Source organism: Erpetoichthys calabaricus, chromosome 3, assembly GCF_900747795.2.
Source record: "Erpetoichthys calabaricus chromosome 3, fErpCal1.3, whole genome shotgun sequence".
Lineage (NCBI taxonomy): Eukaryota > Metazoa > Chordata > Cladistia > Polypteriformes > Polypteridae > Erpetoichthys > Erpetoichthys calabaricus.
Genome location: NC_041396.2, coordinates 64139242 through 64283420, shown reverse-complemented (window position 1 = coordinate 64283420; position 144179 = coordinate 64139242).

Here is a 144179-nt window from a genome sequence, read left to right as displayed (position 1 = left end):
CAGGCGAGGCCTCACCAGTGTATTATAAAGTTTCAGTATAACCTCCTTGGACTTGTGCTCTACACATCAGAGCGCTATATAACCTAACATTCTGTTAACTTTCTTAATGGCTTCTGAACACTGTCTGGAAGTTGATAGTGACAAGTCCAATACGACTCCTAAATCCTTCTCATAAGGTGCAGTTTCAATTTTCTGACCTCCAATTGTGTATTCAAACCTAACATTTTTATTTCCTACTCTTTTATCTGCATCCCTAAAGATGAGCCCATTAGGTTAACTGAAAATTGCAAACTGGCTCTGTGAGAGTGTCGGTTTGTGTGTAAGGGGGTCCTATAATAAACTGGTGTTAAAGAAAAACCGGGGCTCTTTCTAGTCTTGCACTCTGTGCTGTCAGCATAGGCTTTGGTTTACTGCAACCCCATATTAAAATTCATGGGTATGAGGATAATAGGTTATGGTTATAAAGTAATTCATAAAATAAAAACATTTTAAGAGAGAGGATTGCCACACATCATCTTTGCAGCATATTTCGTAATACTTCACAGTCTACGTACAAACTTGCATGCATCTTTGTAGACATTTCTTGTGTCTATTTAAGATTATCCATTTGAAAACAGACACCAACTAATATTTGTGCTTGTGTTCCCTTACACCTGGAAGATCATTCAGCTTATGTCAGGAGAATGCCAGGTCTGGTTTGTAAGATTTTGTCATTAAAGCTGACACTATACCATTCTAATAACAAAAGTGAGTGAGGAGCAGGACATAATCAGGGCACTCAGACTGTCACCTGTGTTTCACTTTCCCTGGAGCTGACAACATGGATCGGTTGATGAACATGACAGGCAATGTACTGGGATATCTACTTAATAAAATGCAAGAGAAAAGCTAGATGCTACAGCTATCAAAATTGTGATGTGTAGTTTAGTATTTGTCATAACAGAAAAAGAAAATGGCAAACTGAAGGGCAGCAATAGCCAGTCAGCAGATTTTGGATGGAGAAGGAAAAACAGCTAACTAGCAGTGCAGCACATCTGCTAAAAACCAATGTAAATGAAATAAATGCCTAGATTTATCCAGAAGGTTTATCTACACAAGTTTTATGGTATCACACTTTGTACCTTTCTGTGGCATTAACAAACAAATAAACATGGATTATGTAATAAACTGCTGTCAGTCAATCAGAAAGTAGCCATCAATATGTCATGAATCTGCCTTTGGAAATCAATAAAGTGCTTGCTATCTTTCTATTACAGTATAATTAAAGTGTCTTTATTGTCATGTACACAAATTACAAAGAAATTCTTCCTTATATATTGCTTTTCATGTTGTTATATTTAATTTATAGTACTGTATCCTTTCAAGTATCTATCTATCTATCTATCTATCTATCTATCTATCTATCTATCTATCTATCTATCTATCTATCTATCTATCTATCTATCTATCTATCTATCTATCTATCTATCTATTGTGTGGGACTCCTCCTTAAAGGAAGGACAGAGGGGATGACTTTTGAAGGGCTCTATCTTCCCCAACCTGCTACTTGGCAGCCCCCCTGGATTGCAACAGCACTTCAGATTCCCACAGGGCTGTGTGAAAATTACTAGTTGTTGACACAGCCCTGTTGGGTTCTGTGTATGCCACCAGGGGGAGCTATGGGAGCTGCAGAGCCCTACTTTGGGCTTCAGCCACAATTCCAGACCTTCTTAACGAGCCACCTGGACTGGTCCCAGTTGCGGCTTAAAAAGGAGCCAGTTGTCTCACTGAGATGAGCCAGAGTCGGGAGGAAGAGGGATGAAGAAGAAGAAGAAGAAGAAGTAGAAGACAGACAGACAACTGCTGTGTATTGTATTTCTGGACTGTATTGCAATTGGTGCTAGTGGGAAACGACTGGAAAATGTTTCCCATGGACTGAAAGCCTTCTATTTTATGGCACTTGTGTCTGTGTCTGTCGTGTCAGGTGTTTGGGTGGCTGGAGAGCCCCCGGTAGTCCACATGTGCCATCCCAGATGGGACTTCCTGGCCGGTAATTGGCAGGAGACACACAGCACAATAGCACGCATAGAGCTCATCAATGGAACATTCTGTCCCACTGTGATGGGAAGAAAAAGTTTCAGGTGGTCCGTGAAGGCAGCGAGGAGCCAAGCGCACATCATCACTGTTGGCATGGATGCAAACACTGGGAGCTATCTGGCCACCCAGGAGAAGAGAGAACCGAAGAGCAGAGCCAAAGCCAAGGTAAGTGTGGAACCCAGAGACAAAATACTGTGGGACTCTTTATCTTGTTTTCCAGGGTCGTACCTTTTAGAGGCAGAATGTCCGGGTGTCCGTCCGTGGCCACTATACATCCCAGAGAGTGATCACGATGGTGCTGACATGGAGCTGAAGAACTGGGAGGATCTCGCCCCGCAGACCAGTAGATGGCCCTCATGCTGCCTGCTGCCCAATCTGACGAACAACACTCCCCTGAAGGTGAAGGTGAAGGGGAGGTGAGTAAAGGACTTATTATCAATACATGTAAGGAGGTACAGCGGGTGTCTGCGATCTCCATCACTAATCTAATAGAGGTGGAGCCCAGTTGGCGAGAAGCTAGCCCCTGGAATTCCATTTCCAATGAACTTCCGGGAAACCTGGAGCATGTACTGAGGAGCTGCATGCTTCCTGGCTCACAGCCAATGGGTGGGTGTAATCAATGCCCGAGTGTCTTGGTGATGTACGTGGGCTGGAAAGGGTACTCCAGCCCATACACAATGTTTTACAGTTCATTGGGACTCTAAGGGAGGTACTCGTGAGGTTGAAGGAGATGGCCAAGGCACAAGAGTGGCTGAGGTGGCACGTTGGGGAACTATCCAGCATATTAGAAGAGGCGGTTCAGGTGAGCATCACCATTACCATACATAATAAAGGAGACCTGATGGAATTGACTCTGCGAATGACTCGTGATGGATGTCAAGTAGCCAGGTCCCCGACAGTTGACCGGAGTGTGATGACTGATTGCGTGGAGGGAAAAAGGGGGCCAGCTCAATTCTACTGCCGATCAAAATGCCCAAACCGGCGAAGGTCACACACAAGACAAAAGGGGTGCAGACAGCGTGGATTCTCTCTCATTCCCCTAGAGAGATCCAGACCATCACTACACCTCAGAGCAAAAAGGGTCTGCAAGAGAAACTCCGGGTCTCCTGACAGTGTTGGATGTGAGCCCATGTGCTTGCATGTGTTAAAAAGCCATCTCCCCCTGTCCTTCCTTTAAGGGAGGGTCCTGGCCGGGTAAAGATGCTGGTTGTCCCTCACATGATCTATCCTCTTCCTTCCTGTTTTTCTGTCACTGTGCATGCTGGGTGGTTGTTTCTGGTGCTAGTGGTGGTGCCAATGGCAGACTCTGTGTGGTGAGTGAGGTGAACTTCTCTTGCTGTTTTTTTATACAAGTACTAGTCGTTTAGCCCGTTACAATAACGGGCGCTAGAACAGTAGTGCATAAACATTAGTAGGAACAGTCTATATTAAATGGCAAGGGACTTTGACCTCATTCTTTTTGTTGGTCGTATTCTTCTTTCTTTCAGCCTTTCTTTTGTTGATGTTTACTTGCTGAGCTGACCGTTCTTCGTGGGCTGCCACCGTGTATTGTGTGTCTTTAATTTTCTGTGACAGTAATACTGTCTTGTACGGCTCTATTCAATAAGGGCGCGCACAAAAAGGCGAGCTTCAAAAGGGCGACCTCAATTGAGTGCAGCGAATAAAGGCGTTCGTAGATAATTTAGTTCAAATGGCTCTGGAATATGTGAAGAGCAACAAAGGTGCAGATCTTTATTTACGCGCGCCTTTATTCGCTGCGGCCAATTAAGGTCGCCCTTTTGAGGCTTGCCTTTTTGTGCGCGCCCTTATTGAAGGATGCCTGTGCGCGCCCTTATTGAAAGATACCGTCTTGTATGTCCGCTGACTTGTACGTCCGTAATATACCTTTAATTTTCTCTGGCGGTAATACAGGCGTGCATGTCGGTAATATGCTTTTAATCTCCTCTGACAGTAATACTGGCTTGTATGTGGCTGTAATATGCATCACTGTATTGTGTACCTTTAATTTCCTCTCGCAGTAATACTGGTTTGTATTTCCGTAAAATGCCTCTAACTTTCTCTGACAGTAATATCGCACATCGCACCGTGCCCCACGCATGCGCACTTCACCAGAAGACACCCACACACGGACACCTGGACGCACATAGGGATTTTATATATATAGATTTTCTATCTGGATTGACTGTAAATTGTTTATTGTTTTGCAGTGACTTTGGGCCACGGCAGCTGATATGGCTGCAAACCTTGGGCATCTGAGTCACTGCCACAGGATTAAACTTATATCACAGGAGTGTTGATCTCTTTGGAGACGGGAGTGTTGGCAGTCAGTGAGGTGGACAGCCATGAGAAGATGAAGTTGGCTTCATGAATGAGCAGGTCGATTGTGATTTTCTTGAGCTCAGTAGATTTGATCCTGCTAGTGGTTGAGAAGGGGGTTGTCATTAATGGCTCCTTTGTACAGGGGTCTATGTTGGCCATCCCAGTCCATACAGTGACCATTAAGAATGTACTGTCTATTTTAAAAAATGAAACTATAGAAAGAGCTGCAGCATCATGGATGATTGGTTTTACAAATCTGTTTTATCCCATTAGGATATAAATCACTAGATTTAAAACATGTACAGTATTGTCTTTTAGAAGACAAGTTTATATGGTGTTAAATAAAATGGAAAAAAATTTAAATGTGGAAATGAAGTTTAGACTGGACAAGTTTGACTATGTGATTTTCGTCATTTCTGATGAAATTAAGTATTTTGGTTGCGGGAGTGACTCACATTTAGTCAAAAACTGTCCTGAAAGAATATGAGAAAACAGGAGAAATGGCTATATTGATGAGAAAATAAAGACGTACAGAATCATCCGGTAATGGTTGATCTTACAGAAACAATTGAAGATGTGAGAATAAACATGAACGGGAATAAAGCAGAGTACACTTTAATTTGTACACTTGATACCCAAGTGGATAGGAATAATGGACTGGAGCTGCCCCCTCGCTCAGCACAGGCTTTGAGCAACATATTAAGAGAGTCTGGGCTAGAAGATGTATGGAGGATAAAAAAAATAGGGCCTGTAGGATTTACACATGGGGAAGTATGAATGGAGAGATGATTTCAATGGCAAGTCTTGATCGATTTTATCATTTGTTTAAAGTTTGCTGTATTATATCCACAGACTTCTCTGATTACAGCCTGGTCTTTTGTATGTTCCTTTTTAAACACTTACAGATCGCCCAGTCCATACTGGCATTTTAATTTACTCCTCCTTAAAATCAGAAATGTAAAGATTTATTTATTTATGGGGATGTTGGAGGGCTAAGAAGAAGGAGTACACCAGCTCCCAACAGTGATGGAAGTTTGGGAAGAATCATATTTAGTCCTTAGGTCAGGAATATATCAGAAATGTCACCGAATCTTTACAGACAGAAATGGCAGCAGTAGAAAGCCAGATAACTGTATAATTGAAACATTCATGGTCCAAAAGAGCAATTCCTGGAGAGTCTAAAAACTAGAAAACAGTGGCTGGCCCACCTGCTACAGACAAGCACTCAAGAGGCTTTAATGAGTTTTTGTTTTCAGCAGTTAGGAAGATGGATGCACCAACACAGTACGTCTGTGGGCTTGAGAAAAAGAACTCACAATGCAAGTGCATTGTATGAGAAAATCAAATGGCATAGAGACACAAGAGCCCAGTGAGAAAAGACAGGTGGCCCATGAATTTTATGAAAAGCTGTTTGCTGCGGGTGGAGAGATGATGGTAGTAAAGACTTACAGTTCTTTCAGCAGGACTTACCACAGCTTCCCAAAGCAGGAGTTTTAGATCTGAACACTGAGGTGACTCTAGCCGAACTGTACTGCACTGACAGAGCTGAACAATGGGAAGGTCCCGGTAACTGATGGCATTCCAGCTGAGTTTTATAAGTAGTTCTGGGATATCCTATCAAATCTGGTGTGCTACTTCAAAGATGTAGAAGAACAATAATCACACTTCTGCCAAAGAAAGGAGATTTATGTCTTATTAAGAAGTAGCAGCCAGTGTCTCTCCTATGTACTGATTATAAAATCCTCTCCAAAGCTTTGGCTAACAGAATGATTGAAGTCCTAAGAAGGGTGGTGCATTAAGATCAAAGTAATATATTTTTGATTCAGGACATTTGCTGCAGCAGTTTTTTTCATTTACAGACCTGACCAGGAGAAGACTATTTAGCCATTCATTTTTATGGAGTACATTGAAGGATTTTGGGTCTGGGGGGGGGGGGGGGGGCAGTTTATTAGGTATATTCAGTTACTATATAGTGACATTTATGTCATTACTAAGGTCGATGGTGGCTTGTTCATGGCTTTTGAAGAGAACTCAGACAGGGCTGCTGTACGCTTTGGCCTTGGAGCCATTCCTGGTACATCTAAGAAAAGTTTTGACTGGTTTTCTCATTGCAAAATGGACCCTGGGAAAGTCACTGTATATGAAGATTATATTTCTGGTTATCACTAATCAAACTGATCTGGAGGAACTGACTGCCAGAGGAATTATGAAAAACTTTCATCTGCAAAATTTTAATTGAAGTAAAAGTAGTGCAGTGCTAGTTGGGAAATGAACTGGATGCAATCCTCCTTGTCTAGGAGGGGGTCTTCAGTGGAGCACTGTATTTAAGAGTGCACCTTGGAAATGAACAGTATGTCCAAAAGAACTGGGATGGCACGATAGTGAAAAATCACAGCTTGGTTTGCTAGATGAAAGTTGTCTTACTGGGGACAAATGCTAGTCATCAACAACCTGGTGATCTCCAGTTTGTAACACAAAAGTATTTGTTTGCATCCCCCATCTCAGCTTGTTCACCAGATACAGGAGGCACTTATTATTTTTTTTGGATGGTATTCATTAATTGACGTGGAGTGTATTATTCTTGCCACTAGATGAAGGCAGAAAAGGACTCATAAATATTAACAGTAAGATTGCTGCCTTCCGCCTTCAGACAATTCAGAAACTGTTGTACCCTTCAGAGCAAAGTCAATGGATGAGCTTAGCCATATTCTTTTTTTAAATGGGCTAAGCAACTGAGACTTGGCAAAAGTTTATTATGGTGTCACCTAGACAAAGTCGGAAATTTAAAATTGCCAGAGTTCTATGAAAGAACCTGCTGGTGTAACAGCTATTGAGGACCTTTCTCCAATTTTTGTTCCAGAAAAAACACTCTTGCACAATCCTGCTGCTGGTACTGCCTCAGGACTGTCAGAAAATGTTGTTCATAATTTCACTAAATTATTTCTAATTTATTATTTTTAGCATCTTGTAAAGCACTTTGAACTTGCTGTTATTATATGAAAATGTGCTATAGAAATACGTGTTGTTGTTACATTAAAATATTAATGTTTTACCTTGCTGTGAACTTTATATATAATCAAAGTAAAAAAAATGTAATAAGGACTTTATAACACAAAACGGCATTGCTTCTGAAATGCAAAAATTTGGAAATATCGACATATTGATAGAGAGATTTCATTTGAGATTTTTTGATAGCCACTCAACAGCACTGCTGTTGTCTGCCATTCTGCCATTGCATTCATCTGAAAATGACCAAGTGCTCAGATGACCTTGGCTGTATATCTAAAGGTGAGACTGTACAATGCATTATAAAATATCATTTTCCATGAAGCACACAAGTAAATTAAGACCTCAAAGATAAAGCAGAATAATGTTACCCAATTTAGAATATTTTCATTTACTAAAATCATATATGAATGATTATTTTGAATTGCCTTTTTGTGAATCTTGATTTGCCCTTAAGACATGGGATGCAAGTCTTTCGTGAAAATAAAAAATTCTAATACTTCTAGATCTTTTCGACAATCACTCATGTCAAAGGCTCAATATTCCTCAATATCAAGGAGTTTAAATTATTGAAGTCCATATTATTTTTTAAGTCTTTGTCAATAGTAATATCTGGCAATAACTTGAGAAAATAATTGAGAACTAGTGTGACCCATAGAACTCTTCAGAATGCTGTAATGCTGGTTGCGTGACATATATTGAAATGGTACGTGCTGAGAAAGCGGCAAGAGTCAGCAGTCCAGTCCTTATGCTCATTAAAATGATTGGCAACTCCAAATTGGCCCAGTATAAGTGAAACTGGGTCTGTGAACCCACTGCTATACCCATGGGCTGTTGCCAAATCCCTGGATGATGTCTTGTTTAAGTGTTTTTGTCAACCTTCCTCTGCACAATTTCCTTCTACTTTTTTGTTGGAACTGTGTTTGGCTGTGTATTTACACCATTCAGATTGTCACCTTCTTTATGTCTATTGCATTGCAACTTTCCATCACTTAATTAGTGATTTTCTTTTCAGCACATTAGGCTGCACCATATTTTGATTATTTGATTAACCATTTAATGATGTTTTATTCATCCAATCAGAAAATTTTACTTGCTACATTCTTTAAATTTTCTATAGTATTGAACAACCATTTTGCACTGCGTTTTTCAGCAAATTACGTTTCCTCTTTGGTGTTCACAGCTAATCAGAATCCATTAACTCTTTGAGGGCTGAATAGTCAGTCAGTCATTGTCCAACCCACTATATCCTAGCACAGGGTCACGGGGGTCTGCTGGAGCCAATCCCAGCCAACACAGGGCACAAGGCACGAAAAAACCCCGGCAGCACACACACACACACACACACACACACACAATGTGATCATTTAGGATTGCCAATGCACCTAACCTGCATGTCTTTGGACTGTGGGAGAAAACGCACACAGACATGGGGAGAACATGCAAACTCCACTCAGGGAGGACCCGTAAAGCGAACCCAGGTTTTCTTACTGCGAGGCAGCAGTGCTACCACTGCGCCACCATGCAGCCCCAGAGCAATAGTTTCACATGTAAATCAACATCAAATATCTGTTGCTGTGTGCTGTTGCGACCACTTTGCCGTCTCTTGTGCCTCGAGCCACTCACGGGCAGCATGATGGCTGGCAGGGATGAGCAGCAAGCTGGTTGCCATGTTGTCTTAGCGTGGCAGGAGGCTTTGGCGGCCGTGGCGGTCACAGTCGCAGTGCAGTGCAGTGCAATCTGGTTTGTACCTCTTGTCATTGTAAGTGACGGTCCACCCGGGCGAACATTGCCGTAGGTGCATCAGCTACACGAACGTGTTCAACACCACGATCAGCTGGGGACCGATCAGCTGAGGTGACTACCTCACTTTTGTTTTTGATCTCGATCTCCAGATCATTTGCATCAAAATGGGAGTCCAACAAGTCAGAGTCCAGTTCAGTGACAATTTGCAAAATGTCATCCACTGAGTATTTTCGCTTTGATCTCTTGCCAGATGACCGTACCATTTTTGCTGTTGTTTGCTCTTCACTACTCACGCGAGCACAGGGAATCTCGGTGAGACCCACCAAGCTCACTTTACTTCTAGCAAAGAGAATCAAACTAAAACGTAATGGCGGGTTTTGTCATTGCTGACAGTTGATTACCACCCTCAACCCCTCCTGTTGACAAAAGTCAACATCCGCCCTAAAAGAGTTAATTCTGCTCTCAGTGAAATGCAGCAGTTGCATGATTGAGGTGCACCAAAAATAGAAAATATTTAGTTCACTCTAATCTTCCCATGCATTAAATATCAAACGTCCACACATCTTAATAATGAAATTTCTGCTTAGTATCAGATAACATTGGCAGCTAACTTCTACTAATAGCATGTAACCCAGAATAATATTGTGACGTCCCGTCGAATAACACACTCAGGAGCCGCTTGTCCGGGGAAGTCTTCCAAAAATGCCGACTGGCTTTTTATTCAATCAGCCGCGATATAAACGGTGCCCTACAGCCGCCCGTTGTCTGGGTCACGGGGACACCTCCAAAATAACAAAGACTAATCACCTTCGTCCTATCTACCTCTCTTACTCTCCAAACAGTTACTCCCCTTCCTTACATCTTATACTGTTCTCCCGCCTCCAACTCCAACTTCTGGCCACACACACCTTTTTATCACGCCCCATTAATTAACCCATATCCCTGTCACTCATCTCTCTCTAGGGAGGTGCCCCAAGCCCTTACAAACAGGGTTCCCTCAAGACTCCACCCCAACACTGCTTCCCTTCCCTATAGTCCATGCAATGGCAAGACACGTCACAATATATTACATAGTTGGGTAGTTGGAAACTAAGTTGCCTTCCTCATCAAATCCTGTGGTGGGGAGGGTTGCTAAACATGCCGCCATAAAACAGCCATAAAAGGGTGGTGTTTATGATGTGCAGAACTGGCCATTTAGATAGAAATGGTGACTCATCAAAAACACTTTGAGGAAGACAACAGGAAACCACCTCGGTATTTTTTGTAGTGAAGTCATGGAAATGGATACTTAAATGTTCAGGAATAATGTAAACAGGACCAGTAAGCTGTATGATGCTGCATCCATCAAAGGAGGTAATATGGACTCTCAAGTTGTTAACATGCAAAATCCCTAAAACAGAGCACCTAGGTTTAGTACATGAGAAGCTCATTATAAATTGAAAAGCTGGAAAAAATCAAAAAGAGACTAGAGAAAAATAGATTGAGCATCCTAGAATGGAATTGAATGGAACAATTTTACAAGGCGATTACAAAATTATATCTGTTCAGAAGGACAAGAAACTTATTAATACTAGACAAGGCTGCTGGTCCCTGTGACATGAAGGTGGAATATTTCTGTGACAGATTGAACATGGTTCAACCTTAAGGCCTAGGGACAAAAAAACAAAAAAAAGGAAATTTGGTACAGTGTATTAATCCCCAAGAGGAAATTGTCTTTTCACATGACCGTTGAAGGTTATAATGGAAAAAGTATAAGAATCCTTATATTATTTTGCTTGTGAACATCCATGCTCGATGTAAACAACGGTTGCCACAACTGCTATATTCCTCCACAACAATAGTGAGGAATCCATGTTCCTGGAAGAGTTTTTGGTCTTAGGCTTATCTTCAAGTTTTCAATTCTTCAATGTGACCAATTATCGACTGTGGTATTTGACTGTTTATTCAGTGCATACTTTGTTACTCACCGAAACTGCATTATGACACTACCATTTTACACCTCCTTTTACCTTCACTTCAACATAAGCCTCCTGATAAAATGAAAAGGCACATACAGCCTTGGAACAACAAAGACAACGTATGACAAACCACAGAACGACACTATCCGAAGATCAACGGCAGCAAGTCTTGCACATTGACTCTTCAATTCCACCCGGGGAGAGGTAAACGTTAACATTTAACATTATACAAAGTTATTGTCTGTTTTTCACCTGCATTATTGTCAATCTTTAATTTAATATTATTTATTGTATCAGTATGCTGCTGCTGGAGAATGTGAATTTCCCATTGGGATTAATAAAGTATCTATCTATCTATCTATCTATCTATCTATCTATCTATCTATCTATCTATCTATCTATCTATCTATCTATCTATCTATCTATCTATCTATCTATCTATCTACCTAGACAGTGAACAAAAAACAAATTACACACACAACCTTTCTGAAGAGTAGCGGCAAACTGCCAGACAACAAGAAGCACTACAGGGATTCTATAACACTGACAACTCAAAACAAGATATTCCCTTTATATTACGGCATAGGCAATTCCCCGTTCATTTAGAATATTGTATGACTATCACCAAGTCACACTGACAAATGTTTAATAACGTCAGAGTTTATTTGTCAGACCGTTTTTACCTATGGTCTGTTGTTCACTGCATTTTCCAGAATTACATCAAAACCCGGGTTAAACATACATGTACTTGCGGGTTACACAAAGGGGATTTTCGCTGACAATAATGTTTATGCAACAAAATGCATCATTCCGACAATTATTATAGACATCGGTATACTACATTACCTGACGGCCACACTTCACACATACTGACTTACATGTGCCCTGCATTTCCCATTTTATCCAAGATTTTCTGTTAACTTGTTCATGTTGCACTTTGTATTGTAAATATTCATGCTTTCATGCTGTTGTAAGTGACTATAATAACATCCCATACTAATTACAGTATGTGACTATTATAATATTGAGTCCTCTCACAAGTCACTATTTATTAAAATAATCTCCTTTCTTACTGTAAAGTGTGATGTTCTTCTCTCCCTCATCATCATTTCATTAACGCTTTTATTCTTGCGAAATGTTCGCAAACACGATTTTCTAGTATTTGATTGTAATGGCTGACTTCAGCTCAGTGGTTGGAAAAGGAAGAGGCTCTAGTGAAGACAGAGAAGAAAAGTTGATAGAGTTCTGCAAAAGAAATCAACTCTGTCTAACAAATATGTGCTTTCAAAAAGAAGAGGAGATGGTTTATATGGAACTCTCCCGCAGATCTCAGAAGATTTCAAATTGATTAGATCTTGGTGCAAAAAAAAAGTCATCATACTATGTGAAGAACGCCTGCTCCTTTCTTAGTCCAAATGTTAACCATAACCTTAGTTTGATGAGAGTAAAATTTAAATTAATGAAAATACAAAGTAGAAGCTGAGGTACAGAGGATAGAAATTTTACTGAACGAATAAGAGAAAGGCTATTATAGGAATATAGAGATGTGTATATGTGTATGAAACATTATTGAATCTGAAGCAAGAATACATTGAAAGGGAGAGGAACAGTGAAGAAACCTTACAGAGTTATGGAGTCAATGTTAACAAAAAGAGATGATCATAAAAACTACAGAACAAGGTAAAGAATAAGACAAAGATAGGTGGTGGGAAGACATGTTTAAAGAAATGGAAGACCTAAACAGATCTTCAAGAACAGATGCTTTGTTCCGGAAATTCAGAGAAGTTATATCAAAAGATAAGGGAAACAAAAACTAGACATAGAAAAATCACAAAGAGTATTACCGATGGAGAGTGTAGATATTAAAATGTGATAGAGAGAATATATTAAAGAATTGTATGGAAAGCATGAAAAACATCAAGAAATCCATTTGGAAAGTAAAGAAATGTTTGACAGAGACCAGTCAGGACCAGAGTTGAGGCGACAAGAGGTTACTGAAGATCTGAAGCATTTGAACAAAGGGCAGTCACAAGGAGTAGATGGAGTTCCAGCTGAAATGTTGAAAAGGAAAGGAACAGAAGGACAGAATGAATTTGTGAACTTTTAAGAACATATACAGGTATATGAAGAAAGAGAATGGTCAGCTTGTGATGAGTGGCGTCAGACAGATTTTAAGTAATTGTGCCCCAAAAAAGTGAGAGAGAAAACGAATGAAGACAGACAGACATAATATGTAACAGTGATAAATGCTTGGTATATTCTAATACAGGGGTGTAGGTTTCAGGCTGCAGGTTTTCATTCTAACCATCTTCTTAATTAGTGATCATTTTTGGCTACTAATTAACTTCTTTTGCCTTAGATTTAATTAAGTTGACTCAGGCCCCTTAGTGGTTTCTTTTTCCTTAAGAAGCAGCCAAACAATAATGAGATACAAAACAAGGTGCCACAGGACCAGCTAACCTGTGCACATCACACAATATGTGAAAATAAATAAAAGTGGAGGTCTCAGTAAGGTTGATCTCCAAGGTCACCAAAACATTCTGATGGTGTTCTTAGAAAAAACAGAAAATCAACTGTTTTGGAAATGTCTGCTGTCACTGAATTAGAGCAGCAACAAGCTGTGGAATTAAACAACGTGTTTAATTAACAGCAAGAGTCAGCGTCTCATTAAGAAACTGGTTGGAGTCAAAGTGGTTGGAGTTTGAAGCTCCAATTTAGCTGGTCATCTGTCAGCTCATTTTATGTCTCATTTCTGTTTGGCTACCATTTAAAGATGAAAAGAATTAATTCAGAGGCCTGAATCCTTAAAAACAGGGCTATTAAACTAAAGGGAATAGAAATTAATTAGCAGTGAAACCTGGTCACTGATTAGGAACCGGGTTAGAATGCAAACCTGTGGCCCTCCCGGCCTGGAGTCGGACATCCATGTTCTCATAAAAATTAACCAAACTCAGTTTTATAATTTTACATCACATCCAAAACTTAGAAATTGGGGAATAACAGCTTGCTTAATTAGGTTAGGATTCCAATTAGAAATAGCAGTTGGTTGTGACAAAAACTGTAGCCACACGGGGTCCTCAGGACTGAGTCAGAGAACCACTGGTATAATGCAATGCTTTATAATACAGCAATATTTTTTGATGTATGTACTATATTAATAGTGAGAGTTAAATAAAGATGACAAAGAAAGCTTAAGAGTATAAGCTGAAGGCAAGGAGAAGTACAAGTAGCTAAAGTATACATATTCTAAAGCAGTTGCTCATTTGTGAGTATTCTTCTGAATAAAAAAACACCCATTTTAAAATATTTTTTGATAGGGAAACCACCTGCAAGGACAAATCACACTTTATCCCTTGTTGCTATTCTTCTCATTCTCCTTATAATTCATTTAGTAGGTCCCTTAATTCAAGACAACTTACAAAAATAAGCTAAAATAAGTGATAGACAACAAAAATTCAAACAAATCTGCCTCTTCTTTTCTTAGAATGGCTTATTGTCCATCAGCACATGACTTACTGCCCCCTAGTGGTTGTCCTTTCATTTTAACAATGTATGTAGTTCCAATCAGACTTTTTTTATTTCCAGGCTCTTGTAGGGTCCTGCTCTCTCTCTCTAAAGCACTGCCTGCTGCTTGCCATTATGGCCCTGACCTCACACCCCACTACAGTCATCTTCTAACCAACTGCAGCTCTGGCATCTAAGCCACAAGCCTGACTGATGGGCAAGTTAGGAGAGGAATAAAGAGGCTCTGAATGGGAGGATTCTGTTTGACTCACAAAGCATAAATAATGGCTTCCTAAATCAATTAATGTGTCATGTAGCAGACAGACTTAACAGTTACATGCACATAAAAAAGTAGAAATTCTTTAAAGTTTTTTGCTAACTTAATCAAAATTTGTGTTAACATTTACGGAGTCATTCATTTTACAGTCTCATTAGCTAAAGCAGTTTCAGTGTGAAAGACATTAGAGACTGATGGATGGCTCATCGTTGAGTCGTTTAGTTTTTCTTTTCTGCTTTGAAGAAAGTAATTAAGAAAAGCTGGGTCAGCATTAATTAAATGATTTATAATATTAAAGGATGAAGTTTCTTGTTCTTCCAAACAAATTAAATAAAAACACTTTTTTGCTAAATGTGTTTGAGCTAGTAGTTATGGAAAGAAGTTTACAAAATATTTATGTTTAAATATACTGAGCAAATAGAAATACTTAGGCAAGGTGAAGGCACTACATTGTAGTCACTAAGGCTTTTGGACTTCAGATCTTGAGGTTGCTGGTTCAATTCCCTGAGTTGGAGGTCTGATATACGCCATACTTATTTCTTATGTCTGCTCCGAACTGCTGTCAAAAACGTTTCTTCAGATTTCTGTAAAGCAAAAGTCTTAACATCTGAGGTAAAGCTACATACAGCTACAAGCATCATAACTTAGGAGAAGACTCCATTGGTTTTAAAAATGATCAGTTTTGAAACATACAGTAATTAAACATGCCTCCCTAAATAGTCTGTCACCTGTGTTGGGGTAATACTTCACTAACCCCATCCACACATGAAGGACAGGGGGAAAAAAAAAAAGCAGTACATCAACTGGTAATCTGGCTATCGTGTATCTTCCTTACAAACAGCTATGCATTTGCACCCCAATGACTGGAATGATTTATCTGTTATATGAGCAAAAGGTGGTGATTTTGATAATTCAAAAATGTCTCATTTGCCATTGTTAATTTGTTCCATGCTAGTGTAATATTGTCCAATAACTATTTCAGAGGGAGTAGTAACACAATTCTTTGTCACCTGTGTTTTAGGACAGAAAGAGGATTTTTAAGTAATCAACACAAGTTGGGACACCTGTGTTTGCTTTAATTTGCAAGGCTTAATTTACAGTACTTTAATTCCTGCAGAACATCTGTAGGTTGTAACCTATTAGTTACTTCTTGAAGAAGGCACATTTATAATGTTCTGATATTTCCCTTATTTCAGTTTTTGCTAACCTAAACTTTAAAGCTTACTGCTTACCTTTCCACCATTTTAGGTCATCCACTGCATTTCAACTGATTACATGAGAAGAACACTGGTGGTGTATATATATATTTATTGTCACACACATGTACATGAGAGATGGTTCATGGGCTCAAATAGTCGGATTTGTCAGTAAGGCCAGGGGTTGGCACTGTCATCTAATCCTCTTTTCTTTTGTCCCTCTGCAGACCAAGTGAAGACCATGCCTCCCAATGATGTCACCTCCGGGCCATCACTTCAGACACCCTCTGATTACGTCACCTCCAGTATCCAGAACCCACCTACTGAAGACATCACTTCCTCTTTTGGCCTCCTTGTTCTCACCTCTTCCTTTTTTTTCCATTTATATAGACCAGACTCACCCTGTTAGGACTGTTCTACTGTATTTAGAACTCCATTTCTTTTGCTCTGTATTGTTTCAGTATACGGGTTGGCCTTCCAGCCCCCATTCAGTATACTGGTTATAGATAAATTGTGAACACTAGGGGGAACCTCATGGCCCTAAACATTTGACACAACTTCACAGACACAGCTTCAGGTGCAAATAAATGGATTTATTTTCAGAAACAGCTTATTCAGGCATCTTCCTTCACATAATCCATAACTCCAGCACAATTCTTCCCTTCTAACACTGCAGACAGGTGAGCTTTGTCCGACTCCTCTCTGAACTATGACTTACCCAGGTGAAGCGGAGACGCTTCCTTTATACCAGACCTGTGAGTGCTTCCAGTGCTATTACCATGCATCTAGGAAGCACTTTTGGGTCAGGTAGAACCTCCCAGAGACAAGAGAGCCTGTCTCAACACGGCTGCCCTCTAACACTACAACTCTCATGCAGCCCAGCAAGTATCGCACTGGGAGCCATACAGGGGGATACTAACACCCAGTGTACTGGGGGTACACATGGCTCTGTGAGGTAGTCTTCCTCAATCCCTCCTTTATAGTGGTCTCCCGACTGGGAAAGGTATGACTAACCAGCCCAGATGAGATGCCTGTCCATCCTTCTACTTACATCATAAAGGCCTGCCAGCCAGGTAAGGAATCAAACGCCTCAGAAGGGATGTTAGCCAAGTTTACGGGTTAATACATGCGATTAATTTTCAAAGGTTTAATGCATTATATTTCCTTAATTGCATTTAACACATGCCTTATTCGACACCTCGATATCTAAGCCAAAGGTTTTCAAAGTGGGGGCTGAGGAAAGTTGTCATAATTAAAAAAAAAAAAAAAAAAAACATATTTCAGTTTTAAAGGGTCTCTTTAAATGGACTAGTTTTTAAATAAACCACTGTTTGAAGTGTGTTGGTATATACAATGTTAACGTATGCATACTGATGACCACCATCATTTCTGGCAACTGATGTTCCACTTTCAATGAGCTTGTTTGCTTCAGGGCATGTGGATCTCCAAGGAGACCCCAGTTCCACCCAAACCCCACCCTCAGATCTCTGAAATTGTTTCTGTATATCAGAAGCTCGGATCTCCAAGGTGGACCCACACACCAAGACGTATTTTTGCAACAGAGAGCAACAGAGAGTCTCCAGTGCATGCTGTCATTCTTACCCCCTCCACCACATGAGCAGGCTGTGCTGCATGTTTGTCTCTCTCTGAGGTCTATTCCACCAATTTTTAGTTTTGGTGAACTTGTTTTCTGTACCATCAACTTAGAGCAGTTTTAAGAATTGGCAGACTAAGGCGGAGTAATTATTAATAATAAAAGACACGTTTCTAACATTTTATTTTAGTATTATTCTACTCATCAACATAAAGTTAATGTTTCAGACAGTTGCCAGTGTTTGGTAAACCTTCATTCTTGCTTTACAAATCAATACAAGTCTAGGCTGAAGGTTGAAGCAGAACTCTGATAAAACTACTGAAAACTGGAACCTGGCACTGACAATAATGGCCATATAAAACATAAAGATGCACAACCTTCACAACTTGTTTAGAGTTACTTTAATGCTTGTTTTGATTTATATGTAACTGCAAAATTTGTATAAATTAGAAATATGAACTTTTTAGGGTTTCTAATTTTTATTCCTTATCAAACCTTGCTACTGTTCTTACATTAAAAATAATTCATTAAAAAAGCATTTCATATGCATAAGAAAAACTAAAAGACATAAACACCCACACAAAAAAACTCTCAGTAATCACTTGTTAAAATCGCTAAAAGCAGTATTAGAAGGAGTAACAATTTATGATCCAAAACATAAAAATGATGGCACTGCAAAATATTTCAGTTCTTGTAAGTGGTATGCCAAGAAAAAAGGTAGAAGACCCCTGACCCAGAGATATCACTTGAATTTATTCACATATGTGCCAATAGTTTTCTGTAAGTATTTATTTTGATTAACAGACCCTACTGTTATAGAAAATCCTGCCGTGTGACTGCTGTTATCAGAGTTTCAAGATCATTCTCTTCTTTGTGGCATTGGCTTTATATTAGGTAGGGGCCCTGACTAGATGGTACAACATTTAAGGGGTCCTTGACATAAAGTTTGGAGAATCCCTGATCTAAGCTATTCCATTAACAAAGGCAGAGAAGTACAAAATGTATGATGGTTGCTTTTGATTTAAAACACTCCCAGATGGTTCAAAGGATAAAAATGTCGATACTTGTAAAGTTAATGCAGAATTACATCGTTGGCTTTTCACTTAGGTTTTAACATTATGCATGTTTTACTCCTAACAGTAGGTAGCAAAATCTGTGGCAGACTTTAATTAATGAATGTACAACTCTTGTCAATGAATGAAACAAAGTCTAAAGCATTAGCTACCATTATTTATTGCAAAATTGATCGCATCACACTGAAGGCCTCTAAATATAGTTGAAGAGCCACAATACCTTCACCTGAGGCAAAGCCAAAAATTGCAAAGGTGGTATTTGGTATGAAAACAATGGGTTGGTTAAGCCATAAGCTGTTTATAAAATCAAAATGTAACATATCTGAGCTATTAATTATTTTTTAATATTGTGCCACTCATATATAACTGAACAAGTATAAGAATGTTATGTTACTTAATATATTTGAACTCATGTTTTAAAGCAAAATATGTTATTTTACATGGCACTAGCTGTGGGAGAAATACAAAAGAATGGTGCAGTGTAAATCACCTGAGAACAGGGGAAAGGATCCTCTTAATAAGAATGCATACAAATAATGAACAGCGAGGATCCTGACTTTAATTAAGTGTCTTGCAGATTGTCTGTCTGCCAGCCAAAAATGTGCAGGTGCAAGATGGTCTCTTTATGTAGCTTTTGTCAGCATGCTAGCAACGTGCTGTTGGAGTGTTCCCTAAACCTGTGTATTATTTATCTTATTTGTGAACACTGTGTAGATGAGAATGCTTGAAATATTAAACCATACAGCTTGGAAAAGAATCATTGGAAATGTGATTTAAGTAATATTCTTTAAATGGGGCAGTCTGTGGGTCTGATATTACAAAACTGGAACCTAATTTTAGCGTACTAGTCAAGTCAATAAAACAGCTTGTTTTGTGCATTCAGCAGCAACTGAATGTGGCAGACGGTTCTCAGCAAGATAGATAGATAGAGATAGATAGATAGAAAAAGGAAAAAAGTGCAAGCAACAACTTAATACCTTTGAGAGAGTAACAGATCAACACCGCAGCAGAGTTAAGGGGACTCATCATAACGTGTAATGACTGCTGTCAGAAATGACCTCATAAAAATATATAATATAAAAAATGTATGGTGTGTTGCAGAATTAAAAATCATCTCTTACCGGCTGAATTGTGTCTTTAAAGCTGCCTTGTACAATATTCTCTGTGCTTTTTTTTCTGCACATAAAACAGATGTCATAGCTGTATGGCCTGTAATAACCCTCATATCATTTAGTAAAGCACATTTTATATAAATGTATTTTAACAGAATATTGGTTTGAACAGCTGTCAATGACCCTCTAATGGAAAAATCCTGATGGATGGATTGGATTGAAAGTTTATTATTATAACACATAAGCATTGGCCTTTGGTTAAATGATCTCCTTCAATAAAAGAACGATGAAGCTCATGACAAGTTGTCTTCTGCATAATTGAAGAGAGACATCCATTTTTTTTGTTTCTTTCCTAAGACAGTTATTTTGTCAGAACTCTTTATGTAATTTGTAGAAATGAATTATCTGAGTATAACAGGGAATATTTTGCACACAAGAGGAGCAAAAGGAATGAGATACAGTAGCATGGCCCTGAAATAAAGCAAGGTTCTTCATTAATGCACTGCGTAAGAGAAAAGGTTTCAGCTACCATGCATATTATACACAATAATCCTTGCATTAATATCTTTCTTATATTTGCACAGCATTTAGTTCAACATATTGTTCTGCTAATGGAATTTTTCAAGGTTTTTAATTTTTATTTCTTTTTCAAACACAATTCATTATGCTGTTTATATAATATACAATATTATGCTAAGTCCCAGAATTTTAGACCAAATCATTCTCCTTCTTTTTTACCCTGCTAAATAATATATTTGGAATCAAAAAACAGCAACAAAAATCTGTGATTGTGGATAACTCTGGAAGTTGAAAAAGAAGATCTGTATTCAAGACAGGATGAAGTATTCTGTGGAATAATGGAGTTATTCCTCGTTGATTTAATTTTGAATTTGATCTTCTTAACTGATTTTAACATTGGTGGACTTCTCCAGTCCTTTGGTGGCATGTAGCTGTTGGCAGAATCAGGCATTGCTTGCTACCTGAGCCGACGGCTATGTGACACGCAACATTACAGTATAGTGCTACTGCTATAAAGATAGTGGTGACCATGGTCCGTGTTTAAACTTTTACATCATAGATAGATAGATAGATACTTTATTAATCCCAAGGGGAAATTCACATACTCCAGCAGCAGCATACTGATAAAAAACAATATTAAATTAAAGAGTGATAAAAATGCAGGTATAACAGACAATAACTTTGTATAATGTTAACATTTACCCCCCTGGGTGGAATTGAAGAGTCGCATAGTGTGGGGCTAAAAAGTAACAGTAAAAAACAATGAGTATAACACTAAAGCAACTAAAGTAAACCAAAAACAAAACAATAGACATACAGACCAGCAGACCAACAGATACTGTAGATAGATAGATAGATAGAACTTGGTAGATCTAACGAATAAAGTGACTATGGAGTGTATTTTTCAGCTGATCAGGGAGAGCCTGGGACATCCCCACGATAAATCCATGTCTGTTGCTTTGAATAGGGGAATCTGACCTGGCTTGCTTATTTAAAACATTCATTATAAATACAGAATATGAGATAACAAAAATTGATTCAATATTGTAACAAACTATGAAACTTTATGGATCGGTTCATAGTCAAGGCTCACAAGTGCTATGGAAAGGTTGAACTGAAGTAGTAGATAGATGCCTGGAAAGAAAATTATAATTCAACCCCCAAACCCCCAATATCTGATCTCCCATGGGAATTGACATCTGTCAGCAGGATATTCTGAATGTTTGTTTCCTTTACTTTTGTAATAAGTGTATATGTTTAATATGTCATTGTGCTCTGTACAAATATTTTATAAATCTACTTTTCTTTCTACTCACATGCACAGCTAATACAAAGCCAGATTTAGCACAGGGGCTCATCATTTAGAACTGCTAGGCAAGCATTAGAAGACAAGACAGAGACAACTGCTGAAAACACATTACTTTAACATGGCCTTCTCATAACTTCACTGTAATTTAATCCTGATACTCTGTATATCCAATTCATTATAATAACCATTCATGGTGGCTCTAAAATCTGTACTAACCCCTATTCTCTCTTCTGTTTCCTTTTCCGGTGTCCTTTTGGTGGTGGTCTACTCTAAGTACCATGATGTTCCAAAAATGATGGATGGATTAAAAGCCAGAAGTCTGTATGACCATCAGCATCAAGTGACTCCATGAGAACCCTAACTACAAAGAGGACTATTTCATTTATGTTAGGTAGAATGCCCAGAGGGGACTGGGTGGTCTGGTGGCCTGGAACCCCTACAGATTTTATTTTTTTCTTCAGCTTTCTGGAGTTTTTTTTTTGTTTTTTCTGTCCACCCTGGCCATCGGACCTTACTCCTTTTCTATGTTAACTAATGTTGCCTTATTTTGTCTTTTATTTTTCTTTTCTTCATTATGTAAAGCACTTTGAGCTACTTTTTGTATGAAAATGTGCTATATAAATAAATGTTGTTGTTGTTATACTATTTTTGTGTGTCAAAGTCAGCATGAAACTGTATCCTCTTTGCCTTGTTTGGAATGGCATGATTCACCTAAGTGGGGGCCTGCACATGAAGAAAGAGTATAAAGCCTTGGAACATTGCCCGGCATACCTTAGAAGCTAATGAACAGATGGGAGAAATCGTCATCCGATGTGGAAAATCCTTCCAATGCAGCAACAAAAATGGCAGACTCTATACATCGGGCCCCCACTCCCAAACTGGGTTCTTGTCATGGCTTCCTTCGTCTGTTATGCAGTGTAAACCGTCATTAAAGTTATTTCTCCTATGTGATTTCTTACCGCCATATCACTAAAGGAGGGGTATCGCCTTTTTATATTATATCCTGTATAGTTTCGGGTTATGTAACACACCACAATTAAAAAAGAACTCATTCCAACAAGGGAGCTAGTGTCCCCTGCTGGATACAACTTTATATGGGATATGCATTAGAAATTCACTTGTTCTATATAGTACAATGCTGCTTCCAGTTTCACTACACTTCCAAATCTGAGTTACACATAGGGAATAAACTGATCCTCTTAAGACCTATTGTGCAAATGAATCAAAAACATACTATTATAGTTCCACTTTTTTATGTTCTTATACAAATTATTTTTTTTAAATGAATTTTATGCAAAACCCTATCAGCTCAGTTGAGGAATTATGCTTTCAAAACAAAAATTATGATACAATATTTTGTAACAGCCATCAGGAAACAATCTGCTTTGTTCTGTGGCCTTTGATTTGGAAACTTCTTGCTCTAAGGTTAAAGAAAAGCAACTTAAACATTATTAACACAAGTCAGTGAAATAGGGTTTTACTGGCAATCAGCTGGATCAAAGAAAAAACTAGTCTTTACAGACAGGCAATGCCCAGGGAGACTCTTCTGCACTCAAAAAGTATTACTTACTTTAAAAACACAGGCTGTCAATTGTGGCTATGTTAACAGAATGGAGGCTTGTCGTTCTATAATAAGCTATTGTGTTGTCATGTTTGTATTGTTTTGAAACGATATCACAATTTTCAAAGCATAGTACTGGAATGTTGACATACATACTTTTACTGCATGGAAATCTACCACAGTGTTTCAACGGAACATTAAAGAGATCTTCAATGTTGATTGTTGTCCTGAATTTACTGCATCTTGTTTCTATAGTGTAGCCCCCAAAACAGAACCAATGTCTATTACAGTTACAATATTCATTTAATTCATCTTCAAGCACAGAATGTATACAGTGAATTCAGAAGGTACTCAGATCCCATCACTTTTTGTTTTACATTTTGCTATGTTGCAGACTGGTGTTAAAATCATTTAAATTCATCCTTTCCCTTCTTCAAGCCACAGTCAATACTGTAAACAAGAATTGCAAAGTGAAAACAGGATTTTAGAAATAATTGCAAATTTATTAAAAGAAATAACTAAAATATCACATTGATACAAGCATTCATATCTTTTACTCAGTACTTTACTAAAGCACCTTTGGCAGGCTGTAATCTTCTTGGGTCTGACACGACAGCCTTCACACATCTGGATTAGAAGGTTTTCTGCCATTCTTCTCTGCAGATTCTCTTATGCTTTGACAAGTTCCTCGGAGATGATCAGCGGACAGCAGTTTTCAGGTCTCTCTGGAGATGTTCGATTACGTTCAAGTCCGGGCTCTAGCTGGGCAGCTCAAGAACATTCCCAGAGTTGTCCCTAAGACACTCCTGTGTTGTCTTTGCTTTAATGCTTGGTGTTGTTGTCCTGTTGGAAGGTGAACCTTCAGCCCAGTCTGAGGTCTAAAGCATTCTAGAGTAGTTTTCATTAAGGATTACCTCTGTAAATTGCTCTGTTCAGCTTTCTTGGCTCCGCTGAAAAACAACCACACAGCATGATGCTAGCACCACTATGTTTCACCATTGAAATGATATTACATAGGTCATAAGCAATGGCAGGATTTCTCCAGATCAAGCTAATCTTGGCTTCATCAGACCAGAAAATATTGTTATTCACAGTCCAAGTGTCCTTTAGATGCCTTTTTTGCAAACCCATGTGTCTTTTACCAAGGAGAAACTTCTGTCTGGCTACTGTGTCATAAAGTCCAGATTGGTGGAGAGTTGCAGTGATGGTTGAGTATCTAGAAGTTTCTTCCATCTCCACACAGCAATGGTGGGCCTGTAACTGTTGCCATTGCTGTAGCTCTCCTCCATTGTTGTTTTGCCTCAGTGCTGGTGCTGGCTGATGACTATAGCACTCAGTCCATTAGCACAGACAAAAAAAACACATGAATTCCAATCTGACAATTCTCATTCATGTCAGACCCCAACAATAAATATTCGATCTAAGACCACATTTGAAAGTGACTCAAATCTGATTTGAAAAAAGATTGGGTTTCTGTGTCCATACAGCCCTGGAAACATCAGATTTCTGTCACATTTAGGTAAAAAAAAAATCAGATTTGAGCCACTTCAGCTTAGTATTTTGAAAGCAGACTTTGGGTTTGTGGTTGACATACATCTGATAATTAAAGAAGTATCTGTTTAACGACATTGTAACAAGAATGCATTCATTTTGAGCTACAGTAGCAACTGTATAAAAGACACATGGATTATGCCACATGAGTAACGTGAGATTTTTTTTCTTTTTTACATGCATGTTTTTTGACAGTGCTTGGCAATGCCCAGCAGTGATCATGTTTATGACAATCCCTCTTACGCACTTTCTCCAAGAAAACATGAGCCCAAAAATTTTTCTTGCCCACCTCTACAAATGAGGTAAGTAACATATTAAAAAATACTTTTGGGTAGAGCATTTGTTTAAGTCTGTCTCCTGGAAGTATCTATACTGTTTGTGGCCCATTTTGTCCTTAAGGTGTGTCCAGAGATTTCTGTGTCCTTCTGGGTCATTGCTTTCTGCTGATAGCTTTTGGACAAGCTCTCTGGTATGACGAATTTCTCATTCCTTTCCTCAGGCTTTTACTGTGCTTCCAGTCTTGATTTCATAAGAAGGAAGAGGAAGAGGAGGAATCTGTGACTTACTTCATTGTCCAACTACCAATTTTAGAACCCATCCTATTCAAGTGAAGATGGTGAGAGGACAGAGAAGCGTAGATTTCAACTCAGTATCCAACCTTGGAAGAGCTGCCAGTCCATATAAGGGCTAGCTCACTGACACTGGGCCATTAAGAGGCAGTGCACCAGCTTTAAGATCTGGGAGTTGACTGGTCTCCTGAAGCTGTGCGACAGCAGCCCTAATCATCATGCCAACTGCACATTTTTCGATTTTGGGTTATACTCATTTTTGTCAGCTGCATTAACCTCATAAACCCAGGCTGTTATCAAAAATAAAATCCTGACCATCTGGGATTAACCGTGCACTTCATTCAGTGTGTGTCCAGTTAGTACATAAACTAGAATTTATTTAATTTGACAGAGCACCTGCATCTGCAGAGTTTTTACATGTTTGTGACTGAGACAAATCATCTTTTCTAAACAAAGCTGGCTTGTTATCAGATTTTTTGAAATAAAGCTTTACTGATCTAGAAAAGTTCACTTAAATTGCATGCGTCCATCAGAGCGTGCCAGGCATTTTGAGCAGTTATCGATTTTCTTCAGTGCACATCTTCTACAGACATATGTCTCAAAAAACTCTGAATCAATATCTTCCAATATTAAACCCCTATCAACCTCAACTAACCGAATACTCACTGAAACTTTTATGATAGAATGTATGCCAGGGTATCTGCTCATATGTGTCAAAGTCTTTTATCAGATATTATGAGAGGGATCAGTTGCCATGGTATTCTCCAAATTCATCACTTAATCCCAGGTCATCTTCGCTTCACACAATCTATCTGTAAATTGCAGATTTAATTAACTTGACTGAAATAAGAAATTATTTGCATTTAAAGTAGCACATTAATTCCTTGTGCTGATGTATTACTGTGAACAGGGATTCCAGTGTTGACACGATATGCTGCACTGCAGAAACCCTGAAAGCCTTGAGTAGTCACGACCAGGTAGGACAGCAGGCTATGTAGTCACTTCTTTCTTCCCTGATGTCGCCTCTTTTCAGCTTCCCCTTTTAATGGGTGGCTGTGCTGTTTCCCACTCGGTGAGCATCCGTGCTGCAGCTGTGATACCATTTGTGCTGTAGGGTGAATTATTCAGTTTAAATGCATGCTCAGGTTAGTAGTGCTGAGATAAAAAGACAGAATTGAAAATTACAAGAACAGGGGATGAGGATGAAGTTGAACATGAAACATGGTATTACTTATTGTATGATCAGTGTATCATATTTATTGTGTATTACATGTGTTCTTACTTTAGATTACATGTTTAGACAGTGGCCAGCAAGTCAGTATTATGGATAGAGCTACAGTCTGCTAAATACAGGGACATTCATTTGACTGTTTGTATGGAGCCTGCATATTTTCTGCATGACCAAATCATTTTATTCTGGGTATTCAGGTTTCCTTTAATATCCCAAATGGATGTGAGCTTGAGTGAAGATTCCAATTCTACCCAGTGTTAATGATTGAAGTGATGTGCATTGTTATTTGTTGTGATGGAGACCACCACATCCAACGTTGATTCTTGCCTTGGGCCTAATGGTGCTAGGATAGGCTCCTACTCTGTACCACACTATGGTTAAAAAGGTGGGTTTAAAAAATGGATGGACTACTGGACCAAGGAGTGACCCTTTTTTAGCATTATACTTATCAAAGGGAGACCAGTGTTTTATAAAGTACCCAGCAGCTATGCTTATATAAAAGTAGAGGTAGCATTCTCACATAATGCAGTCTTAACAAGCACATTATATAGTTTGAGCATAACGCCCCTTGACTTATATTCAACTGTTTCTCAGAGGTTGTTTTCTGTATGACAGTATCTTCCATCTTGAATTTATAATTGATTCATTATTCCTAATTTATAATGCTCCTTTTGCTCATGTGCAGCACTTTTAGAATTGTTTTTGCTGCCTCAGTGTTCTCAGTGTCTGCCATCCTTCCAAAGTCTGTCATCTGTAGATTTCACAAGTTTACTAACTATACCAGTATTAATGTCAGCAATATAAATCAGAAAAAGTAATGGTTCAAGGAGCTTTGTCCTCTTATCTGTACTTGGTCTCCTTCTGCTTAGCCAACTAGAGATCCAGTTTTGTAGGTTACCTCTGATGCCTACAGCTTCTAGTTTCAGAATATTTTTGGTGTGGTACTGTATTAAAGTCTTTTTGAAAGTCTAGGTAAATTATGTCATATGCTTTGTTTTTATCAACTAATCTGGTTGCTTCTTGAAAAAATAAATCGTTTGGCATGACCTTCCTCTCATAAACCCATGCTGGCTTTTATTTAGTGTATTGTTTTTGTTTAGGTAATTTTCCAATTTATTTCGTATTATAGGTTTTCATACTTTTCCATGGCAAAGAATTTTGACATATTGGTCTGTAATTACCAGGATGTATTTTGTAAATGTGACAGGAGTCACATTTGCACCTTTTTACTCTTCAGGTAGTTCTCCTTTCTGAAGTGACTGCCCAAATAAAAAGTGAAAGTAGACAGAACATTTTATACTTTATAATTTTTATATATAATGTGCAAATATTCTCAAAACATACCTTGTTATTATAAAAAAATGGAGAGAGAGTGACATAAGTTATGAATAGCTCACAAACATTCTCAGATCCACTTATTCCCATTTGTGGTGGTGGGGTGTGAGCTTATCCCAGCAGCCTCAGGCATAAGGCAGTCAACCATCCTGGACAGCTCACCAGTACATAGTAGAACATAATCTCCCACAAGTGGGGACAATTAACATAATATGAATGTGGTCAAGATATAGCGCAGCAGCCAGGCGCAGGGTTTAAAATTCAAGGCTATATCTATGAATCAGCAGCGCTAATAAATATGCCACAGTCCACCCTAAAGTAATGATTAATTTGTTTTGTTTTTTTATATGTATACTTTTTATGTTTTACAAAGCCCTTCAGCAGTTTAATCTGGAATTAGAATACGAGTATTGTATTATCCTGATAATAGTAAATAATTAACATCATGTATACATTTAGTAGTTTAAAATGATTTCAGTTGCTTTGTTAATTAAACATATTGTAAAATACTTAATAAAATTCTCTAAGCGAATGATTTGGAGAAATAAAGATTGACTGAAAGCCTACTACGTCTCACATGCTGAGAGAGGCTAACTGAATAATGTCCCTCCGTCTGATCACAATAAATGAATAAGTCGACATCCTGCTAAGAAATTGAAAGTGCATTTTCCAGAATTCTGTGATGAACAGCATACTCACACTACCCTTTGAACTCTTTTTTTGAGAGCATGTCTGTGATATTTACGTGCAACACTGCTGCTTATCTGTAGCAACAATAAAGAATTCTTATTTTTTCTGCTCTGTACAGTTTAAATCAAAAAGGACATTGTGTGTTTTTTTCCTTAAATGAACCCCTGTCTCCTTTTGAAAGAATAAAGGGATCTGACTCTGCCCACAATCTCTGAAAATTGAGATCTGTGTATATTTCTGCCATAATAACAGGATAGGGGACAGAGTTACATTTTACAACCCCCTAGTTCAGTTCAACTGCACTTCCACACTGTTCACACCTCGTATTTAATGATTTTATGCTTTTAAATTTTCTGTCTGTTATACTCTGTCTTTGCCTCTTTCTCCCTCCCTTTCAATCTTCCTTCCTCCATCATCTCCTTCTCTGATCCTCTAAACCTGACCAACTGCATGTTGGCTGATCATAATGGTGATCCTAGACCTCATTCTGCCACGCAAAACCAGCCCCCATGAAAGCAATAGTGATGGAAGCACTCCTGGACACTCTGTGAACGTTACATTATTAGACTCATTTAGGCAAACTGGGCAAAAGCTGACACAGCTGCCAAAGTGGGAAGAAAAGTCATGAGCCAAGAAATAAAATTAAGTAAAATATAATTTATAAAAAACTAAAGGTCAGGAAAAGGCAGTGTCTTAAAATATAGAAAGGTGTTAGAAATTCATTAGGACTGATGTTGCTTTCAATTTTATGTTACTAATCATTATTTATGTTTTTAACATTTTTACCATTATTTCAGTAATATAATTTAGTTATTATTTTGTATGTTTGTCTTTAATGGGCACCGTCATTTTCTGTGTGTGTATTGCTATGATGCAGCATGATTAATATGCACATGATGCATGTACCATGCAACCCATGGCATTAAGATAACTACTGAGACTTTTTAACTGAGAACTCTGTAATATTAATGTTGTTTCACTTTATTTAATTTTTAAATGGTATTTATTGTTATATGTGCTGTTAATAAATGTATTATTTCTATAATGTTATCACATTTCCAAAGTGTTTCTGAGGGAATTTAATTTTTTTGCATTGGACCTCTATGTTATTTACAGCTGAAACCTCAGTGGCTAGTTCTCATGCAATCTTAACTTTATGTAACTGACAGAAGTTTTGGACCCAATCAGGAATGTTAGGAATAATCATTATAATATCACAATCAATAACACTTCTTAATTATGGCTTAACATTGAGTGGTGGAACAATTAATATGTTTACAAATGTATTTTGGGTAATTTTATGTATATCCACAATGTATAATTTATTTATGAGACAGTTTGATTATTTTGAAGTGAATTTAAAAAGTTTCTACTTTATTCCTGTTTTTTTATTTGTGCAACAAGGTCTTATGTCATTGTGATTATTGCATCAATTATGGATGAGGCTGCAAATATCACATCATATTGCATGTCTTGATGGGTAAATGTCCCTGTTCCTGAATTCTAGGATAGTTAGTGTCAAATTCAAGTAGGCCCTTTATGTTTGGTATCATTTATTTTTCTTTTTAATTCAACCTCTGATTCTCATTTTTCCCTTGTGTTTTGGTTGATTTCTCATTTGTCTTTTTCTGGCTTTGACTTGGTTCACTATATCCTGATTATTTTTCTCATAATAATCCTTAGACAGTCACTGTTATGACACACTGGTGTTGAATAATTTACACGCCTCCTAGTTTCTTTGTGGGAATTGTAGTGTTTACAGTATATATATATATATATATATATATATATATATATTTATATACAGTGGTGTGAAAAACTATTTGCCCCCTTCCTGATTTCTTATTCTTTTGCATGTTTGTCACACAAAATGTTTCTGATCATCAAACACATTTAACCATTAGTCAAATATAACACAAGTAAACACAAAATGCAGTTTTTAAATGATGGTGTTTATTATTTAGGGAGAAAAAAAATCCAAACCTACATGGCCCTGTGTGAAAAAGTAATTGCCCCCTTGTTAAAAAATAACCTAACTGTGGTGTATCACACCTGAGTTCAATTTCCGTAGCCACCCCCAGGCCTGATTACTGCCACACCTGTTTCAATCAAGAAATCACTTAAATAGGAGCTGCCTGACACAGAGAAGTAGACCAAAAGCACCTCAAAAGCTAGACATCATGCCAAGATCCAAAGAAATTCAGGAACAAATGAGAACAGAAGTAATTGAGATCTATCAGTCTGGTAAAGGTTATAAAGCCATTTCTAAAGCTTTGGGACTCCAGCGAACCACAATGAGAGCCATTATCCATAAATGGCAAAAACATGGAACAGTGGTGAACCTTCCCAGGATTGGCCGGCCGACCAAAATTACCCCAAGAGCGCAGAGACGACTCATCCGAGAGGTCACAAAAGACCCCAGGACAATGTCTAAAGAACTGCAGGCCTCACTTGCCTCAATTAAGGTCAGTGTTCACGACTCCACCATAAGAAAGAGACTGGGCAAAAACGGCCTGCATGGCAGATTTCCAAGACGCAAACCACTGTTAAGCAAAAAGAACATTAGGGCTCGTCTCAATTTTGCTAAGAAACATCTCAATGATTGCCAAGACTTTTGGGAAAATACCTTGTGGACTGATGAGTCAAAAGTTGAACTTTTTGGAAGGCAAATGTCCCATTACATCTGGCGTAAAAGGAACACAGCATTTCAGAAAAAGAACATCATACCAACAGTAAAATATGGTGGTGGTAGTGTGATGGTCTGGGGTTGTTTTGCTGCTTCAGGACCTGGAAGGCTTGCTGTGATAGATGGAACCATGAATTCTACTGTCTACCAAAAAATCCTGAAGGAGAATGTCCGGCCATCTGTTCGTCAACTCAAGCTGAAGCGATCTTGGGTGCTGCAACAGGACAATGACCCAAAACACACCAGCAAATCCACCTCTGAATGGCTGAAGAAAAACAAAATGAAGACTTTGGAGTGGCCTAGTCAAAGTCCTGACCTGAATCCAATTGAGATGCTATGGCATGACCATAAAAAGGCGGTTCATGCTAGAAAACCCTCAAATAAAGCTGAATTACAACAATTTTGCAAAGATGAGTGGGCCAAAATTCCTCCAGAGCGCTGTAAAAGACTCATTGCAAGTTATCACAAACGCTTGATTGCAGTTATTGCTGCTAAGGGTGGCTCAACCAGTTATTAGGTTCAGGGGGCAATTACTTTTTCACACAGGGCCATGTAGGTTTGGATTTTTTTTTCTCCCTAAATAATAAAAACCACCATTTACAAACTGCATTTTGTGTTTACTTGTGTTATATTTGACTAATGGTTAAATGTGTTTGATGATCAGAAACATTTTGTGTGACAAACATGCAAAAGAATAAGAAATCAGGAAGGGGGGAAATAGTTTTTCACACCACTGTACCCTCTTTAAAATCTACTTTTTTATTACTACTAGGGGGCTTCGTTCCCTGGTTGCTTCTCTCGCAAGCCCCCCCATGCCTTGCACTACACGCCAACCACTTTGCTGCTTGTGTTGTGAAGAGGGGGGCTGAACACACCCCAAGGAAACGCGGTCGTTCCTACGAAACCCCCTCTTAAATGGTGATACAATGGACAACAAGTAGTTTTTTTTGTTTACCTCTGCTTTGCTCGATCTGAAGCAGCAGCAGCGCTTCGGACATTTAAAAGCCTGTACAACAGCTGTCTTTGTCTTTTATTTCCAGCCCCAGGTGTGCTTATATCTCTTGGCACAAAGTCTCATCTTGCGGGACGTGAATTCTTGATATTCTTTAGTTTATAATTTAACAATGGAATAAGAATTTCAAAATCTAACAACATCACATTAAAGTTCGATAAATTCTGAAAAGAATGATACCAAACATATATATGTATGATACCAAACATATAAATGAAATAATTGTTTCATTCATGGACATAATTTGAGTTGTACATTCATGGACTATAGTCTATCACAGACATTGCTTCCTAATGTTACAGTTTTTAACAGTGGGCACTGTGATGTTTTGCTCTTAAGTGATAAGCCAACGGAGATTGTATTTCTGTGATATTCAAATTTGCTCACACTAAATATCTGAAATATTTTGAAGAATCCCAATTTTCTTTCAGTCTTAAATCGTTAAACTCTTAAACTATGCACAGCTCCCCTAACATGGCATTTGAGGATTTTAACACGTGATTACAAATAGTTTTTTGTGTGGTTGTGTATGTGTTTTAGTTTTTCCAATGCACATCAAATACTTTTTGTAATTAATTATTATTAATATAAAAACAGTAACATGGTTTGATAAGGAAAACAAATTAGAAAGCCTACAATTTCCATATTTTTCATTTATAAAAAAATACAGTTTCATATGAATCCATATCAAAAGAATTAGAAAAACAACTGAAGAGGAAAATAAATCAAAGTTAATTGTGAAGCTTGATTGTCTTTATGTCTTCCAAGGATTATTATTGTCATATGAGATTCCAGTTTTGAGAAATTTAGGTTGAAGTCACAACCAGAACTATGTTTATTCCAGTATTTCTTTTTAAAGGAAGGGTGAAGGTAATCATACACTGGCAGCTTTGATTAAAGCAAAAGCTCTCCACTGTATATTAATATTACTAATACTAAAATGAAATGTTAGATATGTCTATTTTATTATTAATACAACATTCTGTAAAAACTAAAAATCTTGTAATGTTGGCTAAACAGACATGTGAGAGAGACACTTGAGGTGCAGCCTCCTTGTGCAGGTAGGGGTGGGGCTTGGGGGGGGGTGAGAAAGAAAGCACTCATCTGAGACGCTCACTTTCACAGAAATCCATTGGTCTTTGTGAATGGTGTGGAGGCGAAGTCAACGTGAGCGTTGAAAGTGGGGTGTCATAGCTGGAGCACTGTGGGATGCAGTGGTGGAATTACATGCAAGTCCCACTTTTTACTGTTTTTCTCTTTTGCTCCTTTCCAAAATCACCTGACAGCTATTTGTGTACCACACTGCTCTTGTCTATGCAACTACCTTTATGTAACAGATAAAGAACATTTTCAGTTACCTGTATGTTTATTTAAAAGCTGGACAATTTAAAGACAATGTTTAATTCTAATTGATGTTATTAATATTGTCAATCTTGCCAGGGTCACATCTCTCAGTTTGAAAACCATTGGCTTAGAATAGCAGGGGGTGTTGAATAGTGAGATTAATGAAAAATAACACGTTATACTTTTCAAAATTCATTACATGCAGTAACGCATTAGCTTTGATAGCCCTAGATTCTTCATTAAAAATTTTTGTTATATTCTTGGTTTTGAATTATTAGTGATTCTAGACTCCTGTGCTTCAACCTCTGAATGTTTGATAATGTTTTGATTTTTTTCCTTAAAACAGTGTTAATGCTGTATGGCTCAATCTTACTTTGAGTTAATTTAGACAAATATTAGTCCACTACGGTGGCGTAGTGGTAGCGCTGCTACCTCGCAGTTAGGAGACCCGGGTTGCATGTTCTCCCCGTGTCTGCGTGGGTTTCCTCCCACAGTCCAAAGACATGCAGGTTAGGGGCATTGTGTGCTTGGTGTGTGTGTGCGTGTGTGTGCACCCTGCGGTGGGCTGGCGCCCTGTCCGGGGTTTATTTCCTGCCTTGCGCCCTGTGTTGGCTGGGATTGGCTCCAGCAGACCCCCATGACCCTGTAGTTAGGATATAGCAGGTTGGATAATGGATGGATGGATGGATGGATGGATGGATGGATGGATGGATGGAAAAGGCAAAGATATTGTCATAGGATTTACAGAAGATCAAGGAAAGTGGGAAAGACCATAAATAGCAATTGTCAAGGTTAAGTATGTAGAATTGAAGCCAACCTTAAAAATAACAAAGCAAAGTTCCTAACAATAATTTAATGAAATTTCATGAAATTTTTTATTTAAGAAAGTATGTCAAAATTAGGACACTAGGTAACCTGTGCTGCCATCTTTTATGGAGGCAGAACAATGACACCCAACAATTCATGCATAAAATTACAGTACTTAAACAAGAAAAGTACCAACAACACTGTGGCATGATGTGATTAATATTAAAATAAAATAAACAATAAAAGAAAGAATGCAACATGTGCAAAAATAGGAAAAATAGATCCCCACACATAAACAAAGACACCTTGAGAAACCTTAGTGAAGACTGGCAAAAAACAACCCTCAAGCAAATGAGGAAAATAAAGTCTATTTAGAATAAAGATCATTTAGGGTTTGAAGGTCTTAGATGGTTTTGACTGGATGTCTGTTTAGAATTTTGATTTTTGATAACAGTCCCAAAGAAACTTGGATAACTGACCTAAGTACAAGCTTTTAACTTCTTTTGATTTCTCCCTTAAGAAAGACATTAGCTGATGTTGGTTGCCGACACAAAAATCATGTTTGATTGGATTCTGCCCTATTCAACCACAATACACAGCAGCAAAACAGGCAATACTATCTAAAGCAGCACACAAAACAAAATGCAGTAAAGTAAGCAGACACTCACAATTCCAAAACTATTACATTAGAATATATGTACCACTACAAAGCTAAAGACATTTGCAGGCTGAAAGACAATACTTGAGCTACACATTTATTTTCCTACACACTATCCACATAGTTCTTGTATACGAAGATGAGTCAGAGCTAAGGCAGGCAGCACAAGAAAGGAATGGCAAGGGGCAGGAACCTGCACAAGACCTGGCACTTAAATCTGTTCTTGCCTTGGGTGGCACTCCAGAAATAATATTATTTTTATATGTATTTTATTTATATGTAGCCATTTAATTTTACTTCTTGTGCTGCCATTTTGTGGTTCATTTTATCTTATTGTATCTTTCATTCCTAGGACATGAACTGGAAATGGAAGTAGACAATGGCCAACGGTGAGATGCAGCACATTATTGAAGAACTCCGGGCCCTCGAGAACCAGATTCAGCAATTCTTGACCAGACGGATGCAACCGAGGGAACTGAAGGATCACTTGCTGAAGGAGACCTCGTCAGCAGCTGAAATCGTCACAGCTTATTGCAATTGAGCAACGTAGACTCTATGACGTGCTGCTCACTTTTAGAGCCAAGTGAGTTTTACCCCCATGACCCTTCAGAATGAAGTTGACTACAACAAGGGAACTGGCCTGTTTCAGCTATGCAAGCGGGGATTTAAGGCTAGATCACCTTCATTGGTTCAGGCAAGCATCTCTATCCAGAACCGTTTCAACCTTCTCTGCTCCCCCACTATGCCAGCAGCCCCGGGTGATGTATTTATAATTGGAGATTCTGTTGTACAAAACCTCTAAATTTATTGGCCTAGACAGAAATCTATTGTTTCTTGTTTTCCCAATGCTCGTGTATGAGAAATTATGAGAAGAGCGGCAACATACTGGAGTAAACGACGTTTGATACTGACTGTCTGAGGTTCTCAAAGCAGATTTTGCAGCACGAAGTAGAGGACCTCAGCTGTGAGAATCTTCCCTTACCTCTGGCTACAGTCGTCTGTTGGCATTAAACAACTGGTTGAAATGCTTCTGCAAGATACCAACTTCGGGATTGTGGGCAACTGGGATCTCTTCTGTGAGAGGCCATGTTTCTTTAGGCGAGATGGTCTGCATCCTAATAGATTTGGTGCCCGGGTTCTCGCCAAAAACATCTGTAAGGTAATTTGACTTTCCTGGATATGTGATTCTAATCAAAATTCTTTCCATAATGCCTTGCTAGGATATGATAACTCTGTAGCGAGCTCTTCCTCAAATGTGCACTGTATTAACATTATAATAACCAACCTCAGTGTAAATAAAAAAAACCCCGGCATAAATGCAAATAATTTAATTACTATTTTGAGCATCAATAACACTCCACCAGTTCAGCACTGTTCAGAGACCTTAAATATAGCCTTATTAAATGTTAGAGCATTAACCAACAAAACTTTTTACATCAATAATCTTATTAAAGATAAGAAAATCGACCTTCTTACACAGTGCGGTAGTTTTAATTGAATCTACACCCCCTAATTACAGCTTTACTTATTCGGTTCACCAAGGTTAAAAATATGTAGGCTTAGCGAGTATTTACTCAAGCCACTTAAGTGTAAAGATGTCAGCTTTGGTACATTCAACTCTTTTGACACATGGTGGGGACACACGCTGGATTTAGTGATTACTAAAGAATTAAAAGTTGATGTGAGGCAGATCATGAATATCGGTTTATCAGACCATTTTTTCATATTGTTTAATGTAGAAATAGTGATAGCTAATTACAAAAAAATGCCATTTTGATACATCTGAAGCTTCTAAGTTTGCTAACTTTCAAAACAACCAGTCCTTTTGTAGTGCTTACTACAATAGTGATAATAATGTAAATAGTAAGGTGGAAAATTTTAATGCTAAAGTGGGAGCTGCTGCTGACATAGTCGCTCTTGAAAAGATAGTTAAAAAAATCCTCCAGCACTGTTATACCATGGAAGACCCATAGAGTGTCTGATTTAAAGAAAACATGCTGGAGAGCTCAGCGAAAATAGAGAAAAACTAAACTGATATTTTAGCCTTCAATATTTCATAGTAAACTAACAGAATATAACAACATAGTCTGTCATGGCAGTGCTACTTCTCAAGGTTTTGGATAAAGAGTATATATGAAGCAAATTGCTTTTTGTGAATTAAAGTTTAGGTTAGGGAAATCACATTTCTAGAAATGGTTAGTGTAAGGATCTCGGAGAAGGAGATTTCAAAATAATGTAACTTGGGGAAAAAAACAACTAGTAGATGAAAAATACTTAAAAGGGATTAAGCAATACATTGTCAAAAGGCAGATCAGACCAGAAGGTCAAAGAGAAACTGTCAAAACCAAAAATGCTAATGAAAGGTCCAAGTCAAAATAACCAGCCAAAAAATAAACTTGTTCCAAAAAATCGTTACTCAAAAGTGTTTTTAAGAGAAACATTGTTCTTAAACTTGGACACAATTTCCAAAATGCCACCATCTTAAATAGGGAAATGACATTGTAGAAGAAGAATGTTCTCCTCAGCACCATGTATTTTGTGTGTTTAGTAAATTAGAATCTTTATAATAACTATTTTGTAACTTGCCAGTGAGAGACGCTTTGGCTTATGAACTAACAAAAATATGTTATTCCAGGGTTCAGGAGAAATAGTGTCCACATGAATAAAATGTAAGCTGTTTCTTGTTTTTCCCTTTCTCAGAGTGAATGTTTCAGGGACAAGGTCACAAGGCTGCAGAACTGCACATGTAGTTTATGCAAAGGCGTCTCTCCTGTGCTTAGCTTCCAAAACACAGATAATGCTTAGCTCAACAGACATATTGTTTAACTTTACTGTTTTGATAAGGATGTTCTTTCTGTCTTATTAATCATGAGATGCTGAAGTATAAAAAACCCCTCCTGGCTTTTGATCAGGGTTCAATTGAGCTTTGCGGCAATAAGTTATACTCTTTTGAATCTCTACTTACTGCGACTCCGAATGAATAAATAAAGTGAATTTAGAAAATATTATCTGTCTGCTTTCCAGTGTGCCTTTTTCGTCCACAGTTTTTGGCGCCCAACGTGGGGCAGGAGACGGGCAGACGACTCCCTGGGCGGGTTCGTCCAAGTGGACCGATTTCCGCGGATCGAGGACCAGCTCCGGTAAAAGTTAGGACTGGCCAACCTCGGGCGTTTTCCTGCGTGGGGAGTCGCTGACCTCCTCCTGACCGAAACGAAAAGCAACTGGATGGGATTTTTCCAGGCAGGCAGAAGGAGTCGTGGTGAGTAGATTCGGGGGATTCCCGTTGGTTTGACTGGTGTGCTGGAAGAAATAGAAGTATACGGGGAAAAGAAAAAAGAAAATAATAATAAAAGAGAATAAAAAATAAAAGCATGCTGAAAGAATAGAGAATCATACCGTATCGACCTAGAAGGGTTTTAGGGATTCATAGAGAGTGACGGCACAGTGTGAATGCTAGTAAGTCATCCCTTAAGAATTCGAGTAGAAAGGACCGAGTGGCACGTTCCTATATTAAGAGGAATAGGGGTGAAAGGGGCAGTTAGAGTACGTGTGAAATTTGGAAGAGGGGAGGTTGATTTCCACTTGTCGACTGGTTGATTTCCGGGGACGACAAGTGGGACGAGAAATAATCGGGGATTGAGTTGCTCTCTGTTGAAGGCCTGCCGCTTACTATGGGAAATTATAATGGCACGCCAGTCAAACAGGTCCCCCAGGGTCCTCAAAACCTAATGTTAGAAGGATTATTTTCAGAGAATCACCAGGCTCCTAGTACACCGTCGGGATTGAAAGCGGGTCCCCTAAACAGTTAATAGAGAAGCAGACTGGGTTGGATTTTAAAAGGCATGTAAGAAGTGGAATAAGCAGAGGCGTAACAACCTGCTGGCTGCTGAAGTCAAAACACAAAAAAGACAAGGAAGAATTATTGCTAGCGTTGCAGAAAGTGAAGATAGAGACAGCGCCCAAGCCTGAAAGTAAAAGAAAGCAGACCGAAAAGAAAGACCCCCTATACCCCGTAATCTGTCCACCCCCTCCTTACCAAAACTCCCCTGCTTCCACCTCCTGCACCCTCTCCTCCAACTGCACCCCTGTTAACAGACGAACCGTCTGGAGCAGGTTTTTACGATGAACAATATCATTATGACCCGTCCTCACATATTGACCCTGAGGAAGATAATTCAGATCATTCACAAGGTGCTACTGGATTGTAATGGCAGAAATTAAAAGAGTCATCTGTCTCCCAGCGCATGAGCAGTCCGTGGACTGCAATTTGTGGAGCTGTTACAGCAGCTGGATAACATGTATGAAACAAATGCTGCACAGTGGACACAGGTGCTCCGTCGACAGCTGAGCACCACATGGGCAACTGTAAATCACGGTGATCATAACGGTGTCCCTTGGTGTTGGAATGAAGGTCCTTTCCTCGCCCAGTGAGAGCCTTTGAAAGGAGCCCTGGCAGAAAAATATAAAAAGGGCACAAACTGGTCACTAATTTCAGCCGGCTCACCGATTGCAAGATCTGATGGCTAATCACTCTGGGCTAGACAATACAAACGATAGAACTCGTGCTGCAGTGCCTCCTTTCATCTCGAGACTGAGAAGTGCCATTCAAAGCAAAGTCTGCACGTCCTGCAAAAAGGCTGGAAGACCGCAACGTTCGAGGAAGACAAGCGTCATGCAGAGCATGCTGACAGTCAGACTAAATTAAAAGAGTCAGACACACAGACCAAACTTTTGGCTGCACAAATAAATTATTATACTGGAAGAACTGACCTGGCTAGGGGGAGAGGACGTGGAAAATTCTTTGGAGGTCGAGGGCGAGGGCACAGAAGAGGACACGGGTTCCATTTATCAAACCCTAAAAATCCTTTTGCTCAGATGCCTAACCCTTCGGAGCAGAGGAGCAGACGCCAGCGTCATATGCCTGCCGCTGCTAAGGTGAACTTGGACATTTTAGACGCAACTGCACACACAAGCGCCTCCGTCACCCCCTCTCCCTGAGCCTAATGACATTCCTTGGTCCTAAGAATTATCAGGGACCCCAGCCACTTTTTCCAGTTTCCTTTGCTTACTCGTCATGCTGAAACTGATCTTTTATTGACTTTAATGGCAAAGAAACTGCCTTTGAAATGGACACAGGAGCCACGCACTGAAGGAGGTTCCTGTGCAATTACAGCTCAGCATTAACAGTTTCATTATTGACTCGTTCCTTTCTGTTAAATCATTTGTGCCCTGTGAAACTGCTGGGATGGGATCTTATGACTTAATTGTCAGTCTCAATTTTCTTTAACTGAACAAGGATTTTTGCTGCTCCATTCCTAAGCTCCTGTGCCACACTTCACATCCCAAGCCCTCTTTTACAGCCTGGACCCTGAACATCTCCCCGCACACCTTCCTCTTGAAAGCCCTTCATTCTTTCCCCTCATGCCTATTTTCCTCACTTTCAAGTCCCGGACACCCTGCCTTGTACTGCCCAGTATTTCCCTACTGAAGTGGACACACCTTGGTTAGCATCTTTTCTTTCCTCCAGCACATGCCCTGAAACTTTGCACATTCCATGTATTTTTGTTGTCTACTAAAAGCTGTTGCTTCAGTGCACCTCACATATTCACAAAGCGTTTTCTATTTAGGAGAATTGGTTCCCCATGTTTCCTTAGCACTGTGGTCCCAAGGGAAAAATGATTATGGAAGGATAGCACACTGAGCCACTGGTGATTTTCTCAAAATCTTCCTTCTGCCCGTACCATGTCCAGGATCCTCTGTCTCCAGAGGCAGAGGCTGGCATCGCCGCCGTACATTCTGATCTCGTGAGGCGAGGAGCGATTATTCCAATTACATACTTTCCAGTCAACTCCCCCATTTTTACCTGTAAAAAGGCTGACGGGTCCTATGACAAGTTAACTCTGCGGTTTTTTCCTAGAACACCTATTGTTCCTAATCCTTCCACTATTCTTTCCACGATGCCCCCGTCCGCCCGGTACTTCTCTGTTATTGACCTTGCTAACGCTTTCTTTTCCATTCCCGTGCACCCTGATTCTCAATCCTGGTTTGCTTTTACCTTTCAAAACCGCCGATGGACCTGGACCGTCATGCCTCAGGGATATACTGAAGCCCCTTGTGTTTATGGTTTTGGCCAGAAAAAGATAATAAATTGATACAGTATATAGATAAGAAAAAAGAAAAGAAAAATAAATAAACAACAAGTGCACATGATACTCAGAAAATTGCTATTCTTTTTAGGTGAAAAGGGCCATAATAAAGTGTCGAAGAAAGAAAAAAAAAAAAAAAACTGCAGTTACTTCAAGCTATCGTTAAATATTTAGGTCATGACATTTCTTGCGATACAAGAGCTCTCTCTAGCGGCCGTTTAACCATCATTCAAAACCTTCCAAGACCGGTCACAAAACAACAGGTTAAGTCAGCATATTTCTCTGTGGCTGCATAGCTTTTGGTGGGAATGTTTTCTTGTTGTGGAGTTGTGCTGTGTGTTTCCCGAGATGGATTATTTTTGTTTACAGTTGGCATTTGGGTCGCCACGGAAATTAGTGTTTCCTTGTTGTCGCTGACCCGGTTCCGCCTCAGACTTTTCCATGATCTGGAGGCTAGCATGTATGGCACCATGGTAGGATGAATTCCTTATTTAAAAGTAGTACTAGCTTGCGGCCTGAGAGGTTGTTTGATTGTAAGTTTTTCAGGAGGAGCACAGCCTTTACAAAATCTAGCTAACACTGCGATCTGGCTGCATGCAGTGATATAGCAGGCTGACAAGGCTCTATGTGATTAAAAAAAATAAATAAATCAATAAATAAATAATAATAAAAATGCATTACTCTCACTGACCATATTCTCGTCCATTCACTGTGTTCGTGGACGAAAAAGGGGGGATTAATGAATGCAGTTTTAACGCAACCACATACAGACAAACAAAGTGCTCATGAGCCCCCTAACAGTAAAGGTACCTCACACCGTTCGTTCTATTTTAGTAGAGGATTTAAGACCAGCGCTGGCAAACCGATCCAACATCAAAAACTGATTGAATCCCTCTTAATAGCTATAACTAAACCATCAAAGTTAGCGATCGTTAAATGTCAAGCTCACATAGGAAAACAAGATCCTGTCAGCAAAGGAAACGAATTAGCTGATCACTTTGCTAAACAGGCTGCATATAATAACACACGAATCTCTTTATTCCAACAGAGAAATAACCAGGACCCTGATAATCAACTTGTTTCTTTACAGAGTGCAGCCACGGACAGAGAAAAAAGAAAATAGTCCAAAGAAGGGTCCCTCTCTGATGGAGTCTGGACCCATAGGCAAACTAACAAACCTTTCCTCCCAAAGGCTTCTTTCCCAGGTATGGCAAAAATCGCTCATGGTCTAGACCATGCTGGAAGGGACGCCATGATTCAGGATGTTGAAAAACACTGGGAAGCTGCAGGCTTTTCTACATATGCAGAGCAGTTCTGCAGATGCTGTGCATTATGTCAAAAGTCTAATGTAGGAAAGGGCACCCAGGTAAGTCCAGGTAAGTCCCGCCGTTACACCTAATCCAATGGGTCCGTTTGAACACCTCCAAATGGATTTCATTGAACTAACTCCGTCTAAAGGTTATCGTTATTGTCTAGTAATTGTTGATGTGTTCTCCCGATGGGTAGAACTTTTTCCTGCTAAACACGCTGATGCTAAAACTGTAGCCAAAGCTTTAATCAAAGAAATTATTCCTAGGTGGGGCATACCACAGAAATTGCAAATTGATAATGGCACCCTAAAATCTAAATTAGCAAAAATCTGTGAGCACACAAATTTATCCTGGCCGGACGCTTTGCTCTGGCCTTAATGGGATTGAGGGGAAGAACACACCAGCAATTAGGACTGTCGCCGTTTGAAATTCTGACCGGACGACAAATGTTAACCTGCATACTGTGGACAATGATCTTCTCTCTTGTCTTACAGGTCTCCGAGCTTCTCTGAAAGAAGTCCACGAGCAGGTTAACCAGGCCTGGAGGACTAATCTTCCATCTAAAGACACGCCGATTCCCTTAGGCACTTGGATCCTCGTCCATGACACTCGGAGGAAACATTGGCATCAGCCGATTTGGAGAGGACCGTTCCAAGTTCTTCTATCCACACCACATGCAGTGAAAATGGAAGGATTGCCCGCCTGGATTCACGCCTCACATTGCAAGAGATGGCACCCTTGATTGCTGTGCTACTATGCTTTCTTTTCCCTTGTCTACTGCCCTGGTCACCTTGACTTTCCTGTTAGGAATCACCACATCAGTGCAGGTTGATTTCTGCTCTATTATCAGCTGTGGGACTGGTCGACAAGCCCAGTGGACCTGGTCTGACAAATACGTGTGTATGACTGTTACGAAGTATTATTGGGGAAGTAACTGTGACACCTGGCAATGGGTTTTTGCTAACACTGGAACTGAGGACTGGGGTTCTCAACCTTTTGAGGCCCAAAAATACGGTTTGAAAAATCATAAAAGGACATGCTTCTCATAAATGTGTTGACAACCATTGTAACCCCTTGATCATCATTTTGAAGAACTCCTCTTTACATGACTCAGGAACCTATATATTAGGGGCATATGTATCTGGAACAGACCCTTTAGGGAGATTTCTAATTAAGATTGACAATCCTGTTACTAACACCTCTCATTCTCCTGCACACACACCCGTCTCCCCCACTTCTGGTTCAGACTTTTCTCCTGTTAAGATTATGAATATTTCCACCCTTTCATCCACTTTTTCAATTGAAACTGGCTATGGCGATCAGAACCGTTGGTTACAGTGGGTATTATATTCGGCTAAGCAAGTAAATCAATCTGATTGCTACGCCTGTGCTACGGCCAGGCCACATTTGGCTACCGTCCCTTTCCCTCTTTCTAATATTTACCCTGTTGGTCTTCCTTGTCTCCTTGCCCTTTTTACCTCTCCGTCCACACCAAAAGACTCTAACTGCATTACACTTTCTCTCCTCTTTTCCCCCCCACTCCTCATATGACTCCCCCGATGTTCCAGTCTCATGAAGGCAATTATACCTGCTTCTCTAGTAATTATAGTTCCCCCTTCCGAGGTACTGATGTTGGTCATATCCCTTCTTCCTTCTGTTCCCAGACTTTCCAGGTTAACTCCACCTCATTTAATTCTACATTATCACTTTTCCTGTTGACACAGTCCACTCCGCGTGCTGATATTTGGTGGATGTGCAGTACATTAAAATTACTTGATATTCTTCCCCCTGTTTGGACTGGCACATGCGCATTAACCCAACTTGATATGCCTTTCCGCCTCCTCCCTTTGAATTCTCCTCGCATGTCGTCCAGCTCTGGCCGACGTCGTCGACCCCGCTCTGCTGACCCCTCCACATTCTCTCTTCACGGCCCTGGCGTTTACTTTGATTCCATTGGTGTCCCTTGTGGAGTCCTTGATAAATTTCAAGCGCGAGATCAAGTTGCTGCCGGATTTGAGTCTATTTTCCCCCAAGTTACAATAAATAAAAATGTAGATTAGATTAATTACTTATATTACAACCAACAGCGTTTCCTGAATTTTACTAAAGAGGCTGTTGAAGGGATACATGAACAGCTTGATAGAACATCTCTTATGACTTGGCAAAATCGATTAGCATTAGATATGCTCCTTGCTAAAAAGGGGGGTGTATGTGCTATGTTTGGTGATGTGTGCTGCACTTACATCCCTAATAATACGGCTCCCGATGGATCAATCACCGTGCTTTGCCAGGTTTAACTGCCCTTTCAAATAAATTAGCTACCACTTCTGGCATTTCTAGCCCCTGGGGCTGATGGCTCAGGTCAGTTTTTATTTCACTGGCCGTTGCTTTTATCATTCTGTTGCTTGTGGCCTGCTGTATAGTCCCCCTAATTAGATCTATTGTGTCCCAGTATTTCACTGCCTCCGTGGCCAAGGCTTATATGTTACACGAAGAATGCATGCTTCCCATTTCTTCCTCCTTTCCTTCCACTCCTTCCCCTTCTCCTACTCTCTCCCTTGTTACTCCTATGTCACCCATATTTTTGTTGGTTCAAAAAGGGGGGAATGTAGAAGAAGAATGTTCTCCTCAGCACCATGTATTTTGTGTGTTTAGTAAATTAGAATCTTTATAATAACTATTTTGTAACTTGCCAGTGAGAGACGCTTTGGCTTATGAACTAACAAAAATATGTTATTCCAGGGTTCAGGAGAAATAGTGTCCACATGAATAAAATGTAAGCTGTTTCTTGTTTTTCCCTTTCTCAGAGTGAATGTTTCAGGGACAAGGTCACAAGGCTGCAGAACTGCACATGTAGTTTATGCAAAGGCGTCTCTCCTGTGCTTAGCTTCCAAAACACAGATAATGCTTAGCTCAACAGACATATTGTTTAACTTTACTGTTTTGATAAGGATGTTCTTTCTGTCTTATTAATCATGAGATGCTGAAGTATAAAAAACCCCTCCTGGCTTTTGATCAGGGTTCAATTGAGCTTTGCGGCAATAAGTTATACTCTTTTGAATCTCTACTTACTGCGACTCCGAATGAATAAATAAAGTGAATTTAGAAAATATTATCTGTCTGCTTTCCAGTGTGCCTTTTTCGTCCACAACATCATGGTGATTGAACATCCTGTCATAGGATTGGTAATGAGCCTGATAATAATAAATAAGATGGTTGCCCTCATCCTCCAAGCAATCTAAATTTGGGACAAGTTTGAAAATGTTTATTCCTGGAAAAATGCAAAAAAAAAAAAAAATTGAATCAGAATTACAGGACCTTCAGCTTGTGCTTTTTTGACTGTGAATTGGGCCTAACAATTTTGATTTTAGTATCTGGCACATGTTACTCCGTATTAATATTCAGTAGCCTGATTGCAATGACTCTCTGCATAAACCCTTTCTGCACTTCCTCAGCTCCTGATCCTTTTTCAAAAAATAAAAAGCAAGTATTACTTTGTTATTTCAAATAAGCCTTTACCATCAGGGCCATACACCTACAGTTTTTTTCACTAATGCAAAAGTCCAGCGCACCATTATAAGTTAAGTATTACAGATAGCAGACATTGAACCAATTTTAACAAAAAAGCCTGCAGCTCAAGATCAATGAAATGTGAGGAGGTGTGCGTAAAAGCTACCTCAAAGACTGTTTTTTTCTAGTAAGATGCAAAATATAATATTTAAATGTATCATTTTCTGCATCCCCAAATCAGAAAAAGCTGGTTGATTCCTAAATTTATTGTGACTTTTATTTCATTGCAGACAGTATGCAAGATATTTCATGTTTTATCTGGTCAGCTTCATTTCATTTGTTAACATACATCCATTACTGCATTTCAGGCCTGCAACACCTTCCAGAAAATTTGGGATGGTGCAAATTGGGTCCAGTGATGAGGTAAAATAGTTAAATAATGATGTGATTTCAAACAGGTGATGTCAACATACGATTGTAATCATGATTTGGTACAAAAACAGTTTCCACGAAAGGCTGAGTCTTGAGGAGCAAAGATGGGCAGAGGATCTCCAGTCTGTCAACAAATGCATGAGAAAATTACTGAAATATTTAAAAAACTCAAAGAAAGAGTGGAAGGGATTTGCATATTTCTCCCTTTACAATGCACAATATGAAATGATTCAAGGAATCTGGAGAAATTTCAGTGAGTAAAAGGCAAGGGCAGAAGCCTAAGCTGAACAATCCCTTAGATGTCACTGCATCCTGATCCATCACTAATCAATAGCTGGTATTACCACATGGGCAAAGGATTACATTGGCAAACCTTTGTCAAGCAGTACAATACGGGGTTACAGTCACAACTGCCACATAAAACTTTACTGTGTAAAAACAAGCCTTATGATAACCTTGTTCAGAAGTAGCATCAACTTCTCTCAAAAGGCATCTGGGATGGACCATCAAACAGTGAAATGTGTATTATGGTCAGATCTCTTTTGGAAGAAATGGACACAGTGTGTTCTGGACCAAAGATGAAAAGGACCATACAGACCATTATCAGCAACAAGTCCAAATGTCAAGTTATGGTATGGGGTTGTGTCCGTGCCTTTAGCAAAGGTAATTTACAGTATACTTCTAGTGCAGAAAAGTATATTGATATTTTAGAGCAACATATGCCACACTTAAGATGACATCTTTTCCAGGGATGTACAAGCATTTTTCACCAAGACAATGCCAAAACCCCATTTTGCACACATTATAAAGCAATAGCTGTGGAAGAAGAGGGTATGGGTACTGGACTAACCCTCCTACAGTTCTGACCTGTCCCCAGTAGAGAATATGTGGAGAATGTTTAAACAAAACATGCAATGATGTCCCCGTACTTTTGCTTTTGCACACCTTAAGAAGTGTCTGGAGAAAGAATAGGACAAAATAACAACTGAGGCGCTTCATCACTTAAAAGACATTTTGGCACTGAGGATATCAAGTGTTGTGAGAAGGAATGACAACATTACAAAGTAGTGAATGTTTTACCGTCCCACCTTTTTTTGGAACATGTGGCATACTTCAAATGCAGGAATGGAAGGATATTAACAAATGAAATGAAGTTGAACAGACAAAACATGAAATATTTTGGGTTCATATTGTTTGCAATGAAATAAAAATCAAAGTAAATTTAAGAATCACTGCACTTTTTTTGTATTTTCCATACCATCCCAACTTTTTCTGAGTAGATATTACAGTGTTTGCTGGTGTCCTGGTGATAAAATCAGCAAGGAAACAATCAGTGACCTTGTCATGCTCTCTGATGTCAAAGGGTTCACATTTTTGAACAGAGTATTGGGACAAGGAAATGGCAATTCAAGCACCCACAATGGGTGCAGTTAATTCAAACTGGCATTCGCTAAAGCCTGGTTAAGACGCACTCCATGATATTTTTACAACCTAATGTCATTTTCGGCTTGTCTGGTGCCTTTGTCCAAGGTAACTTACATGGTCATGTTCCTCTACAAATGTTTACCTATGTACTTTTGCTCATTATGATTAAGGCAAAGGCAGATTAATTGACTTGTTAAGAATCACTGTGACAGGTCATGTTACGGAGTGTTGTAATAGCTAAAATAATGTATTGATCTTAGCAGTTTTAATGCACTTACTGGTGGCTTAACCTTTATTGAAAAGCAGCTTGCATGTGAGAGCATGCTATCACTTGAATAAGTCAATTATGAAGTGTTGTGTAATTAACTACTGTCTTTTGGGATTGTGACAGTAAAAATGGGGTAGGGTAAGTGATGAGGAAGGGAGGAAAACAAAGTGAGAGAACAAGAAATTAATGAAAAAGAAGAACAATAATTCAGGAATGTATGCCTTTTGAGAGTGTCAGGATGGACAGCAGGGCTCTGCTAAGCTATATGAGGGAGCAGGACCAGTGGCTGTCATGAGATCTGTGGTGTAACTGAATTGCTCAGAGAAAGCACAGGAGAATGGAGTAGGGTTGCCTTAGGAAGGGGGGAAACTATCCACAGGAAATATCCAGAAGGTTGCTGCATTGATAGGGAGAGGGCAAAGCTGGAGAAAATTATTGAGGGCTTCGTCAGGAGAGTCGATGTGGTAGTCTAGCTCTGCTGAGTGTAGAGTCTGTGGGTACCGATGGACGTGGCAGAATGTGATGCTATGGTCTACACAGGATGGATTCTGCTTTAATTTAATTTATGTATTGCACTTCTGGAGAAATTATTTTTTGGGAAGCATTTTACTGGGGATTTATTTACTAATTCTTTCTTAATGCACTGTGTCACTTTAACTCTGTAATTTTAATAAACACTGATAACTGTTTTTCACTTGAAAGTCGTGCCTGCCTCCTCACTTGCTACTTGTCCTCAGTTCAGGGAGTTCTCCACAATCTTCACAGGAGTCTCCAGACTAGCTAGGGAGTAAGCCAGGATCCTTACTAAAGCACCCAGCAGAGGCAAGCTTAACTTCAGCCAGGTCCCAAATCTTAACTGCTGGCTTCTGAGAGAAAATGGGAATGAAATGGGAGAATGAAATGAAATGGCCTTGAAATGGGAGACTGATTACAAAACTATAAAGTCTCAAAACTACTAGTAAATGCCCCCAACATTAGAAATCATTACAGTAAAACTTTGGCTGTATAAGAAGGGCAGGCAAAGAATCTTTATAAATAAAACAAGAAACTGCTCTGTAACAAATGAGTCCTCGAAAGAGTACAAAAAGGCAAAATGGATATGCCGACTACAACAAGACCCATCACATAATTCAAAAACAGAGGTCAGAAATTCAAATAATCAATAATATTAGAAAAAAAAGAAAACACAAGAAGAACTCACCAACACCAATAAAATATGAATGAACTGCATTTGACCAGTGTGTCTCTCCAACTGGGGATGGTTCCACATGGAGACAGACAGGTGGTGCTATCCCTTGGGGGACCACCAATAAATCACAAAAATATGTGATCACACACAGAAAAAAGGGATCCATGATACGGCTAGTCTTTCTCAGTCATGAACTACAAGATGTCCCAAAAGGGGTAGGTACCCATGGATGCTGACTCTTGGGCATCCCAATCACACAGTTAGTCAGACATAAAACTGAAGACACAACTTTGTAAGTCTAAGGCCTTAACCAGTACACAACACTACCTTTAAAATGACTCAAAATGGGAATTACTGAATTTTTCTGAAGGCCATGGCTCTTAAACGCACAGGATGGCTTGTTCAGTTCTTGACCTGCTTGTGATCCATTTGTGAAAATTTGATGTAAGCAATTGCAATGTTTCCAGATATGATAAGTCACTGATGGCAAAACTAGCAAAAATAACTTAAAAAATAAAATAGATTACATTTCTCTGAATCTGAATAATGAGGGTTTTTGTTGCACTTCAACATTCTCCATGACAATATCCATCCTTCTGTTTCCTTTCTCCACCTTTTGACATGTTGACATTACACTGTCTTGTCTAAGAAGCCATCATTTCTCAGTTTCAGTTTCTCAACTTGCCTATGAGGTTGAATGTTGAGGTTCCCCTGTGTTATCAAGGCTGACGTGATATCAGACTGACTTAATTTAATGAGTATCAGTCAACTGTAATGTTCAAAATGCATTCTTATTAGCAAAACGTGTTTCATTTGCTCATTTCCATTTAATTTTTTAAAGATGTTCAACCATTTGTCAGTTTTCCACATCTGTTTATTCCGCTTCAAGAGATGTGCCTATCCTGGCAACAGGAACTAGTTTAAGGTACACAAGGTAGATATGCTATTTGGTCTGACAGACAGTTGCTATGTGCTGTTGAGAAAGTCACAGGTCAGGACAAAAACCAGAAAGGTTGGGTTACCAGTCAGTACTCCAGTTTAATGTGATGGTTGAATAAATGGAAAAGAAAAAGGCACTCATGGGTGTAAAACTTGGCATGCTGACATTTTAAGCAAAAGTTGCTCCTGAGATAAAGCTTCATTCTCTTCAGCTGAAGGTTCTTAATGAAGAGTGACTTCCTGTGACCTCTAGATCTTTATAGCCAACCTGGAAGGGGTGAAGATCCATGGGTGGAAGCAGAAACTCCAGATGGCAGGGGGTGAAAAAGAGGTGTTGTTAAAGACACAGCACTCTCTCTCTACTCAAAGTTATATTGCCTATCTTTTCAGGGCCTTGACGATGTCTCATAAAGAAACACAGATGGAACATTCAAAATTTGCTTGGAAAGTGACTGAGACTCAAATGTTATAGTTGAATAATTAATCAATAGACACATATTGCTGGCATGTATTTAACCAGCTTCAAAGTACTTTGTTGTCCTGTCTGTTAAAACAAATTGGTTTCTTTATGTGTTATTATGTAATCAGTAATTTGTAAATTAATAGTTTGCATTTTGAGAATTTATCTCAGTGCTCTGTGTCTGCACTTAGTAAAGAGTGCTATATAAAAATAAAATGAATTGAATTAAACCTTCACATCTAGAACTATGGGAGGACTGCAATAAACACTGAAACGTCCACCTAAAAGATGTAGCACTGCAGGATTTAGTGAGGTTGTATTGGATGAGTGGCACCTATAGTCTAAATTTCATACATTACATTTTATTTAAATTTTTTCAGGAAACAACCATGTCTTATAGCTGCATGATACTACAACAACAACAAAATCTTATTTTAGATCTGCAAGGCAACAGCGACAGGTCCTAGATTGGCATTTGTTCATGAAATACTGCCAAGCTTTTCATCACTGCAGGCAAAAATCTGTCAAATGTAGAGTGAAACAGATGATTTTCAGTTGAAACCATGCAATTCACCAAATATGTCTTGTCACAGTTTGAACAGTTCTCTGGGAATGACACACTGAATTATTGGATAAGAATAATTTGCTTAAAAATATAGATATTATTGTTGCAGAGTAGCTGACGGGTGTCAACAGAGTAGGATAGGTTGAGGTTGTCGTCAGGGGCAGAGTATAGCTTTTGGACCCCAAGACCTGCAAAAATCTAGGTGCCTTTAATTATTTTTAAATACGCAAAGTTAAAAGAAAACTCAAAGAAGAATTTCTGTTACACTCTCCACGGCACTTTAAGCACAGCCTATCACAGTAACAAGATATGCGTTATAGTTTAACACTCTCCTTTTTTAGGCAAATTAGCAATGCTTGCAGAAATCAAAAACCATTCAAGCGTTTGTCAGGTGTCAGGTTTCTGTGGCCATGCAGACTCCAGGGAAGCACTGCATTTGCCAAACCACTTCTCACCTCTTCAAATGTACTGCATTGTCTTCTTGTTCTATAATCATCTTTCAAACTTTGTGAGGATGCAAATACTTTTGGCTGGATCCACAAGCTAAACGAGAATGGAACTATATTTTAATTAACAATTTACCACTTTTGTGATATCTGCTGTCTAGTAGACAGCTTGTCTATGGTACGTTCATAGCTGTTAGGAATCTTTTAATGGGCCTGCTATCCCATTTACAGAACAGTTTGCCTCCAATTACTTCCAGTTTCCTACTGCTTCTCAACTTTTAGAAGTTTTTTTTTTTTTGCAGTTACTGTTTTGCAATTCCTACCATGTTCACCTTGAATCTTAATTTTTATATGTTTTCTACTCAGTCTAGGTTGTGCAATTTAGGTATTTTGACAAATTTCACAGCACTCTTATGAAAATGAGAAACTGTGAAACTGCGTAAATGTTGCTTTTTCCTCAAACTGCACAACCATATAAAGTATGTGTGGAAAGGTATGAACACAATGTTTTTAATATATACAAGGGGAGGAACCCAAAAATTCCCAAAATTTAAAAAAAAACAAAACAACCTTATTATACATTTCCATTTTAGTCATCGTCAAAATACACCCCTTGATACCCCTGGTGCTTCTTCTATTCCTGAAAATATTTCCTATATTCATCTTTTGTTACCATGTCTAGAGCCTCCTGCAATTTGATTCTGGATTTCTTCCATGGTAGCAAATTGTCTTCCCACATTGTCAATCCCACTTTCAATTTCACAAACAAAAAGAAGTCACAGGGAAGTTTTTTGGATTTTGGATTGTACAAAGCAATAACCACATTGTTTCTGGTCAAAAACTCTTTGATTGGCAATGCTCTGTGTGGAGGTGTGCTGTCATGGCCCTACAGCAGATTCCACGGGGATTGCATATTTGTTCTGCCTCAGAATCAGGCAGTGCTCACTTTTAATGAAAAGAGTCAGGAGGTCAAACTGGGGTTGAAACCAATCAAACCGATCTGTTGTCAAGATTAGAACTTGAAACAAAAAGAGTGAAAGGCATTAAGGCCAAAAATAAGTTTGTTACCCAGAAGGATTTAAATTCACAAAAATCTCACACTGAATGCTATTGTTTTAATCCTAAACTTGGATGAGTTGGGAATGCACATGCCGGCCTTTATACAGTCACGGCAATTTCATCATGTGTGGCTATAGGAAAGATTGCTGTAGCAGTGGATGATGTGACTGCAGCAAATGGCATCACTTTTGTTTATTTTGTCGGCCATTAAGTGACTTTTGCGTTCATCATTATATTAAACGAGGTCGACCAAGCTGGCATCCCAACTTTTATTTTGCTTGCCTTCTCTGCTCGCACAATCACACACCACTACAGCACATGTCCTGGCTTTAGACCTTTATTCCTGGCAATACCTGCGTCTCAGTGTTTATTTTAGGTACTTCTGTTTTTTCCCATATTCCAGAAGATGTAGGGTCAATTGATACGTTCTGTTAGAATTGGTGCAATTGTTATGAAAAAAATAATAAAAATCCTGTGTGATTTGTCTCTCATTTCTGACAATTTGCTATGGTGCACTGATGGCAATACAATGCTCCTGCATTCTTATAGGCTGGGATTGGAGTGTCTGATGTCTGGCCATTGGATGTGAATGCACATGAATTTGCTCCTCTAGCAATGACTGGCAATGGGTGTCCACACAAAATCATTTAACTTCTGATGGATGGAGGGAGAGATATCTTGGAGACATTTATTGACAATTTCTTCTTTTAACTGAAGAAACCAGCAACCTTGCTTGCCACAAGCAAAGTCACTCAGTTATAGAATGTATTTTAACAGCAATTATTTTTTAAGTTCCCTCCAGAAAATTCTGCAGTGCCTTGGGGATGCCATTCGCCTCCTATAAATCACCTATGAATTCCATTACTTCAGAATATGTGTCAGTAGCTTGCAGAAGTGGGACTGTATTTATGGTGTCCATAATGACATATTTGGACTGGCATTGGACATGATCAGCCTGAATTACCACATCATTGTCAGAGAGAAATTTTGATTCTCTCTTGAAGTTGATGGTCATCATAATCTTGCATAAGAATTACACGCACAAGATTTAATAATTGGCTACGTTTAGAGTGACACACCAGCTGAATATAAAGGTCATATTGTATCGTATTATTGCCTATCATTGCTACTGCATTACAATGTATTGTGATATAAGGAATACACTTAACCTTACTGACATCAAGCAGAAAAGGCCAAGCTGTGATGAGCTCAGATTGGGTTTAACAGTTTTAATTTAAGGAATAGTGAACTGATTATGTATTTCAATACAATTGTTTACCATGGTAAGGAATTTCACTGTACTCTGGACATGTAACAATACTATCTACTACTAAACATGTGTAAAGAAAATTAGGTGTCTGATCCATTTGCCTGTTTAACACAGAGGGAATGTCTAGACTTCTAGTTTGGAAAGAAGTGACACTTCGGTCTGCAGAATTTGTTATAGCTATAACTGGAGCATGTGAAAAGAAAGACAGCAAACGAGCCAGTCTTTACTAAAGTGTAACATGTCATATGAAATGAACAGCCAATATATTTAAACATACTAAGACAAAACTATCCAAGTGGAATCGCAAAAATATCATAGAATTTCAAAATAATGAAGACAAAATCTGATTTTTTTATGTCATTGCAACTGTGAAGGCAGTATTAAGATTACAAAAAGCCTCATTCTTTCTTTGATGTGAAAATACTGCCAAATGCACACTATACTGTTTGCACAAGTGGGTAAAAATATTCCTACAATATAGTGAAAGACGTCTTTGTGATCTATTAAAGCCACGTGCAAATAACTAAAAATTCAATAGTAAGACAGAGAAACAATAAAATGTGATAGCAATACTGCCTACAACCTTGGAGATCTGGGCTTAAAAAGTGAAGTTACAGTGGGTCACTGTCTGTGTGGTGTTTGCATATTGTAGAAGCTCTCTCTTCTTCTTCTATATTCTAAGTTGACAGACATTTTTAAACTGGCTGGGCATAAATGAGTGCAGATCAGAGTGCCCTGCAATGGAGGTACAATTTCAGATTGGTTTTTGCATAGTATTGAGTTCTGCCAGTATAGGCTTTGGGTCCTGCAATCGGCATTTGGAAAAAATAAGTTTAGAAATTGAGAGAATGAATAAATAACAAGTGGTTCTGAAATTATAGACCAGCAATTAAAGCAGAAGTAATTTATGGGGAAAAAAATGTGTAATTGAATATTAACAAAAACAAAATTAAGGTTTCAGTGTTCACTTTTACAGTGGAAGTGTTCACTCGTTAATGGACATTAAAAGTATGTTATAAGCTGTATGTACAAGCTATCCCAAATAAGGTGACTTTGTGTTCATTTTTATGTATCTATAGTACAAGTTGGCTTGTTTAATATACCATGATACCTTGATACATGGTAGCCATCCCTGAGCTATGGGATGTGTTATTATATATCAGGGTACATAAGAACTGAATGAATGCTCATCCAAGTACAAGTACAATTTATATAATGCAGCAATGAAGAGTAAGGAATGCAAGTGTTTTGGATCTATATTCTCATCTGCCTGATGTCTCGTGTTTAATGTTCTATGACAAAATTATATATATATATATATATATATATATATATATATATATATATAAAGGGTGCTGGGATTTCAGTTGAATTCACTGGACCCGTTAACCCTTCGTACAGCTCCGGCTCTGTCTGGTAGCTTGATATTGGTTGTCAGAAAACGAGATAAGCATGTCTGTACTGAAAAGGGCTGAGATTGTGGTTGAAGTCACTGTACAGCACTGGCTCTGTCAGACAGCCCCTATAACTAAACACAAAATAAAACCTGTGTGATTCATCCATTCACTGTCTCAACAAGAAAAACCATCAAGTGTTCTGCCCCAAGGGTGCTGACTCTCGCTGTTTGTGCCCCTTGCTTCTAGGCTTTGATTTAATTGAATCAGTAAACATGCACTAAATTCCTTGATTTTATTAAGAATTCTCTTCACTCCTTCCCTGCCTTGTTAACACCTGTTCAGCTCCTTTTCCTTTCAAACTTTGTGCACAAGCCTGTCTGGTAGTCTGAGAACTCATATATATATATATACTAAGATTGCATTTCATCCTATCGGGCATAGCATAATGAAGACCTAGGTGGACAAGGGTTAACGAAGGACATACTTAACAAAGGACAAGACAACTAAAAGTAACAAGTCCAAAAAAGGTAGCTTGTTTGCTTTTTTGCTCAATTGATTTAAGGTAACTTGAGTTCTGTGACTAAAACTGAAAAGAGAAAACATTCTGTAGCCTTAATAAAGTTCTACAAGTCTCTTTTAAAGCTTGGCATATATTTATTTCTTTATTATATCAATACCAGTAATGGCGCACTGCACAATAACATACAGTGAATATCCTTGACTTATAGTTTTCCTACTCTTTCTCTGTACGTTTAGCATTCATTTCATCAGAGCTTGATGCGCTTGTTGCTTCCTGAGCAGCTCTTCTTTTCTCCACCCTAGCGGCACCGCTTCTTCTCTTCTTGTGTTGCAATTACTTAGTATGGTTTCCTTAATTTTTCACTTAAGCTGGCACTTAAGCCTTCAATCAGCCTCAAGAATGATTTAAAATGTGAAGAGGTAGGGTAAGTGACGGCGAAGGTTGTAGGGAATGAGAACGGCACCCGTACGCATGCGCTGCATGGCCACCCTGCTGGCCGCTGCTGAGAATTGATTCTACAATAAAATAAAAGTAAAAAGAGGAACAACCTTGGAGGTCAATCATCACCCCAAAAGCAGATAGTAGATGTCACATATCATATGTGTACCAAATTTCAGGTCAATAGGTGAAACGGTTTGTGAGCTACAGGCGATTTAAAATCCAGGACAGACAAACGAACAGCCACGGTAGCCTATTATATATAAAGATGTACCACATGGGAACAATAACAGGCTATCGAACACAGCTCACGCTGTCTCTTTAACATGCTCTGTACCAGGCCTGCTGCCTTGTGAAAAGAAGACATTTCATTACTATATAGTGCTAAAGTATTCCTTATATGTGGTTAGTCATTTCAATGGTTTTTGTTATCATGTTGCCAAACCTGTCATATTAAAGTCATGTAGAATCTATAAAACTGAAAAAAATGTGTTGCAGCATTGCTTGGGGATAGAGAAAATGTACACATGGGCCTAAACTGGCCTACTGGCTGTTAAATGATGATCCAGGATCTACACCCTTGCTTTATCACAGGTGTCAAGTGCAATTTCTGATGTTTTAGGCCACTGTACCCATCCCTTGATTAATCTTTCAATCTCCAATCCAATCATTTCTGGTAGACAATCATGCCCTTGGACTTTTTATGTGCCCATTCACATACCAGTGCTTCAAAAAATACAATAGTAGTGAGATGTTGTCAGGACTACAATTTCATCTGCATACACCAGAAATGTGCTCTCTATGTTCAAAATCTTGACAGTCTCATCGAGTTGGTTAACACACCTTAAACTGATTAGACTTAAAGCCAAGAAGGAGAAGATAATTATCACTTGAAAATTACAGGTAATCACATCAAATGCAACCATCACAAAAGAACGTCTTATTCCTACACTACCACCATATGATAGCCTGGGCCAGCACTTCTTAACAATTGAGTCATGGACATGTTTGTGACGAGTCGCCACATAATTGATTAATAAAATTAGCTGAGTTTATTTTGTGACACACTGCCACATATCTTGCATGCTATTTATTGCAACAGTACATGAAACAATGCAATTAATGTACCTTGTAAGTGTCTATGGCTAAAAACATCAAAAATATTCTCCACAGCACTACCTGTTCCTCTCACAAAAAAACGAAACAATCAAACTGTGAGATGACTTACAAGGAAAGACACGTATAAGAAAGGTGGCAAGATGAGAGAATGACAGATGAAGGGACCACGGCAGTAGTTTGAAATGTCAAAATTTAAATAACGGTTTCGGCAAAAGAATGTAACAATTTTTGGGCAGTTGTTGAGTGGGAGTGAATGGGAATAGGGTTGTATATGTTGGACAATAAAAGCAGTTTCACTGGCTACCTGGTCGGAGCCTCATCTCGTGTTTGCTTTAATGGCATACATTGAATTTAAATCTGTAGCACGGTTGCAGAGAAAATGTTTGCATTAAGTTTAACAAGCCTTTCCCAACAATACTAGTAACACTGTTTAAAAATGGTTTGGTCAATTCCAGTCGACCAGGGTTATGAATTACATGTTTGGACCATTGAGAACTGGAAGAACAGAAGAAAATATCCAAAGTTTAAAACAAGCTTTAGACATACTGTATGATGTCAGTCAGTAGCATTAAATATTTCAAACTGGACTGTTCACTCATTCATCAAGATTTATTCTGTCTTCATTAAAATACAAACAGTGCATACAATTTTTAGCAATAGTTTAGCTACTTTTATACTTGTTTATTGACTTGGCAAATGAAAAATGTTTTGCTGACTCACTTAGAAAAATGTATTGTAAATGGTGGTGTTCAAATAGTGTTAAGACAATAAGGGTGAGTTCCAAAACCTGCTAAGTACATTTTTTGGCGAACTGTAGGTGAAGCATGGTTGTGACTCATCAAAGGGTCGGCTATGTGCTTGGTATTGAAGTGGGCTTCAAAACCTTTTAATTACCAAAATATAGTGCTATAAATTTTGATGTGAGTTTCAAAACCTGTTAAATACATAACCAGCTTAGTTCCAAAAGCTGCTAAGTACACCAGCCAATCATCTCAGCGCATTCGCCGCATGACAAAAAATGGCGGACGTAAATATGGAGTTTGATGAGCCTATTTCTAAATCAAAAAATCCCAGGAAACGAAGCAGAAATCCTGAGAATTGGAAAAGAAATGTAGAAAAGAAGAAACGATACAGCGGCACTGAAAAGACGCCAAAGATTTCTTGCAATCATGCAGGTGTTGGTAGGCATCGTGGAACGAGATGCGACGTTGGCCAGCTCACTCCAGCCGATACTGAAAAGTTTCACAACGACTTTTACAAAAACCAAGAGAAACGGAGCCAAGATGCTTTTATTCTGGTCCAGATATGCATTAAAAAACCAAAGGCTCCATGAAAGAAAAAGCCAGCAAAGCGAGCAACCACTGTTGAATACTATATAAGATATTTTCAAAACATATTCTTAATAATTTTGAATATTGATAAACAGTAAATATGCGGATGCTTGGAGAAGCGAGAGCTACATTTTATGGGTATAATGAGTCGGCTAAGCTGAGGTGATTTTATATAACTACCACTAGCTAGCCGTTGTCCGAACCTCTAGATATCGGGTTTAGGGTTAGAGATTAGGATTAGGATTGGCTAGTGGTAGTTATGCATTATTTGATTTGCGCAACTTCGCTGGGGAGCTGATCACCTGAGCTGATCATCTAGGCTGAGTCATTGTAGTCACAATTTATTGGAGTTTGGATAAGGGTTCTGATTCTCCGCACCTCTCCACAGTTGCATGTTAGCCAAACCCTAAAATGTTTGGACGATGATTCATATACCTCATTTTAACGTTTTTGTTTGACTGATTGCAGATTCGAAAATCAACAGGGGAGCAGGTCCGCGTTTGCCTGGTGACATTTTCTTCTATTTTAGGAATTGGACGTTCAAGAATAACCACTTTGTCTAACCACTGGATAAAAACAGGTCTACAAAAAACCGATTGCCGTGGCGGAGCACGACCAAATGCTTCTGTGACGGCAGCAAAGCAAGAAGTTATGAAGCACATTGAGAGTTTCCGTTGCCGCAGCAGCCACTACAGCAGACAGAATCAAACTTACCGAAAATATCTGGCACCTGAACTTTCTATTAGACGAATGTGGAAAATGTTTAGTACAGAAAATCCTGGGATTAAAGTAAAATATAATCTGTATTTAAAGATTTTTAACACAAAATATAATCTTTCATTCAGCAACCCACGGAGCGACATATGTTCCTTTTGCGAAAGTAAGAAAGAGGAAATAAGAATAGCATCAGATCCTGCAAAAACAACCGAGCTCATTATGCTTCATCGGATCCATAAGATGCAGGCCAAGCGTTTCTACACTTTACTCAATCACAACGACATGCCGGAGGTGAAAACAATGACTGTTGCTTTTGATATTCAGCAAAATCTGCCATTGCCAAAAACATCAATTTCAGAAGCGTTCTATGCCCGACAAGTATGGGCATATAATATGGCTTTTGTTATTCATTCTATGGATGGAAGGCGGCTTGCACAAGACAAGGAACACGTTTTTATTTACACCTGGTGTGAAAACCAGGCAGGGAAAAGCTCAAATGAATGCACCAGTACCATCTTGGACTTTTTATCAAAAGAAGTCCCAGAGGATGTGCAGCTGTTAAGATTATTTTCAGATAACTGTGCTGCACAGAATAAAAATATCAACTTGCTGGCAGCACTGCAGCATTTTGTTTGTAGTCAAACAAACATTATCATTCAGCAGTACTATCCTGTACGAGGACATTCGTACCTGCCTCCGGACAGAGTTTTTGGGCGTATTGAACAAAGGCTTCGCCAATACGAAACTATTCTTCTTCCTGACGAATACCACAATGTGGTATCGGAATATGCCACACTCAGAGTTTTAGGAAGAGACTGGCAGGTGCTTAACTACAAGTCTGCAACTGCAAAAGTCTGCAAAAAAAAGCTCCCATTTCACTTGACGAAAGTTCGAGTGGCGGAAATAACAAGAAGCAACATAAACATAAAGACCACGTATTCGGGCGACTTTTGCAGTCACACTATTGTGAAACGTGGCAGCAAAATAAACAACTTGTCAGTTGACCCACTTCCACTGAATTGCTGTGTTAATCCAGCAAAAGCAAAGGATGTCGAAATGTTACTTAGCAAAATGGGAGTCAATATGGGCAATCCACAATCAGAAAAAGTTAAAGAGTTCTACCTTCCAATCATTGGAACAGCCAACAAAACACTACACCAATGGCAGACAGTGATACTGAAATATATGATGAAGACAATGTAGAATATTGACATTCTAGAGATTGCTTATCACTTTTCTAATTTACTACTTTAACAATGCTTAACAAGAATTCATGACTTTTAGCATTACTTTTTAGCTAAATAGTTTAGAGACTAAAAGCTCTGTATTTCATTTGTTATATAATAAAAATATTTCAAGATCCAGAGCACTTTCATCAAAAGTTTCTACTTATAGGTTTATGGAATAGCATTGATTTAGCGTCAAAACCTGCTAAGTATGTTTTTTTCCTATTATTTTTTACAAAAATGTAAAATATTCAGATTTCTGAGATGTCCAGCAATTGACCTTCAGTAATGTAACAACCAACATTCTGCAAAAAGAATTTTAAAAATATCATTTCAAATACTTAAAAATTATTTTTCTCCTTTTCACAAAACGTTGTCTCCTATACTTAGCTGATTTTGCAACTCAGCTCTTAAGTCAAAAAACAATTAACTGATGTAGTTCATTACTTAATCCAGCACCATTAAGTGGCTAATTTAAATGACCATTCTTGCTGCCCTATCAAAAATGATCTCATCCTCACATTGCACCCATTATAAAGAATATATTTCTCTCAGCTTTACTAAAGCATACATCAAGCACTTACACTGGTGGTGACATACCACAGGAATATTTTTATTTAGCAATACCTATACTATCCTTTTCTCTTTTACTAATATTCATGTGAGAAATATGCTTGTAAGGGAACAAAAACATTTATTGTCTTTTTATTATATGGTCATTGTTATTTATCTATGTATGTCTCTGCTGTCATTATGGTGATAATCCTCTTCTTGGGCCCCGGTATGGTGCTGATTTTATTTCTGTCCTCAGATTACAAAGTTTAAGAACCTCTGTCCTAGACTACGTAGTCAAAAACCTTCATTAAAAAATGGAAGCTAACCAGTCAAACTTACATAATTCATTTTATTTTTAAGTAAACCATCATGGGATCAGTTGTGCAGTGTTCTTTGTCTGGCTCCACTCCAGGGCTTTAAGCTCCAGACAAAACTGCAATATGCAATCCCCTCCATCACAACAACGTTATACTCCAATTAGAAATGCAAAATTCAAGAAATAACAAATATTAATTTCTGCAATGTTAGAATTTTTAGAGAAATACAGAATTGTCTGCCTAAAATAATAATCAAAGCCATTTATCCATGAAAATGTGCACTTTGTCATTGTCTGAGCAGATTTAATAACAATACATGCTTCTGGGAACTAGTATCCATGATTCACTGCACTCTCGCTCCACTGTGATTTCATAATCATTGCTTCCTTCCCAAGCTGCCAAATTAATGAGTGTGCGTATGGTAACCTGGGTTAGGTCACGCAAGATGGACAGCCGCAAAACCTGCTGACAGCTGTCTCATTTATCATCTTGGAATATCTATTGCCACTGATGACAGGATGGCCGCTGTTTCAGTGTTGTGTGGGTCTCCTGATTTTGCAGACAGCAACATTTTACACCAAATACAATTATGAAGGTAATTCTCTGGATGCCTACACAGGTGTTGATGTAAAGATCCTCTGAGCTGTAAAGTCAATTATTTTCAATCTCTGTGGCCGAAATACATTTCCTGTAACAAGTGAATGCTAAATGGATCTGATGCGGAATGACAAAACACTGCTGGTTAAAATTCTGAAGCCTCCGGCAAAAGAATGAAATTTAATAAGATTAAAAAAGAAAAAAAGATTTACTGCAGAAAGGGATTTCACAACAAATTCTTATTTAATATTGTTGCAGAACAGCTGTCACTGGGCACATTTACATTTCAGAAATGTCAATGAAAATCATTTTAGACGCAGTGATTATAAATGTGCATTTGGCAATGAAAGGATATGAAGCTCAAAAACGGATCACTACGTATTTGGTCTATATAGAATGACTAGAATAGCAATGAAAAATATATGTAATTGTATAGTGCCAATGAATTACTAAAAAATTGTTACATATCATTAGTTTGTTGCTGCATTAGCTAATGCTTAGTCATGCTCCAGAAAAGATGAGCTAGGGAAGCAAATAATTCTCTGAAGGCTTATGCTGAGCCGATATTTGCCAAAATTGACTTTAGAATAGCTTGTTCTATTTGCCTCACATGCCCAGTTAGACTGGAATGAGGGAACCACTGCATTAAGATGAAATCATGGTCATATTCCTGAAAACATTCCAGACCTTTCCAAGTTTTGTGACAAGGAGTATTATCCACCTAAAAAACATTATATTTGCAGATGGGTATAATGGTCCCAAATTTCAGACCTTGCTCTGCTAATATTGCACTGTGTACCATGAAAACACATCAAACACCATCAGACAATCGAAACTTCCACCATCAGCCTGCATTGTTGACACCAGACTCAAAGGAACCAAATGTGGAGTAATATTTTCACTTTTCATGCTACTGCAAGAAAACATTTGAGTCAAATGCAGTTGATGCTGTTTGGTTGGCCTAGTGTATGCTTAATGTATTGTGTAACTGAATTAAAATATTTGGTAAACAATGTTTTTTTTTTTTTTTTTTTAAATACAGAAAAAGCAAAAATTATTTGTGGGAATAATTAAAATGGGAATGCGGAGGCTCAAGAAGGCATAGCCATCTTCCCTCATTCCATTTTAGTACCATCAAAAGCATTCTGACCAGCTATATCACTGTCCGGTTTGGTAAATGCAGCATCTCAGACCATAAGCAGAAAACATCACTGGGACCCCTCTGCCCTCCTTTAAAGACATCTTTATAAATCATTGCATCTGTAAAGCTTATAGCATTGTGAAGGACCACTCCCATCCCTTGCATGGTCTCTGTGTCCCACTCCCATCTGGCAGAAGGTACTGTAGCATCCAAATCAGTGCTGTCAGGTTCTTCAACAGCTGCTACCCTTTAGCTGTCCAGACATTAGAATGACATGTTAGAACAATCTAGATGAGAACAGGACATTCAGCCCAACAAAGCCTACCAGTCCTATCCATTTATTTCTTCCAGAAAAAAATCAAGTCGAGTTTTGAAAGTCCCTAAAGTCTTACTATCTACCACACTACTTGGTAGCTTATTCCAAGTGTCTATTGTTTTTTATGTAAAGAAAAACTTCCTAATGTTTGTGCAAAAATTACCCTTAACAAGTTTCCAACTGTGTCCCCATGTTCTTGATGAACTCATTTTAAAATAACAGTCTCAATCCACTCTACTAATTCCCTTCATAATTTTAAACATTTCAATCATCTCACCTTTTAATCTTCTTTTGCTTAAACTGAAAAGGCTCAGCTCTTTTAATCTTTCCCCATAATTCATCCCCTGTAGCCCTGGAATCAGCTTAGTTGCTCTTCTCTTGACCTTTTCCAGTGCTGCTATGTCCTTTTTGTAGCCTGGAGACCAAAATTGCACACAATACTCCAGATGAGGCCTCACCAGTGCATTATAAAGGTTGAGCATAACCTCCCTGGATTTGTACTCCACACATCGTGCTCTATAACCTAACATTCTGTTTGCCTTCTTAATGGCTTCTGAACACTGTCTGGAAGTCAATAGCTTAGAGTCCACTATGTTACGCTTGTTACCACTGTTTATCTATTATTGTTATTTATTTATTATTATCTATTTCAAATTATTACTATCTATTCATTTATCTATTATATATTTTTTTATTAAAGTATAGTATAGTTCTTTACCTGTCTTTCACCTGTCCTGTGTTCATGTACATGTTGCACTGTGATCCTGTAGAATGTTATTTCATGCCACTGTATGAAATATTAGAAATATGAAATATAATGAAATATAATGAAATATATTAGAAAACTGTTGTGACTTTCTAATATGGAAGGCTGCGATATTAGTTTTACTAAATTAACATTCAACACTGGCATCTTCCTTAAATAACCTTTTATTATGTACATTACCACAACATACAAAACCTGATTTTTCTAAGTACAAATTTTTGGAAAAAAAACAGCATTTTATTTGTATTCCGATTGTAAAAACATTAACTCATGCATTTATTTCTACCAGAACTGACTACAGCGTTGTGTTATTTATAAGCTGTTCCAATTGTTCATTCTGGTTAGAAGAACCATAAATTAAGTGTATTACAGTAATCCCTCGCTATATCGCGCTTCGCCTTTCACGGCTTCACTCTATCGCGGATTTTATATGTAAGCATATTTAAATATATATCGCGGATTTTTTGCTGGTTCGCGGATTTCTGCGAACAATGGGTCTTTTAATTTCTGGTACATGCTTCCTCAGTTGGTTTGCCCAGTTGATTTCATACAAGGGACACTATTGGCAGATGGCTGAGAAGCTACCCAACTTACTTTTCTCTCTCTCTCTCTTGCGCGGACTTTCTCTGATCCTGACGTAGGGGGTGTGAGCAGGGGGGCTGTTCGCACACCTAGACGATACGGACGCTCGTCTAAAAATGCTGAAAGATTATCTTCACGTTGGCTACCTTCTGTGCAGCTGCTTTGTGAAGCGACATGCTGCACGGTGCTTCGCATACTTAAAAGCTCGAAGGGCACGTATTGATTTTTTTTATCTGTCTCTCTCTCTCTCTCTCTCTCTGCTCCTGATGGAGGGGGTGTGAGCTGCCGGCTTCAACAGCTTTGTGCCGCGGTGCTTCGCATACTTAAAAGCCAAACAGCCCTATTGATTTGTTTGCTCCTTTGAAGAGGAAGATATGTTTGCATTCTTTTAATTGTGAGACTGAACTGTCATCTCTGTCTTGTCATGGAGCACAGTTTAAACTTTTGAAAAAGAGACAAATGTTTGTTTGCAGTGTTTGAATAACGTTCCTGTCTCTCTACAACCTCCTGTGTTTCTGCGCAAATCTGTGACCCAAGCATGACAATATAAAAATAACCATATAAACATATGGTTTCTACTTCGCGGATTTTCTTATTTCGCGGGTGGCTCTGGAACGCAACCCCCGCGATGGAGGAGGGATTACTGTATAATAATTTTCATTTTAATGCAACACCATTTTGTTTGGTTTATGGGTGTCAATATTTGATGGCTTCATTGTCAAGATGCACTCTGGGTTGCTAGGGGGTGTGATCCCAGAAGTCACATTGCATGACATCATCAACATGAACTTTTTAATCAAGTGTGACAGATTCTTCTTCATCCATGATTGCACATTTCCGAAAAGGAAGTTAAGTTGATTTCTTTGTTTATTTTAGCACTTTAGCAGTTCTTTATGATGTCTGGTTAGCATTTCGGCTTTGGTGTATACATTTTGACTTCTAAGTGACAACTGTTTTTTTCTGACTGTTTTACTTACAATTCATCTCCAGATCCCTTCTTGTCAGCTTCCTTTTTAAACAGTGAAGTGTGGGTTAAAAAAAGAAAAACTGGTGGGCTTGCCTATGCTGGTGCCCAGCTGAACTGTTAGCTCTTCAGCCTGGCATTTACTAGCAATGTTTTTCTTTATTTTCTATTTTCCTCTGTCCTCCCACAATGGTAGAACAAATTTAGCTTAACACTAAGGTGTACATATTTGTCTGTTATCCATTTTCTAAAAACTAAAAAGCTTGCCAATCACTATGAACTGTTACTGACCCTCCTCTGTTCTGTTACTCTTCTCTTTATTCTACCGAGTTATTTGGTGCCAGTGCTGCAATGCCAAGCTTCTCCTTCCTACAGAATGTGACATCAGAGGTACTGAAAGCCTTTGGATTCAGACTACTTCTTATTATACTTCTATTAATGCAGCTATGAATTTTGGCATGCACTTATGATATTGGGGAAGCCCAGGAAGTGAAGGGTGATTAACACTCAGAGGTCTTCAAACTATGTCTTTGCCTTTTATGACCAATCATAAATTACAGGGAGGCTAATTATCTCCAGCAAAGCTGTTAACTGGAGATTAATTTTTCTTTTTTTTAATTGATTTTAATTAGAAGCAAATAACAAACCAAAATTCAACCCCCACCCAAGAGAAAGAGGGGAGAGCCAACAACCAAAGCAAATCTTTAAAGGTTTATCTTTAAAAGGAATATCCTTTTCCCGGATACATAAGCTTATTCTAAAATGTTATTGATTACATACAGCCATATTTTAAAAAGATTTGAACAGATCCTTTAAGTGATCCAATTTTTTTCAATTTTTAAATAGTATAGGGCATTAATTACCCATGGACTTGAAAGAAGTCGGGTGGAATTCTTCCAGGTGAGCAAGATAAGTCTACATGCTAATAGTGATGTAAAGGCAATTATTTTTTGTTTGTTCTTCTCCACTTTAAGCTTGTCTGGGAGTACACCAAATACAGCTGTTAATGAGTTAGGAGTGACTGTGACACCAAGGCTGTCTAAAAGACATTCACAGTTTTTGGTCCAGAATGATGTTAATTTGGTGGATGTCCAAAAAATGTGGCCCAGTGAAACATTTTTGGACAATTTTTAAATGAGACAAATTTGCTTAATACAAGATTTTAAGTTGAATGATTGAGTGCTTTGCGCATATGGAGCTAGAGTGAATTCCGTGCATGGCTGCCAACCGCTCCTTTTTTCTGAAAAATTAAGTGGAAAATCCTTTCCCCATTGTGCCCTGGGATCTTTGAAAGGAAGGGACTTTAAAAAAGCTTTTATAAATTGTAGAGATGTTATCTGAGTCTTCAAGACTGATCAATATTTCTTCTGGAATAGAAATAGGTGGGAGGTGAGGAAAATTGGGCACTTTCCATTTAGCAGAGTTTCTAACTTGAAAGTAGTGGAAAACGTTAGATTTGAAGCTTAATTGCTTGTAGGATACAAGTGTAAGTGTATTAATCCTGGACATTTTCCAAACATTAAATACGGTGTATGTTTGAGAAGGTGGAAAGAGGTGGTTGTCATATAGAGGTACAACAGATGAGAGCTTCTCTGTCAAAGTATTCCTACATTGGTTCCAAATTCTGAGTGAATGAAGGGCAATTGGATTATTAGAGCATTGATAATAATAATAATTCTTGATGATAATTTGTATTTAATGGGGAACAAAGCTGGGAATATAAAGAAGCACTGCAAGATTTTATTTCAAGTGCAGACCAGGGGCCTCATGTATAAATGGTGTGTACGCACAAAAATGTTGTGTAAGCCCGTTTCGACGCTCAAATCACTATGTTTAAAACCTAAACTTGGCGTAATGCCACGTACATTTTCACGGTAGCTCAAACGCAAGTTTTCCGCTCGGATTTGCAAACTGGTGGCACCCAGCGTCAAAGCAATGCTACTGTTCCAGTGTGGTTTCCCTTTCTTTTTCAGATCCACATCCCTGACGCGGTTTTATAAATACACTGAAATTAACCGCATATTGTTTATTAGTTTAAGGCATCCGATTGTAATTAACCTGTAACAATATAATGGTCCACGGAATGGCCAAACTATTCCAAATACCATAGCTGCTTTAGCGTTGTTACTCTCACTTCATCACTCGGAGCAGCTGATCAGAAAGATCGGTATACAGAATCAAGCACACACTGCCTCAGCCATTCGCTATTTGAACTGCTCTCATCCGACAAACGCTTCACAGCCTTTCCTGTATGGACCTCGCAGTTCAGAAACAGTTTCATCCCAAAAACTATAAACGCATTCAATCAATATATCAAGTGCTCCTTACAGAAATGTTTGTACTTATAAGTACAATTACCTCACTGTAAAGCTTGCAATAGTTATAATATTGCACAATCTTTGGAACTTTATAAAGCGCATATTTACATATGATGACAATATCATTTTTAAGATGAAATGCAGAAAAATATGTTTATTACATTATACAGATAAAATGTTAACGTCATTTAAATCATCTAAATTGTTAATAATTAACATGGTGTCACAGCGCTAGTGACAAGCTGGCACCCCGATTATTCCTGCAGCACGCTGTATTCTTGCTGGGCTAGCACGACACTGTGGAAAGACAGATGGATAGAATAATTAAACATGTATTATGAGGATATTTCAATGTTCCTTAAAAGTTTAAGAATCGGCGTTCTAAGCTTACAGATGGCTTAACATCTATTACAGAGCTGATTGTGTGGCGATTCGTTACTTGGAGAAAGAAAAGGAATGAAAAGAAATGGGGGTTAGTACGTTTGAAAGAGACGGTTACTGCTGTAAGAAATTATTTCATTGAAGGTCATGCACGGCACAGCAAGCATCTTGCGGGAGACAGGAACAATCTGTGGACGAGGCGCCTGCTCATCACTATCACTGCACCATCGCGTTCCCATGTTTAATAACATACTTTACCTCCTATCATCATGAAAATGATATCACGTACACATCTCAGTATGTTAATTATTCAGAGAGTTGTAATATTACGAATGTAATGGATTCTGTGTCCTGTCGGAGGAAGAGAAAGCCCGTTTAAGAAGCAGGTAGTGCAAATATAGCACATAGAAGATCACATACAAAACAAAGGATTTAACATGCTACTTTAGTTACGATGGGATTTGAGAAACTAGTAAATTAAACGATTTTAAGATCAAGTTTATGATGTTCTACTTTAATGACAAAATAAATTTGAGATTAAAGTTGACATTTTGTGCTTTTTTACCCACTGTGTGCCTATTTTTTTTTCTGTGTGCCCTAATAAGCTTTCATACGACGCTCAGACGGTGGGCTGCGACTCGCCTTTTCATGGCAACTTTGATATCTGACCGCTTCTTTTTTATTTTGGGCACTGTGCGACATTGTGAACTTAAACTTTCGAGTTTCTCCGACACTCTATGTCACTCGATCAACTTCCTTTTGTTGATTATATCACTGTTTAAACCAACAAATAGTAAGTTTTTCCTTGCCTCCAAATTCTTTTATTTTCCCCCGTGCTTTTGCCATTGTCTTTTCACAGAAGACTGAGCTTAAGGGCTATTTATATTGATTTGCATATTCAAAGAGGCGTAATTCTGGGAGGAGTTGGGGTGGGACAACAGGCACGTGCGTTACTTTTCACACTGACCGGGATTTATGTAGCGGAAGAATGTGGAAGTTGGCATTCGCACAGATTTATCCATCTGGATTTTTTTTGTGCGTACGCACATTTCCACTTTTGTCCGTACGCCATGTTATAGTGTGAGTTCTACGCACGGCGTTATACATGAGGCCCCAGGCCTCTATATCCGCAGCTAATGTAATAAAATTGTAAGTTAGGTAGTGCCATGCCCCCTTCTGCATTAGGTCATTGTAGAGTTGCTCTTTGGATGTGTGGATGTTCCGAATTCCAAATAAATGACATTATAATTGAATCTAATTTCTTAAAAAAAAGATTTGTTAATGAATATGGGAATGCTTTGAAATAGAAAAAGAGGTTTGGGAAGGACGTTCATCTGAACAGTGTTGATTTTCTCTGCTAATGTGAGATATAGGGTAGACCATCTTAATTTTTTCCATGCAGACATCAAAATTTTGTTGAAAAACAGCTTTATATTTACTTGTGATATTTACCCCTAGATATCTAAACTGATCTGCTAAGATATATGGGAAGGGGCCCAGTCTAATATTGTGTGTTAGAGAGTTCACTGGAAAAAGCACATTTTTATTCAAATTGACTGAGTCTAGATATCTTTTGAAAATCTGCTAATGCTTTTAGGACTGCTGGCATGGAATTTTATGGATTCGATATATACAGTACCATATCATCTGCATATAGTGATATTTCCTATTCAAGTCCTTCTCTGAAAATCCCCTTTATCCCTGATGCATTTCAAAAGTAAAAAGCTATTGGCTAAATGGCAGTTGCAAAGAGCAATGGTGACAGGGGGCATCCTTGTTGAGTACCACATTCTAGTTTGAAGTAGTCCAAAATAATGTTGTTAATACAGGCTGTGGCTTCTGGAGTAGTATAAAGTAGTTTGATCCATGCACATATGTGTTTGGACCAAACCCAAAATATGTGCAGTGTGGTGAATAGGTAGTCCCATTCAACCATTCAAATGTTTTCTGCATCCAAAGATAATAAGATATCTAGGGGTGTTAGATTTGATGGATGAAAATATTATATTAAACAAACTTTGAAGATTAGAAGTTAAGTGTCTGCCTTTAATAAATCTGGTGTGGTTTGCAATATTACAGAAGGAAACACTTTCTCATTCCTTCTGGCTAGAACTTTGGAGAGAATCTTAACATCATTAGATTGTTCTATATGATGCACATTGTAGTAAGTCCTTATTTTTCTTAAGAAAGACAGTAATTAATGTTTGATGAAAAGTTTGAGATGGTATTTTGTTGTCTTTAGCTTTTATAAACATTGCTAGTAATGGAGCTAACTTATTTGAAAGTTTTTTTTATAAAATTCTACTGCGTTGCCATCAGGGCCAGTTGCTTTCCCACTCTAGCAATTCTGAGAGAGTGTCAGAGGTTTATCCAGTTCCACAGCACAAATAGTATCTACCTATTTTATCTTTAAGGAATTAAAAAAAAACTCATTAGATTGTGTCTTATCTTCTTTAAAGTGAGCAGAATATAAGGACTTACAGAACTCTCTAAATATTTTTTTTTTTTTTTTATGGTCGATGATTTTATCTCCATCTGTGTTGGTAATTGCTGTTATTGCATTGAGGACTTCATGCTTGTTGATTTGTCAGGTTAAGATCTTATTGGCCTTCTCTCCATGTTCAAAATAATAATGTTATGATTTAAAGATGAGCTGTTCGTTTCTTTAGTAGTCAAGAGGTTAAATTCTGATTGCAAAACCTGCCTTGTCCGATACAGTGTCTCATTTTGATGCCTGGTGTATTAGGAAGCTGAGAATGCTCTGAGACAATGTTTTGGAACTACAGACTGGGATATCCTACAGGGATCACATAGTGAGAACATTGAGGAGGTTGTTGACTGCACTACTGACTACATCAACTTCTGTATGGACACTGTAGTTCCAGTAAGAACTGTACGCTGCTATGCTAACAACAAGCCATGGATTACAAGTGACATCAAGGGCCTTTTGAACCAGAAAAAAAGGGCTTTTAAAGACGGTGATCAGCATGAGCTTAAGCGCGTGCAGAAGGAACTCCGAGTCCAGCTCAGGGCGGCGAAGGAGCAGTACAGGAGAAAGCTGGAGCAGAAGTTGCAGAACAACAGCATGAAGGAAGTGTGGGATGGGATGAAGATCATCACTGGCTGCAGCTCGAAGCGGGGTACCACCATCGAGAGAGACGTGAAGAGAGCAAACCAAATGAACATCTTCTTTAACAGGTTTGACCACCCTAACCCACTCTCACTCTCACCTCGGAGTACTGCACTCTCTACACATCCTTCTGCTGATAGCAGCAGAGGAGAGACATCCCCACCCACAATTACAGCAGCGCAAGTGAGCAAAGAGCTGAGGAAACTTCGTGCCAGCAAAGCAGCAGGTCCAGATGGAGTATCGCCACGACTGCTGAAGGTCTGTGCATCAGAGCTGGGGGGTCCTCTACAGCGCATCTTCAACCTGAGCCTGGAACAGGGGAGAGTCCCGAGGCTTTGGAAAACATCTTGCATCACCCCAGTCCCAAAGGTATCACGTCCTGGTGAGCTGAATGACTTCCGGCCTGTCGCTCTAACATCACATGTGATGAAGACCATGGAGCGGCTGCTGCTTCACCACCTGAGGCCACAGGTCCAACACGCCCTCGACCCTCTGCAGTTCGCATACCAGGAGAAGGTGGGAGCGGAGGATGCCATCAACTATATGCTACATCGATCCCTCTCCCACTTGGACAGAGGCAGTGGCGCTGTAAGAATTATGTTTCTAGACTTCTCTAGCGCCTTCAGCACCATCCAACCTCTGCTCCTTAGTGACAAGCTGACAGAGATGGGAGTAGATTCATACCTGGTGGCATGGATCAGACTATCTTACAAACAGACCTCAGTATGTGCGTCTCGGAAATTGCAGATCTGACATTGTGGTCAGCAACACAGGAGCGCCGCAGGGGACTGTACTTTCTCCGGTCCTGTTCAGCCTATATACATCGGACTTCCAATATAACTCAGAGTCCTGTCACGAGCAAAAGTTTGCTGACGACACTGCTATCGTGGGCTGCATCAGGAGTGGGCAGGAGGAGGAGTATAGAAACCTCATCAAGGACTTTGTTAAATGGTGCGACTTAAACCACCTACAACTGAACACCAGCAAAACCAAGGAACTGGTGGTGGATTTTAGGAGACCCAGGCCCCTCATGGACCCCGTGATCATCAGAGGTGACTGTGTGCAGAGGGTACAGACCTATAAATACCTGGGAGTGCAGCTGGACGATAAATTGGACTGGACTGCCAATACTGATTCTCTGTGCAAGAAAGGACAGAGCCGCCTGTACTTCCTTAGAAGACTGGCATCCTTCAACATCTGCAGTAAGATGCTGCAGATGTTCTATCAGATGGTTGTGGCGAGTGCCCTCTTCTACGCAGTGGTGTGCTGGGGAGGCAGCATTAAGAAGAAGGATGCCTCACGCCTGGACAAACTGGTGAGGAAGGCAGGCTCTATTGTTGGCATAGAGCTGGACAGTTTGACATCTGTGGCAGAGCGAAGGGCGCTCAGCAGGCTCCTATCAATTATGGAGAATCCACTACATCCATTAAACAGTGTCATCTCCAGACAGAGGAGCAGCTTCAGCGACAGACTGCTGTCACTGTCCTGCTCCACTGACAGACTGAGAAGATCATTCCTCCCCCAAACTATGCGACTCTTCAATTCCACCGGGGGGGGGGGGGTAAACGTAGAACATTATTCAAGTTATTGTCTGTTTTTTACCTGCATTTTTATTACTCTTTACTTTAATATTTTTTTGCTGCTGGAGTATGTGAATTTCCCCTTGGGATTAATAAAGTATCTGTCTATCTATCTATCTATTCTGGTGATTTCGCCGATTAACTCAGATGCATTCATGATTTACGAATTATTTTTGTGAGAAAGCCATGAAATAATCAGTCCTCTTAAAAATGCCTTTAGAGTTTCCCAGACTATTCCTGCAGAGATCTCTGAGGATGCATTTGTCTCAAAAAATAATCAGTTTGCTTGGATTAATTCTGTACAGTTCTCATCAGGTTATGACAGGGGGTTAAAATGCCAGCTACATGAAGAGAGTGTAGAGCATAACAATTTATGCTACAGCCATTATAATTTTATGAGTGTTCACATTAGGAATAGATGCAAACATGTTTTGGTTGAAATCTTTATCATCCACATTATGTGCATTGATATTTATCAGAATCACTTTTGTATTAAATAAAAAAAACAAAGAAACAAAAGAAATAGCTCTGTGTGTATTAAGATTCCAATACCCCTAGTTTTCTTTGTATGGCTGAAGTGAAAAATTTTGCAGATCCACTCTCTTTGCAGCCAAAATTGGCGCTTACTTAAGTGAGTCTCCTGTAAAAATACTATTTTGGCATTTAGACCCTTTAAGGGAGGGAATACTTTCTTTCTCTTTAATACATGATTGAGGCCTTTGACATTCCAACTCCCAGAGTTCACTGTTTGGTCATAAAGGCATTGCTTCTGAACTTTTGTTGAGATTTTGTAGTCTTGAGTTATGGTACTAAACTGTTACATATGATAGCTTTGACCTAGATTTCACATTATTGCAAGGTGTTATGGCTATGAAGCTTATTATTATGTTGGTACTTACCGTAGATACTCGCGTATAAGTCGAAAAATTTATGCCTTAAAATTCATTTAAAAACACACAGTCGACTTATCCACGGGGCAACACTAATTTCATTAAATAATTCTTTAAACTGTGAAATACCGTACTTGAATTTGAGCATTAGCTTTTGCAGGTTTTGGATAACAAAAATACCATTAGCTGCCAGTAGATGGCGGTAACCGGCGACATACACTCAACATTCATTTGGCGCAACGTTTTGCACCTCTTTATTAAATTTGCATTGAATTGTTTCTGAAAGAAGCTCGGAGACCCCACATGCTCTGCATTATTAGCCTACATATATTTAATTGCAGTTTATTAATAAAATATATCAATATATTAAGTTAAACTTCTTACCGGTACGAAAATTAATTCTGAAAAGAAGACAAGAGCATTGTATCCCGCATCGTTCAAACTGAAAGTTATTCAGCGTGCTGAGGAAACCAATAATTGTGTGGCTGGCAGAGAGTTTTGCATTAGCGAAAAACTTGTAAGAGATTGGATAAAAAATAAGCCTTCTCTACAAGCAATGCCAAAGTCTAAAAAAGCATTGCGTTTTGGACTTTCGCCTTTCAGTGGACTGGAAAAGGACTTGAATGACTGGATTGTAGAATGCAGGCAAAATGGATATATTGTGACTCGTTCGAGCATTCGGTTACGGGCACTTCAATTGGCAAAAGAAGAAAAGTATTTAACGATCAATGGTAAGCCTTTGTTGAAATTTCAAGCATCGGCTGGCTGGTGTACGCGGTTTATGAACAGATATGGGCTGTGCCTTCGTCAGCGAACAAAAATCGCGCAGAAGCTGCCAAAAGATCTAGAAGAAAAGGTCAGTTCCTTTCATAAATTTATTATCAAGCAAAGACAAAGGCATGACTTTGATCTCAGTAACATTGGTAACATGGATGAAACGCCAATGACATTTGATATGCCGGGGAATCGAACTGTAGCAGGTATTGGTGAGAAGACCGTACTTATTAAGTCAACGGGCCATGAAAAAACCCATTTCACCGTTGTCCTCTCGTGCTTGGCAGATGGTACAAAGCTACGCCCAACGGTAATATTCAAGAGGAAGTCGTTCCCAAAGAACATAAAATTTCCTGCAGGCATTACTGTTCGTGTACACCCCAAAGGCTGGATGAATGAGGCTGGAACGAAATTGTGGCTTCAAGATGTGTGGGCTAGGCCATCAGGAGCAGGGCAAAGTAAACGCCCGTCACTTTTGGTGTGGGACATGTTCCGCGCTCATACATCAGAGGATATAAAGGATGAAGCCAGGAAAATGGCTACTATGTTAGCTGTTATTCCCGGCGGACTGACATCGATGCTCCAGCCATTAGATGTTTGTTTAAACAAGCCATTCAAGGACAGAGTACGCAGCATGTGGCAGCAGTGGATGTGTTCTGGAGAAGTAAAATTAACAAAAGGAGGGAATTTGAAGAAACCAGACATTGATTTAGTAGCTAAATGGGTAAAGGAAGCTTGGGACTCAATTCCAGCAGAAATGATCAAAAAGTCGTTCTTGAAATGCGGCATCAGTAATGCTATGGATGGATCAGAAGATGATGCCATCTATGAAGACAAAGAATCAACAGTAGATGATTCAACAGATGACGACAGCGAAGAGGAGGATGTTTATGCTGACGACGTCAAGGAAGAAGACTTTCACATTTTATTCGGACATTCTGATGACAAAGAATCGGACTTTGAAGGATTTGAAGAAGACACTTAGGGCCACTTTATTATATGCGAGGGACTTGAATACAAATTTATTTGAAATATTCTAACTGTAAGTAAATAAATAAAAATGTTTTTGGAGTTTTAATTTTGGCTTTCTAAAATTCTTCAAAGATTAAAATGTTGAAAGTCTGGGCCCAGGTACATTGGGTATAATTATGAAAGTTTTACCCTCGACTTATACGCGGACCATAATAAATTTCATAATTTTCGGCTTAAACAATACACTCGACTTATCTGCGAGGTCGACTAATAGGCGAGTATCTACGGTATGGTTATTGGGGTAGAAAGGATAAATAAGAAATAACATTGCTCTCTTTCTCTCCCACACACCTTTTATCTTCTCCATGTGTGGCAGACCACACTTCACGAAGTCCCGGGCCTCTGACATACCAAGAAACAGAGCAAGTCCAGAACAAAATGAAACCCCAGCAGTTGTGTAGAAAAGGTTAAAATTGAGATATCTTATGAAAGTACAGTCCAAATATAATAAAGAAACGACATGAATACAGCATGAGACAGGAACAATCCCAGAACGGGGCACCAGCTCGTCACTACTGCTGTCTACCGTGTCCTCACATGTTTAATTATTAACAATATAGATTATTTAAATGATGTTAAAATTTTATCTGTATAATGTAAAAAACATTTTTCTTAAAAATGATATCGTCATCATATGTAAATATGCGCATTATAATGTGGCTGGGGTTGTGCAATATTATAACTGTATTGCAAGTGTACAGCAAGATAATTGTACTCATAAGTACAAACAGTTCTATAAGGATGGCATGATGGACTGATTGAGTGCGTTTAGAGCTCTTGGGATGAAACTGTTTCTAAACCGTGAGGTCCCTACAGGAAAGGCTTTGAAGCGTTTGTCATAGGAGAGCAGTTCAAATAGCGCATGGCTGAGGCAGTATGTGCTTGATGCTGTATCCCGATAATTCTCTTTCTGATCAGCTGCTTGAGAGCTGTGATTCCACACTCAGATACAGTGAGATAATAACGCTAGAGCAGCTGTGGTATTTCTCCACATAGCCATTTGTGTTCAGCCCTAAAGACACTCAGTTTCCTTTACATGTCACTATTATGATTCAAAGGAAAAAAGCAGAATTTTAAATTTTTGTAATTTTAACAATGTAATCTTTAACCTAGCCAAAGTTTACTACCAAAATATCAAATTTATCTTTTATCTAATTCAAAACAATGAGTAGAAATAGTAGTTGAAAAGTAATTACCAAAGTCAAAATAAAGAAACACATTCTCTAACTCTCAGGGTTTAATCCAATCTCAGATGACCAGGAAGTGTATCGTGCTGACCTTTAAACTATTGCACTGATGACATCACCTAATGTGTACTCCCAGTGATTCTTGGGTAACTAAACCATGGCAACAGTAAACAAAATGGTGGCATCCATAAGAAATGATTGTACTGCAGTAGTACATTAAATATTTTTACAGTTCTTAAGTACACTTCCAATATTTTTTAAGTAAGAAAATTATATGTATCCAAATGTATTCCTCAAATGTGGAAAGACTTAGGCAGAAAAAGACACAGGAGAAGGACAGAAAAAATTTTAAATAAATTCAGATTAAAACAGCTACATATTTGCTGTTCTCTACACAGCTTCCAATGCTGCTGTGTCTTTCTGTAGCACAATGTATAGAATTATCCACGATACTTTAATGCTTAGGAGTCTACTTCAAAAAGGATCATTCTTTTTGAATGTGTTTATGAGTTTGAAATGGCTGACACAAATGTCTTATTCATGAATATTAAAATAGTGTGAGTTAATTTAAAGATGGCTAGTCATTCCTCCAGCTCTAGATTTCCTGGTTCAAATATCTGCCTGGAGAAAGATGCATATGTTAGACTCATTTGTGGCTATAAACTGGCATGGTATGAGTGTGTATGTGCCCTATAATACACTGGCACCCCATTCAGAATTAATGCTTGCCATGCGTTGAGTTTTACCAAAATATCTACAAACCATTTGTGACGCTAAAATGACCAAGTGGATGAATAGATGAAAGCTTCCTGTTTGCAGATCAGATTTTAATGTTTGATTTTGTATTGGATAAGAAAGAACGTGTGTCTTAAACTGCCTTTGCAGAAGTTATCTTCCTATGTTACAGATTTGAATGAAATTATCATTTGGCAAGCAGACTTAGTTAACTCTATAGCTGCTTGGCCAGGTTTATCTAACCTTCCATGTTTCATGCTTAATTCTGTTGTTTCTTGAGCTCTGTTGGCTCATTTTGCTGCAGCTCCTTCTTTGGATATCTAAGGATTTCCAGGATATCAAATGTACAACATAAGCAACTTCATTTTTAAAATGTTTGGCACTTTTCAAATGAATGTGAATGATTAGTAAGGATCAAATACCTTACTGGTTTATTTACACTGAAACGGTTAAGAGTAGTATTGCATGTCAAACTGCATTCACCTTGCCTTGTAGGAGCTCAAAATATCAGCGCAGAAATCTGTAATAGCCTTGACAATAAGCTGCTTTTCACCACTGCTAATGTTCATATTGTTACATTGTATTAAGAATTTGAATTTACAATGAATTCCACTCTCACATCAAATTCAGACGTGATAATCGGAGATCATAATGAGCTCATCTTTGAGAAATCTGACAGTAGAGTTGGGCCAGTGACTACAGATAATGCACAGAATTGACAAAAAATAGTTTCCATTTTTTTATATTTTCTTTTGATTTAAATGATTGCTAGTCTGTTGCATTTTTATTCCTGCCTTAAAATGTGGAAAACTGGTAACAAAATTCAAACTTAAACAATTCAAAAATAGGACAGAGACACAATATAGCATAGTCAGTGTCAACATGTTAGGTATAAATGTAAATAAATACAGGTCAACAACTTGTGATGGGTTTGTATGAGGTGGTATAATTTATTGTATTAATAGGCACTGACAAGTGAAGACAGAGGCCTAAGGGAGTGTAAAATTTGATAGGAGAGAGTGAAATCTAATTTAGCATAGCAAGCTATTATTGCGGAGAGCTAGACCATGTTTTATTTTTAATCTAAAAAAATAAGGACAGAGGAATGGATCAGGGTCTAATAGACAGATTTGTGTTTACATATTGTTAATACTTGTTTTTCAGTTTTTCACCACTTCTTGTACTCTGCAACTTTGTATGCATTTACACTACACTTCGTATGTACATATATATATATATATATATATATATATACACTCACACACACACATTCTTTGTCTTGTTTTTTATCTCATGTGTGTAATTAACAGTTGTGTGTATGTCGAATTTTAACTTGCACTTGGAGAGTCACCAGAACTAGAATCACATTCTTTGTATGCATGCATAATTGGCCAGTAAATGTGATTTTGAATCTGATTCTCTATAATAAATAAAAGTAGGATTCTCGGGCATGAGGTTTTAATGAAAGTAGTGAATTCTTTAATTTAGTACTTATTAAAAAAGGACAAGTCCATTTTTTGAAAAAAATTAAGTCAGTGCAACGACAGGTTTGATGAGTTTTTTGCTTGGTACAAGTTGCCATCCAAGGCACGAGGTAACTTCTACTCTGTCATAGCAAACCTGATGAGTTTGGAAAGGATAACTGACTTGCACTGCAACACAAAGGAGTGGATCTCTTTACATGAAAATTTGAAAGACAGCGATTACTCTAACAGTAAGGCTGGTGATGCACTCAGGGCCGATGTGTTAAATAATGCCATGTGTGGCAAGGCACCCCCAAACTTCCCCTCATATTTCCTTGCTAGACATGAGACAATGCACTTAATCCACATTTTATATGTGATGCGATATAGGCTTCAACAGTGGTGTAGCAAGGTCTGGTGGCACCCGGTGTGGAGTTTAAACTTGTCTCCCCCATGTCCACCAAAATATAAAATGAAATTTATTGAGAAAGCAATTTTTTATTCAATTGGTTAAGTAAAGAGGACATAATGTTAATTATTTTGTAAAAAAAATTTTATGAATAAAATAAAAAGTAAAATGCCTTTTTATTAATAAGCCAGTTTAATGTTCAATGTAAGAAATCTTTTTTCATAGTGATAGTACCTAGCGCATAACTTTATTATTATTATAATACAATTTAATGAAAACTCAGTTGTTTACAAGTTTCGTTCTCTAGGCTCTAATCCAACAAGCTGTACTTTAACATGATACTTAGAATCTCTTCTTTCTAACTTTTTGTTCTGCAAATTTTGAAATTGCGTCATCAAAATCGATACCTTCAGCTACACTATTTTCAATTGACAAAATAGCTAAGCTAGAGAGTCGTGTTTGGTTCATAATGGATCTGAGATAATTCTTAATTAGTTTGAGTTTCAAAAAACTCCTCTCACATGAACAGAAACACATAAAGTTAAGAAAAATCTAAATGCTAAAGTGAGATTGGGAACAGAGTCTAAAAGTTCATATTCAACCACAAACTCTAAGAGTCTTAAGGAAGTCCAACCAAGAGACTCTTCTTTTGGAACTTTGGCGGCTTTTAGAAATCTTCTTAGGCGTGGAATTTCTGTAAAAAAAAAAATTACACCAAATCGCCAATTAACCAGAATTGTGACATATGATTTCGTCGTGTGTCCCGGCTCGTATATATAGGGGCCTTAAAGTAGTGGGATGGGGAGGGAGATATTGTCCGTTCGCTCATAGAACGATCCTAAAGTAAACTTGTAAACTTACTTTATGGTTGGTTTTAGATTGGACAATACCTACCCACCCCACTGTCTAAAACGTTTCGTGCCGACTATATTATTATGATGTTCGGGTTAAAAATATCATCTTGTTGCACAGAATGACTTGGGGTGATAATATATTTGTGGCAGGGATGAGACAATGAGTCACAGGACCAGTTGTTTGTTTACTTGAGCACCAGCACAGTTCAAAAGAAACGACACAGAAACCCCATCCCCCCACGCACCACACAATAATACTAAATCATTACAGCATCACATCGTTCACCCGCAATCTGCTGCAATTAGGGATTGTTAAAGCCCATGTAAATTATTTGACATGTTATTTTATGTAACAAAAAGGAGCATTAATACAAAACCGTCAATTTTTTGTCACCCCCTCAGAGCTGATACTCAGTGTGGGCCGCACCCACCGCACCCGCCTTCCTACGCTACTGGGCTTCAAAACATAATACTCCACCAACACAATCATCCCTGTGTAATAACAAACAAAATAATAAGTATATTTCATGCATTAGTTTTTAATATGCAAAAGAAGACTGGATGAGCTGTGGTGCTCATTCTGCATGTTTGTCTGTCTTTAAATATCTTACTACTTATTACTCATTCCTGCAAACTAAAAGGCGCCTGACCTTTTTAATTAAGCATGCATGTTGCAAACTTAAGAGGCACTTAACAGACATTGTAAATGTGAATGACACGTTCATAAATTTCCAGAAATTAACATTTTACAAAATCATGTAGTCAATGAGATTGGAAAAAAAATACTTCTGGTAAAAGCAACTAGCTGTGAAATTTCTGACTTTGACTTTTGGTTTGCGATTTGCCTTTGTAGTTTCTTTATCTGATTTCCAGTATTGACCCTTCCTTGTCAGTTGACCATGTCCTTTTATACTGGTCACTGCTCATAAAATTTTTAGTTGACTACATTATTCAGTTAGTACACTGTACACAATGCAATATTTGAAAATTAGAAGGATGAACGCAAATCTTATGCACTAATGTGTAGCTTCAAAATGTACCTGTGCCATTTTGATTCTCAGAAGCTTCTGGTGTGGTGAGGCCATGAAAACTGGATTAAATTTGAAACTTTTAAAAGTAAAATATTTCAGTGTATATGAATAAGGAACCAAGAGAAATTCTTAAGGTTCACATTTACTATTACTTTTGTATTATTTCATCATGTAAAAAAAGCCCTGTTGCATGAAAATGCTGCCCATGCCAAAGTGCATCCTGAGGTGATCATCTTGTTGCCTCACCCCACCTGCTAGCCCTGAGGGAACCTTTATTCAAAAATTCAACCCCTGAGTCACAAGCATGAACGGTGGCAAGATTTCATGAAAAGGTGGGCCCAAATTTGTCACGAGTGTCTCTAATGTTATTTTTATGACCATTAAATATACATTCATTAACAAAAAAAATTTAGAGGTCCAGGCAAGATAACATAAGGCATGTATTTTTTTTTTTGCACATTCAGTTTGAATTTTTTTGTTAATACTAATTGAAATCTACTTACAAATGGTAAAGATAAATTAACTGCCTACCATATGTTGAGATGTAAGACATACCAGCACATAGCAAGGCTCAAATGGATAAATAATATCTGTTATAATTTTGAGCAGTATAGCATTATATTGCACTTCCTTAAATGACTTGAGAATCTGTCATTCTTAAACAGTACGCAACTTGGAGGTGTCTGTACTTAACCCTGAGAGTTAATTTCACTTCTAAGACATATGACTAAAGAATGATAAAACTCAAACCTTCTGAGTTTCGAAGATAAAATGTTCTTACATAAGCACTGTAGGGCTTCTCTTTCATAATCATTAGGAGTATCAATGTCAAGAAAAGGATGAATATATCATCAATTTAGCCAAGAATGTATTGACCCAAAATATACTCAAAGATATAATTTAATGAAAGATATAAAATCTTTGGGGCAGAGGATGAACCATTAGGAATTAATAGATATTTGTAATGTTCAATTGCCATATGAAATGTTATTCCTGATTCTGAATAAAGTATACAAACCTTACAATTCCATTTTAGTGAACAGTTTGAATGATCAACCCGGTAGAGTAAAAATGAAATTAATGCTTTTTTCCTGTAATCATGAATATTATCTACATTCTTTTGTATATAGTTTGTCTTTTGCTTTGCTTTTTGGTGTGGAAAGGAAGTAAATGTGTCCTTTTTCTTTGCTGAAAATGTCTTTATAACCAAGACATAGTCTGGGTAATGTGGATGACTGACAAATGTAACAGGAAGAAATTTGCCTGATTGTCAGAAAAATTCCAGGCAGGATTTAAAATGCTTTTCTCCTTAAGACAGTTTTCCAAATTACTGTTACAAATTGGATTATGTTGCTAAAGCTAATAAAGATATTCCTTAGGCATCCATAACAAGACTGCAGCATCTTCTGTGCATACTTAGAAGATATTCTCATAAGAGTAAAAAATCTGATTGTAGATTTACCTTTACCAAAGATGGTGACCTCATCATTCTCATCTCAATATCCTTTTTATTTGCTCAGCTGTGGAGTGATCTGCCTAGTTATATTAAAGATGTAACTTTGACCTCAGCTTTTAAATCCAAGCTGACGACTCATTACTTTAGTATAGCATACCCTGATTAGAGCTGCTGATTAGCTTCAGATATTGTATCTCGGTATGTTAGTAATTTGTACCAAAATTTGTACCTAAACAATGACCAAACACTGAAAAATGTATTTCCTGAACCTCCCCTCCTGGCATACAGACAACCACCAAACCTTCAACAATTAATTGTCCGAGGCTCCCTAAGTGAACCAACAGAAAATGGCACATCTCCATGCCTACAGAAAAGATGCAAAACATGTGCCCACATTTATGATACAGACCGTATAGTTATACCACACTGCCGACTCGAACATCACATCAAGGGATCATTTTCCTGCAGATCATCTAATGTAGTCTACCTAATTTTCTGCATGAAATGTCCTGACACTGCACTCTATGTGGGAGAAACTGGACAAACACTCCGCCAGAGAATGAACTTACACAGGTTCCACATTAAACATGGCAACACAGATGTTCCTGTGGCGGCCCACTTCAACAGCCATGGACACTGTGAGAAGGACTTTAAGGTCACAGTGCTTATGGGCAACTTCAAAACACAGCAAGAGAGAAAAGAATGGGAAGTTAAACTCATGCTAAAATTTAATACTTTACAACATGGATTGAATAAAGACAAGAGTTTTATGGCCAGATATGAGGATTGTTTACATCTCTCAGAATGACAGACAACCTGTCTACAGACCCACATTGTTTTGAAAAAACTCGTTACAAACTTCAAAAGACTTTGTTGGACAGTTATCTTATCCAGAGATCTTGACAATACATTGTTCTTTTCTCTCTTGCTAAATTAACCCTAGCCTGAATGAATCTATTAATTTTTTACATACAAAATCTCTCATTTAAAGATTTACCAATGTTGTTTCTTGTCCTAGAGTGTGTATATAAACATAGGAAACTTCAGTTTCTGTATTACATCTTGCCTGAAGAAGGGGCCTGAGTTGCCTCGAAAGCTTGCATATTGTAATCTTTCTAGTTAGCCAATAAAAGGTGTCATTTTGCTTGGCTTTTCTCTACCAAAATATAAGTAATATAATTACAAACCATTTTCTCAGTATCCTGCTGTGGCACTTGGTTCCGACCCTCTATGTCCAAGCTGTTTACCTGCCCATTGAAACAAATCTGTGATGCTGAGAGCCTTAAAATCAATGGATGGAAACTTTCCATTATCATATTACACTTTCCCCAGGAGGGTGTGGATGACCAATTAGCGTAGGTGCCCAGGGGGGTATTCCATGATGTGCACTTATAAAATCAAGACTTAGCTCAGAAAACATCGCTTGAATAAACCTCATTTTTCCAATTGAGGCTCAGTCGGTTCCACAAATACTTAAGTGTTTCTCATTAACTCTATATGTGTTTGGGCAATCCACAATTATGCACACACTCATGACATTTAAGCAGCCTTCTCAACTGATCATCAACAACATCTACCATAGTTTGAAAAGCACAGAGAAAAGTGTGATATATGAATATTCAGTATCTGTGATTTTAATGTGAAACTGATGGGATGTATGATGTATTATGGAACAGCTTGGATAAGTTTAGTTTTTTTAATTGTCATAAAATGGAAGAAACTTTACAGACATAGTGGTGGCTGTTTTAAGAGTTAATCGAGAAATAACAGTTGATCTATAATAACATAACAAGGAAATGTGTCCGCTGTAAAGAAAGCAAGAGAGGCTGCTTGGCAATCTATAGCAGATCAATGTGGAAGAACATTATGTCATAAATTCAAATAAAAAAAAATCTATGAATCTCCCAGTTTGATTGTAAACATACTGGTCTTTGAATGTCATACTACAAACAAAAGTAAAACAAGTAAGTACTGAATAGAAATATGAAGGGCATTTAGCAGCAACTGAGAATTATATAGAAGAACATAAATTAATTACATTTACTATATGCTAACTGATATTAAACATTTAGCAACAATAAAGAAAGCTGTAGGTTCTGCTACTGGTGCGATGCTCCAATGTCACTCCTGCTGAAAGAGTTTACCCGCATGAGAATGCCTAATTGCAGAATATGAATAAATTATTATCATTTTAAAAGGCCTGACTTGTGCATTGATGCTATAAGTGATTTGTATTTTACATAGTCAGCCTCTGATTAGCTTTCCGCTGCTGTTATTTGTACACAAGTGCAGTCAATTGTGCTTATGACATTTGGGAAGCCAAAAGAACATTACCTAGTGTAACTGGATAAATGCATTTTTCTTAGACTCATTTACTACATTTCACATTTTAAGATTGATTGTAAGCACAAGAACATGTATAAAAATCATTATCACAACACAAGTGCAAGATCAAACTTAATAATTTTTCTAATAAGCATTTCTCTTTTACAGGCATACTCTCAATTACAAAACGTTTTGTATTTGTAATAACTTACTAGTGAAAGAAACAATATGGAATAGTATAAAAATAATAAAGAGATCAAGTCCACTTAACTATTGAGATCTGCAATTGAATCTATTTAATACATGTTACTCTTTGTTATTTTACAATGTCTTTCTTTCTTCTTCTTTCGCTGCTCCCGTTAGGGGTTGCCACAGTGGATCATCTTCTTCCATATCTTTCTGTCCTCTGCATCTGGTTCTGTTACACCCATCACCTGCATGTCCTCTCTCACCACATCCATAAACCTTTGCTTAGGCTTTCCTCTTTTCCTCTTCCCTGGCAGCTCTATCCTTAGCATCCTTCTCCCGATATACCCAGCATCTCTCCTCTGCACATGTCCAAACCAACACAATCTCACCTCTTTGACTTTTTCTCCCAACCGTCCAACTTGAGCTGACCCTCTAATGTACTCATTTCTAATCCTACCCATCCTCGTTACACCCAGTGCAACTCTTAGCATCTTTAACTCTGCTACCTCCAGCTCTGTCTCCTGCTTTCTAGTCAGTGCCACCGTCTCCAACCCATATAACATAGCTGGTCTCACTACCGTCCTGTAGACTTTCCCTTTCACTCTTGCTGATACCCGTCTGTCACAAATTACTCCTGACACTCTTCTCCACCCATTCCAACCTGCCTGCACTCTCTTTTTCACCCCTCTTCCACAATCCCCATTACTCTGTACTGTTGATCCCAAGTATTTAAACTCATCCACCTTTGACAACTCTACTCCCTGCATCCTCACCATTTCACTGACCTCCCTCTCATTCACACAGATGTATTCTGTCTTTTCCTACTGACCTTCATTCCTCTCCTCTCTAGAGCGTATCTCCACCTCTCCAGGGTCTCCTCAACCTGCTCCCTACTATCGTTACAGATCATAATGTCATCAGCAAACATCATAGTCCATGGGGACTCCTGTCTAATCTCATCTGTCATCCTGTCCATCACCATTGCAAATAAGAAAGGGCTCAGAGCTGATCCCTGATGTAATCCCACCTCCACGTTGAATGCATCCGTCGCTTCTACCGCAGACCTCACCTTTGTCACACTTGTCTCATATATATATATATATCCTGTACAACTCTTACATACTTATCTGCCACTCTCGACTTCCTCATACAATACCACAGCTCCTCTCGAGGCACCCTGTCATATGCTTTCTCCAGGTCCACAAAGACACAATGCAACTCCTTCTGGCCTTCTCTAAACTTCTCTATGAACATCCTCAGAGCAAACATTGCATCTGTGGTGCTCTTTCTTGGCATGAAACCATACTACTGCTCACAAATCATCACCTCACTTCTTAACCTAGATTCCACTACTCTTTCTCATAACTTCATGCTGTGGCTCATCAATTTTATTCCCCTGTAGTTACTGCAGTCCTGCACATCCCCCTTATTCTTAAATATCGTCACCAGTACACTTCTTCTCCACTCCTCAGGCATCCTGTCACTTTGCAAGATTCCATTAAACAATCTGGTTAAAAACTCCACTGCCATCTCTCCTAAACACCTCCATGTTTCCACAGGTATGTCATCTGGACCAACGGCCTTTCCATTTTTCATCCTCTTTATAGCTGTCCTTACTTCCTCCTTGCTAATCCGTTGCACTTCCTGATTCACTATCTCCACATCATCTAACCTCCTCTCTCTTGTTCTCTTAATTCATCAGCCTCTCAAAGTACTCTTCCATCTGCTCAACACACTCTCCTCGCTTGTGAGTATGTTTCTATCTTTATCCTTTATCACCCAAACCTGCTGCACATCTTTCCCTGCTCGGTCCCTCTGTCTAGCCAATCAGTACAGGTCCTTTTACTCCCTCCTTAGTGTCCAACCTCTCATACAACTCATCATATGCCTTTTCCTTAGCCTTCACCACCTCTCTCTTCACCTTGCACCTTATCTCCTTGTACTCTTGTCTACTTTCTGCATCTCTCTGACTATCCCACTTCTTCTTTGCCATCCTCTTCCTCTGTATACTCTCCTGTATTTCCTCATTCCACCACCAGGTTTCCTTTCCCTCCTTCCTCTTTCCAGATGTCACGCCAAGCACCCTTCTTGTTGTCACCCTTACTACATCTACTGTAGTTTCCCAGCTGTCTGGTAACTCTTCACTGCCCAGTGCCTGTCTCACCTCCTCCCTAAACTCAATATTGCAGTCTTCTGTTTTCAGCTTCCACCATTTGATCCTTGGCTCTGCTCTCACTCTCTTCCTCTTCTTGATCTCCAACGTCATCCTACAGACCACCATCCTATGTTGCTTAACTACACTTTCCCCTGCCACCACTTTGCAGTCTTCAATCTCCTTCAGATCAACTCTTCTGCATAGGATGTAATCTACCTGTGTGCATCTTCCTCCACTCTTGTATGTCACCTTATGTTCCTCCCTCTTCTTAAAATACGTATTCACCACAGCCATGTCCATCCTTTTGGCAAAATCCACTATCCTCTGACCTTTATTTCTCTCCTTCACACCATACCTACCCATCACCTCCTCGTCTCCTTTGTTCCCTTCACCAACATGCCCTTTGAAATCCACTCCAATCACCACTTTCTGTCCCTTGGGTACACTGTTCATCACTTCATCCAACTCACTCCAAAAAATCTTCTTTCTCACCCATTTCACACCCAACTTGCGGTGCATATGCACTAACAACATTCATCATCACACCTCCAATTTCCAGCTTCATAATCATTACTCTGCCTGACACTTTTTTCACTTCCAAAACACTCTTGACATACTGTTCCTTCAGAATAAACATTTCTCCTCCCATCCACACCACGATAGAACAATTTGAATCCACCTCCAATCCACCTGGCCTTACTCCCCTTCCATTTAGTCTCTTGCACACACAATATATCAACCTTCCTTCTCCCCATCATATCTGCTAACTCTCTCCCCTTACCAGTCATACTGCCAACATTCGAAGTTCCTACCCTCAGTTCCACTCTCTTTACTTTCCTCCTCTCCTCCTGCCTCCAGACATGTCTCCCCCCTCTTCTTCTCCTTCTTCTTCTTTGGCCAACAGTAGCCCAATTTCCATCAACACCCTGTTGGCTAACAGTACTGGTGGCAGTCGTTGTTAACCTGGGGATCCGGTATGGACATTTGTATTTTTCTCCGCATATTGATTTGGCAAAATTTTACACCAGATGCCCTTCCTGACGTAACCCTCCCCATTTATCTGGGCTTGTACCGGCACGAAGACACACATTGGTTTGTGCATCCCCTGTGGCTGGGTTTTTGTTATTTTACAATGTACAAACAAATAATGTCATGACATATCAAAAAATGACAATGGGCTTTCTTTCTACCCATTATTGTGGCTGGTGGTTTATAACTTCTTCATAGTACTGTACATAAGGACAGAAGCACACCATGGTTAATAGAAGGTCTTGATGTTTGGCTTTTTCTTGTACATTACATTACTATAAATATCTTGGTGTTGCTTTAATGTTAAAGGTTTACTGACTTAGAACTGGTACAATTATAACTGATGATTTTTAACATTATGGAATACCCCCTTTAAGATCTACTTTTTTTTATTACTACTAGGGGGCTTGCGTGCTTCTCTCGCCACCCCCAGCCCCCCCCCCCCACGGCTTGCATTACGTTTCTCATTAAGTGGGAATTTCATGAATTCACAATCCACAACACTCTACTAAGTTTCATCTTTAGCCTGGTACAGGGCAGGCTAAGACATGACACTTAGTTGCCTTGGTAAACCAAGCATGACTTGCCCTAATCCTCCATGTTGGGACTGAAACCAGCTCAGATAAGCCTGGTGTCTCAATTTAAAGGACTGCACAAGCAAGCATACCCATAGAGCCCAAGCTGTACTGTTTTTTTTTTTAACCTGCCTGCAGCAACAAACCTTAATGTGCATCACCACAAGATGAAGTTTCTTCCTTTGTAGCAGTTAGGAAATGTTCTGACCCACTTTGTTCCTGATTTCTCTTCCTAATATCCTTGGTCACATGAGACAAAGTGGCAGACTACAAATCCTTTGAGGTGACCTCACTGGACTGAGGATTTCAGACTTCCTTGGATATCCTGTTCCCATCTGGGATATGTCCTTCTGGTTCTCTTCTACAAAGATACAAACACAAGCTCTGAGATATTTTGAGTTCCTTCCTCTTTATCCCCAGTGTTTCTTGTGTGCTCCTTGCTCGTTCAATTTGGGTATGGGGAGAACTTTGGCAGCATTCAAGATTAAATTTATATATTCAAAATTCAACCAATGTCCATCAGATTACGTTATACATACAAAATGTCAATAAATATATATCAAGTTTAACATTATACATTCAAAATAAATGTTATATATTCATAATGCACTCTGCATCCATTGAATTTCACCCTCTACTGGGTATTGCCTCACTCAGCTCAAGCACATTTCTTACCATCTTCAAACAGGCTCTGATAACACCACTTCTCAAAAAACCAACACTCAGTCCATACCAAGTTAATAATTACAGGACTGTCTCTCTCCTTTCTTTTGTTTCCAAAACACTTGAAGTGCTGTTTCTAACCAGGTCTCTTCTTTCATTGTACAGAAAAGATTGCTCAGTACTAACCAGTCTGGTTTCAAGTAGAACCACTCGACTGAGATTGGTCTGCTGACTGTGGTCGACCAGCTACAATTGGCTAGAGCTACCAACATCTCATCTGTCCTGATCCTTCTCTGTCTTCAACATGGTCAACCATGACATCCTTCTTGCTGCCCTCTCTGACCTTAGCATCACTGGGACTGCTCTCAGATGCTTTGAATCTTACATCTTGGGCAGATCCTACAGTGTGTCCTGGCGAGGTGAGCTTTCAAGGACGCATCAGACATGCACAAGGATGCCCCAAGGATCGGTGCTGGGTCCTCTACTTTACTTTTCTCTCTGTACACCACCTCGCAGGGCTCCATCATCCAATCCCATGGGTTCTCTTATCAGTGCTATGCTGATGATACACAGCTGTACCTGTCATCCCCTCCTGAGGACAACACAATATCACCTAGAGTCTCTACATACCTTACTGATATCTCAGCCTAGATGAAGGACCACCATCTACAGCTCAACCTGGTAAAAACTGAGCTTCTTGTAATCCTGGCCAGCCAATCTGTTCAACTCCCCATCTCTGTATAGCTTAGCTCACGGTCGTGTACTGCCAAGTTGGTATGCAACCCTGGGGTGGTGATTGATAAGCAGCTATCTTTTTATGACTACATTTCTACTATTTCTCATTCATGCAGGTTCACTCTGTACAATATCCGCAAGATCAGACCGGTGAAATATGCAGCACAACTTCTGGTCCAGGCTTTGGTCTAGCCGCTTTTAGACTACTGCAACTCACTTCTGGCATAGTACCTGCATGTGCTATCAAGACGCAGCAGATGCTCCAAAATGCAGCGGCCCATTTTGTATTTAACATGCCAAGAAATGGCTCATATCACTTCTCTCTTCAGTTTGCCATGTAGACTCCCTATAGCAGCATGCATTAAGGTCATATCCCTGATGCTTCCCTATAGAGTAGTCAATGGGTCAGCACCTGTGTATATGGAATCACTGATGAGGTGCTGTGTTCCTTCTCACCCACTCAGGTCTGCCAGGGAAAAGTGTCTGGTGATGCTGACCCTGTGTGGTATCAAGTCTCAATCCAGTTGGTGGAATTAGCTGCCCACCTCCATCCAAACTTCTGACTCCCTCAATGTATTTAAGAAGCATTTGAAAACCCATCTGTTCTGTGAATATCTAATTGATTGAGAAGAAAATAAAACTTTGCTCTGTGATCTTATGTATTGTTGGTTGATTTGTTGTTACATTGAGTTTAAATGCTTTACCAATTGTTAATCTATGATTGTAAATTTATTAGTTATTACATCTTTTCACTTGTGGCAGTCAGCTCTTGTTACCTGTCCTACAACACTTGCTAACTCGATTATGTTTACCTCTTTTAAAAGTCACAGTGGATAAAGCATCTGCCAAGCAAATAAAATTCAGATTTGACTTAACATTTTTAGGCATTGGCTTGGCATACTTTGTATTGGTTTGGACTCAATATATTCCACAAGTCAATCCATTTACATATTTGACACTTGTTTTATACACCTACAAATATATTTGCACAGATTAATATCCCTTTTCTGTGTTTTTGCCACATGATTAAAGCAAATCAAAAACAAATAACTTCTAAGCAATTGTTGTTGTTTAAGAAAGTGTAGCGGCATTAGAATGGTTGCTGGTGATTTGGAAGAAGACAGACACACCGATATCCGAATTCTGCTGTTTATTCTACAAGACAAGCAGTAAGGGGCACAGTCAGCACATGCAGCGTCTGGCACTCTCTATCTCCTGCAAAAGCGTCATCCAGCTTTTTTCTTTTTTTTACATATATACACAAATACAATAAATACAAATTTAACAAATGCATATAAACAATAACAATGAAGGACAATAATTAACGTTGCAACATACCTACAAGACAAGCAGTAAGGGGCACAGTCAGCACATGCAGCGTCAGGCGTTCTCTGTCTCCTGTAGCAAGCCAAAAAATATACTAATGAGGCTGGATCTCCATTAAACCAAACACTTTTAAAATCCATTTCTGCTGACCAAAAGTCACAACAGAACCTCAAGACACATCAACAACCATATGACGTGATGTTTCCATTCAGTTCCAGACAGAAAACACTAATTTAAAACGTCAGCTTATACAGTATGAGAGATGGAGAGTATTGAGAAGCGCCTTACCTGCAAAAGCATCATCTAGCTTTTGCCAGGAGTCTGCTGTACGCCACATGTGCATCCTATGGGTGTTACATTAATTAAAGCCCCCCCCACCCCCCCGCTACAACAGGCAAACAGGAACTATATACAAGAGATAAAATGATTACATTCACATTAAACAAAATTCACAATATATAAAACAGAAGAATTTCAGTATTAAAATAAATAGTTTTAAGAATGTTCACAAAAATATAAAACATAATAAACTAACTCAGCCACAAAAGCAAAAGTGAAATGTGGAAAATAATACAGTAGTGAGGTAGAAGCCTGAGTAGGGGAGACGACATGGATAAGCTAGTTCACCAGGTCTCATGGAAGTCAAGAGCCCATTTAGATGTTCTCCTACTGGGAAGAGCTGTTTAACAATATACTTTGGAAGTAACTGTTTTTGGATGCAAATGTAGCTATACAGATTAGATGAGGTCATCCCACAGGGACACTAGATGCAACTTTGGGTGTTTTACCTATTATATGTGCCTGTATTCTGTTTATTAAATTTGAGAATCTGAGACTACCCCCAGTGTCTGTATCATGGCTGTGTCACAGGGGAAGGGGGCTCCCGGTCATGCTGTATGTGATTCTCATTATTCTTGTGTCTTCCACTTATGGAGATCACCGTGAAATCTGCTTTCTCAATTATCACGTTTTCATTTAACCAGAGAATTACTTTTGGTTGTAATGCTTTCACTACAGGTCATTCAGCTGCCCTGGAGTTTTATTAAGCTGCACAAGACTGCTTCTATCCAAGAGATTTTCAATTTGAACAAAACTCTCACTACCTAAAGCTTAGTGAAACACAGGAGGATAGTTGACTCCTAACGGCCTCAGACTGTACTTTACATTTTCATGGTCTGCAAAAAAGGTGAGGAATTTCTAAATGACTGTAAATGTTTTCAGAGCATGCAGCATAAACTAACAATACTAATCGGTCTTGGTTTAACACAAGGTCAATGACTGTTATTTTAATTGTTACTAATTTTAATATCAAATATTTAATGAGGCTAGAAGAATATAAACTGTGACTAAGAGGGAAGGCAGATAAAAGAAAGGGCAAAACAGCAAGAAGACTGCAGAGTGATATAAACATTTAAAGTCCATTTATTAAAGAGATTTTTAAAAAATTAATGGTTAAAATATAATTTATGAGAAAGGCTTGCAAGGCATGAAGGAGCCAGAGAAATGTCTGGCTGTAAACTTTATGATGCAGGGACGTACCCTGAAAGTGGCATGAGCTTGCTGCAGCTTGTGCCTTGTGGGAATTTTATGTTGGCATTGTAACCACTGGATGGCACCTGGCTGGACAACAACACAGCAGAACACAAAATCATCAAGGCTGGCCTCCTTTATTAATTGATTAACAATGAAGGCAAAGTGTGTTATTCTGTTTGCTCCTTTAAAGATCCTTCCTCGGGAGGTCTTTGAATTCTTGAGCATGAAGCATGAAGCAACAATACTAATAGGCTTAAGCTCTAATATAAGGTTACATTTTTACTCATTTTAATGTCTAATGTTTAATGAAGCTAGAAAAATACCAACTGTAACTAAGAGGGAAGGCAGTTAAAAGAGACACTAATAACAGCAGGAAGAGACTGCAGGGTGATTAAAACAGAGGACATTTCCAGACACAAAACTGGCTCTCATAATCCAAACCGCTTCAATAGCCATTTCAGATGACATGGCCAGAAGAACTGTTTGACTTTTATGAGCATGATCTCCTTATCAGATTTCAAAGAGTAGCTGTTAGAGGCAGTGTCCTTGATTCTTTACTTTGGTGATAGTGAACAAGCTTTTTAGAAATCTTGAAGGTACCCAATTCTCTTGTGGCATTCAATCATTGTGTCAGTACTGAGTAGTGATGAACGAATTGCGCTAAATTTGCTTTGCCTTGAGTTCTGTGGAATCACGGGAATGTTCACGAACTTTGCCAAATGCATTGAAGTCAATGGAGAAGGATGAACAGAACTAGTTTTGAGTGGGTTTTAATGATCTTGTAAGTAAGAGGGGAAGGGAAAAGTTTGGCAACTATGTTTGATTATTGTGATCAAATTTGTGATCTGAGCTATTACAATACAATACAATACAATACAATACAATACAATTTATTTTCGTATAGCTCAAAATCACACAAGAAGTGCCACAATAGGCTTTAACAGGCCCTGCCTCTTGACAGCCCCCCAGCCTTGACTGTCTAAGAAGACAAGGAAAAACTCCCAAAAAAACCATTGTAGGGAAAAAAATGGAAGAAACCTTGGGAAAGATAGTTCAAAAAGAGACCCCTTTCCAAGTAGGTTGGGCATGCAGTGGGTGTCAAAAAGAAGGGGGTCAGTACAATACAATACAAAGAACAGAACAAATCCTCAATACAGTATAAAAAATAAAAATACTATTAGACAGCAGAGCTAACTCAGCACCAAAACAACAAAAGATGCAGACAAAACAAATACCACAAAGAAAATGCAACAAACAGCTACAAACTTGCTATAGGTATGCAAAATGTAGATCATTGCACAGAGTTTCTATTTTGGGGTACACATTGGCTGTGAAACGTAGCGGTGGCATGGGATTAGCTTTTTCCATTGCTTCAAGTCGCAGCTCTGGGCATAGCTGAAATGTTTTTTTTTTGTTTTCCATGTATCTGGAACATATACTGTATCTTGACACTTTCTCCTTCCATCAAAAAAAAAAGAAACACCCTGTAAACAGTAAAAAATGTTTAGTTTTTATTATTTAACAGACTGTCCTGCATTTTCTGATTAGGGGTCAGGGAGGGAAAGAGTTCCTTTAAGGCTTGCTTTGAGATTGTTTTTGGGCAATAACTAATTTTGCATGTATAATTAGCTATGTGGTGCTGCACAGCCAGCGCACAAGGATCAGTATTATATATCTGGTGGCAGCACTCCTAATACTGCACATTTTTTATTTTTATTTTTTAATGCATGCAGGATGGCAGTGTTTCTCAACCTTTTTCACTTTGGGAACCATTTTTACCTTTTTAAGTTCACTACTGATCCACATACAGCATTCAAAGAGCCCTGTGGGTTAAAACAACTGGTTAAAGAATGAGGAAAAATATCCCTTAGCACTGTCAAATGCTTCAGTAGATGGTTTCAGTTCAGTAGCAGAAACTGTATTTCTTTTCCATGTTTCCTTGCTACCCAGCGATGGTTACATTGGCAGTATTCTTACAGTAGTCAAGCATTAAAGTTGTGCCCATGGCTGCCATATTCAGTGAACAATGTTTCCAGCGAATACAGCGTGTTTCCAGAAAAAAACACTTTGGTGAATTTTACCAATTAACACTAGTACTGAGGAAATAATATACTGGTTAGCCTTAGAGCACATTTCTGTAGAAACCTATACCACACTGGAGAGAATGTAAAAAATCATATGGAAAGATCTTTCAGAATAGCATTTTTCCAATGCATTACACCTATTGATTTTCCCAAAACACATTGCATTCAGTTGTTTTGTGTGGTTCAGAAAGCCATGTAAGGAGAAAGGTTTTCACAGAGTTAAGTGTACTGGGCTGCTGATCTAGAAACAATTGTGTTTATTGAGCAATTTTGTTTTGTACTGTGGACACATACACAGGGGCTTTAAATTAAATTGGACCTCCCTCAGTCATAAAGCATAGGGCAATAGTAAATCAATTATTTTCGATTGTACTTTTATTAAGAAAACCTAGTTATTAACCTTTGTGGCCATGCATTTGTCAATATTAGTATTGCTTCAATTAAGAAACCAGATACAGCTGGTTGTTTTAGGCCAAAGAACATGCTTGCATTTATACTAATTCTCAATTAACTAAAAACAGTCTCTTGCCAATTTTAAAGGGTAGAGGTTTTTGATTTTTGTAAAAATTATGTCAGGAAATTGATTTGCTGGGCAATTATAAATTTAATTCATTATTATAAATTAAAGTATGAAAACCAGTTATAATGGATATAAAGCATTGCCTTGGTAACCAATGTTTCCCTGGCCCATAGACAGGGAGAAAACCAACACTGGGACTGGAAATGAAAATTGTTATGCTAGGGAAAGAAGAAGGGTATTACCATGGGTAGTAAGTGTTCTAAATGTTCAAGAATCTATGCACCAGATTTAGCCAGAGTAGTAGTGAGGAAGGTGGAGATATGCTCTAGAGAGTAGAGGAATGAAGGTCAGTAGGAACAAGACAGAATACATGTGTGTAAATGAGCGGGAGGTCAGTGGAATAGTGAGGATGCTGAGAGTAGAGCTGGCGAAGGTGGATTAGTTTAAATACTTGGGATCAACAGTACAGAGTAATGGGGATTGTGGAAGAGAGGTGAAAAAGAGAGTGCAGGCAGGGTGGAATGGGTGGAGAAGAGTGTCAGGAGTAATTTGTGACAGACAGATATCAGCAAGAGTGAAAGAGAAGGTCTACAGGACAGTTAGGAGACAAAGCTCAAGTTGGACGGTTGGGAGACAAAGTCAGAGAGGAGAGATTGCGTTGGTTTGGACATGTGCAGAGGAGAGATGCTGGGTATATTGGAAGAAGGATGCTAAGGATAGAGCTACCAGGGAAGAGGAAAAGAGGAAGGCCTAAACTAAGGTTTATGGATGTGGTGAGAGAGGATATGCAGGTGATGGGTGTAACAGAGCTAGATGCAGAGGACAGAAAGATATGGAAGAAGATGATCCTCTGTGGCAACCCCTAATGGGAGCAGCCGAAAGAAGAAGAAGTAATGAGGAATATGGTGCTATTCTTGCAGAATGCTGGCAGTAGGCAATCCAGCATATTTTAAGTATGCCTAACAGTATCACTATATATATCCTCTTCTAGTTTTTTGGAATTTTTAAAACATTTTTTTAACAAAACCGTAGTTGTTACTTATCGTCCTGCCTTGGAAGGGCCGATTTCAACTAGACAGTGGCAGTCGAAAGTCAGCATCCGCATAAGCTTCCTGTTTGGACGCATACACATGTGGATATATGGGTGAGTGTCGTCAATTTCATGTAGGTGCTTCCTCAGGAGCGCTGTTGTCAGTGAGAAGAAGAACAGATTCCGCAGCTGCAGATGGCTGTGAGGTATTTACTCACGCATATCAGGTGGTGCAGACGATGGCGTGTGAACTGATACACCTGTACGTGGGTACTATGACATTCTCAAGGCATGCATGTGCGTGTGATACAGGAGGAAATGGCTTCACATCAGAGTCAGAGGCATGTATTAAGTATTAAAAGCTGACATCACACGCCTCAGGGGAGAGGTTTTTTGGGTTGAGTTTAGAGCAGGATGGGATCTAAGGGGCTCTGTTTTGGACAGGAAAGGAAATGCAGTTAGGCTGCTAGGACTTCATACTATAAGGTGAGCCATTTATCTCCCTTGATTAGAAATAATGGAGAGATGCTTGGAACTGATGCTACATTCAGTTTTTTGAGTCCAAAAGGCACCATGATTTTTATTGTCCCTTTTGATTTTTTTAAGGACAATGTGTAACAGTATGTAAAATAAGGAAGAGTGTAGATATTTTTTGGATGTGCTTTTATTGTATATATTTATTCAGTAAATTTTACTTCACTATTTATTATCCACTTTTAGCAGTGTGCACTTTGAACTGTTTTTAAAACTGATTTGAGATTTTTCTTTACACAATGAAAGCACTGTATTTATTAACTACACCATCTGTGTCTCCCTCCCTTACCGTTCCATTGGTCCTCAGTCCCTATCATAGCATTCCGAGATCAAACAAAGACTTATGAAGATTCTGGGGTGTGACACCGATATAAGCAATAAAAACAAACTAAATAAATTTTGAATAAATTCAAACATATAAAAAATAAGATTCAAGGCAGAGACAGATACTGTATGTTATGGAGACTTTGCAGGAGAACTAAAGGTTGGAGAAGCACAGTCCCAGTCTGAGAAAAAGTGGATGTGTTGTTCCTTTAACATAAAGGCAGAAGAAGAATCAGGCTGGTAATTTAGAACCTTTAAGGTTGCACAGGGTGTAGAAGTGCAGGGAGGCATGGGTCTAGTAGGAGGTCTGGGGTATTAACTTGAAATAACCCCAGGAATGTGGCTGAAACTAACTTATCTCAGAAGCACTGATTACCCTGAGGTTTGAAGTACTGGGGCAATAGCTCACTGGCAGGAGGCTAGTTCAGAGTCATAAACCAGTCAGAAGGGAATGGGGAAAGAGAGAGTGCTTTGGTGTGCTACCTGAGACTGGGGAAAGCAGACAAATCACACCGTTAAATAGTTGGAGGGTCTGGTTTTAGTATTTTTCAGTTCCTTCATGCCTTCGAAAAATAATTTACCAACCATTTTGGGGGTTTTTCAGACAAAGGACTGCTGTGGTCTTCTTTATTTTCACATTATATTGATTTTTTTATTTTGATTATATTACATTTACTATATTGCTTTAGTATTGACACCATAATTTTGTGTGTTTAATGTATTTGGCAGACAGGTGGTTGTTAGGTAGGATGACTGAGTGCATGCGACGTGTAACTTCAGCACCGAGACTGCACGAAACGTCAGTGCTGCGCATTTCCTACTCATCAGAATTTTATGGATGGCACTTCAAATGTTTGTGTTCAGACTGTTTACTTTTTTTAAGATTCCTATTTAAAATTTAGTTTGTTCCTGACTATGATTAAGTCTTTGGTTTGGACTTTGGTTGCCACTTTTCAACCCCTTTCATTCTGTACTTCGAAATTTTTGGTTCATGTCCTTTAGCGTGGTCTTCCAATTATTGATTTAAAATTACTGACTGGTTTCTTTAAGTGCAGTCATTTCAAAACCTATTCAGTATGACTCAGAGTGCCAGCATTTTTGCCAGCATGTTGTACTTTAAGTTCTCCCTTTGGGAATTCCTAGCTAATGTGTTTTAGCAGCTAAATAAACAGTGTACTGTACATATTCTGAAATCATTAGCACTATATCATGTATAGAAGGACAAAACAATGGCAGTCTCTTCTGTTACAGTACACTTTAATAAACCCAGAATTTAACACTGCTAAAAATACTACAGAAAAATCTATTGGGATAAGCAGAAGTTATCAGAAGTTGATTAGTATTACTCATACTATGGATCATATTATTAACATGTGCCTGTAGCACTGTGGAACCTGGAAGGCACAGAATTCCAACCAGAGAGCCCCATTTGCCAAAGGCATCAATTCACAAAAGTGATCAAAAATGCATAATTGCACTATGCACAATTTTCTCTCCATAGTAATTATGTCTTCATTTAAAAATTAGTTGTTCAGTTTCTTTAGTTGTTAAGAAGTTGAGCTCTGAATGAAGAGCCTGCCTTTTCCTATGAAGAGCCTCACTTGGACACCTCGCATGTTCTTGATCTATTCTAGTAATTTCACAGGTTAGCTCTGATACCTTCTTGGTTTCCAATTTATTTCTGTGGGAAAGATATGAGATAATCTGTCCTATTAAGAAGGCCTTCGGGGTTTCCCAGAGTATTCCTGCAGAGACCTCTGAGGATGTATTTGTCTCTAGAAAAAAAATGATTTGTTTTGACATAAATTCTGTACAGTTCTCGTCCATTAATAAAAGTGGGTTAAGACACCATCTGTGAGATGAGTATGTGGGGCATAATGATTTAGCTCCAAGATCAAAGGGGCATGGTCGGAAATAACAATAGAGTCATACTTGCAAGATTTAATCATAGGCAAGAAATTGTTATCTACAAAGAAATAATCAATTCTCGAGCAGCAATGAAACCTCCGACGCTATCAGAATTACTAGATGCTATAAAGTCACTTCAAAGCGGGAAATCAGCAGACCCTGATGGTTACCCCATAGAATTTTATAAGAAATTCTCCACTCAGCTAGCTCCCCTCTTACTGGCAACATTTACAGAAGCTAGAGACAACCAAATACTACCTCAAACTTTTCATCAAGCATTAATCACCGTCTTTCCTAAACAAAATAAGGACTTGCTACAATGTGCATCATACAGACCAATTTCACTCCTGAATAATGATGTTAAGATACTCTCAAAAATTCTAGCTAGAAGGATGGAGAAAGTGCTGCCCTCGGTAATATCACAGGATAAAACTGGATTTATTAAAGGCCGACACTTATCTTCCAATCTCCGACGCCTGTTTAATGTAATACATTCACCAGCAAGGTCAAACACCCCAGAGATATTACTATCATTAGACGCAGAAAAAGCATTTGATATGATTGAATGGAACTAGCTTTTCACTGCATTGGAGAAATTTGGATTTGGCCCGCAATATTTGTGCATGGATTAAACTGCTGTATACCAATCCAGAAGCTTCAATTTGTATTAACACCATTTGTTCAGACTACTTTAAGCTAGAACGTGGCACCAGACAAGATGCCCCTTGTCACCACGGCTGTTTGCAATCGCCATTGAACCACTGGCGGTTCACTGTCGAAATTCTTATCAGATAAAGGGGATTATCAGAGAAGGACTGGAACAGAAAATTTCTCTATATGCAGATGATATGGTTTTATATATATCAGACCCAGAAAACACTGTGCCTGCAGTTTTAACAGCACTCACAGAATTTCAAAAGATATCTGGTCTCAGCATTAATCTGAATAAAAGTATACTCTTTCCAGTGAATTCACAAGCATATAATATTAGATTGGACACCCTACCTTTTACCATAGCAGATCAGTTTAAATACCTAGGGGTAAATATCACAAGTAAACATAAAGCTCTTTATCAACAAAATTTTGCCGTCTGTATGGAAAAAATTAAGCAAGACTTGCATAGATGGTCAACCCTTAATCTCACTCTAGCCGGAAGAATTAACATTGTTAAGATGAATATCCTTCCTAAATTTCTTTTTCTATTTCAAAACATTCCAATATATATCAATAAATCATTTTTTAAGCAATTAGACTCAACAATAACCTCATTCATTTGGAACTCAAAACACCCACGTATCTGAAGAGCGACCCTACAAAGACCTCATGCAGAAGGTGGCATGGCTTTACCTAATTTTCAGTTTTATTACTGGACAGCAAACATACATGCTATAAAAACCTGGACACAAATAAATGAACATACACAAACCTGGTCCGCAATAAAAGTAAAATCCTGTAGTACTTCTTTATACTCCCTGCTCTGCGCTCCAATAAATGCAAGTTATCGCAAATATACTAATAACCCAATTGTGCTTTACTCAGTCAGAATATGGAACCAACTCAGAAAGCATTTTAAGATGGAGAACCTTTTATCTGTGGCACCTCTGCAAGAGAACCACCTCTTTCAACCCTCGCAAACATATCCAGTTTTTAATACCTGGAAAAGATTTGGGATTAAAATGCTCAGAGATCTTTATATAGACAACATATTTGCATCCTTTGAACAATTACGTTCCAAATTCAACCTCCCAGCTACACATTTCTTTAACAAAGTTTCTAATTTGTAGACAGTGAAACAGAAACTGCCCGATTTTCCTCACCTCGTACCCTCCATCATGCTGGAAAAAATACTGCTCAATTTCAAGGAATTAGACACCATTTCCGCATTATATAAAATCTTATTAGAATCCCTACCTTTCAAAGACCCAAGAGGACATTGGGAAAAAGATCTCTTAATCAATATATCAGAAAAGGAATGGAAGGTAGCAATACAGAGAATTCACTCGAGCTCCATATGCGCAAAGCATACAATTATTCAACTCAAAATTATATATCGAGCTCATCTGTCTTGCTTAAAACTGTCCAAAATGTTTCCAGGGCAAGATCGAACCTGCGAACGCTGCAACCAAGCTCCTGCCTCACTGAGTCACATGTTTTGGGCCTGCACCAAATTAACATCATTTTGGACCAAAATTTTTAAGTGCTTCTCAGACAGCCTTGGGGTCACAATCCCTCCTAACCCATTAACAGCTGTGTTCGGTGTCCTTCCAGACGGACTTGAAGTGGAGAAGGACAAGCAAACGGTGATTGCATTCACTACACTTTTGGCATGCAGACTTATTTTGTTAAATTGGAAGAATCCTAACTCTCCTCTGATAACTCAGTGGGAAACCAATGTTTTATATTATTTGAAATTGGAAAAAATCAAATTCTCAGTTAGAGAATCCATACAGAATTTTTTCAAAACCTGGCAGGATCTAATCAATAAGATTTTAGAATAACAGAAATAATTACTACCGCATTTATTTCCCTTCTCCATTTTTTTTTTTAATCCTATATATATTTCTTCCTTTTTTTGCTTATTTTTTTGCCCTATTAAAAAGCCTTTAGCAATTCTCCTCTGGCTAAGCTCTCCTTCTCAAAGGTAGGGTCTGATTTGTCTTCAATTCTTTTTTGTTATAAATTAATCTATATGTATGGAATGATTACAATAAAATTAATAAATAAATAAAAAAATTCTCGAGTAGCAATGATGCACTGGTGAGTAGAAGGAATATGCTCTTGAGTTTGGGTTTAGAAATCTCCAAGGGTCTGATAAGTTATGTGTCAGAGGGGGAGACTTTTACATTTTTTTTTGTGCACTGGGTGGTTCCATTAGGCACCCACTGTTGGGACTGGGGGGTGAGAAGTTAAAAGGCTATCTGTACTTATTAGTGGTATTTGCTGTCCTGCAAGGGAGTCACTGCTTTGAAGTTTGGCCTTAGAAGAATGGCTGTATTTACCTGGCTTGGAAATATTGGTTTCTAATCAGCATGTCTGTACTTATTAATGGTATTTGCTGTCTTGCCAGGGAGTCGCTGCTTTGAAGTCTGGCCTTGGTAGAATGTCTGTATTTACCTGGCTTGGAAATACTGGTTCCTAATCAGCATATCTGTACTTATTAATGTTTGGTAACCATACATTTTCTTAACTTGTGTTTTTATTAATTGTTAAACCCAGGCAATTTAGATGTGCCATTGATTAAACTGTTTGTCCAGGACTGACAACAGAGGGGTGAAGTAAATATAAACTGCTGGCCAGCAGAAGGCAGGAGGGAGAGTCCACAGGAAACGCTGTCAAGACACTCGGACAGGGCACAGGGGCTCGCTGGCAGACAAGGGTACTTGGCTGGCACAACGTGAGGCACAAGGACGGCAACACTTCCAGGGAGGAAGAGACAGCTCCACAAAGAGACGCCAGATGTGGGTTCAGCGAGAGAGGGAATCTGCATGAAAGGACCCAGTAAAGCTGACAGACGAGAAATGAGGCGTGCCTAGGTCCCAGCAACACAAGGAGCTCAGAGTGGAAGAAAAAGGAACAACGAAGAGACGCTGACAGGGAGTCAACAATTTGACACAACTTCTGCCGGGGAACAGAGTGCATCCATGAACAATTAAGGGTTGGGGTAACACAGTGCCCAAACTGGACTCTGCACCACTAAAGGTTGTATCCTACAATTCTTGTTTTTACGGACTTTTAGAGTGTGGACTGTGTATTTTCCTTTTAAAAAAAGGAAATTAATTCCTGATATGTTTAGGTTCTGTTATGTTCGTTTATCTTTTTAATGTACCTTATATTGTCTTGTACAATAGAACTTACTGTTGCTTTTTTCTAAATTACTGTTGTGTCTTTCATTGTGTGTTTACTCACCGCCCAATTTAAAGAAACCTGTGTGCTATTATTGGTAAATTTCAGGAGTTCCCAGTCTCTTAATAAAACTGGGTGGTGTAGTCGGATATTTTAATGGTGTCTAAGTTAGATTACCTATAAGTGTGACCTGACACCTGTGACATATGGACAGTTACAAACTGTGTAATTGTCTTTGCAGTGTTACATGTCATCACCCCTGTGACAGGAGACATATCTGGGTCTGGATTTAAAACACAATTAAAGTCCCCAGCCATTATAATTTTATGAGTGTTTACATTGGGAATGGATGCAAATTCATTTTGGTTGAAGTCCCTATCATCCACATTGGGTGCATAAACATTTATCAGAATCACTTTACAGTTAAATAAATTACCCATGACAATCACATATCTCCCTTTAGGATCAGATACTACATCTGATACTACAAATGAGACTGTTCTATGTATAAGAATTCCCACACCTCTAGTTTTCTTTGTAAAGCTGGATGGAACATTTGGCCAGTCCAGTCTTTTTGCAGCCAAAACTGATCCTTTCTTAATAAGTGGGTCTCCTGTAAAAATACTATTTTAGGATTTAGACCTGTTAGTTAAGAGAATTCTTTCTTTCTCTTTAATTCGAGATTCAAGCCTTTAACATTCCAGCTCACAAAGTTATCTGTCTGGTCATGGAGACATTGATTCTGAATTTTTGATGTAATTTTGTAGTCTTAACTGAAAGAGAGACCGCTTTGACCATTTTTTAGAAGCAGAAGACCTCAGGTGTCTGCAGGCTTGTTCGGCTGTAGAAGGTCAGACAGATAGGAAAGAGCCAATATCAATTAGTGACTTAATTGAGAGTCCTGCATATTCTAAATGAACCATTACCTGCTGCATTGGTGGCCCAGAGTCTGGCTTTCAGTTCTTGGTCTGGTCACTGTTGTTGAGATGTGTGAGTTCACATGAGTTTTCTGTGGGTCCGTGGCTTGGTATAAACCATGTTACATTAATAATCAAGACTAAATTTGTTTGTGGGTGTTTGTATTTGAGTGTTTAGTGCAGTGGAGTGGTGGAAGAAAGTTGTTCAGGAAATGGCTATATAGATGTACATGAATTGCTAGTGAACATCCCCCAACCAGAGTTTTACTGCCTTGTGTCTGATGAAAAAGTAATCAATTGGATTAATAGGATGGATGAATTTTGTGGGTTATAAACTTTACACTTGCAAAGGAAGTGCATTAATCAATCGAGACTGACTACCAGTGAACACTTGGATTAGGTTCTCTGCATATGGCTGAATAAGAAAAGTTTTAGTAATGTTCCTAAAATGAATTGTAATACTTTCACTATAATCTTTATTTAAGTTTCAAAAACAGCAGTAGAATCAAAAGTACCACTGAAGCACTTCATAGGGACAGAGAGAACACTGCAGTACTCCTCAGTCTCTAATGCAAAGGGGTTACATCTTTCTTCAGGTCAGTTTTAGATCCTACAGGAATATTTTCTGGTTTATCAAACTAAAGCATTAGGATGCCCTGCTTCAGCCATTGTAAGAGCACAAGGCAGAATGTTACCAGCATAAATCTGAGCACCCTCAGTGTACTTGCTGAATCTCTTGAACAGAAATTACATAAATAACAACTAATGGGTCAAGAACAAAAGGTCTGAGGTAAGCCCTTAGTGACATAAGAAAGGCCAGATTCATGATCTTGCATTAGAACGAATCACTTTCTTCTCAAGTAACAAAAATTAAAGTAATGAATGGCTGTCTTGTGAACGGCTGGCCTCCACAATGTAGAGATCATTGTTTCCAGTGTCCGAAGCTGTCCTGAAATCCTATGGGATTAGTATACTGAGTATCCTTAGATCAGGTGAAATGAATAAATCATTAATACCCCAGCCAAGGCTGTCTCAATGCTGTGATGAAAGAGATTATTGTCTAAAAATTAACTCTAGAGTTGTAAGGCAACAATATTTTTCATAATGACAGATAAAAATATAAATAACTGTTAAAATATTCAGTATGTTTTATTTTTTCATACAAGTTTTCTGCAGTTTCTTTTCTCCAGCCATTTCCTTTCCCAGTGGACAACATTATTCTTTATAACCATCTCCAGTATATAAGTAAATTATTTTAATGTGACTGTCTACGGTGGGGGCGGCACAGTGGCGCAGTGGTGGCGCTGCTGCCTCGCAGTTAGGAGACCTGGATTCGCTTCCCGGGTCCTCCCTGCGTGGAGTTTGCATGTTCTCCCCGTGTCTGCGTGGGTTTTCTCCGGGCGCTCCGGTTTCCTCCCACAGTCCAAAGACATGCAGGTTAGGTGGATTGGCGATTCTAAATTGGCCCTAGTGTATGCTTGGTGTGCAGGTGTGTTTGTGTGTGTCCTGCGGTGCGTTGGCACCCTGCCCGGGATTGGTTCCTGCCTTGTGTCCCGTGTTGGCTGGGATTGGCTCCAGCAGACCCCCGTGACCCTGTGTTTGGATTCAGTGGGTTGGAAAATGGATGGATGGATGGATGTCTACAGTGGTCAGTACTGATCACTCACAGCTCTGGAATACTGGATTAGGATCCTGGCCCGATCACTGTTGTGTTTTTTTTTTTTTTTATCCCTGATGGTACTTTGGTTCTCTTTGCAGATGCCAAAAATAGATGTTATTTGACTTCTCCAAACTGGACCTGTGTGGGTGTTTGTAAGAATGTGCCCTGAAATTAAGTGGCACCGTGGTCAAGGCTGGTTCTTGCATTGTGCCTAACTTGCAAGAATCCCCTCTGGACACGTTAACCTTCAGTGGTCTTAAGCTAAATCAGTGATGGATTGTACAGTATTGTTTTATTCTAATCTTCCCTTCCAGAATTTTCCAGTTGTCACTATGCTGAAAAATACATATATTAAAAAGTATGACCTTCATCATTACCAATTATTTTTGCTATCTGGTTGAATATTCTGCCTTAAATTATCCATCCATCCATCATCTTCCACTTATCCGAGGTCGGGTCGCGGGGGCAGCAGCTTGAGCAGAGATGCCCAGACTTCGCTCTCTCCAGCCACTTCTTCTAGCTCTTCCGGGAGAATCCCAAGGCGCTCCCAGGCCAGCTGAGAGACATAGTCCCTCCAGCGTGTCCTGGGTCTTCCCCCGGGGCCTCCTCCCATTTAGACATGCCCGGAACACCTCACCAGGGAGGCGTCCAGGAGGCATCCTGATCAGATGCCCGAGCCACCTCATCTGACTCCTCTCGATGCGGAGGAGCAGCGGCTCTACTCTGAGCCCCTCCCGGATGACTGAGCTTCTCACCCTATCTTTAAGGGAAAGCCCAAACACCCAGTGGAGGAAACTCATTTCAGCCGCTTGTATTCGCGATCTCGTTCTTTCGGTCACTACCCATAGCTCATGACCATAGGTGAGGGTAGGAACATAGATCAACTGGTAAATTGAGAGCTTCGCCTTGCGGCTCAGCTCCTTTTTCACCACAACAGACCAATGCAGAGCCCGCATTACTGCAGATGCCGCACCGATCCACCTGTCGATCTCACGCTCCATTCTTCCCTCACTCGTGAACAGGACCCCAAGATACTTGAACTCCCCCACTTGGGGCAGGATCTCGCTCCCAACCCTGAGAGGGCACTCCACCCTTTTCCAGCTGAGGACCATGGTCTCGGATTTGGAGGTGCTGATTCCCATCCCAGCCGCTTCACACTTGGCTGCGAACCAATCCAGAGAGAGCTGAAGATCACGGTCTGATGAAGCAAACAGGACAACATCATCTGCAAAAAGCAGTGACCCAATCCTGAGTCCACCAAACCGGACCCCCTCAATGCCCTGGCTGCGCCTAGAAATTCTGTCCATAAAAGTTATAAACAGAATCGGTGACAAAGGGCAGCCCTGGCGGAGTCCAACTCTCACTGGAAACAGGTTCAACTTACTGCTGGCAATGCGGACCAAGCTCTGGCACCGATCGTACAGGGACCGAACAGCCCTTATCAGGGGGTCCGGTATCCCATACTCTCGGAGTACCCTTAAATTGCCTTAAATTACCTCCTAGATTTCTGTTTAGTATTGAGTTATCAAATTTCCACTCTTTTGGAGATGAAATTAGGAGAGATCTGAAAATATAAATAATCACGATGCATTGGCAATACTTTGCAGCTGACAGATTTCAGGTATAAGGCCAAACCCAGAAAGTTTTGCCATGCTAAACAGAAGTGATGTGGATTATGGGAAAGCTGAAAGGCAAAGCAGAATTCAGAGTATTTTACCTATTTAGAAAGTGGATCTTTTGATTCCTATGGGAATCAATCTTGGCTTTTGTGATAATGACTAAGTAACATCCATGTTTTTTGAGAAACTGTAAAAATGTTAGCTGCTTTGCTAGCATAAAGAAAGCTGTGTGTGTGTGCTTATTTGGGTGTGAAAAGGGAGGAACAGCATCTTCGTTTCACTGTACTTTTTTTAAAAAAGAGTTTTCTCAGTTTGGTTTAGTTTAGTTGCCGCCTTTATTGCAAAAATGGAGCTTCCTGTTGTTTTTCTACTATGTTTCTAAAAAGCCCAGCTCAGTTGTAAAAAATTGACATTTTACAAGCTCTCAGCTGAAAATGGACACTTAAATGGAGTATGCCATTTATGCTGTTTAGTCGATGGACACTTGGAAAAGTAACTACCTCTTTGCCATCTCTCTAATCATTTTTTGATTAATGATAAATATAACCTATAACTAAGGAATTGGACCATCTGAGAAATGTTCTCTGGGAATTAATGAAGACTAGTTGAACCCACCCAGCTTATGTAATTTAAGTATTGCTAATATTCGTCTGCTATTGGTTATTATTCAAATAAATATGATTTTTAAGTAAGCTTAAAACTCAATGTCTAGGCCCAATTATTTGTCTGTTCCCTTAAGGGTTCTAAAGGATGCTTTTGGGAAGACCTCTATTTTTGGTAAACTGGTTTGAAGTAAGGGACTGAAAGTAAAAAATAAAAAACAGTCAGCCAGCAAAACATTCTTCTAATAGAGGTCCCTGGAGTTGAATATACAGAGCATAACATGGACAGTGAGAGGGGGAAATTAGGCATTTACAGAAGCTAAATAAATAAATATTACTGTATGATAATAATCAACAACACGCCTCTCGAATACACACTAGAATGGCTAAAAGGAAAAGAAAACTAAAAAAGGAAAAACTTCTGACTTGATTAAAGATAAAAAGATCAGTCACAGAGAGGTATTATAAAAATGTATTGGCACAGGTATGAAGGAACCCCAGTAGCATTTCTTTACACACTTCTGATGAATAATTTGTGTACTGAAGGTCCTCTGTGTCAGTGTGTCTGACAGAGGATGTGCAGCATTGTTTATAATGGCACTCAGTTTTGTCTTCATTCTCTTCTCTGCTACTACCTCCAAAGGGTCGTGAGTGTATTAAATAATTGAGACTGGCCGTTTAATCAGCATTTGGTGGTCCTCTCTTGAAGTGATGTTAGTAGACAAGCACACCACAGAGTAGAAAATCGCACTGGCCATCAAAGAGTTGTAGAACATGTAAAGAATGTCACTATCCACATTAAAGAAATTCTGTCTCCTAAGACAAAAGAACTTGCTTTGCCCTTTCTTATATGGTTGATGTGTCTTACAAGACCAGTCTAACCTTGGACTCCCAAGTACTAGTAGCTGTGTAATTCATCCACTCCCTGAATAGAGACCAAGTGTAAGTGCTGTTTGGTGGGGTGAAGTTCAATAACCCGTTCCTTGGTTATGCTGACATTAAACTGCAGACAATTCTTTCTGCACTAGGAAGCACAGTATAGGAGGCAGGTGGAGAACTTTATCTCATCCCCCTTATCAATACACCCCATAGGTGCAGAATCTTTAGAGAACTTCCACAAGTGGCATTAACTATCTACCTACTGTATCTCTCTAAGAGGTTAGTTGATACCTTTTGTGTTAGGTGCATGTCACAGGTGATCTGATATACAACATGTGATTAAATAGTGAAAGTTATACAGAGCAAATCAAACTGGGACTTGTTAGGTTTCCAGTGGCATGCAGAGCTTTGCCTACTAAAAGAACAGACTTCACAGAGATGAAGAAAGTCAGCTGCCTCTTCCCAATTTTTATTCCAGACTTAGTAGTTGAATATTATGCAGCTCCCCTGTTAACCAATATCTGGTCAGCTTGCCTTTCTGAATTTTGTCTGATAACCAGAGGCTTATTTTAGGTGATTGAAAACATTGTCTTTGGGAATTAAATCTATTCTCCTTGGAACAAGGCAATTTCATTTCTCTGTAAGGATTCGGATAGTTCTGATATCTGCTCATCCAAGTCAAAATCTGCACCAGTAACTGAATCCAATTTGGATAAAGAAATCTTACTTAAAAAAGCAAATCTTGGAGCCTAACACTCAAACCCCACATTACCAATGCAGACAAAAGAACACATAGCAAAGATAATGAGAATAATCCACCACAGGCAAAGTTCTTAACTTGAATACAGAACCAGTCAAGTCTACAGAGGACTGGATGTCACACTTAAATTCTTAGTATTGTAAGATGCCATTTCACCTGTACGAAAATCAATTAGAACTCAAAGTACATAAGAGCCATCTCGATGAGATCAACTATTTGGTCCAACAAGCCTGATAATCTAATTCACATAGTATCTTCAAAATAACATTGAATCCAGTTTTGTTGATCTCTAAAGTCCTTCTCATTGTTGTTAATTTATTTCTGTGCTTCTCTTTGTGAACAGACATGTCCTAACCTTTATATGAAATTTACCCTTAACCTGTTCCCATTTGTGTTCTGATGTTCTTGTTGAAGAATTTGTTTTAAAGTAACAGATGGGATCCCCTATATTAATTACACTAAATTACTTGCATAATTTAAAATAAATTCAATCATGTCATCTCTTAATTGCAGTTAAAGAGTTCAACTCTTTCAATCTTTTGTTATACAGTAGCTCATTCCTCACAGTGTTGGAATTCTGCCTAGTCACTCTCCTTTGGGCTTTCTCAATTGCTGTTGCTTTTTTGTAATATGGAGACTAAAACTGTAAACAGTACTATAGGTAAGGCTTCATTAGTTTATTATATAGCTTAATTACAGTTGCACTTGATTTTTACTCCACACAATAAGCTATATAACCTAAAACCCTTCTTGTCACTTCTGTTCACTCTCTGAATGTAGATAGTGAAGAGTTGACTATGACTACTAGTTCCTTCTCATAAAGTGAATTTTCCAGTTTCAAACCTCCCATGATGTATTTGGATCTAACATTTTCACTTCCTATGTATAATACAGTAGTTTATTTATATTTAATTTCATATGCCACAAATTTGTCAAAGGCTGTATTGTTTCTTGGTCTAAATTATCTGTCATTCCATCTAGTTTAGTTTCATAAGCAAACTCTGCCATGTTGTTTATATTCTTATCCAGGTGATGTACTGTATATCAAAAAAGCAGCGGCGCCAACACTGATTCCTGAGGGGCACCACTACTAACATCACCTAATTCTAAGGACATTGAAATAACCCTGTGCTATTAGTGTTTAATCTAATTTTGTACAATAATTTGTCACGTGGTACTTTATCAAATATGAATGTCAAGATAAAACTATCATATGAACCTCTTTGATAATATTTTGTTGTTGTTTCCTCAAGAAATCCAGCATATTAATTTTAAACCTATGCAGACTACTCACTAATATACCTGATCCCTATGATATATATTAAGCTTTATGGTTTATAATTATTTAGAAATGCATGATCACTTTTTTTAGTTGCTAGTAAACAGACTGTTTTCTCATATTTTATTATTACAATGTAACAAGATCATGATTAACTGTGTCAGGTAAACATTTAGTTTTTAAATACTGGTTAATTTGGAGGCAAAAAGCCTGTAGTCGCAACCTGATGTTTTAGCCTTCAATCTACTATGGCTCTGCATTAGAACAAATCAGATGTTATGGTAAAATTCCAAAAGAGGAAGCACTAAAAGAGAACTCTCATCAAATCAAGAACTTCCAATAAACCTCTGTTATAGGGTTGTCTGTCTTCTCTACATCCTGTTTTGCCTGTCGACATATAAGAAAAAAAAACAACGAAAGGATCACAAATGAAACCACAAGATACTCATAGTGACCTGTAGCTCATTTCATTCATCACCTTCCTAATTCAAATCAGATTACAGGCACTCCCAAAACCAATCTTAATGAAAAAGTAATTTGATTTAGCAATGAAGAACTCAATGGGAGTAGGTAATAGTCTTAAGGTTATTTTATTTCCTGTAAATCAATACAGGTTCACAAAGAAAAATATTTTGTTTCCATGAAAAAAACAGCCCCAGTGGGACAGCTGGAAGATGTAATCAAACAATTTTCTAGATTTTCTTGAATATAATCTTCCATTGTTTCTGGACAAGTGAGGGTATAAACTCTTCCCTTTTGGCTAAAGGAGCCCCTGACAACAGATTATCATAATCCATGTGGGGAGGGAGTTCTAAAGATTTTTGTTTACTGAATATATCTAAAAAATGTGGATATTCAAATGGTAATAATTCAGCTACAGAGTATCTAATGACTAATGATGAAATTGTCAATATATAGTTTTTAACACAACTTGAATCCCACAAATCAGTTTCACCACATTCCAACTAATTGCGCGTGAATGCTGTTGCAGCCACGGATACCCTCAAATTAACTTGAAATTTACAGGACATGTGTACCGGTAAATTCTACAAATGGAGACAACCTGTCTTACCTGTAGTACTGGATGAAATTAATTGTACTCAACCACTTCCAATTGGTACACCATCCACAGTTGTAATTCTTTGTTGCCCTTCTAAAGGGATTGTTTGAAATGTTGCTACAAATGTGCAAAAAACAACATTTTTAGTAGATCTTCTTACCACTCAGGCTAACCAAGTTCAGCCCTTTCAGAAAATGCATTTGGTGTAATGGTCATGGGGTCTGAATATTCCTTCTGTTTTAGGTTGACAGGTGACAGTCAGATGACAGCACTGGGGTTTTGACAGCATTTTGGGCTGGCAGTGCAAAGGTTTTCCTGTTTTTTTGATATTTGAGGTTGCTTATGGTTGTGTGTTGAAGTAGTCGGTGGACCATGTGGAATCCAAAATTGTATGGTGCATTCATGTCACTTTGACACCCATTGTGTGAATAACACACATGTGGCAAATGACTGATTAGGCTGATTTAGTTAAGTGTAGAATCAAGGAGGGACTAAGTGGCTGGGGTCACTAGTTGCCAGTATTGAAGAAACAGCAGAATTTTACTGGAAATGAGAGGGGGCTTTATTATGGTGTTAGTGAAAAATGGGAAAGTGGGTGAGCCACCCCGACCTCCCCCGCCCCAAAACCAGCCTAAGTGCGAATAATGCTCTTCTTTTCTTGATTTACTAGGGGGCTCCGCCCCCTGCTCGCTTCGCTCGCCAACCCCTGGCGTTGGGGCATGACAAAGAGTGAGATGTATGAATTAGATATAGAATAGTGTGCAGGTGTGGATGATGCATATAGAAAGCCAAAAATACAGTGTTTGGCACAGAGTAATGGTTTATTTGAATATTTCTTTGTACACAACATTAGTAGTAAAGATGGTGTCCTGTCCTTGAATGAGTCTTCCTTGGCATGGAGCATTTATAACTTTAACGTCAGATGAACGTCGAACACGTGAGAAGGCAACATAAAGTTGTCCATGTCCAAAAACGGGCTCAGAGAGGTAGATGCCAACCTTGTTCATGGTTTGTCCTTGTGATTTGTTGATGGTCATGGCAAATGCAGGTTTAATGGGGAACTGTCAGCGTTTCAATGTAAAAGGTAATTCTAGGTCAGAACTCGTAGGGTCAATTCTAGGAATGAGAACAGTATTGTTAGCATGTGATTCTGTAAGAACTGTTGCTTGAATAACATTGTGTGTCATGGTGTTGACGACTAAACGTGTGCCATTGCATAAACCCTGTTTAGTGTTAAGGTTTCTTAATAGCATGATTATTGTTCCGTTTTTAAGGCTAAGATTGTGTTGTGGTAATCCGGCTGGGTTAATAGTGTTCAAATATTCTATGGGGAAATTAAGATGGTCATTGTCGTCATCAGAGGGAACTTTGTCAGAGCTTAGAAAGAGCCGTGCCTCTCCAGGAAGTAATGAAATGACCTGGTTATTAATGTGATCAACATTAATATTTTTTGGACATAATATACTTCGTTGTGTTAAAAGGGGCATTTGGTCTAATGAGACCGCTGTCCCAAATATCTCCGTAAGTAAGTCGTCGCAGATGAAGGGTTGAGGAATTGTAATAATATCTGGGTGAAGTCCATCTGTATTGGTGAGTGTACAATGTTCTATTTGTAATAACCAATTGTTATATTCGGAATCTGGAAATCGCATGTTTTGTACCAAGTGTATCTTTAGAAAGCAAAGCCAATTGTTCGCGTAACATTTTTTGTTCCTCGGTTTTATAAGCGCGCCGAGGTGAATTTTTTTGTTTGATGCGGGTTCGTGTTTGTGGTCCCGTTCCTCGAGCCGTCTAGTTTTGTATCCGTGATCGTGAATTGATGACTTGTTTGATCTTTATCGTTAGGAATATGGATAAGTAATAAGTAGGATCGAACTCCCTGTTAATCTGCGGACTGTTCGTTTCTTCGTATTATCACCAATCAGGTCTCGCGCCTGTATATGTATTGTAGTTCGGTCTCGTGTTGTTTATATGACGTCGTTGCGTATTTTAAGGTGGACTGAATAATAGCTGAGCGTATGGCATGTGGAGCAATAGGTAAGCACTGTCTAAAATCTATTTGTAATAAAAATACCTTTACTCCAAAGGGAATATTATTATTCATCAACGCAATGCCAATTGTCCGCGTATTTTAAGGTGGACTGAACAATATCTGAGCGCATTGTAAGTGGAGTAATAGTTAAGCACTGTCTAAAATCTCCTCCTAATAAAAGTAATTTTCCCGCAAAGGGAATATTATTATTCATCAACGTTTGTAGAAGTTTATCAATGGTGTTGAGTAAGTGACTGGATGCCATTGTACATTCATCTATAATTAATAGTGTGGCAAGACGGATGTCACGTGCATTGTTACTGTGCATTGTCATAGTGGATACCGATGTTTCTGTGATTGGGACCGGTATTTGGAATAAGGAGTGACATGTGTTTTTGGAGCCGAGACATTTTTTCTTCTGCGGTTTCAGAAGCGCTTTGTAGGTCCCGACGTGATTTGTGCATATTTGCGTTCTTGATTTGTTTCAGGGTGCACTGTTCCAATGCGATGTAATATTTGTCCACATACGCGAAAGCAGTATGGGTCATTGCCTTTTGGTGACCTGATATTTACTCCGGTAGATGAAAAATCAAATGAACTATTGTAGGATGTAATGCAGATGCGCCGCCGTGTATTTTCTTGTTTCATGCGGGTTCGTGTGTTTGGTCCCGTTATCCGAGCCGAATCGTTTTGTACCCGTGAGCGTGTATTCATGACTTGTTTGTTCCTCAGCATGCGAAATATGGATAAGTAATAAGGAGGATCGCACTCACTGTTAATATGGAGCCTTTTCTGCAGTTGAACGGTTAATAGTGCTTTATTGTAAGGAGATCCACCTATGCTGCCTAGTGTGAAGGTGTTGAGATGACGTATGTTTAATATGGACGGTTCCTTTAGAAATGGGGCTTTGGGTGTCACTTCTTATTAATGTTAGTGTGTTTGTGGATCTGATTCGTTGTTGTTTTGAACGTTTCGTGTGCCATGTCTCGTCTCTAATGGGCCTGGCGTGGCGGTCACGGCTTCTTTTTTTTGTTGCGTTAGGAGCTTGTTAAATCCTCCTGTTTGTGTGGGTCCCGTTTCGTGTGCAATGGGATTCGTGCGGCGCTGTGTGGTTTTCTGGAGTCTGTGTGTTGGGATTGGTGGTGCGCGAGCGTCTTTTTTCTTTTTTGTGTGCCAGGGGCTTGTTGAATCTTCCTCTTTGTGTGTGTCCCGTCCGTTGCTTGTAGGGTGGGTGGGGTTGTGTTTGGGTTCTTTTTTTTTGTGTGCCATGGGCTTGTTGAATCGTCCTCTTTGTATGTGTCCCCTCCGGTGCCTTTTGGGGGGAGGGGGTGGCTTTCAGGTGGGCGCGATCGGCTTCTTTTTTTTTGTGTGCTAGTTTCGTGTGCAATGGGTTTCGTGCGGCGCTGTGCGTCGCCTGCGTTTGACTCCTTTTTTCTGTGGTCGCGGCCGCCTCTCACGGAGCCTCATTTCTTGGGGCGCTTGCGCAGTACGTCTTTTTGTGGCTACGGCCCATGGCCGGACGTCCATCCGGTTTAGCATTCTCGGTTAGTAATATGGATATTTCTTGCACAAGAAACAAATGTTTTATTATTTCTCTGTCTAACTCCCTTAAGAAGAAACCACAGACAATATTTCTGTAACAGTATTCTTGTGTCTTTACAGCAACATGTTTCTTGAGTAGAATATTCTTTCATGACTAAGAGCAAGAGTTTAATTAAGGTGTAACGGTTTATAGTTTAATCAGCTGTAGTCAGGAACACCTTACATTATGAAACATGAACCATTCAGTTAAAGGTAATTACCAATAAACATTCTGAAACTGTAAATAAAACAGTGGCATTACACACAACATATTTCAGACAAAAAAAGTAGCTTACTTAATAAAAATAGAATATCAGAACATTAAAATGGAAACAGATTAATGTATGCTTATGCTTCTAACAATTTGTAATTCATATTGTTCTGTCTTTAATTGAGGCAATTGCATGTTTACTTATTAGTTAGAAGTTCCTCTATAAGTAGCAAATACAGTGAAATTATTACAAGAAGATTAATCTAAAGAAGACACTTTAAAAGGCATTTTATTTTTATAGTAAAAATATATTTTTTGATTTTGTGATTTATAGGAAGGTAATTTAAACTTTCTAATATACAGCAGCTTACTGTTACCTTATAAGCAAACCCAGTAGTACTTGTGGCCTGCAGTCCAGTATCTGTTACACTCTGCTGGTTGTCTGTATAACCCTGCTGGAACAGAGTAAAGTTAAGTCTCTCAGGAGTTTGATTCCCTTCATATATTAAAAACATTGTGTGCTGTCAATTCACTAACAAACATTTTGCTAGTATGAGACTACCAACTCCTGTCACTGCATATAATCGATATATTAATACCCTGAGTAACCTGAACAGTTATGGTAAACCTAGTTAACAGATATATTTCAAAATACATTTGACATATGTTCCTTTCTGCCTTCAGTAAAATAATATTGAGATGAAATATCAATTCTAAAAATGACCTGTTTATTTATTTTTACTGATAGACAGTATTTATAATAATGTTTATGATTCCCAATGATCCTAGGAGCTCTGTTGTCCGGGGCTTTATGCCCCTGGTAGGGCCACCCAAGGCAAACTGGTCCTAGGTGAGGGATGAGACAAAGTGCGGTTCAACATAACCTCCTATGATAAATAAAAAATTTGGATGTCGTTTTTCCTTGCCCGGACGCAGGTCACCAGGGCCCCCCTCTGGAACCAGGCCTGGAGGTGGGGCTCGATGGCGAGCGCCTGGTGGCCGGGCTTGCACCCATGGGGCTCGGCCGGGCACAGCCCGAAGAGGCAACGTGGGTCCCCCTTCCCATGGGCTCACCACCTATGGGAGTGGCCAAGGAGGTCGGGTGCAGTGTGATTTGGGTGGTAGCCGAAGACGGGGACCTTGGCGGTCCGATCCTCAGCTACAGAATCTGGCTCTTGGGACGTGGAATGTCACCTCTCTGAAGGGGAAAGAGCCTGAGCTAGTGCGCGAGGTCGAGAGGTTCCGGCTAGATATAGTCGGGCTGACTGTGTCAACACTGTATATGGTGGGGATGGTGCGCTGCTGACCTCGACTCGGGACGTTGTGGGTCGGTGGGGGGAGTACTTCGAAGACCTCCTCAATCTCACTAACATGCCTTCCAATGAGGAAGCAGAGCCTGGGGACTCAGAGGTGGGCTTCCCCATCTCTGGGACTGAGGTCACCGAGGTGGTCAAAAAACTCCTTGGTGGCAGGGCCCCAGGGGTGGATGAGATACGCCCGGAGTTCCTCAAGGCTCTGGATGTTGTAGGGCTGTCTTGGTTGACACGTCTCTGCAACATCGCATGGACATCAGGGACAGTGCCTCTGGATTGGCAGACCGGGGTGGTGGTCCCCATCTTTAAGAAGGGGGACCGGAGGGTGTGTTCCAACTACAGAGGGATCACACTCCTCAACCTCCCTGGAAAAGTCTATTCGGGGGTTCTGGAGAGAAGGGTCCATTAGATAGTCGAACCTTGGATTCAGGAGGAACAGTGTGGTTTTCGTCCTGGTCGCGGAACAGTGGACCAGCTCTACACCCTTAGCAGAGTCCTGGAGGGTTCATGGGAGTTCGCCCAACCCAGTCTACATGTGTTTTGTGGACTTGGAAAAGACTTTCGACCGTGTCCCTCGGGGAATCCTGTGGAGGGTGCTCCAGGAGTATGGGGTACTGAACCCCTTGATAAGGGCTGTTCGGTCCCTGTACAACCGGTGTCAGAGCTTGGTCCGCATTGCCGGCAGTAAGTCGAACCCGTTTCCAGTGAGAGTTGCACTCCGCCAGGGCTGCCCTTTGTCACCGATTCTGTTCATAACTTTTATGGACAGAATTTCTAGGCGCAGCCAGGGTGTTGAGGGGGTCCGGTTTGGTGGACTCAGGATTGGGTCACTGCTTTTTGCAGATGATGTTGTCCTGTTTGCTTCATCAGGCTGTGATCTTCAGCTCTCTCTGGATCGGTTCGCAGCTGAGTGTGAAGCGGCTGGGATGGGAATCAGCACATCCAAATCCGAGACCATGGGCCTCAGCCGGAAAAGGGTGGAGTGCCCTCTCAGGGTTGGGAGCGAGATCCTGCCTCAAGTGGATGAGTTCAAGTATCTTGGGGTCTTGTTCACGAGTGAGGGAAGAATGGAGCGTGAGATCGACAGGCAGATCGGTGCGGCGTCTGCAGTGATGCGGGCTCTGCATCGCTCTGTCATGGTGAAAAAGGAGCTGAGCTGCAAGGCAAAGCTCTCAATTTACCAGTTGATCTACATTCCTACCCTCACCTATGGTCACGAGCTATGGGTAGTGACCAAAAGAACGAGATCGCGAATACAAGCAGCTGAAATGAGTTTCCTCCGCTGGGTGTCTGGGCTCTCCCTTAAAGATAGGGTGCGAAGCTCAGTCACCCGGGATGGGCTCAGAGTAGAGCCGCTGCTCCTCCGCATCGAGAGGAGTCAGATGAGGTGGCTAGGGCATCTGATCAGGATGCCTCCTGGACGCCTCCCTGGTGAGGTGTTCCGGGCACGTCTAACCGGGAGGAGGCCCTGGGGAAGACCCAGGACACGCTGGAGGGACTGTGTCTCCCGGCTGGCCTGGGAACGCCTCGGGATTCTCCCGGAAGAGCTAGAAGAAGTGGCTGGGGAGAGGGAAGTCTGGGCATCTCTGCTCAAGCTGCTGCCCCCGCGACCTGATCTCGGATAAGCGGAAGAGGATGGATGGATGGATGGATGAATGTGTTTATTCATGTATTGAACATCAACTGAAAATTTCCAGTTTCCCTGCTTCACCCTGTATTGTAACATTCTCCAATCCACTTAATCCAGTTCATGGTCTCAGTGAGCTGGAGCCTATCCCAGTATCCCAAGGAAGGATACAATGCTGAACAGGATGCCAGGCCAAGACAATCTTGACAGGCATGTTCAATGTTTAAATTAGATAATTTTAAAAATATCTCAGATTAATGTAAAGTCATCTTAACTTCACTGTAAGATATCTCAAAATATATAGTTCCATTCATAAGACAGGATATTTGCAAAAGAATACATTTTGGGAAACCTCCTTCAGAATTGACACAATCTTTTTACAGAATATCTTGAAAGCTGTGGGTTTCTGTATTGCCTGTTTTGTTGCATTTTTGTGCTTTTGCAGTCATCCACTGAAAGCACTCACCCTGTTGGTGTAAACACCTTGGATATCCATCTTCTAGATAGCCTCTTCAATAAGAAGAACAGCAGGCTCATTCATCAAAGTACCTAAACCAAAATGAAAGCCATTAATGTGGTGGTTGGGATATTACTAGGGCTTATAACAAATTAAATCAGAATGATCATCAATTATTGGTTTGGCAGAGTCCAATCTTATTGTCACAGATTGGGTGGGGAAGTTTGATAGAGGAAGGCTTAAAAAAATCCAAAACCTTCCATTTGATCTGCAAAAAAAAAACTGAATTGATCTGTTAAAAACTGAATTTTATGACAATTTAGAAACACACAGAAACTGTACAGGATATTAGAGGAGCTGGAAAGGAGAGAAAGAGATAGAGAGTGAAAGTAATATTGTGTGAAGGAGTGCCAAATGAGGATGAGTTCTACAAGTAATTGAGGAATGGGAAGATAAAGGGAGTGTGTGTGTGTGTGTATGTGTGTGTGTGTGTGTGGTGTATTAAAGAATTTGAGGGGTGCAGAAATAGGTGTACAGGGTGACTGGGATGACAGGGAAGGTTTGAAGAGTTCCTTTGTCAGATAGGTAGCAGCGGAGGCTCCCATTGTATTGTAAATGGCCATTTGTCATGTATTATTAATTATGTTGGCAGGCAACCTTAGGGAGTTTCATGGCCTTTAAATGGGTGCTGTTGTTCAGAAGTATAGGGACACCTGGAACAGCTTAAAAGTTCTGCAGTACTTTCTTGACCTTGAAACTAGAATTTCTGGGAGATGAGGAAAGGGTTTTTGACATTGGTACTTTGGGCATTGGTAATGGGAATTGGAACATCCACCAACTATATAAATAGGAGAATTGATCTGCTATTAGAAAGGACCAAAAGGGTCTTACCATTTTTTATGTTTCCTTGTTTCTTTGCTGTTCCTTATATATTCTTTATTTGTAATAAAGACAATCTTTTTTATAACTTTAGCATTAATAAAGTATATCAAATCAAAAAATCAAAATTCATTGGCATTCATTTCGGTTACAACTATTGTGCGAGGGTTCACCATATTGCCCACAATCGCCAACATCCAAGTCTATCTAACATACATTCATATAATTTCAATTAATTTTGTATCTGCTTTTTTTTATAATGAGGACTGTGTTGGCAAGAAACTTACAACAGATCAGATATTCCCATCCTTAGCAGCAATCTCTTACTCCTGGAATAGAATCCTTTTGGAATAGAGAGAAAGAAAGAGAGAGAGAGAGGTTGGGACCATGGACTGACAGAAGATTCATCAACCCTTCAGAGGAACTTTACATACATTAATTTTACAGAGCCTATCACTCATTAAATCCCCAAAGGTTATGATTTTCGATGAGATTGACTAGTAAGCTGAGAGTGTCATCCATAAGTTTACCTTATTTTGACTGCTACCTCAGCACTTTTGGTCAATTTCACGATCCCTTCTCTCTTCTCTTATTACCTAGACCCTTACGTACTTAAATTACACTAATTGATTCCACAATACTGCAAGAACTATTGCATCACCATCAAGATGCATTTTTTTCTCCAGGAAAGAAGAACAAGTTTAGATTTGTATTTTCAACCTGACTCCTACTTTCTGCACATGTAACACCAAGAATATGGATACAGGTATTTTTCTGTAAATACTGGTACTGGATGGCGTACAATGGCAACACCCTGGAGAAAAAAGACAGAGCTTTGTGTTTACTGCATTGGAGTGTAGGCTTAACCTGGAAAACTAATGCTTCCTTGGTCAACCAGTAGATAATGAACAATCGGTCAACATTCTAGACACAGCTAGTTGATTCCATTAGACTGCTTTTTTCATCACAGCTATAGCATAACCTTGAAGCAATAGACTTTAAATTAAGATAAAACAAAATGCAAAAAAGAAAATAAAATTATCTTTAAAACAGCATAATACAAAATAGACATTAAAAATTTGGTACAATTAATGCATGCATTCAAATATACATACACATGTGTGATTGCCTCAGGTGACATTGTCGTAAGGGTGGTATTTTCATGCAGTAATATATATTTGTTAACACTGCAAAATAAGAATACAAAAAAATTACAGTTACATATGAACCTAGAAAACTACATTAATATCCAGTTCTTTACTTATATACAACCTGTAAAAATTATCATAAATATTTTTTTTTTAATTTTATTTATTAATTTTATTGTAATTATTCCATACAAATAGATCAATTTATACCAAAAAAAATATTGAAGACAAATCAAACCCCACCCCTAAGAAGGAGAGCTTAGCCAAATGAGAATTGCTTAGGGCTTTTTAATAAGGCAACAATAAACAAAAGAAAGGAAGAAATATATATAGGTAAATAAAAAATGGAGAAGGGAATTAAATGCGGTAATAGTTATTTCTCTTATTCTAAAATAATATTGATTAGATCCTGCCAGGTTTTAAAAAAATTCTGTACAGATCCTCTAACTGAGAATTTGATTTTTTCCAATTTCAAATAATATAAAACATCGGTTTCCCACTGACTTATCAGAGGAGAGTTAGGATTCTTCCAATTTAATAAAATCAGTCTGCGTGCCAAAAGTGTAGTGAATGCAATCACAGTTTGCTTGTCCTTCTCCACTTCAAATCCATCCGGAAGAACACCAAACACAGCTATTACTGGGTTAGGAGGGATTGTGACCCCAAGGCTGTCTGAAAGGCACTTAAAAATTCTGGTCCAAAATGATGTTAGTTTGGTGCAGGCCCAAAACATGTGACCCAGTGAGGCAGGAGCTTGGTTGCAGCGTTCGCAGGTTGGATCTTGCCCTGGAAACATTTTGGAGAGTTTTAAACGAGACAGATGAGCTCAATATATAATTTTTAGTTGAATAATTCTATGCTTTGCGCATATGGAGCTCGAGTGAATTCTCTGCTTTGCTACCTTCCATTCCTTTTCTGATATATTGATTAACACTAGAATTACCAGAGCCTACGAAAAAACTCGTATATCCGGCCCACCTTAAATCGCTTCTTAAATCCATTCACACCTCTCCGCCAGCATCCTTTGTCCTCTAAATGTGCTGATAAAAGACAAGCTGCCAGCAGCCGGCTATTCCATCCCCCCACCGACTTAGAACGTGAGCGCACTTTTCCCAGCTCTTGCCTTGATTGATTATCTGGGAGTGAAGTGGAGTTTTACAGTGGAAATAATAGATCGTTATTCTAAAGTAATCTGTGTAAACACATTGTTAAAACAGAAACTTTGTCATATTATAGTAATAAATTAGGGTGACCAAGCGTCCTCTTTTGCCCGGACATGTCCACTTTTTACGTCCTGTCCGGGGCATCCTGGCGGGTTTTATAAATTCATGAAAATGTCCGGTTTTTCATAGGACCATTACGCGTGTACGTAAATTGACTGGCGTTTTGCACACAATACTAGGGTACTACTTTTTTGCGCGACGTAATTACCAGGAGGCTGCCTTGTGGGCAGGTCTGCGCCGCGCACGCAAACACACAGACACAGACAGGGAGCAGTGCAGACAGGGATCAGAGCAGAGAGCGGAGCAGTATAGCAGGGAAAATGCCGAAGTGTAAGTGCAGCTTCACCGATGAACTGCAAAGAAAATTTCCCACATACCGTCCCGGTCGGGACAAGTGGGAGGCGGAGTGCACCGTGTGCAAAGCCGGTACATATGTCTCGGTATCCAATAAAGGTGCTGGGGATCTGAAAGCCCACATGGACACCGAGAAACATAAAAAAAACAGAGGATGATGTAAATGCAGCAGAAGGTGCAATGGCTTTTCATACAGTGAAACATCACAACAGTTACAGGTCCATGGATTGCACCAGTACTTTGCTTAAAAAGGCATTTCCTGACTCTGACATTGCAAAAAAGTTTAGTAGTGCTCGTACCAAGACCGAAGCCATCGTCAATGGTGCTATAGCCCCCCACTCTGTTGAAATCACTCATGAAGCACTCAAAGAAATCCAGTACTGTGGTGTTTCCACAGACGGGAGTAACCACGGAGCAGTGAAAATATTCCCAGTCATAATCCAGTATTTTGACTGGAAGAAGGGTGGCATGCAAACAAAATTGATTGAAGTTAAAGGCACACCCAATGAGACAGCAGAAACCATTGCAAAATATCTCACAGAAACCCTGGCAAAAAACAATCTGTCGGAAAAATGCATTGCATTTACTGGAGACAATTGCAACACAAATTTTGGAGGAATCCGACGTGATGAAGATGGAAAGAATGTGTTTGCAAATTTGAAGAGTTTGCTGCAAAACAAGACTCTGATCGGTGTGGGTTGCCCAGCACACATATTGAATAATTGTGCACACCATGGGGCAGGCACAATAGAAATTGACATTGAGAATATCATATTCAAAATCTACCAGTACTTTCACATTTACACTGTGCGCACTGAGAGCCTGAAGGAGTATTGTGATTTTGTTGAGATTGATTACAGAAGGATGCTCTCTCACAGCAAGACAAGGTGGCTGTCATTGTTCCCAAGCATTGAGAGGATGTTACAGATGTTTCCAGCTTTAAAGGCATATTTTCTGTCTCAGCAAAAGCCACCCATAGCACTCAAGAGTTTTTTTGAAAATGATTTTGCTGAAATCTACCTTTGGCACATGCACACACTCATGTCTGTGTTCCACACCCACATTCAAGAAATGGAACAGGAGAACATGTCCATTATGGAAGTGAAGAAGATATCAAACAATATACATACCATTCTTCTTCAACGCAAGAGCAACAACTTCATGTCCCTTAAAGTTAAGGGACTACTGGCACAGAAGCGCAAAGATGGACTTGACAAAGGCTGTGACCAGTTCTGTGAAGATGTGCATGGCATGTACAGTGCATGTCTGGAGTATCTGGAGAAGTGGATGACTCCCATGGAAGAGTTCTCAACATTCATGTGGATGGATCTGAGTGAGCCACCAAACTGGAATGATGTGGAGGCATGCATCAATTACCTTGGAGAGAAGGGGGTGACAGTTGATGATGTTAAGTGTTTTGACCAGGTCACGCACAGAAACGTGCAACAATGATGAGGAGTTCAGTGGCCTGCAGGTACACCAGAAGTGGACCAAATATTTTGAAAAGGCAAAAAGCATTGCATGTTACTCAGAGCTACTGACAATTGCACAGTTTGTCTTTGCACTTCCCTCTCACAATGCAAATGTTGAGAGGGTTTTTTCACTAATGCAAAGCCAGTGGACCAAGGAGAGGAACCAGCTCTCCGTAGAGTCACTAAAGAGGATTCTACTAGTTCAGTACAACTTCAAAGACATGTCTTGCAAAGACTTTAATGCTTATTTGTTAAGCTATTGAAAACTGCTAGGAAAGATCAGCTCTACAGCAAAATATGGATGGGCTGACAAGGAGGATGAAGAAGAGAAGCAGGATGAAGAAGAAAACTAAGATGAAAAGTCTAGATTCTTTTTGTTTAAGTTTTTTTGTCTTTGTGAGACTCTTCTGTTATTTATTTTATTACATTTAAGAGATATATTGTTGAAGCTGGAACAGAATAGTTCATATTTAGAACAATATTTAATTATTTATTTGAAGAGTCTAAGAGAGCTATTATTTTGTTATAAGTTTTTACATATTTCATTTTATTTTATTACAGAGGTTAATTCTGCACCATTGAAGTATAATAAATAATGTTCATCAACCACCAAGAAGCTGGTCTGAATTCGTCTGGAGGCCGTGCCGATCGTCCTCTTTTTTGGAAATCAAAATATGGTCACCCTATAATAAATGTTACAAAATGTAGTAGGCATAAACTATAGAATGTGTAAAGCCCGAGTTCCAAAGATCAAATAAACACTTTCACAAAAGCTTCAAGGATGGTACAATAGCCTCCGTGGCGTAGCGCGTTAAGATTTGCATCTTACAGCACAACAGCTCTGCTGCCTCACAGACCTGAGTTCGATTCCCCGCAGAGGATGAAATGTTGCTTTTTTTTTTCTTTTTAACCTCAAACGGACATAAAATTTATACATTGGTATGCACTGTCAGTTACTGAGATCGTTATATTTTCATGTGGGATGCTCCTTTTAAAATATTTTTTTAACAATTGAGACTGCAATTAACAGGAACAACTGTCCTTATAACTGTTATTTTTAAGATCCATAACACACAGACAGACGAGCACTGCGTAATAGAGAGACAGACAGGCAGAGATATATAAATAAACAGGGAAGGCACATGTACTGAAAGAAGAAAAAAGATCAACGTGCGTTGTTCCTGCAGCACTGAATGAGCTCAGGCGCTCTAACATCACCCCTCCCCCCAGCTGACTCTCTAAGTAATAAGGACAGTTGTTCCTGTTAATTGCAGTCTCAATTGTTAAAAAAATATTTTAAAAAGAGCATCCCACATGAAAATATAACGATCTCATTAACTGACAGTGCATACCAATTTATAAATTTTATGTCCGTTTGAGGTTAAAAAGAAAAGAAAAAAGCAACATTTCATCCCCAGCGGGGAATTGAACTCAGGTCTGTGAGGCGGCAGAGCTGTTGTGCTCTAAGATGCAAATCATAACGCGCTACGCCACAGAGGCTGTTGTACCAACCTTGAAGCTTTTGTGAAAGTGTTTATTTGATCTTTGGAACTCGGGCTTTACACATTCTATAGTTTATGCCTACTACATTTTGTAACATTTATTACTAAAATATGACAAAGTTTCTGTTTTAACAATGTGTTTACACAGATTACTTTAGAATAACGATCTATTATTTCCACTGTAAAACTCCACTTCACTCCCAGATAATCAATCAAGGCAAGAGCTGGGAAAAGTGCGCTCACGTTCTAAGTCGGTGGGGGGATGGAATAGCCGGCTGCTGGCAGCTTGTCTTTTATCAGCACATTTAGAGGACAAAGGATGCTGGTGGAGAGGTGTGAACGGATTTAAGAAGCGATTTAAGGTGGGCCGGATATACGAGTTTTTTCGTAGGCTCTGGTAATTCTAGTGTTAAGAGATCTTCTTCCCTATGTCCTCTTGGGTCTTTGAAAGGTAGGGGCTCTAATAAGATTTTATATAATGCGGAAATGGTGTTTAATTCCTCGAAATTGAGAAGTATTTTTTCCAGCATGGTGGAGGGTACGAGGCGAGGAAAATCGGGCAGTTTCTGTTTAACAAAATTTCTAATTTGAAGATAGTGAAAAAATGTGTAGCTGGGAGGTTGAATTTGGAACGTAATTGTTCAAAAGATGCAAATATGTTGTCTATATAAAGATCTGGATATGTTTGCTAGGGTTGAAAGAGGTGGTTCTCTTGCAGAGGTGCCACGGATAAAAGATTTTCCATCTTAAAATGCTTTCTAAGTTGGTTTCATATTCTAAGCGAGTAAAGCACAATTGGGTTATTAGTATATTTTCAATAACTTGCATTTCTTGGAGCGCAGAGCAGGGAGTATAAAGAAGTACTACAGGATTTTACTTCTATTGCAAACCAAGCCTGTGTATGTTCATTTTTTTGTGTCCAGGTTTTTATGGCTTGTAAGTTTGCTGAACAGTAATAAAACTGAAAATTAGGTAAAGCTATGCCACCTTCTGCATGAGGTCTTTGTAGGGTCGCTCTTCAGATACGTGGGTGTTTTGAGTTCCAAATGAATGAGGTTATTGTTGAATCTAATTGCTTAAAAAACAGTTTATTGATATTTATTGGAATGTTTTGAACTAGAAAAAGAAGTTTAGGAAGGATATTCATCTTAACGTTAATTCTTCCGGCTAGAGTGAGATGAAGGGTTGACCATCTGTGCAAGTCTTGCTTAATTTTTTCCATACAGACGGCAAAGTTTTGTTGATAAATAGCTTTATGTTTACTTGTGATATTTACCCCTAGGTATTTAAACTGATCTGCTATGGTAAAAGGTAGGGTGTCCAATCTAATATTATATGCTTGTGAATTCACTGGAAAGAGTATACTTTTATTCAGATTAATTCTGAGACCAGATATCTTTTGAAATTCTGTGAGTGCTGTTAAAAGTGCAGGCACAGTGTTTTCTGGGTCTGATATATATAAAACTATATCATCTGCATATAGAGAAATTTTCTGTTCCAGTCCTTCTCTGATAATCCCCTTTATCTATTAGGAATTTCGACAGTGAACCGCCAGTGGTTCAATGGCGATTGCAAACAGCAGTGGTGACAAGGGACATCCTTGTCTGGTACCACGTTCTAGCTTAAAGTAGTCTGAAGAAATGTTAATACAAACTGAAGCTTCTGGATTGGTATACAGTAGTTTGATCCATGCACAAATATTCGGGCCAAACCCAAATTTCTCCAATGCAGTGAAAAGGTAGTTCCATTCAATCATATCAAATGCTTTTTCTGCGTCTAATGATAGTAATATCTCTGGGGTGTTTGATTTTGCTGGTGAATATATAACATTAAACAAGTGTCGGAGATTGGAAGATAGGTGTCGGCCTTTAATAAATCCAGTTTGATCCTGTGATATTACCGAGGGCAGCACTTTCTCCATCCTTCTAGCTAGAATTTTTGAGAGTATCTTAACATCATTATTCAGGAGTGAAATTGGTCTGTATGATGCACATTGTAACAAGTCCTTATTTTGTTTAGGAAAGATGGTGATTAATGCTTGACGAAATGTTTGAGGTAGTATTTGGTTGTCTCTAGCTTCTGTAAATGTTGCCGATAAGAGGGGAGCTAGATGAGTGGAGAATTTCTTATAAAATTCTACAGGGTAACCATCATGGCCTGATGATTTCCCGCTTTGAAGTGACTTTATAGCATCTAGTAATTCTGTTAGCGTCAGAGGTTTATCCAGTTCCTCAGCATTTAAAGCATCTATTTGTGGTGTCTGTAATGTATCCAGAAATGCATTAGATTGTGTGTTGTCTTCTTTGAACTCAGTAGAATATAAGGATTTATAATAATCTCTAAATGCGTGCATTATATTTTTATGGTCAATGATTTCTGCTCCATTCGTGTTGGTGATTATTGGTATTGCATTGCGAACTTCTTGTTTGTGAATTTGTTGAGCTAAAAGCTTATTAGCTTTCTCTCCGTGTTCATAGTAATGATGTCTTGACTTATAAATAAGTTGTTCAGTTTCTTTAGTTGTTAAGATGTTGAGTTCTGTATGCAGGGCCTGCCTTTTCCTGTGCAGAGCTTCACTTGGACGCCTGGCTTGTTCTTCATCCATTCTAGTGATTTCGCTTCTTAGCTCTGACAGTTTCTTGGTTTCTAATTTATTTCTGTGGGAAAGAAATGAAATAATCTGTCCTCTTAAGAAGACCTTTAGAGTTTCCCAGAGTGTTCCTGCAGAAACCTCTGTGGGCGTGTTTGTCTCTAGGAAGAAGCTGATTTGTTTGGATATAAATTCTGTGCAGTTCTCGTCTGCTAATAGAAGAGGGTTAAGACGCCATCTACGAGGTGAGTGTGAGGGGCTTAATGACTTTAGCTCCAAGACTAGAGGGGCATGGTCGGAGATAACAATTGTGTAGTATTTGCACAATTTAATCGTAGGCAGAAAATTATTATCTATAAAAAAATAATCAATTCTTGAGTAGCTATGATGCACTGGTGAGTAGAACGAATATGATCTTGAGTTTGGGTTAAGAAACCTCCAGGGGTCTGATAAGTTGTGGTCAGTTAAAAACTGTGTAATTTGCAGTGTTAGATGTCGTCCCCCCTGTCACAGGAGTCCTATGTAAGAGTGGATTTAAAATACAATTAAAGTCCCCTGCCATTATAATCAAAAAATATCATAAATATTTTAATTTTAAAAGTTTTAAATTTCACTTGGTGCAATTTGCACAGCTTCTCTGAGACCCTCCAGTATCTTCTCAGAAGAGACCTGAATGTCCATTTGGGGTCTCTGCAGCATTTTCCTCATGCTGCTTCTGATAGCAATGTTGTACCCCCTAGAGATTCTTGCTCTTTACATCTCTCTTTTAGGTAGAAGGATGGCTCATTCATGCCATACTATTTAGAATGTGTATGTGACTTTGGCGGTAGTGGTGGGTGATCTGCAAATAATCTGTTCTGTAAGTAAACACAGATATGTTATGTAAATGTACCTGTTGTAAACTGGGAATAAGTTAAATGCACAATTATTCTGTAACCCTATGTCTGGCATACATGAGGTAGATCTTTGATTTGGTTTACAGTATTGTTATTATTAAATAATTAATTTCAGTGGATGAGAGGCAATAATGTGACAATCCAACTAAAGATACATTTATATCAACTGGAATTTAAAGTATTTTTTGATTCAGGGACTGCAGAAAATAATCTTCTTATTTAAGTTGTTAAAGAATGTTCAAATACCATAAAGGTTTAACATACAAAAAAATCAATAAGGATGTCCACTTTGGAATACCAATCCAATTGACACCTCTTTTTGGGTCTACAGGGTTTATTTCATTCATTGGACATGCTAAAAGTATCAGATAAATTAATTTTTACCAAATAAAATTCAGTAGTAATAACGCTTAGCACTTGTTACTTGAGATACCTTAATGCTATTCCAACTCATTGATGTAGTGGATCAGTAAAATGCACTCCTACATCACTAAATCAATGACCTTGCAGTAAGTTAAGAAAAATTAGGTATATCCACCCAATAAACTGATCAATTAATGTCATATTCTTCTCAGTTTCAATGAAAGGAAGATCCTCAAGACAATGCATTGATTTTAGCTACAGAAAATCACATATCAAAAGAATTACATTCTCAGTTATCACTACATATTGGTCTGAGTCAAGAAATCAACTTTTTTCATAATTTTGACACAAGATAAATTACATTACCCCCATCAGCTCTATGTCATTATAAATATTTGATAATGCCATATGTACTCTCTAATACTCCTACCCTGATTTAATCTTTCATGTATAGACATTATTCAACAGCTTCTGAATATGTCTATTATGGTATACTTTGGTGAAATTTTGATTAAAAGCTTGGGGTGCAGGGATGAAAGGTGTGACTAGAGAAAGATTAAGTCTGGTATTCATATTACAAATATAGAGCTTTACCAAACCAAGACATTTTTGTAGAACTAGGCAGAAATGACTCGTGGTTTGAGTGGGGAGAGCATTAAGCGCAAACACTTGAATGATGAGACGTATAGAGACCAGAGAAGAGAATGGGGAATTGAAGGTGAAATAAAGGAATGACTAAAAGTTACCTTGGTTAGAAAGTAGAGCGACCAACCCATAAGATGAGCAGGATGTTCATTCTGCAAAGAAAGACAAAAAGAGGTAGCAGGAATTGTGTCCTCTTATGTTTATTTTGTACTTTTTAATTTTATTTTTCTTCATTTGCTGTATGCATTATTTGTCTAACAATGACAAAATTGTTTATTTTTGGCCTGCTTTGCACTCCTTCATGTTCACAGTGGGTTTAAGCATTGTCCCAACATAACAGAGAAGCCCAGTGAGTTAGAGTAAGTCATGTCTTCAAAAACCTGATCAATTTTTAATTATCGATCCTTAGGTGACATCAGCATTTTGAAGTGGACTATATCTTATTTACAGTGTGAAAAAGAAAGGCATGTCCTTAATCTTGTGGAGACAAAGTCAATACACTTTTATGTGTGTGTGTGTTCACAGTGATGATAAACTAAGACATATGACATTGGGCTCTTGCACTCTGTATCTAGTGAATTGTTTGGGGAATAGTAAAAAGAATGTGCTAGGAACATTCAAATCATAGCTATTAGTCTTGCTATACTTCATACGCCAGTAGGTCTTGCTTATGAATTTATATTGCAGGACCCCAATTATCATAATATCTCTGACAAAAGAGTTTCTGCTGCTTTTGCCATGGTGACCAAGGAACTGTTGTTTCCAATCTTCACTTTCAGCCATTAGTTTTAACTGAACGCATTTGTGGATTGCATGGTCACAGGAACCATAATCAGGTGCAAGTGAGGAAGCATCTGTAAGGACTGACATTTATCACAAAGCAAACACACACACACACACATACATATTCACAGAGAACCAGTAAAGCCACAGTGTTGTGACCAATTTAATTCTTTAGCAAAAGCAAGAAAAGGAAAGGATCAAAGCAGTTAATTATTTTTTGTGAATGTGTGGCAGAGATTACATGTAAAGGACAAACAGAAAATACTTTATGTTTTTCTTATTATTTATTAAACAATTGATAATAATTAAAAAAAGTTTGGAAAATAAATACATAAAAAATAAAATCATCCAAAACTCATTATGAATATTTAAAACAACAGAAAAATTAAAGTTACACATTTTTTATATATTCATAACATTATTTTTCTGTAATATTTTGTGCATGTTTTTGTTTCTTTTATCTTTATATCAAGGTTTTGAAATGAGCAGAGTTCATATTTATTTTGTAAATATATTTCAGATTGTTTGTTCAGTACATTAATATTTTTAAGCCTTTCTCTTTCTTCCATTTGTTTTCTCTAAGGCCACTGCCATTTGTTATGCGTGTCGCTATGCTAGCTCGGTCAGCATGATGCATTTTTGTCATTTACACAACCACACAAAGGTCAGTCCTGAGGGTCTCTCAGTTATCTGTCCATTTGATGTGCTTTGTGGTGATTTCATTTTATTGTGAACCTTTGCAACAGTTATTACCACAATGATTCTGGGTAATGATTTCGTGTTTTAATGAAAAATAAAACAGATTTTTCGGTACTTGACATAGGCTCTGCTCTCGACTATGTTTCGTCTTCTGGTCCCTCTGTCTATGCAGAATAGAAACTTCTTTACAAGTATTTATTTTTGTTTTTACCTCTATGTGATTTTGGAACTAAATGGGCTCTGCTATTATGAGTTTTTCTGTTTTTTTCTGTTCATAGTGGTTATGATGGTTGCTAAGGTGTATGGCCTGTCTGATGCTGGGTGTGACATTTTGAAATCTTGGCTACAAAACACAACAGCATCACATGCACTTTATCCTGTTACTAGAATGAATTAGAAACCTTTATTTGTGTTAATCTTGCTGTTTTTCTTGACTTTTTGGCCCAGAATATTACTTTGTTTCTTGACTATGATTACTAACTTTCATTTTGACATTTTTTGTTCTTTTGATACTTTTGTCTTTAAGGTTTTGATTTCATTTGGCCTCATTACTACTCTTTTGTAATGCCTTCATCTCCTGATCTTTTCATTTTAACTGTTCTTTTAGAGGCACTGCAGTTTTTTCAACCATCCTTTTGATGACACTGCAATTGATAAAACTGTTTTTCTTTTCACAGATATTACACTTTCAAGCCAATTAAACAAAAACCATAGTGAAAAGCATAAAAACCTAAACAAAAAGGGAAGCAGGAGGTAGAGTTAAATTGATGTACCAAGCGTATGCTAAGACTGGATTCATGTGGATTTCCCCTATTGTTTTCTCTATTCTATTTTTGCTTTGCGCCCTCTCCCACCATAACCTATCATAACCCTATGGGGGTTGGGGGGCCCATTCAGCAAAAGCTTTAGATTCGGAAATCCGGAAATTTTTGACGGATCTCGACATTTTAGTGTTACCTGATACCAAAAACTTCGATATCTCAGTGATGGGTGTGTGTCTGTCTATATTTCACAATTTCTTGAGGACAGTCTAGAGCTAAAATGCCTGGACGGAAAAATAACCAAGTTGAAACTTAAGCCTGTTATGAAATGACGATGTGCTGATTAGTTTTTCAGCCGAATTGTGCAAGAGAAATAGTCACTCTATAGGAACCCTCAAATACCGTAATTCTGCCATAAATTATGAATTCTTCAAAAGAAGAATTGCAATGACCTATTTTATTAACAGAAAGATCAGCATGATAGCAGTAAATAAATACTGACATATTATAGAATAGTCTGGGTAACTTGGTTCCTGTCATATTTGTTGTGTTTTCATTTTCCCAATTCCTTACCCTCTGTTTTGTGTTACGTGAGTACTACATAAGATGTCTGTCTGTGACTAGCAAATTGCTATAGAATTAGCTTGCTAGGGCAACAGCAGTTTTCTTTTGGCCCACTTTGTGATATTTTGTATGTTAAAAATTTAGCTTTTGTTTTAGAAATCTTTTGGATTTACTTCATCATATATTAAGGGTACGCTGAGAAGGATTTAAATGCAGCAATGGCCACTTTTGTATCTTCTACCTCTGTGAAATAAAGAACCTAGTTCCCTTTTCAGTGATGCTTTGACCACATTTCTGGCTCATTTACATCATCTGGTATCACTCAGGCAGTTCTTTATAGAACCTACAGACCATAAATATCTTTCCATACTTTGACACAAAAAAGACAATAGAAACAAATCCATAAGTGAGTTTCGTGGGGGTTTTTCCCAGTTCACTTAAACATATTGAACAATGTGAACAATGAGAAATATAAATATCTGGAACTAAAGGTACCTGCAGGAAATGCGATGCACTAATATCTTAATGGTATTATCTTGTCAATTAAAGTTATCCAAGCAAATTTCATTGACATGTAAGACTATGAAATCTGACACAGCATGCCCACATATAATATAGTACAGCCAAATATTTAGAAACTGTTAACAATTTTAATTTTCATCTTTCCATTTTCTGCAAAAATCCATCTATCAATTACTTGAACTCATATATGCCAATGTTACAGTGGACCAGAACATATTGTGGCAGTAACTCATATAAATCATGAACCAAGCTTTGAAGTGCAGTCAGTCACACATGAACACCAAACTAAGTTAAAGCAACCTAACTTTCAATATAAACATTAACTGTAGTACCAATGGATATAAAACTGACCAAGCTCATCGCACATAGCTAATGCCTGACTTGAGATTTTAACAAAACACCAGCACTAACCAGTGTACCAATGTGTCATACTGAATTTTTCATGAATTAATTTTAACTTTAGTTGTGATTATCAAAACTATACTAACTTATAATAAAAACAAAAAAATCATATTGCATACAAGGTCACTTTCAGTTGATGTAATAAGTGTCTCGGTAGCACTGACTTTCAAATGGCCAGAATGCTAACATAAATAATGACTTTGCTATAAATATTAACTTGCTGGAAATAACTCAAGGCATCTGGAGGCTCCTTTGGGTTTCTTTGAAAAATACTGCAGTCATTCCACCTATGAAACACATCAATATACCCAACAAAGAAATCAATAAAATAACCTTGCAACAAAAGAAAATTAACATTTTACAGACTTCCTGTATATTTATGAAGATAGAGGACCTGAATTAATCACAGAAATAAGTGGTAGGATGCAATTTAACGTGGTGTGAAACAGAATATATCAAATGTCATTAGTGATTCTTAGTTAAATAGAGCTACATATAAAATATATCTCATTAAATCAGTAATTTATGAATAATTATTATATGTCTGTTTACAAATTCAAGGCTATTGTCACATGAAAATAGTACAATGAAACTGTTTTTTTTTTTTGTCTCCACCAGATTAGTGACGTGAATAAAACACAGACATGGAGTACAAACACAGTCAAAAAAATACTGTATCTTGAATAAAACGCACACACATACTGTACATACAGTGCCTTCCATACTGGGACAAAGGCATTTTTTTCTTTGATTTACCCCACTACTCCACAATTTAAAATACAAATCAAACAATTCAGATGTGATTAAAGTGCATATTGCAGACTCCATGTAGAAATTACAACACTTTATCTCCATGGTCCCCAATTTCAGGGCACTATAATTTTTGGAAAAAAATACAAAATGCATTGAATTGAACCCCATAAAGGAGAAAAATGCACCCAGACTTTGCTAGGGAATAAAAATACAGATGCTTGTTCAGTGTGCAAGGAATTTGTCAATACTAAAGTATGTGTTTTTAGAAATGAGGATAATAAGTCAAAGATGGAGACAGAGATGGGTGTGGCATCAGGTATACTCTCACAGAAACTGTGAAGTCCCTGGTTTAAAATATCTATCAGTTAGTCAGTTCATAAAATCAATTCACAGTGATTTCCATTATACAGTAGAAAGATGAATATAACACAGCACAGTGCTACGTAACAAAGGAGGTTATGGATTCTAAAATTCCTAAGTTCCTAAATTCCTAAGTAAAAGAATTCAATACGTATAGAGCATGCCAAAAATATAAAAGCAGTGTTTTCAGGTGTTTCCTGAACTGATGGAGCCTTCAGGAACAAAACTAAGGACAAAGTTCCAAAATGCGGGAGCCACAAACTTGAATCAGCAGAGCTCTGTGCCCTTGTGAAAATTACAACTGTGTGACACATTCATGTCATATGCCAAGCCCACTTCATCCTAAACCACTGACTATGTCTAAATGGGGCCATAATTAAACCTAATGGGGCCATAATTAAACCTGTGGATTGTCTTCTACAAAAATATATATATACCAGTAACGGCGCACTGCACGATAGCGTGCAGTGAATATACTTGACTTGAGCATTCCTAGTTTTCCTCCTCTTTCTCTGTACGTTAGCATTCGTTGGCTCAGAGGTTGATGGGCTTGCTGCTTCCTGAGGAGCTCTTCTTTTCTCCACCCTAGCGGACCACTTCTTCTCTTCTTTCATCAGCATCTTTTCGCGTTGAAACTGATTAAGTTAGTGTTTGTGTCGCGAATTATTTAGTATGTTTTCTTTAATTTTTCACCTAAGCTAGCACTTAAGTCTTCAATCTGCCTCAATAATGATTTAAGATATGAAGAAGTAGGGGAAGTGATGGCGAAGGTGGTAGGGATCAGAACGGCGCCCATACGCATGCACTGCACGGCCGCCCTACTTGCCACTGCTGAGAGTTGATTCTACAATAAAATAAAATAAAAATAAAAAGAGGAATAACCTTGGAGTTTGATCATCACCCCAAAAGCAGATGGTAGAGGTCACGTAGTATATGTGTACCAAATTTCAGGTCAATAGGTCAAACGGTTTGCGAGCTACAGGTGATTTAAAATCCTGGACAGACAAATGGACAGCCACGGTAGCGCATTATATACGTATAAAGACTATATGAATTTACAAATATACGAATATACATATACTATACTTGAATATATATTGTCATGCATGAGCATCTGAGGTTCACCTGCTGGGCTCATCAGAGTTAAGATGAACCACTCCAGGACATGAGGAGGCACTGCCACTGGTGTTATCATCTCCTTTTTTTCCCACATCCCTGACAAACCACCCCCTGAGGACAACTGACCCCTCCCTTTCTGGTCCCTCTGCTATAATGCCAAGATGCTCCTGACATGGGTAGTCTCATTGGAGACCGCAGAATGGAGATCCTCCATGAGTACAGACCGGACTACTGAGCCTTGAACCTGGCTGATTGTTTGCTTTACTTTTTTAAGCTTTGTTTATATTCTACGCACCATCGAGCGCCTCTTTAAGTTATTTGGGGAAACCTGGTTGGTGCCTCAACATTTCCTCTGTGGCCCGTATATTCGCTGTGCAATAGATATACTATAAATAAATAGATATAGATATAAACAGAACTTGAAATGGAGCAGAGCACTGTTCTTGTTAGAATTAGGTTTTGTTTTATTTTTAAAATAGTTCTATATGGCAGCACAACAGAGCAGTGTTTAGCATTGCTGCCGCCCAGTTAAGCACCCTCTATCTGAATCCCGGCCAAGGCACTGCCTGTGCTTGTTCCCCTACTGTTTGTATCCCGATCAGTGTTTCCCTACCACTATGGCAGGTTGCTGGTTACTGTTGTTGGGTGCACGAATGGGTCACCTACGCCATCAACAGTGCTGAGCAGTATTTATTTCCATTTGAATCATTTATGATCATTTCACCAAGGAGAACAAGATACCCCTTGCCTCGACTCTTACATTCACGCTTGTTTCACCAAGGGGGGCAATTATGGGTTGTCAATAAACTGAAAAAGGTAAAATGGTGTTGTGAGATGGTAAAGGTTAAGAAACACTGGTCTAAATAATCCAGGTTTTGCTACCCTTCCCAAGGCATACCTTTTAGGTTAGGTGTTCGCTCCAATATGACATGCTGTTCAGGTCTGGTTGCCACTATGAGTCTAATGCTGCTGGGTCAGACATCAGTCGCTAGTCCCTGAACTGGATTAGCAGGTTAGAAAATGGATGATAGATTCATTTCTCTTTTTGTTGTTTCTTTACCCTAATATAATGTCACTTGGGTCTCCATCTCTCCCTGTCTTCTTCTTTCAACTCATGTTTCTTCATTAGATTTGCAATATTTTGTGGCCAGATTGCTAGACATGGTTTTTCCTATGGCTTGTAGTTTTAGACATGGAAGCGTGGAATTCACACAACTAACTCCTGTCTGGCTTTTTTTCTAAACTGTTCCCTGTAACTGAAGATTTTGGGTTGCATTTTTGAAATTAAACATTTAGTATTTTATCACATGGTTTTTAAAGCAGTTACTTAAAATATTTGCTTTATTAACAGAAACATTACAGCTTTTAATTTATTGCCCGGGTCCTCATATGAGTTTGGTCAAAAGCCATTAATGACAAGTGCTGAAATCCATTCCCACAAAGCTTCATTAGGTAATTAACTGTGATGATAAAGTTTCTTGTATCCGTAATGCAGAATGGCACTCCCAGTAGAGAGCAATGGAAAGCAAAAGAACATTCAAGCCCCTCTGTACATGTGAACTTAGAGCATTTCAATTATTTAATGCGCTGTTTATTTCAAGAAAAACTCTTTAAATCTTTTAAAATTTCCAAAGCTTACTTGCTGAAGCTGATATACTTTATACTATTCAATTAAAACTGAAGTTGCATTTAGTGGACTTATAAAGTCCTGCGATAGATTGCTTGGATAATTAACAAGAGACTAAAAGTAGAGAGAAGGGGGAAGCAAATGAAAGTAAACATCTGTTACTCATGTCACCTACACTTAAATGCAAATGTACTGTTCAATAATTCTACTAGGAAATGGCATTAAAGAACTTTTGTCTAGCAATTATCATTTTAGGTGCTGTCTAAATGACTGCAAAAGTAAGAAAGGGAAGGGAAAGATAATGTAGTTTAAGTCATTGTTAGGTGCACAATTAAACAGAGCAAGAGAGGAGGCCAAACTAACATAACATTCTGAAACTAATAATCCAATCCAGATTTGCAGGTAACTGGAGCATGTACAGGTGGAATCGAACACAAGGAATACGCTTTGGATGGGGTGCCAGTCTTTGGCTTTGTCCACCTGACACATATTGATCCAATTTGGACTCTAAAATTAATCTAACAAGCATGTCGCTGGGCATGTGGTGTGAAAACTGAAGTACTGAGAGGAAAGCCAGGGAGAATGTGCAATTTAACTGTGTGATTTGACATAGGACACTGAATCCATGAAGTAATTGTTCTAATCACCCCACCAGCATGTCACTCTGGGATGTAGTTTGGCACAAGGTGCATTTGTTCTCAGAGGGAATACCCAGTGAGTAGGAACCCTGTGAGTGGGCACACAGTTTTACAGTATATTGAAATTAAGCATTTATTCAGTGATTGGCTAAAAGTGTCAGAATATTTTTGCGGTCTGCCTCCTTCCTCCCAATAAATTACATTTTTCTTTTTCGGTAGTTCTCATCCATCTGCTCTTCTAATTCACTGACACAATTAATTAAGGACACTTTTGAAGAAATGCCACTTGGTCTAAAAGAAAGGTATTGTCTGCTAATGAGTGACAATGAATGTTATGTTTCTAATGGAAGCCTGCAAAGTGAAAACAGTAAAGTTCTGAGTACTGAGCCCTGCAGGACACCATATACAGCCTCTAAATATAATGCATTGTGGTGTGGTACTGAATCACCTCGTTGATGACAGTACAAAATCCAGCATTTTTAACATACCTGTATGAATGAATGTATCCTGTTCTCCAGACCACTTTGTGCAACTTTCTTTTGTGTTTACATAAAACCATTCAAGCATTAGAGAATTTACTAAGAAAATGAAAAGCATCATTTTCCACTTTATTTGAGATGTCCTGAGCTTCATCTGCATTATTGTCTGTTTTTCTGAACCTCGACAAGCAGTTCTCATCCATCTACTCTTTTAATTCACTAATACAATTAATTAAGTACAGTATTGAAGAACTGTTATTTGGTCTAAAAGAAAGGTATAGCTCAGTATTGCCTGCCTACAAGTGAAAATGAATGTTTTGTTTTCTAGTGATAGTTTCTAACGGAAGCATGCAAAGTGAATAGAGTAATGGTCTGAATGCTAAGCCCTGTGGGACACCATTTTAAACATTTAATTGAATGTATTAAAAGCAAATAACATTCCATACAAGCAAGTAAAATTTTTACATAATTGAGTTCATAATCAAATAAAATGAAAAAGAGAGCTAGGCCAACTGAGTAGGCCTAGTATGATAAATAGTAGGCCTAATAGTAGGATTGATAAATAAATAAATAAGGGAAGAGATTCCACTTCCTCAATTTAAAAGCTTATTCTAAAATGTTATTGATTACCAGGTTTACAAAAAAAAGTTTTGTTCAACTCCTCTAAGTGAGAACTTGATTTTTTCCAATTTCAAATAATATATAACATCAGTTGCCCACAGACTTAAAAGAGGTGAGTCTATGAAGAAGAAGTCTATGTGCCAATAGTCAAGTAAAGGCAATTACAGTTTGTTTGTCCTTCTCCACTTTTAAGCCCATCTGGAAGACGCCAAACACAGCTGTTAATGGGTTAGGAGGGATTGTGACACCAAGGCTGTCTGATAGGCATTTAAAGATTTTGGTCCAGAATGATGTTAATTTGGTAAAGGCCCAAAACATGTGATCCACTGAGGCTGGAACTTGATTGCAACGTTTGCAGGTTGGCTCTTGCCCAAGAAACATTTTGGACAATTTTAAACAAGACAGATGAGATCAATAAAAGATTTTAAGTTGAATAATTGTATGCTTTGCTCATATGGAGCTCCAGTGAATTCTGTGCAATGCTGCCTTCCACTTCTTTTCTGAAATGTTGAGTGAGAGATCCTTTTCCCACTGTACTCAGGGACACCATATTTAACTTCTAAATATAATACCTTATTATGTGGTACTGGATCACCTAGTCTGTGACATTAAAAAATCTAGCATATTTAACATACCTCTGTGCATGAAGTATGTTCCTGTTCTCCCAACAACTTTCTTTTATGTTTTCGTAAAACCTTTCAGCAGTTAGGCAAACTACTGAGAAAATGAATGGCATCATTTTCCACTGTATTATGGATGTCTTCAGCTTCATGGAGACTAATAAATAAATAAAAGCTTAATGAAGCATTAATGCATTAATTTGAAAAATGGAAATGAACAGAGGTGAGCTGTGCCAAATACCAATGTTTCCAAGCATTCTAGCTGTGACTGACTTGACAGACTCGGACGCTTTTGTTACTTGTTTAAAGGGAGAACTTGGCAAAGCAGATGTCTGCATACTTTGGGGATTAACATTTCTACTCTGGTGTGAATCTCTACACTTTAAAACTTGCTGGAGGAATTATTGTAAGCACTCATGGAGCTTATAAAGTCCTGAATACCATAATTAAATATTTCTCTAAGCACTGGCAGCAATAGACACGAGGCCTTGGAGTTATAGCCTCCTGTATCTCTGCTAAACAGTCCTTCTTACTGCATATTCATTTTCAGCTTTATGTGCTCATTAAGATTTTCCTTCCTACAGCTTCAGCAGACATACAGAGTTGTAGCTCATAGAATTTGGGGATTAACATTTTTAGTGTCTAATTTGATATGACTGTCAACTCAATTCCCAAGAGAAAGATTGCATGCTGAAAAATAAAGAGCCTAAATAGTGAGTGCAATGTGGATAATTCCAGGGGTATGTAGTTTGCTTCATATAATTATTTGAATAAATGAAAATTCATATTTTCATGGACAGAATAGCTTAGGTACATTTATGCTTTGCTTCTAAATAATGGACAATGTGAGTATTTGTAGGCATGAAATGGCATTAACGTGATTAACTCTTCTAGGTGGCACAATGACACAAGAGGTTAGTGCTGGTACCTTAGAGTCCCAGATGTAATTCTCAGCCTCGGCAGTGTCAGTATGGTGGTTGCACATTTTTGCTTGTTTGTGCAGGTTTTTCAGGTTGCTCATTTTTTGTCTGCTTTCCAAAGACATGCAAACTTATGTATTAATTCTTACCTGTCCCCAAATGAGTGAGTATGGATGTGTTTTTGAGTGACTGTGACCTGTTGCTTCTGGGATTTGCAAAAGCCCCTGAAGACCGTGAACTGAACTCTACAGGTGGATGAATGGAACAATAAACTATTGTGTGACTTTCATCTTAGTTTGGCTGTTAAGAAGTCCAATAACAAAAATTACATTTAATTTGCAGACTTTTAACTTCCATGCGGACATTCATAATTTATGTTAACTTTTTACATAACATTAAGATTGTTAAGAAACAAACCTGCCTCTGGTGTCCAACAAGGGTGATTTTCCTGTATCATGAAAGAGTCATAGAAGCTTATATTGGAGCCAGGGGCCTCATGTATAACGCCATGCGTAGAACTCACACTATAACATGGCGTAAGCACAAAAGCAGAATTGTGCGTACGCACAGAAAAATCCAGATGCAGGAATCTGTGTGCACACAAACTTTCACATTCTTCCACTACATAAATCCGACCAGCGTGAAAAGTAACGCACGTGCATGCGCCTTCTGTTCTGCCCCAACTCCTCCTAGAATTACGCCTCTTTGAATATGCAAATCAATATAAATAGCCTTCTGTGAAAAGACAATGGGAAAAGCACAGGGGAAAATATAAGAATTTCAGCGAATACCAAGTGGAGGCAAAGGAAAAACGTACTATTTGTTGGTTTAAACAGTGGTATAATCAACAAAAGAAAGTAGATCGAGTGACAGAGTGTTGGAGAAACTCGAAAGATCAAGTTCACAAAGTCGCACAGTGCCCGAAATAAAAAAGAAATCACATATCAAAGTTGCCGTGAAAAGGCGAGTCGTAGCCCACCGTCTGAGTGTCATATGAAAGCTTATTAGGGTACAGACAAAAAAAAATAGGCACACAGTGGGAAAAAGCACGAAATGTCAACTTTAATCTCGAAATTTCCACTTTAATCACGTAGTTTATTTTGTCATTAAAGTAGATCATCATAAATTTAATCTTAAAATCGTTTATTTTACTAGTTTCTCAAGTAGCACCTTAAATGCTTTGTTCTGTATTTGATCTTCTATGTGCTCTATGTGTGTGAATCACTACGTGCTTCCGTTCTTTCTCTTTCTCCGGCAGGACACAGAATCCATTACATTCGTGATATTACAGATCTCTGAATAATTAAAATACTGAGATGTATACGTGGTATCATTTTCATGGTGATAGGAATGAAAGCATGTTATTAAACATGGGAACACGGTGGCGCAGTGATTGTTCATATCTCACGCACGAGGCTTGCTGCGCCATGTGGAACCTTCGATGAAATAATTTATTACAGAAGTACTGTCTCTTTCAAACGTACTAACCTCCAATTCCTGTCCTTACTTTTCTTTCTCCAAATGCCCAATCGCCACACAATCAGCTCTGTAATAGACGTTAAGCCCTCTGTAAGCTTAGAACGCCGATTCTTCATAACTTTTAAGGAACATTGAAATATCTTCGTAGTACATGTTTAATTATTCTATCTGTCTATCTTTCCAGTGTCACGTCAGCGCAAGAATACAACGCAATGCAGGAACAATCCCTGAACTAGCTAGCGCTGCGGCACCGTGTCCTCACATGTTTAATTATTAACAATACAGATTATTTAAATGAAGTTAAAGTTTTATCTATACTAATTAATAAAAGGCAAAGCCCTCACTGACTCACTGACTGACTGACTGACTGACTGACTCACTCATCACTAATTGTCCAACTTCCCGTGTAGGTGGAAGGCTAAAATTTGGCAGGCTGATTCCTTATAGCTTACTTACAAAAGTTAGGCAGGTTTCATTTCGAAATTCAACGCGTAATGGTCATAACTGGAACCTCTTTTTTGACAATATACTGTAATGGACGGCAGCTTGATGGCCGTGGGAGGCGGAGTTGAGTGTCACGTCATCACGCCTCCCACGTAATCACGTGAAAAG